We start from the raw sequence: 115,893 nt of genomic DNA, 5'->3' as shown, positions 1-115,893 counted from the left end.
TTGATGAAGTTTGGTTATTTAATCTTCAGACACAAAATGAGCAGGCTGTTGATTTTAAACACCGAGCCTATATAGAGTGTTGTAGAGTATCCCTGTTTTAAAACACAGAGGAGATAAGCAATTTCCTTACTACAAGACCTGTCCAAGGTCTAACAAAGGACAAGAATGATTGGGCAAAGACCTCTTCAAGAACCTGGGAGACAGACATTGTCCAGGGCACCTCTGATGATGATCAGTGAGTGGAGAGAGTTTTTGGATGATTAAGTTTGGCCAACAGGCACCATAATTAATAAGGACTTGTAGCACGAGCCTGCTCAGCTCAATATCGAAATGTGTAAACCCCCTCCCATGTCGTGACGATGTGAAAAGTTACTTAAGATGTGTCCCGAAATTTAGAACATGTCCTGTTTGTCACGTCTTATCGCATGCAACAAGTTCTTCACTAGAGATCGTCCCACGTAAAAGGCAACCTTGCCGGTGTACCTTTACAGTGGTACTTGTTACTCTCTGTCTATCATATCATCCCAGTTACATCTTCAAAGCAATGGTGTAGGGGATACGGCATCTGTCTCGCACACTAATGAACAAGTCTTCTCCATCCACACTGTCCCAGTCCCCCACAGCTGTCACACGGATACCCATGACACTGACAGTGTCATCCATCAGTTCTCTAAGCATGTAGCAAGGCTGTATAGTCCTCAAGGAGTTGAAAAAGTATATCGGAAGGTACAATGGTGTCCACTGACGGGGATAGTAATGGACGGAGTACCTTGTGCGTGCATAAATCGCAGATATGACATCTAGACGACTATTACAAACTAATGTGCGACATTTTATGCATCGTAACCTCTAAAGGTACAAGTCGAATTGTTTCCATACAAGCAGACTACGATCCACAGGGCTGTTACAATATACATGTAGATAGAAGAAACTAGCAATATTGCTCTATAAGCATTGATACGTTAACGGAAAAAAAAAACATTTGAAAAACCTAGATAAAATGTAAAAGCTTTAAATAAACTCACTGATCATGATTTTAAGTGAAAGTAAACAGAGTAAACATTATTACATCCGTAGTGGACTGCGGGGGAGCCGTAACACTGGGTGATTTACTCGTAATAAACTTTATGTAGTACGCGTTTGTGGGTTCATTTTGATCATTATTATCAAGAGTGTATGTTGCATTAGTCACTTGTAGGCATGGTGTTCATTAATGGGTTTATTAGTCAGTAATATATTTGGTCCGCCTTGGCCCGACTTTTAGGCCATTCCAATGCAGTATCATCTTGAAAACTGTGCCGAGAATCATTATTTTAAATTCACCAATTCGTTGGTCGTAAAATGCCATCTGCAGGACCCTGAGGGTTTCCTTCCGTATAATTACTAGCGTTAATCATTTAAATATGCCCAAATGTATTATGTATAGAAATCGCGAACACTTTGTGATGAAAAAGGACAAGGAATGGTAAGAGTTCCACCCGTAGCCCCCACCCAAATCAAAAGCCAGAATTACAAACTGACATACATGTCTCACCTTAAATATAGGCCTACATTCCGTAAACTAGAACAGGTATAAAAAACAATCAATGAACTTATTTAAGTGTTGGAATATTTTTTACACCCCTCGCCGTCTGGATCCGCCAGTGTGAACATTACATACAGTACGAGAACCGGGTCGCTTGGCTTTGATAGGGCACTTCTAAAAATAATGCTACCAGCCTCGTTTTGCCGATGAAGGGATTCCCCCACCGTAAAGAGGCGGGAGTAATTTGTATGTTGGCAAATTAAGTCCGAAAAGTAAAAGCCTTGTTTCACATTATCAAGACAGTGTTGGCACGGCAGAGGCACTTGAAGTAAGTAATATCTGAATAATAACATGTCAGTGCATGTCATAGCATTGTTGCATGCATGTTTATCTCAGTGTCAGTCGAAGGCAAGTCGGTGCTCATTGCAGGAGTGCTTGTCAACATTATTTCGTGTTCACTGAATCTAGAGATGATCAGTAGCCACTATATAGGTTAATGCTAGTCACAAGACTGTAGAGTCAGATTTGTGTACCGCATTGATTTGGGACCGTGGAACATATCCAGTGTGTATCTACTATAACCGAGGAACAGTGTACATTTGAAAGCTGTGATTTTTACATGTATGCAAACACCCCTGGCCTACTGTATGTGTGCAAAATTCATGACCAGTCACCAGGGTGCCCATGTCCCTAGAACAAGATGAGTGATCTCTTCTTTTATAAGTACAGCTTTATTATGTTTCAGAAAGTTGTCTAGACAACAAATAACAGCCCCAGATACTGAACCCTGTAACCTACGGTAGACCACACCTGGGGTGTATCTCTGCAAGACTGTCTGCAACATCAGGCAGATTTCTGCATCATTAGGTGGGTAACCTCCAGCAACAGGTGTAGAACCCAGGATGTCTGACAGCGAGGCTGACAGTGATGTTGATGAGAAGAATATCCCTCCTAGGGAGGAGTGTGAGGAGAGGTGTCAGATGTTTGCCCAGGTGACAGGCACCGATACTGCTCTTGCCATGTTTTATCTTCAAGACAGGGAATGGAATTTGGAGGTTGGTTTGACAACTATTCATGTGTTGTTGGTCCCTGTACCACCAGCTAAGTTTAAGCTTTCATCTGTTGCCATCCGTGGTTACAGAAGTATCTTGGTTGTCATTTTTGTGTGTGTATACATATGAATATTATAATGTATTCTTGGTAGTGCACAGCAGTCAAATGTTGGGTAGTTGATGTGGCTGTGTAGTGTAGTGGAGTGGACTGCAGTGCAGTGTGATTGTGTGGTTTATCTGTGTAGTGTAGTGCAGTTTGTGATGGTGTGGTTTATCTGTGTAGCATAGTGTAGTTTTAGATTAGCTTAGTTTAGTCATAGAACTGGAGAAAGACTTTCTCCTGTTCTATGGTTTAGTTTAGTTTAGTTTAGATAAGTGTGGTTGTGTGTGGTTTATCTCTGTAGTAAGTGTTGTGTAGTTTAGTGCAGTGTTGTGTTGTGGTTGTGTGTGGTTTATCTATGTAGTGTAGTGTTGTAGTGCAGTTTTGTGTAGTGCTTCCTTAGTCTCTAAGCAGCACAAACTAGAGTCAATGTATTAATCACCTATAGAATCACACAGCATAATATTATATATGGAATGTAAATCTTTATAGCAGTAATCATTATTATAAGCATCTAATCTGATGATAGTGTGTTATTAATTTGGATACTGTGGTTAGTACATTGTTTGAAACGATGTCAGTTTGTCTCCTGTCATCCTGTTACTTAAGTACAGAGTTATTTGCGTATCTCTGTTGTTAACATTTGTTGGATGTGGACTGTTTGGCCATCACTTGGCCATCACTTCCCTAAAATGTATTGCAATCTGACACTTATGTCCAATTAGTATCTTTAAAAACATCTATATTGTCGTTTCAGATGGCATTGAATGCTTATTTCACTGAGACAGGGTCTGAACCAAAGATACCAATTCCAAGCAGCAAAGTTGGCACCAACACAGACAGCAAAGCACCAACTGTCACAGCTGGGGGGTAACTGTGATTGTTACAATGCCTGTTCCTGATAAACTTGATTGCAGTGAACCATTGTAAGAGTTCAGGGTGTCAGTAGTCCAGAACATCATGCTTGCACTTGAAAGGCTCGCCAAATAAGCATCAGGACTTTTTGTTCAGCCCATACTTTCTCATCCTCGATATCTCCAGGGTTTACGTTCCAATAAGTCTCCACTATACCCTGGACACATCTACTGCTCTGCCTAATAAGTTTATTTCTTCCCTTTGCTGTTGTTTTATCCTATCAGGTGTCTACGCTAGGATGTTGAGCGAACCAGTCACAACTCACTTCATTTTTTAAATTATCTAACCGTTTAAACTTGGCAACACAAACCATGAAGAGGTTCTCTGGAAGAAGTAGGAGGAGTTCTTGCATATGTTGTTTTAAAGTTTCGCACCTGTCAATTTTTTTTGTATGATTTCTCTAAAATCTGAGTTGCACTGCGAGCAACCCCTTGCAGTTGTGACCACTACCTAGGTTGACACTGGCAAGCTTGGTTATAACGGCGGCCTAGCTGATTGGCTACTGTGAGAATATGGAGCCAGCAAAGGGAGGTAATAAAATTATCGGGCTGACCCGTAGATGAGTCCAGGGTATGGTGGAGACTTATTGGAATGTATACTCTGGAGGTTATCGAGGATGAGCCTTTCTGTGATTATGATCTCTTGTGATCCAATAGTTTGAAAGAGCAGCAAAGATGTGTGTCAGTCTTTCGTTAGAACTGCTCCGAAAGGAAAGTATTTGATTGAGATGATCACAATGGTGTTTTGTAGAATCTTTCAGTCAGAAGTTTTGCAAACTGTTTAAGATATGAGATTAGTTCAGTGTTTCAGACAGTTGTTTTGTATCCTGTCACTGTGTTGCAGTATTCTGTTGATTACTGTAAACTAAGAAATTTTTGGGAATTGTGACTAACAGACATTATTGCGTCATGATATTTTTCGACTTGTCCCATTCTCAACAATAAATTGCTACTGCAAGTTCTTCCTAAAGTAAATCCAATCACATATTAGAGGTTGCTGCTAATCCTTGTCTGGGCTTAGAAGAGTACTTCCATGTGTATGTTGTCAGTGACGTTTTCCTTTAAACAAGGCACGATAGATCTAGGTCTGTTGTTGTTTATCTGAAGTGTGAATAGAAAGAGATAAAGAGACAAATTATTTGTTGATTGTTTAATGCGTTTGACCAGAAAACTGTATGAGGATGTTTTTGGAAGCTTAGGTCATTCACAATTTTTTGCAAAAATATTATGCTTGCAAAAGTTCTGGATTTACAGTATTTGACAATGTTTCTGTCTGGTGTTTTCTTCCCAGTCAGATATGTTCTACAAAATGTGTTTTCTACAATGTTTTAGGGAAGGGCCTGACCCTGAACCCCACCGCATCCGCCTCTTGTCCTGGAACTTGGATGGCCTAGACACAGGGAGTATCAAAGCAAGGACGCAGGCTGTTTGTGACATCATCAATAAGTAAATGATTATTATTAAAAACTCAGAAATTAGTGATTCTGTTACAAATTTACCAGAGCATGACTCTGTCATAATTCTCTGCTGAAATCCAGATTGCAAAGGAGCAAAACCATAGCAAACAGTGATATCACATCCATCCAGACCTCTAAAGCAGTCGTGCATTCATATTAATTAATTCACCCAGGTCTTGATTCAATTGGATTTTCAATACTGGACTGTCGATTCAATCATTTTTTATTTGATTCTTCATAGAAGTAAAAACATAAAATGTCAGATAACTAACTCTCCGAGTTGACTTCTTTAGCGTGAAACATATCATCAACTTCGCGATGGCTATTGACATCAATTTTCATTGTATAATTAGTCCAGCGTCAATCAGTCTTGCCTTATTTCAGCACCAAAAAATGCTTGAGTCAAAATCACTGAGTGAAAATAATTTAAACAGATGTTCAAATATCAAATCAAAGTATTGATAATGGTTATTGAAAATCAGAACTTAGGTGACGGATTCTACTTTCGATTAATAATTAGGGAAATAATTCTGCTCATGTGAAACTAAATGTTGTTTCAGGGAGAATCCCCACATAGTGTTCCTCCAGGAAGTGACCCCCCTCACCCTCCCAATGCTGGAGAATGGGTGCAGCATGTACCAGGTGATTCCAGCGGGAGACATCCACTACTTCACTGCTGTAATGCTCCGTGTTGGACATGTAGTGTATGAGGACAGTTCAGTTACACCTTTCCACAGCAGCAAGATGTTGAGAAACCTTTCAACTGTTAAAGTAAGCTTCATTTTAGCTTAGTGTAGTCTTTCATCAGAAATATTTGGCTCTGTATCTGTTGTGCCCTACGTTTGTTGTAGGTGTTGACGTATCAACTGACACACCCTCATCGAGGACATCCCCTTATCTGGGGCAGGGTTCAAATTCTTTTTTGAAAAGACTTGAAGAAAGTAACTTGTCCTGACTAATTTTCCACTTGCCCTGATTTCTTAGACACAAGTATGATGATGATGATGATGACGATGACATTATGAAAGAATAAATCATCATTGTACTTGGTGTTGATGTTTACTGGACTATTAATCGAAAAGTGATAAATCACCATGAAGGAAAACCCTACTTTATTATCCCTGCAAAATTTAATAACTACATTTTGAGCATATATGAAATGAAATCCAAGTTTATTTGCAGTTTGAAACTGTAAGCGGAAATTATCTAGTAGCCCAGTAAGATACCATTATTTGATTGCCCGAAATGAAAACTGACTTGTCCCGGGAGTTGGGCGATTTTTTAACCCCTGTGGGGTCTTACACCTTTATGATGAGAAAACAAGTCTTCAGTATATGTCAATATAATACCGAATTGGAACTTAAAATTCCACATTTATGTTATTATAGTTGTTCTGAAAGATTTGGTTTCACAGAGTTTCTTTATACTTCAAAGGTAGCGGAGCCAATAAAGACTAAGTGACCGTAATACTTGATTGTACTGTATTGCATTGAATTTTGTGTTGAAACACCCTTAAGAAGTTGCAACATGTGACTGTCCAAATATCCCCAAATGCTATCCAGAAACTTCCGATGTAACACTGGATAAATCTCTGGATCTATGAAGGATCTATATGCCACCCTAGTTGACACTAGGTGTGACATCTGCCTTCCATTGATCCAATCTCTAACATATAACAGAATTCCTCTTGCTCAGGGTACTGTTTTTTTATGGCCATATAAGAATAGGGTAGGGAATGGATTTTGTCCCAGTACTTTAAGGTCAAGGACATTGATTGCAAATAATTCTCAAGAGAATTTTCAGTGGAACAGGTTGAGACTTAGTGGGCTGAAAAAGAGTTACCTTAATTATATGTGCAAGGATCATATGAGATGGTTCAGTGTTCCAGAATTGAAATCCTGGTGTGTCACACCACATACATCTCAAAGCTCAAAAAGCTTTCACCAACATGAAGTTTACAGACTTTGGTGTAGTGGATACAGCATCAACCAGGAAAGAAGTGTCAGTGGTTTGATCTCAGGTTGCACCATTACATGGACATTGAAAGATGACTGTCTCTGAATAAGTTATACATGTTAAACATTGGTTTCTCAGTGGACAAGCTCATACACAGTGTGCATTTTCAGCCCTAGTGCAAGCAGACATGCTCACACCCTGACACCTGTTTGCCCATGCACACCCTCGCGTACACACACCCATGCACATTCCCACAAGCACATATTTTCATCAGCATGTATGAATGCACATATCCATGCAAACTCATGCATTTCTGTATAAGTGCCGAAATTCTAAATTGTAAAAAGGCCATTTCAGAAAGATTGTTCACCTCATCAAAACTTACATGCTGATTTCTTACTTAGTCTGGAGTTAAAGCAGTCTTCCTGTTAGAGTTGTTATGATAAAGAAAATTCACAATACAATAAGTATCAGGATATTTTGGAGGAATATATAATACCATTCAATGCACATTACGATGTGTAATTTTCAGTTATTTTTTCTTTAAAACTTTAAAAATTTTGATATCAAGTAACAATGTAAATTATGACATAACCTTCAATTTCTAGTGAAAAATTGATTTTAAATTCAAAGATACGCATCACGGTCTGAAAGAAGTATTGATATATTTATGGTCTGATAATGTTTCTCGATTATTGATGCTAAGATATACCATCACAGCTGTACTTCCTGTTCTGTCATATCTTACATGTTCGATGAGCAGCTGCACCCATCCTAGATATATATCCAGGGCACATGTTCCAATGGACCTCCACTATACCCTGGATGCATCTATGGCCCCATAATTTTATTATCTCCCTTTGAAGGCTCCGCTTTCTCACAGTAGCTAATCAGCTAAGCTGCCGTTACAACTGAGCTTGCCAGTGTTAACAAAGATAGCGGTTGCAGTGCGACTTGGATTTGGGGGAAATCATACAGATGAACTGATTGGTCTGAAACTTAAAAAAAGTATATGCAAGACCCCATCTAACTCCTTCTGAGAACCTATGCATGGTTTGCCAAGTTTAATTAGTCAGATAGTTTATGAATTGAAAGTGAGTTGTGATTGGTTCCCTCAACTTCCTGATTTGATAACAAAAAGCCAGCCAGGGGAGGTAATAAATTTACCGGGGAGAGTTGTAGATGCATCTGGGGTATTGTGAAGACCTATTGGAACATGTACACTGGAGATATCAAGGATGAGTTGCACCAGGCTTAGATATATCTCCAACTCCCAGACCTCTCACATCATTCTGCTGGAGATGAAGCTGTTTATGATTTTGATCTTTTGTTGAAACAATATGTGAGGTCATGGATAACCATGGTAACTATTTCTGCAGTGTCGTGTGAAAGGCATCCAATTCCAAGTGATGACGTCACACCTAGAAAGTACTGCTGCCCACAGCGAAGAGAGGAAGAGACAGTTAGTGCAGGCATTTGAGGCAATGAAATGTGCCGATCCTGCCAGAACTGTTATATTTGGCGGTGATACCAACTTGAGAGACAAGGAGGTAACATGGCTTTCTTTTTAGGCCCTAGTGTTTGGAATTAAACATGAATAGTGGTTTATGAATCTGGTTTCAATCCACTGCTAGTATTATTGTGACATCATCAGTGTTTCTGTGTATCATGTTGACATCAGTTGTGTTCCACTATGTCATGTTGGCATCACTAGTCTTTCACTATATCATGTTGGCATCACTAGTCTTTCACTATATCATTTTGGCATCACTTGTGCTACTGTATACACGTATCATGTTGACATCAGTTGTGTTCCACTATATCATGTTGGCGTCACTAGTCTTTAACTATATCATGTTGGCATCACTTGAGTTTCAGTATATCATGTTGGCATTACTAGTGTTTCACTATATCATGTTGACATCACTAGTGTCTCAGTATATCTGTAAATGTTGTTGTAAATCTGTAGATTCAGTACATCATAATGGAACTAAATTTTCTACTGATCAGATGGCCCAGGTGGGAGGTATTCCAGAAGATATCTATGACATATGGGAGATAACCGGCCAGCGACCAGAGGCCAAGTTCACGTGGGACATGAGGAGAAATGACAACCATGAATATCCAGGATACAAATCATTCCTGCGATTTGACCGACTCTATGTCCGCCATTGTAAACCCAGACCGCAAGTGACCCCTGTGTACTTTGAACTGACTGGCCTCTCTCGCCTCCCAAACCAGAGGTTCCCCAGTGATCACTGGGGGATTCTGGCTCACTTTGACATCAGTGGTGTCACTAAACCAACCTGAGTGTCAGTTTTTCTCTTGAGTAAAGTAATTGACTTATCAAAATGAGCTGTCTCATGTATCAAAATATATGTTGGAAATCAGAGAAATATATGAATATCAGAAGCTTGATCAGAGAATTCTATGTGTGTATCTGTGTATTAAAAAGCTTGAGGGGACGTTTATTACCTTTGTAAAGTGGCATTATATGTCTGCTCATGATGTTAATCATGTTATGTCTTCAGCATACTCTTCTTCAGCATTCTCTTCTTCAGCATTCTCTTCTTTATAAGAGAGTAAAATTCTGGTCTGATAGTCATCAATATGCAGAGCTGTGAGTTCTCTACACTTTCACAACAAAGTAAACGTCTGACAGATCATATGGTTATTGAGCTTTCATAAAGAAGGAAAAGGGATGCAAACCGACCTATTCTGTTTTGATGAAGAACTGTAAATTAGTTTGTGCACATAGGACGTTGGTTGTCTTGGCTTAAAAATCTGTCATGCTTTTGGTGATGGAATATTGTCAGTTCTCAGCAAAGGCAAGTTTGTGTACATGGGTGTTTGATGATTGTCGCATCCGTCATATATACTTGAGTCATTGATGTCTGATTGTGATTCACTGTTTTCATGTGACATAAAATCGATTCATATTTTATTGTCTGACTTCCTGTATTTTATTCAAAGAACATGAATAATAAAGTTCCATGTAAGAGAATTCATTGAGTGGGATAATGTATGGTGTGAACTGGCCAGTACTGGACTGATTGACAACAGTATTTTTCTTCACAGTATGTATGAAAGTGGTCTAACTCTAAATCTTTTATCCTGCAGTCCTGACTTCACTCTAAGTGAAACTGATTGATCACAATTCTGAGTGAGTGAGTGAGTTTAGTTTTATCCACACTCAGCAATATTCCAGGTATATGGCGGCGGTATGTAAATAATCGAGTCTGGACCAGACATTCCAGTGATCAACAACATGAGCATCGATCTGCGCAATTGGTGTCAACATGTGTCAACCAAGTCAGTCAGCCTGACCACCCGATCCTGTTAGTCGTCTCTTACCACAAGCATAGTCACCTTTTATGGCAAGCATGGGTTGGTGAAGGCCTATTCTACCCCGGGACCTTCATGGTAGATACCTACATGAAATTTAGCAAGGATGACTGATAAGTCCATTACACAGCGACAAGTTCGAGAGTACGCCAGTCAGCATGCTGTGAAACTGACAGCTTCAGTACCTCGGCAAACTATCCACTGTGACTTTGTCTGACCACTCCCTACATCATCGAAAAGTTTTGAGTACGTGTTCACATGTTTGGTTGATCTGACACGTATGGTATTTGCATTTCCCATCCGATCAGCTACCTCTGCGTCAGCAAAGTATGTGCTTGAAAAACTGTTTTCCATCTTTGGACCGCCACATACATTACACACTGATAATGGTTCAACTTTCACGTCCGTTGAAGGATTTCATGGATCATTGGGGTGCTGTGCTCAGTTTTACCCCGATAGCTCGTCCTCAAGCAAATCCATTGGAAAGGGCACATAGAACTTTGAAATCATCCATGGTGAAAGTGGCAACCAGTGAAAAGAATTTGGACAAAGTGTTACCCGAAATCGTGTTGGCTAACAATTCGTGTCGAGACAGAGCAACTGGAGTATCACCTTATTTCGCCATGTTTGGTAGATCAAGTGACGTGTGTCGTCTCTACAGTAGTGTTCCTTCTGGAGGGGAGGAAGTAGCAGACGCGAGTTGTCTGTGGGAACTGTGTTCAAAGAAACATGTTCAAGCCAAACACGAACGTCAAGAAGATACGTGTGATAGACAATGGAGAAGCTTTGAAATAGGTGATAACGTTGCAGTTAAAGTTCTAACTGGTCCTAAATCTCGTAAGAAACGTTTTCAGACGGGTTTTGTTGTGAGTAAAATCTTTGGAGATTTTCTGTGTGTAAATTCTAAGACAGCTGACAAGCAACTTTAAAATATTTGGTTAGTTAAGATCTTGTACTCTTAAACCCTCCCCACTGGAGGGGAGGAATGTGAGATGTAAACAGGAGACGGATGGTCGCTTTAATTAGAGCGATACCCGTGCATCACACGTGACACGGTGAGCCAATTTGATGAGATTGCTGTAAGCAGGTCGTCCGAGCTACATAGTTGTGTGCATCAGTCTCGTCTTGTCTTCTGTCTTGTCCAGTCGTCGTGAATAAATGTTTTGTGTGCCGGCATGTCACATGTTACACCTGTCTCGTTGCAACGAGCTGCAAGCCATGATTTAACATTCTGACGGCTGGCAACAGAAGATTGGTAATCTCCAGCATGCATTCTTTCAATGGCGATGTTCCGTGTCGCAGAGTCAAGACATGACGATTTGACCTTGAAACTTCTTCAAAACGAATGCCAATTTCTGAAAGTAATCTGGATTTTTATTGTCAGACAGTGAATACTCTTTGCTGCACAATGTCAACTGCAAATGAAGGTGATTTTGTTGCATTGTGGCGATGCCTTTCTAATCTTTGTGAGAAATCTCATCAAAATCAACATTTTCAGGTAAAATCGATTTTTTACTTCTGCAATTGTCTAAAATCATATTATTAACACTTTTGTTACATATTTTGGCGATTGTTTCAACACAGTAGGTAATTAATAGATGTTTAAAAATACAAATCGCCTATTCGTCTCTGTTTTGAGTGGGTGAGTGAGTGAGTTGATTTTTACGCCGCACTTGTCGATAGTCCAGCTATATGGCAGCGGTCTGTAAATAATCGAGTCTGGACCAGACATTCCAGTGATCAACAACATGAGCATCGGTCTACGCAGTGGGGAACCGATGACATGTGTCAACCAAGTCAGTGAGCCTGATCCCCCGATCCCGTTAGTCGCCTCTTACGACAAACATAGGCGTCGTTTATGGCAAGCATGGGTTGGTGAAGGCCTATTCTACCGCGGGAACTTCACGGGTCTTCTTTTCACAGTGATGGTGAGACTCCATGGTAGCTACATCCTTATAGTGTCAACGTGAAAATTATTAGTTTTTTTAATTTTTTTAGAAATCGTGTATAAAAGATGGATCCAATTATAAATATCTTATTGCTAATAACCTCTCTGGTTTAAAGAGGCCGCGAGTCTGTGAAAAAGGTAATAGGGGTATTAACCAAGTATTATTAAGATACTTACAGAGCGCACTTATCCAGGCAACTGGCGCTTGGTCAAGGCGCTGGTATTTTCTCCCTCGATCATTGGATGTCAATCTCAATGGCACATCGTATTTTCAGAGTCAGCTTCCGTGGGAATATACAACTCTTGGTGCTTCTAGGCGCACAAGTGTATTGTGGCTTACTCATCCTATCGAGGTGCCCATTCACAGATGGGTGGACTGGGTTATATAATCCCTGCACGTTGCTGTACCTGCAAATACCTACGTGTTTGCATCTGGTCATATACCAACGGATTCGTGGGTTCGTTTAAGTGCACAAGGTGCATATGTGCCGCATATCTTCTGCACACAAAGTTAACTCCAAACTTTTTGCATGGGGTCACAGGTGATCTCGATCCTTGGTGGATCACTAGCCTGGTGCTTGTGCTAGATCGCCTTCACGTGAATATCTAAAAATAGATACTTCTAAAAATATCGTTTCAGAGCCTCGTTTGAGATAACTTCCTATAGATGTGACAACTGGAAAATCGGATGTCAGGCACTTTATATTCATATCTGTAGAGTACTTACACTTGCTGTAAGTTAGGTCAGCAAACAGGTGTGAAACAGAACACGCCCGGATTGTTGGTGAGTTTTGACATTTTTTATAGTATGCTCTTAAAGAAAGTAGGGGAACTACATTTTTTTATTTACGATTAAAACTATTTAGGAGATTTATTGGAGTTAGTCAAATGTTCATATCTTATTGAATGTTTTGAGAGTGCATTATAAGTTATCACATCGTGTCGAGGGAAATACTGGGTTTTATCAGTCCCGAGTAAGGTTGTATTCCCCGAGCCGGGTGTATACGTCTGTTCTTGAAATGTTTGTTAACGTTTACACTTCCTATCCAAATTGAAAGTTCAGGCTCCCCTACTTTTTTAAGGGTATACGACAATGTGTAGATCTGAACGTTCAGATCTTTCACGTAGACCAACGTTTAACGGCTGGGTCAAAGATAAGCAGAATACAAACCGTACACGGTCCCATTGTACACTTTGACCTAGATATTCGCTGAAGGTAGCAATGCCACGCCCAACAGGAACCATTGATGAGATCAGATCACAGGCAAACTGTAGCACAAATGCAGTTGCGCTGCATAGAGAAAATGACAAGTCTTATAGCACGCGAGCGAAGCCAGCAAAGGTTGGCGACGTAATTTCCTCGCTTCGATTTGAAAAATATTTTTAATGTCAAAATAAAATATCTCCACCACCAAAGGTATACACCCATTTCTTCACTGGGGTGTGCTCTCACATTTCCAACCCTATGTTGAACAATTACTCACATGAAATATTTTTTATTCAACATTTTAAGTGCAACTCGTAGTATTTAGACCACTCTTCGCCTCCACCCCCACTTCCAGTTTCCGTTGTATTTTAGTGACGTAAATTCACACGAACAATGACGAAATATGAACTTTTCTCATCAGTACCAAGATATCTTGAACCTTAACATTTGTTAGGATCATTTATCAAAAACCCTATCTGAATATGTACCAAACAAAATCAAACTAGTTATTTATCGAATCTGGATCTCCTTTACACTTGTTACCTCCTAAATTGTAATGATCTAGTGATGGAGCTTTTGTTCCTAACCCAGCTGAATACAAGGGAGCAACACAAAGTATAAATGGGAGCAACACAAAGCGGCAGAACTAACAGAAAAGTCAACAGGCCGCAGAAAGCAAGAGCTGAGCACACCCCCCACACCGGGATAAGGGCAGTTACGCCTGTGATGTAAGTGGAAGGAAACCTTTAAGTTACTATATGGCGGATCTTTTCAGACGAAGAGGAGATCTCTTTGAATCAACCTACACGAAACCCTAAAGCTGTGGTGCAGCAGAATTGCATTGAGACTTGCTCAACAGAGAAGGCACCTTTGACAGCTCCACCTTTCAGCAAACTTAGGCTTGCTAAATCGAATAAAATATACTTTTCAGAAAAAGCAGGGGACCTTCATTATTTTATTTCCGATTAAGACTATTTAGGAGATTTATCGGAGTCAATGCTGCTATGATATTATTGAATGTTTTGACAGTGCATCACCATTTGCACCTCCTCACAACCATAGTTATTTGGAATGTAGTCACTTTTGAAAGATGATTGGTGTATGGTATGTAATTTGCATGTAATGATGTATACGGTTTTCATCTTAAAACAAACGACTAGAAACAAACACTAACAAATCTGTGATGCAAGATGAGTGTCAAAACTAATGTTCTATGTGATTTCTCGACTTGCTTGAATAAACGTCAAAATCAAGAATGGGACCCCATGCACGTGTATGGGGCTACTGCGTTGTGCACGTGCATAACATGCATTGTGTTTAGGGGTGGTAATAGAGGGAAATGGTGGTGCGTTGTCTGTCCTTGAAACGTTTGTTAAAGTTTACACTTCCTATCCAAATTGAAATATAAGGTTTCCCTACTTTAGACGTTCGTCATAAACGATAGCTGAGCTTGGATTCAAATTCTACAGTGTACTTCCAGACTATGTTACAGCATAAACTGGCACACGTTGATATAACTAACACTGTTTTTAAATGGCTGTTCAACCGTCACGCGCGAAATTGTTCACACTCTCAATATCCGTCCATATGAAATACGAAATATGTTGTTTTTGCCAGTTCTGGGTATGTGTTTTTGTGCAGTTAGTCAATCACCTGCTTTCTGAATTGTTACAATCGGGTATTTTGTGGTGTTACAGACAGGTGTTGTCTGTATCCGTACAGACAGGTTTTTGTGTATGGTTAGAAACAGGTGTTTTGAGTTTTTGTTGCAGACACAGGTGTTTCGATGTGTTACAGACAGGATTTTGAATCGTACAAATAGATGTTTTGTGGTGTTACAGACAGGTGTTATATGGAATTGCAGACAGGTGTGTTGTGCTTCAGAGAGGGGCCGGACACCGAACCTCACCGGATCCGTCTTCTCTGCTGGAACCTTGATGGTCTTGACCCCCGATGTATCGAGGACAGGATGCGTGCTGTTTGTGACATCATTAACAAGTGTGTAGTTGCATTTTGTAACAAACTATGATATGATTATATACCCCTCCCTCAAATACGGCATTCATTTGTGTAACCTACTTGGACTTTACCACAACTAATCACACATTTGAGAGCATTGACAAAAGTATTTCGGTTTGTTGAAATGCGTCCACAAGGTTCACGAGGTAAAGGTGTGGTAGACAGCGTCGCCACATTTCAGGTCTCATTCTGACGGGACAAATGAAACTGTGCGTCGTTAAGGAAAATCAAGTTCTATGGATAGTCAGCTTCTTATTGCAATGAGTGCGACGTTGTATTCTATAGGTACTAACATCTTTATCAAGCATGTGATAACGGCAAGTAAACACGGAAAAGTTCGTTTGATCATTAAATATTTAAGACTTCTAACAATATGAATAGATACTGAATTGAGGAAAGGAATTGAGCATGGGTGTATTATTGAAGCGAAATTATAGGAAATCAAGATTAAAATTTAAATTAGGTATGTACATGTAAAGTGTTTGTAAACAATGTTCTCCAGGGAGAAGCCCCACGTAGTGTTCCTTCAGGAAGTCACATCCCTCACCCTCCCGATCCTGGCGGAGGGATGCAGCATGTACCAGGTGATTCCAGGGGGAGACAAGCACTACTTCACTGCTATCATGCTGCGGGAGGGGTATGCGCAGTATGAGAACAGCTCCGTTACACCATTCCCCACGAGCAGGATGCTGAGGAACCTTCTGTCAGTCAAGGCAAGATGTGCTCCTAAAAATCTATTTTCAGCCATATTTAGAAGCAACCGGAACACATTGTGCATGAGTTATTGCAATGCCAACATGTATTAAGAGGTATGTGGCCGTTGGTGATGTAAGTGTGGAGGCCGGAGGGTGGTTATAAAGAAAAGAAGAAACCAACCCTAAATATAATGGTTGCTGGACATGAATGTTGCCTCTGACAAAAAAATGGACCCGTGGATGTCCCGGGGTAAATAGATCTTCAGCAACCCATGTTTGCCACAAAAGGCGATTATGCTTGTCTTTAAAGTTGACTAACGGGATCGGATGGTCAGGCTCGCTGACTTGGTTGACACATGTAACCAGTTCTCAGTTGAGCAGTTCCCAGTTGAGCAGTTTCCAGTTGATGCTCATGGTGTTGATCACTGGATTGTCTGGTCCAGGCAACATTAACAGACCGCCGCCATAAAGCTGGAATATCGCTGAGTGCGGCGTAAACCTAAACTCACTCACTCTAATGAAAAAGTATGTCAAATGGAATCACCAGCCAGTGCTCCCACCCAAAATATGTGTTTTAAATCTCTGCTACCTACCTCATCTCCCAGGTATTTCACAGTAACCTTAGAAGGATGTCTACATTCCTTCTGGTTACAGTACTGTCGATGTATTGTGTAACTGTTCCAGGTAACAACAGACTTTTGTCTTGTGTTTGTGCAGTGTCGTGTGAAGGGGATCAAGTTCCAGGTCATGACGTCTCACCTGGAGAGCCCGACAGATGCGTCCGACTACAGCGAGGAGAGAAAGAGGCAGCAGGTGAAAGCGTTTGAGGCGATGAAAGAGGCTGATGATGACAGAAATGTACTATTTGGCGGAGATACGAACATGGTGGACCAGGAGGTAAAGGCGTTAAACGATATTGTGTCACCAAGTTTGAAAAATTCACCTGGTACATATTCTTCCACGACAAGCGATTCTGTAGGGGCATAGAATCTAACGAGCGAGTGAGTGAGTTTAGTTGTACGCCGCTTTAGCGATATTCCAGCAATATGGCGGGGACACCAGAAATGGACCTTCACATGTGGGGAATCGAGCCCGAAGCGAACACCTTAATCACACCACCACCCTATTCTAAAAAGATTTAGAGCCGTATGTTATCGGATTTCATTGTACAACGACTGTCAATATGTCATATATGTCCTCTGTACTCCAGGTTGGAACCTTGCCAGAGGATATCTACGACTTATGGGAAACAACTGGTCAGCGTGAAGATGCTATGGACACCTATGACACAGTGACAAATGATAACCGACCTACTCCAGGAAAGACATTACTCATGAGACTGGACCGACTCTACATACGACACAGTAAACCAACACCACAAGTGACACAAGTGGACTTTGAACTTGCAGGCACTGAACGGCTGCCTTGTAACAGGTTCCCTAGTGACCACTGGGGGATCCAGGCGCATTTCAACATCAACGGTGTTACCAAGCCAACCTGAACAAGTACTGGATAGTCGACTTGATTTTGGTTTGTAGGTTAAATGTCCTTCGTAAATACGAAGCTGGAGAAGAAAGATGTCTGTACTTGACTGAACTTCATGATTGACCTGTACTCAGAATTCTATAATCCGACACTCTCGCTAATCCGAAACTTTGTTGTGCAACGGACGATGTCGCATTAACAAAACCTGACTGTATCGCACTACTTGTTACGAGGAGGTATTTCCTGTAAATTGTATTATTGAATAAGTAATAATTAGTATTGGGTCACTATGTTTAAAGTTTTGAGTGATAATTATTATGGGTCACATTTCGTGTCATAAATGTTCAGTGCTTTTCGTGCTTTGGCAGCAGGCTTTAAGGTAGCGCTTTAGAGTTACCTCCCTTAGAATTTTTTTGGAATAGTAGAGGGTACTTCCGGGAGACTACTAGAGACTTCTACGTTAATGGCAACGGTCGTATGTGCTCGAATATTTAAGAATCGGTGACTTTGTAGATGTTATACAGTAACAATGTGAAATATGTTTTGTACAATTTTATAAGTCTGAAATAAAGACTATTCATACATTTCATCTATTGTATATTAAACGTTACTTTACAAAATTCATTGTTACATGAATATCTGGCAAAGGTAAACCCACCTGAGATAAGCTCCTCTCAATAAGCGTAAAAAAGATCCGGTTATCACTTCCTGGTCAGTATCCAGTTATCTTCCGGCTTAGCTCGTGAGCCCTGCTCGCCTCATTGTTTCGGATTTTCTGAATTACCTTTGCTAGTCTCATTGTGACGTTATACATGCCTACGGGGTTATATATGCCACGCTAGTGTATTGTTTTATTTTGCTTTGACCAAAGAGTCGCTGTGAAACATTGCCGCAGATTTTACCGCAACAGGTTTGACTGCATGTTCCTTGCATATATGTATAACCCCCTCATCTTCACTCTTGAACTGCAGTCAGACTTGTTGGTCATATTTTGTTTTTGTTCAGGAAAGACCTTGCATTCTATTTTTCATGTATTGCTTGGCTCACATTGCATTTATGAAATGTTACTACACTGATGTTGTACTTATACTTTGTAATGTAATTATGTTGAACTTACGTTTGATTAAAACATGTCTTGATAACTCTTATTGTATTTCTTGAATACGTCTTATTAAACATTCATTGGTAACTTTTATGTAACGTGCATGCTTATAAAGTTCTATTCTGACATTGTAAGTTATGATCTGCAATATTAGACTTTGTCGCGTATATGTACCATGCCACCTTCCTGATATTATTTAGGTGGCTCTGTTCTGTTATATCAATGTCATCGTTAATAAAATATGTCTTTGATTATCAATATGTACTGACAATATTAATAATATTTTGAATATTAATATATACTAATGATATGAATTCTTGCATTATACAATAAAGTCTCTTGAGCTGCAGACTTGTTGGTGATATTGTGTTATTGTTCAGTTTTAGATCACTACTGAGATACACGGAAACAGCCCGATCTCATATATAAAAGCTGGCTGTCGTGTTGACCGGGACAAACACAGAGATTTACTGGAGTACATATCTGCCTGCCTCTACGTCAGCGCTTTACCTACATAGCCGCTGTCTGGCCGCTCACCGCGTTACATTCAGTATAAGTCTTAAATCAATCACTTTGATGAGTTGACATTGTATTTGTGACCCACCACTTTAGATTTGGCTCGATTGCATTGCAAATGTAACCTCTCTTGTGACTTATTGTCTTTTTGTCTTGTTCGCTGAATACATATTACTGAAACTTTCAGACTTGTCTGTGTTATATGTTGCTGTTTCTGAGGGGATTTCTTATAAATTTTGTCACGGCAACGTTTAACGGTGACAAAATAGGGGGCTTGTCTGGGATAGAATTCATTTGACATTTGAGATCTAATGTGAAATTTATTTCATTTTGTTGCAATCTTGCAACATGTTAATTGCAAAATGATGTTTGAATTTGAGAAGTTTGTATTGTCCCCTGACTCTGAGACAATCAGTCAGTTGCGCAAATCAGATTAGTTGCAGCTTTCTTCACATGTCAAACTTGATGCGAAATCTGCAATGAGGAAATTTCAGATTTTGAAAATTGTGTTGAATCACTATATTGATGAGGGAGTTTTTGAACATGTTTTGGAAATGGTCCTTGAGGAGCTTGAGATCAGTCAGAATTAAAGAAACTTGAAATTCAGTTACAAATTCAAAAAGAAGAAAATAGAAAACAGGAAGAACAGAAAGGGTTAAAAATAGAAAATTATAGAGACAGAAGGGAAATCGAATTGAAAACAAAAATAGGAAATTGAAATGAAAAGGCTCCACCCTCAAATTCTTCCTCTTTTGACATTGCAAGGCATGCTAGTGTCCTGGTATCCCCTTTTAATTAGAAAGAAGCAGACAAATATTTTCTACATTTTGGAAAAGTTGCTGAAAATCTCAAGTGGCCTAGGGAGTCATGGACTATGCTACTGCAAACTGTTTTGAAGGGTAAAGCTCAGGATGCTTATTCAGCCTTGTGAATACAGCAAAGCTCAGATTATGATCTTGTCAAGAGTACACTTTTGAAAGTTTATGACTTTATGCCTGAGGCTTATCGTCAGAATTTCAGAGATGCTCACAAAAAGAGACAATGAGACTTTTGTAGAGTTTGCTAGAGAACAGCAAACATTGTTTGATAGGTGGTGTGGGTATAAGGAAGTCGCAAATTTTGATGGTTTGAGACATTTAGTTTTGATGGAAGATTACAAGCAGAGTGTTCATTCTGACCTTAAGACTTATTTGAATGAATCAAATGTTGATGACTGACATAAGGCAACAATGTATGCAGATGATTCTTTTAGGTCTCCGGGTAATGCAAAGCTTTCCGTCCCAAAGGGCTTTTCCCCGGGTAGGTTACAGTGGTGTTAGAACAGGTTCAAAGCAGTCACATACGTTTCAGTCTAAACCTAAGACTGCCGGTAGTTCTGTAAGAAGCCAGGTCATTTGATTTCTGCATGCTACAAACTTCAGTTTAGAAATCAGGCTACAGGTTCCCCTTTTGTGTCCATCGCACCTAAGCCTTTCTTTCCAGTTGGTTCTGAGGAGAGTTTTGTTTGTGAGGGTAAAGTAGTTACTCTTTGTAGTTCGGAAGGAGTTCTTGCCCTTTGTTTCTAAGGGTACTGTGTCGCTTATGGGAGATAATTCTACCCCACGGCCCGGTATTATCTTGAGGGATACTGGAACTTTTTAATCTCTGATTTTGAAGGATATTTTACCTTTTTCTGATGAGTCTTCGGCGAACAGAGATGTTTGCTTCAGGGTATAGGTGGCAATTCTTCTGCTCCTCTCCAGTTTGCGCTTTTGACTTCAGATCTGATTTCACGTAAGGTGAAAGTTGGTGTTCTTGACTCTCTCCCAGTTGTGGGTGTCGATTTGTTGATCGGTAATGATCTTATGGGGGCCAAAGTTGGTGCTGATCCAATTGTCACTGTTTTGACGGAGAGTTCAGTTAGCACAGAAAAGTTGGAGGATGAATTTCCGGGTATTTTCCCTACTAGTGCAGTGACTTGTTCAATGTCAAAAGACATTTCTTCCAAGGCGTCTTTGCCGAATGATTCCATTTATGACTTGTCAGGTACATTCATGGATCATTCTTTGTGTGAGGTAGAGACTTATGAATTATCTTCAAAGAGTAGTAGCTCTTCAGCTCATTTTGATAATTCTGATAGTTCGTCAGGTGATGATCACATTCTTTCCAGAGAGCAGCTTATTAGTGCACAGAATGAGGATGCTGAAGTGCAGAAGTTGGCTAGTAAGTCTGTTTCTTTTGAGGAGGTTTGCAAGATTCCAGTTTGTTATTATTACAAGGATGATGTTCTGATGAGAAATTATAGATCGCTGGATGTTACTGTGTAGGATGAATGGAAATTGCATCATCAAATAGTGGTACCGAAATTATTTTGAAAGTATGTACTTTCATTGGCACATGAAAGTCCCATTGCAGGTCATCTGGGTGTAAACAAAACTTGTGAGAAACCTTTGGCAGAATTCTTTTGAGACAAGATGTGGCTGAAGTCTGTAGGACCTGTCATGCATGCCAAATTGTTAGAAAACCAAATCAGAAAATTCCTTCCGCTCCCTTGAAACCTATACCGGCTTTTGAGGAACCTTTCAGTACAGTTACTATTGATTGTGTTGGTCCACTACCTAAGACAAAGTTTGGTAATAAGTATTTGCTCACAATCATGTGTGCTTCCCGATTTCCTAACGTAATTCCACTTTGTAGGATTGTTCCTCCTGTGATTATCAAGGCTTTGATCACCTTTTTCACCTTAGTTGGTTTGCCAGGTGTTGTTCAGTCTGATCAGGGCTCAAGCTTTATACTTAAGGTGTTTCAACAAGCTATGTACCAAGCTCGATGACAGTCCTGAAATCTATCTTTTAGACTATGTCTGTGAGTTGGTATAAACCTAAGCTAATGGCCAGGCGAACTTTATTTCCATGCGATCTTTGTTTGAAGTTTATCAGAAACAGAAACACCATACGAAATACTAATGGCACGGTGGTTGCTAGCACAGGGATCTCATCACATGGCGCATGGATTGTGAAGGTCAATCTGATTTACGGACGCTTCAATAGACAATAATCTTGTTTTGTTTTTTTTTGTGGCTTCTATTTGTAGTGCACTGCCGCAGAACATTCTCTGCTGAAAGAAAGGAAAAGGTGTGCTTTGTGAAACATCTTTCTTTGCACAAGCACTGTTACATACAGAAGTCCACCTACGTGTTTACACAGGAATTCCACAGTATTGAGACAATATACACGGTGTACTGTTAGAAGTGAACGCAATACTGTACTAGTAATGTATATACATAGTCCAGATAAATATATATATGTAGAGACCAGAGGCCCTAAACACCCCCGAAAATTGAAACGGAGGAAGCAGACGACGAAAGTTGTGTTTGCAAAATGTTTCCGAGGAGATACAAAACGTCAGAACAATATGTTTTAATTCTAGCCTTGTATTGAGGACAAAACGTATTTTGTTGCTCTTGTTTCAACAAGCTATGTACCAAGCTCGATGACAGTCCTGAAATCTATCTTTTAGACTATGTCTGTGAGTTGGTATAAACCTAAGCTAATGGCCAGGCGAACTTTATTTCCATGCGATCTTTGTTTGAAGTTTATCAGAAACAGAAACACCATTTTTTTTTTTTGTGGCTTCTATTTGTAGTGCACTGCCGCAGAACATTCTCTGCTGAAAGAAAGGAAAAGGTGTGCTTTGTGAAACATCTTTCTTTGCACAAGCACTGTTACATACAGAAGTCCACCTACGTGTTTACACAGGAATTCCACAGTATTGAGACAATATACACGGTGTACTGTTAGAAGTGAACGCAATACTGTACTAGTATTGTATATACATACATATATGTAGAGACCAGAGGCCCTAAACACCCCCGAAAATTGAAACGGAGGAAGCAGACGACGAAAGTTGTGTTTGCAAAATGTTTCCGAGGAGATACAAAACGTCAGAACAATATGTTTTAATTCTAGCCTTGTATTGAGGACAAAACGTATTTTGTTGCTCTTTTTTCGGTTTATATAGCGCTTGAACCAAATCGTGCAAAAACAACGTGGACCCTGAATGTCAAGGTCGTGTCAACATTCTGCTTGACAACTGACGCCGAACACAACCAACGGGTTGGCAGCAACGATCAAAAATGGAGCACAATAACATGCAATCACCCAGTTCCAACCAACCAATCAGTTCAGTTGGTAGAAACCCGTTCTTTCATCCCGAATATCCACTAGGGTAGACGAATAAGGCCAAAATGCATTGACAAGGTAAAGGTAATACTCAGACCTCTCGGTCTTTCTGCATGAGATGTTTTACTGCTGCCAGTCAATCGCATCATGTTCTTATTTGAAATGTCATTTCATGTTACACTTTCAACGATGCTGGCGTTTCGGTGCGCCTTTAGGCAACTACGAAATGCTCACTGTCATGAACCTCTAGCGATTGGTAGGTGTCTACTCGCTTCTCTGTACCTACCAGTTGACTTTTAATACCTTTATGTGATAAGCGTGATAAAATCCAAGGTCCCTTCAGGTCTGTTTGTTGATAATGATCTATATCACAGCTATAAATCTTATCATGATTTACGGGCCATTACCTCGCAGTAACGCTAATTGAACCTTCAAAACTAAGAAATACAGTTGTCTGTACATATAAAAAATATACTTATTACTGGTTTCCACCGTCAATATATAAAGGACTCTCTAATCAACTTATCACAAATTCAGACTTTGGAATGATGATATTATTTCACCTAACTTATCATTATTTATGTTAGGTTCAATGACAGAAATATTTATCTGATATTCAACTGGACACTAACATTATTGGGAATAAGTGTGAGAGGTTAGTTTGTTTTACTTCCTTTCTTGTTCAATATACACAGCAGTACCAATGACTGTTGCTTGGCGATTGATGTGAAAAGTGTGATAAAGAAGCATTGAAATATAACATGATAGCGAGTATGCACTGACGAGCAATATCGTCAATCGCTCGTCACTTCACACCAAGATGAATCAGGCTGCGTCATTTCCGAACAGATTCGGGAGGACGAAATCCACTTGCACTCAGTTGTCAGCAGCTTGAGTGAGTTTAGTTTTACGTCTCATCCAGCAATATTCCGACGATATGAACAATCGAGTCTGGACCAGACAATCCAGTGATTATATGAAGAAGAACAGGCTGACCATGCTATCCCATTATAAATCGACACGCACGGGTATATAAAGACCAGTTCTAACCCGGATCTTCACTAGTAGTCAGTAGTCATCAAATACCATTAGAAAGTGTCTACTGCAAGTATCCAAGCCAGACAGGTAACCGGAAACTTCTTCTGGAAATGGAATTTTTAACGTCATTTTTATAACGAAATCGCACAGGTTACATGTTCTGTCCTCAATGCTTTAAATAATATGCCATGCCATGTTGAAACTCAGTCACTTGTTTGGTTGTCTGTTCTCTTGATCGTGACCTGGTTGGTCGGTCCAGACTAGATACTGCGTCGGCGGCTGTTGATATGGACTATTAAGTTGTTACTAACGTCCGCAGGCACTATAACTGACGCATAGCCTAATCATTCTTTAAAAGTTATTTAGTGAATAAATATTGCAGGTATATATTTCCAACAACGTGACATATAAAAGCAAAACCTTGAGGAACTAAGTATTCTTTTATACGATAACCGTAATTCTTTCCTATGCTGTCTGAATGTAAAACCAGGTTGATATTTAAGACAGATTCTTCATACATATGAACCAGGGACCCGTTTCACAAAACTCTCGTAAATTTAAGGTTTCGTAACTCCTACGATATGTCTTTAAGGTCGTTTCCCGAAAGTGTATTAGTACTCTCTTGGCTAGGTGATCCTAGGCATACGAGAGTTTTGTGAAACGGTCCCCAGTGTTTTATACATCTCACCTGGCATATGTATGGGTATCTACTCATCATCATGCGAGTTGGTATATGGGTAGTATTGACCTTTTCGTGGGTATTAACACACCCATGTCTACCAGTCCTTTATACAAATGTGAGGAAACTGTTTTCATTATCATAATTATAGAATGCAAAGAACAGAATCGTTTTCATAGAGACATTTCTGATCCCTGTTAATAGCCCGATCCTATCTTCACATGTTTATGGATCACAGTCATAAGGTATTCGGGACAAAGTCAACACTGTAAAAATATAAAGATGGAATTATATTGGACATTACTTGATCATTGATGCTTCACAACAGTTCAATATGGGCACACTCGTCAGATATGGTATGCAAGTAAGTACCATATCCCCTTTCACAACGAACATGCCACACGAATTCCGGTTGAAGGGTATCGTCTTCAAATGTCAAATGTCAGGAGATGTGCACGTCAGCCTGTCTTGTAAGTCCGGACTAATGGCTGTTTCAGATGGCTAGCCTACAAAAATGTCACAGTTCAATATGGGCACACTCGTCAGATATGGTATGCAAGTAAGTACCATATCCCCTTTCTGTTGGGAGAGACCACTAATTACTACAACTCTCATGGCAGACGTGTTGTTTATCAGACTACATAACGGGTAGCGTATTGGTTCAACTTCATCTCTTTTGTCGAGCAGGTTTGTGCATATTTCATTTTATGCCTGGATCTCATCATGAAATGGATGAGGCAGGTTTTCTGGTTCAATGTTTGCTGAATGAAAGGCAACTGACTATGCTTTGTGTATTGAACACCCAAATCATCGACAGACCTGAAGCATAAATTAAACATCTTTGCGAAATGAAGCAGTTCAGCAAAGAAAGTAGAGTTGATACCGGAGGCTATGGACACAGAGTAATTGAAAGTTTAGGATCCATGATCACTTTGCACATTTGGCACATTCCAGTAATCACCAATGCAGGGGGACAACCACCAGTGTGAGCCCTGTCCCTTCCTCAAACAGAAACAAAGCGAACAATACATGGTGTACCATGTTGGTAACAGCTCGGTTTAGGAAGTTCGTTGTGAAAAAATGTATTCACTGATTTAATGACATCACATGGATAACGGTGTTATTCCGATATTTTTGTTGGAGGAAACATAAACGTACGCGATGACGAGTTCTCAGTTTACTCAAGCTTCAGGTAATGACTCGGGTCCAAATATGCGGGATGGCGATACGCCCATAACGTTAAATACTAAACACTACTGGAGTAAGTGCTAAAGTTAATCATTGAATACGTGGTTCAAAATGGCAACTGAGAAAATATATTTTTTCAAAACTTTGTGGTACAACGTAGGATAATCACTGAAGGATATTCTGAGGCACCAAAAAATATGGATTACTGAGAACAAGAGCGAGTGAGTGAGCGAGCACGGTTGATCTCCGCTATTGGGAACATACCTGTAACATCACGGCAGGGAATACCATAGATGTTCTTCACTCATTGTACCCAAGTGGGGAATCCAGCCCGTGTCTTTGCTACCATCTTTACATCTTTGCGATGAGTATAGCTGCAGACATTAAGAAATGTATGTTCATATTTACCTATCACAGTCAACAATATCTAAAACAGCTTGAAAACTGACTGGCATGTATCTTTCAGCTTACCTTGAGCTGTGACATAAAATCCATAAAAATGCACAATCTCACTGAAATCGTCATTACCTATATCGCAGATCTTTGCCGGGACGTAATAGCAAGAATGAACTGGATTTCATACATTTTCACCAGAGCAGATATAGCTTGAGGGTTGGGGCCTCATATATAACGCCGTGCACGTTGTTCCCTCAGACTGAAATGACGGCAGTGTGCCAAGATGTCTTCAGCAGTCTTTGCACTTGTGTTACTGGCTGCCTGTGCTTGTAAGTATTATCATCAGATCATGCAATTGTACGGCTGTATTTGCATTATCGTGCTACACATGGTATCCCTGATGCTAGGGCTTGGTCTTAAATCAATATCTGTCTGTAGATACATGTAGATTATTGAAGCAGATGAAAGCAAAATAGGGACGGTTTCCAGTTACATTTCTTGTGCATATGTCTGTACCGCCAGGTTTGAGAGACAAATCAAATACAGTCTTGAAATCGGGTCTAAATATCTGAACCATTTTGAAGCGATCTATATTTTTAATGAAGCGATATAATGTGTCATTTAGAGAATCGTTGTGTCATCATTTGAAAGTGATACTTTAATATCTGGTAATCCCTTTCACATTTTCACATTTCCCTCAACCTTGCTGTTGTATTTCTATGTTTGATGGTATCACATATAATATAATATTTGCATGTTGTAGATGGATGTCAAAAGCCCAAGTCATGTTCAGGAGTAGGTAAGTACTGTCCAAGTGCCATTTTCACCGTTTTTTCATCAGGTCCTGGAACAGTGCAAGATACACGTACGCAATATGTGTGGATAATGGACAAATGTGACTGACTTCTACATATCTTTCCATGGTTCAAACAACGCTGTCGAAAACCATTCGTGTAGCTATACAGACATCTATTTTCTATATACGCATGATTCCATTAAGCTTCACACAAGAGCAAGAATACACATACAATCGCTTGAGCAATCGTGTCACTCACAAACTGACTAACTGACCAATTAGTCAGGCTTGGTGACTTTGCTGATCGTGTAGGCCTTGGATGGTCACTAGTTTGTCTGGTCCATGTCAGATGATGTACTGCCTTCTGTGAACGTGATTGGCTGTTTTGTGTCGATGTGCTGGTTCATGCATGCCAGACAGAATACATGGTGTTGTATTATAAAGTGTGACAAATATAGCACATACTCGTACAAAGCGTCTAGTTCATTTAAGAAATGTAAACTCGTCCGAGTTTTTAAAACCACCGTCTTGTAAATTTTACATATTATATTTCTGTAAAAGAGATTTGATTTTATGCTGTCGTGTCGATGGTGGATTCTCTCCCCCAGATGGAAACTTGTCGTTATGTTCCGGCAAGTGCGATTTGCAGAGAACATACAGCGTGCGGTTACTCCCTGCGGTAAATGTGTGGTCTCTAGTTCATTTAAGAAACGCCAAAGTTTTCAAAACTGGATTCCACATTGTTGTGTTACATACTATATTTGTTTACCAATATACTATATTTAAGAAAAGCCTGTTACAACGTTCTTATAGCAAAGATGAAAAATTGACAGATTTTTAAAAAAAATATAACGTCTGATAATAAGAGTATTTTTTAATGCATTTAAAAAGAGCAGAACAAGAGACAGTGAGAATATATTTTGAGTTTACGTTATGCTGACTTATACTTTAGTTTGAAAAACACTTAAACAGTGAAGACTATGACAAGAAACGATACGATATTTAAAAACAAAATGCTTTATTGTATCTGTTAAAGGCCTGTTGAATTTTGTCATTGTACTCCATTCCTCCTTGATACAGATAAACCAGCATTTGGCTGCCCGCGCAGTTTTGCGACGATAAGTAGCTCTGACGGGGATGATATCGTTGTGGCTCCAACTGGGTTAGCTTCCAGTGGGACCTACGCAGATGTCCTGTACTTCATCAATGGTGGAACAGCTGACGAAAACCTGAACACAGTATATGCCATAAACGCCGATTCAGGGGACACAGCTGGAGGCATCAACATCACAGACACAGTAAATGTGAACTGGCAGGGATTGGCTGTCCAAGTTTGCCCAGAGGCAATGGATGGGTACTGTATATACGTCCATGATGTTGAAAGTAATACAGTCTACATCGTGCAAGAAGAATCTAATCCGGCTTCTTTCGTCAGCAAAGCAGCTGATAAGACAATCGTGTACACCTTCAAGTGAGTATCCATTCAAGTGAGTATCCATACTTTGACATTAGAACTATTTCGTATTCTTGTAGATTCTTGACATTTCAGTATTTCATAATATCTACGCTTAAAGATGTGTGCAACTGTGTTAGTTATTTTACATATATAATTGGACCATAGGACTGTTTTGTATTCTTGTAGATTCTTAACATCTCAGTGTTTCCTATTTCACCTTTTTTCCTTCAAGTTTTATTCAGCTGTGTTGGTTATTTTACATATTAAATTTGTCTAACAATCATTAATAATTTTCAAGGAATGAAGATCCAGGACCACGTAACAGCAGGAGCCTCTTTGTGGATTGTCAAGGTGGTGTCTACTTTTTTGACGATGCTGGTGGTGGACGTGGCGTGCGACTTTACCAAATTATTAAAAATGATGACGACACTTACACAGCCAACCCTAAACTTCAGCTGAACATCCCAACCGTGACGTTTGGTCCCGTGGCTGCTAGTCTTTCTCATGACTGTTGTGAGCTGGTTGTGAAGACGGAAGATAAGATTTACTATTACCCCTGGGTCGACATGATGCCCCAAAAGGAACATGCACGTCTTCTGCCTGCTGCAATCAACCCTTATGGTCAATCCATTGCTTGGGCGTTAAATGGAAGTGGATTTTTTACCGCCTTGGAATCTGCTCCCCTGACTCTTTCCTTCAGTCCGAGAAACAAAAATGTACCAGGTGAGAACTGTTAATTGTCTTATTAGACGACACAAACTGTTAGTGTTCTCCCCTTTCTTAGCATATCGCATTACATAATGTTCAGAGAAGGACGCTGAAGGCACCTAGTTGCGTTTTAGGTGCTGGAATCTGCTGTGGAAGATTGTAGTCTGATCGATGTTGAATATGGTACTTGTGTCATTCCTACCTTAGAACCTGTCTGACGACTAAATAACCTTAAATATGGTACTTGACGTTACATTACCTGACGGTCAGGCTGAAGGGAAGAAAACGAAGACTGGATGGATCTCTGTACTGTCTCTGAGTGGGGTATCATTGTTAAACTTTGTCATGATATTTCAAATGGCTATCATTATGACACCACTGTTGAAACAACTAGAGACACCTGATTTAATCAAACATGGAATCTTCTCCGTCCAAAAACACTCATGAAGGATAACTGTTGTCGATTATCTGACTAAACGGATTCCATTCATTGAAACTGCAATACACTCGTTTGAACACCAAACTAAATCATGCATGCTTCAATGCTTTGAATATGCTTTTTGTCCTCTTCATATTTATGTTGCTCATGATCATTCGTGTTAGCCAGTAGACCATTTTACAAAATAAAGCAACGCTGTGCTATCTTTGCAGCGTTATATACACCTTCTATTAGAGTTCTTTCAGATCAATAATTAGCATACTATATCGAAGTATACATCACTAGAATACTATGTAAATTGACTATCTAAAATGATATATTGATGAATTGAACTTTTATTTGTCTGTTTGTGTTTATATGTACACGCACGCGCGTGTCGGGGTAGTGCATGTAGAAGGTACATCTGATCACACATCCAACATTTGCACTGCACCACAAATTGGTAATAACCAGCGGTCTTGATGTTGAAGGTCTTTTTTACGTTTATTCATTTTTTATACTTTGATACTTTGATGTCTTTCCTTCTTTTTTTTCACAGTAATGTTTAGTAGATCACATGGCAGTGAGCAGAGTGGATTAGTATCAGCTGTAATGCTGATGTCTCTGTACCAATAAAACGTTTTGTAATCTACATTTTTGTCTGATTCATGCTGAATATGAGAGGAGCAGTATGTTTTCTAAGGTATGTAATATTCAGGAAGTGAACTGCAATGAATTTTGGTCGTGGATTATGATAATATAAACCTATGTTGCAGAGTTATTATTTTACAAAATGGAATTTTGTTATTTTCGCAGAAACCAAATTTTCCCTGGGTAAGGTTATTGGAGGCGTTGCCAAGCCTCCTTTCGTGGAAATAGCAGGTATTGCTGCCAGCAGAGACCATCCAGGAATCCTCTACATGATCTCGGACGCGTCAACCAATTATATCCTTGTTGTTGATATGTGTGAGGTAAACTGAAACGTGTTCAAAATGGACGTACCTTAGAGACTGTTGTCATCAGTAAGCGACTACATCAAACTGTTAGAAGATGAAAGAGACGTATAAATGTAATAGAACAGGTCGATCGTAGGCGCCATGCGTTGTCGACAAAATAGGTAAAGAATAGGTACATTCACTGAAGTTATTAACATATTAAACATACTGACGATGTGTATCCTAACTTTATATATACATTGTATTCTAAAGGATTAAAATGATCCTCAGTATAATCATATTGCAGGTTACACACAATCTGTTTGCTTCCGGCTCCTTATCACACCCGAAAGTCTCAATTCTGAGCTAGTGTGAGCACCATTTGGGCAAGTGCCGTCTGAATACTTTGATAAAAGATTCTACGCCATTTGAGGTTTTGAAGTGAATATATGATACCTATCTGGAGCTTAATCGCATTGTTGGATACAAATCTTTCTCATATGAACATTTAACTCTAAAATTAAATTTCGACACCAAATCTGAAACTTTATTTACATGCTGCTTCCAATTACCAAGGAAATTGTCAATTCCCTGCACACATCTTTCATTTTCGTTACGGTTTTCAACGCTCCAAGTATCCGAACTAAAATTGCGATAATTTTATATACACACATAGCTTGAACGTGTTGAAAGGTTTAAGAAATCTCCAAACTATTTTCTCTAGCCCAAGGCAGCATTCCAGGCTTGAGGAGCCCATGAAGTTAGCCTGGAGATAGAACACCAAGACGTATATCCCATAACACATTCAAGTTGTACATCACTGATACCATCATACGTTATTAACAGGCCACATTTTGAAAATAAAACAAATTCAGTTTGGAAGATGGATTATAATTTTATGGATATGCAACTTCTACATTCTGTGAAAGGCGACGTTTCGGCATATATTCTAATGTCGTTGTCAAACAGGTGATCCTGCAAACCCTTACTGTTTTTATTTTGCCTTCAAAAAGTCTTTATCTACTTGCAAAGAGAAACAGATAGCAAGGAGAGAGTAATACGAAATGCCAAAACTGTCCAAGCAGGGAAACAGATAGAAACAAAAGCCAAGGGAAGATTGTTGATAGCTTTTCAAACTGAGTCATTTGGTTTATATTTAGCATAAGCTTCGATAGCAATGTTTGAATATAGCCCCTATTCTGATAACTGGCAAAACATCTTTGAGACTAGTGATGTCATAAGTGATATCAATCAGATTGCATTTATCGAATCAGTATGTATTTCAGGGTCAAGCTATCTCGAAATATAGCAATGGTATTGAAACAAGCTTCTCGAATGTTGACTGGAAGGACATTGCTGTTGGACCCAGTATCAACGGGATGCCTGGCAAGAACAGCATCTATATCAACGACGGTGGTTCTGATGATGGTGGTCCTGTGAATATTATCTACGTTATTCCTGAGACTGACGAACCCTATGTTAACAGGATATTTGAAACGCCTGTGCACATATCTTACAGGTATTTCTGTACAATACGGACAAAGTTACACAAAACATTGAGACATCACTTTCATGAATCGTGAGTAAGAGAACAGAATAATGGTTTTAAACGAAACTATTAGATTATTTCAAATAATTGTATATGTCTGCTAATCGTTAATAGCACTACCTTCACCCAGGCGACTTTCCCATAGATCAATGTGCATGTTGTCAAACACTGGATCGCCTTGGTAAGAAGCGATTTTTACAGGCTATCGTCACAGGGTTGCAATATCAAACACCAATCAGTTCCTTCAAAACACATGTGTTTTCTGTGAGTTCTCTATAGGTTTTAGTATTGATAATACATAGGAATTCTTCTTTTGGCAGATATCTCGGAGACAACTTCGTATCACACGCTGTAATGGTAGGGTGTGATGGAGAAATCTACGTGTTTAACTATGCACAGAACTTTGGTGATCCTGTTAATGTCTTTCGACTGATAAACACAGGTGGAACCAACTACTCTGCCGTTGTAATTGCTACCTTCCCTAATCCATCCCTATTACCTGGTCCAGAAGCTGCTAAAATCTCACCATGTTGTGACGAAATTCTCGTGAAGTTCCGTGATGGCGTTTTCGAATACAGTTTGAAAAACAACGACGTTGCAGGTGCCTTCCTTAACGATGGGACTAGTCTACCGTACATCCCAGAGATAGATGGATCTTCTCTTGCAATCGCGTCTGACTGCAAAGCGTACCTTACCATCGAAGACCAGGAGAATTCCTTCCCAGCTCCCCTGAAGAAATACGAGAGGATTTCTTGCTGCAAAAAGGAAAATCACTAGCATTTAATAATACGACTAGTATTTAATAATACGCTGAATAAAGCTAGTATAACAGTGCTAGTGTTTTGTGTGTGATCACCATTACTTTTTGACTGAAGGTTGTCTGCAAGCCAACACCTCGCTTATCTGTCTTCTCACCAATGTATAATAGGCAACCCCTAACTGCTTTGGTTTTGGGTTGAGCGTTGTGTACTGTTTCACTGAAAGATATTCCAGCTAGTTTCAACAGTTGACAAATGACAGCTAAAGTTATACTAGCACAAACTGCATCTACCAGCAGGCAACCTCCACTCCAGTAGTCTGTCACACAGCGGCCAGCCGCAGTCACGAAGTGTGTGGAAGATACAACGTTTGTACATTTAAAAAAAATATTTCACATATGAATACAAATATGGGGATTTTCACATTTAATGGTCTTTAGCAATACATATACACCTTGACAGAGAGCTATACCTCACATTTTTCTGAGTGATCACTTTTGAGATTGTGTTACGGTTAAAAAGTTGCCGTGACAAAAAGTGAAAGAAATCCCCACAGAACCGGCAAAATATATAACACTCAGAAGTTTCAAATTTTCACTATATTTTTATTCAGCAAAAACAAAGGCAAGATACAAAGCAAAATACAGAGATTCACAATAGAGGTTTCATGTACAATACAACTGAGTCAATTATAAAGTAATAGGTCACAATATAAATAATCAACTCGCCGAAGTCTTGGTGTGAGAGTGAGAAACAGTTATACAGAATGTAACACAGCAAGCTGTCAGGCAGTGGTTACGTAGATCAAGCGTTGACGGAGATGCAGATATATACTCCAGTAGTCTGTGTGTTTCTGTCTCGACAACACGGCAACTAGCCTTTATATATACAGTCAACAATTCCTGAAAGTTCGAGCACTTACGACCATCGCTACTAAAGTAGTTTGCAAGTTATTCTGAGCAAAGAAAACTTAATATCTTACGTAGAGTCCACGGACATTGATAACAGCTTGTATCCTCCATCTGATATTCTGTATAATTCTTTGAATTCGACTCTGAGGCAACCAGTTCCTTTCTGTATGAAGTGCTGTTTCAACCTCAGCCAGTTTCTGTATTGGGGTTCCTAACTGTCCTACCCAAAATGTCCCAAACGTGCTCGATTGGGTTCAGATCCAGACTACAACCTGGCTAAGGGCAGGGTGGTGATGGCTTCTTGTCTCAATAACTCGGTTACTGATTTGGTTCTGTGTTTTCTAGAATTGTCACCATGTAGACAGAGGGTGGTTATCGAAACCATCCATAAAAACTGGACTGGTCAGCTGCATTATGATCTGTATCGATTGAACATGAAAGACTCTGATTCCTGTGACTGTGGTAATGCTTGTGAAAATGTTCGTCATTTCCTACTAGAATGTAAACTGTGCAATATTTAAAGGGATGAATTAATGTTGAATTTTAAAAAAAGTATTGTAGGGCGCGGCTCTCCAATCACATTGTCATTCATGTTATCTGTAAGTCCTGATATGACCACGTTTTTAAATGCGTGCAAACTTTCATTTCATCAATCAATACGTTTTGTGTGATCACATAAGTTGTGTCACTTCCTCTCTCTCTATACCTTTCCTATCTCCTCGCTATTTGTTTCCTACGCTGCATGTAATTGAAAATCTATGTATGTAAATATTAGTGAACGGGTATTTTAAGTTGGATAACTTGTCCCCAATCCCTTTCACATTTGTGAATGAAATATGCTTAAACCAAATCAACACCTGGACTTAAGATGGCATCCTGAGATTGTGTTGACCGTTAAGGTTCCCTCTGACTGTCTTAAAAGGCAGTTTGCAGTCGAAGGATACACAACCTCATGCCATGACTGATCCCCTCCACATGTTGTCTTGATGTTTATGGCGGCAAATCTCGCTTGTTGTTGTCTCCAGACATGCACTCGACAATCTACAATCCGCAAAATCACCCTGCACATATCTGACAATTGGGTCAGTGCATCAAATTCCAGTTGGATCTGACACGACGCTACATCAATCGTTCACGCATGTGCCGATGGATTAGTTCAGGCCGTTTTATTTGCCTTCTGGCATTGAAACCTGCTGCTCTGAGGCGCCGTCTAACAGTCTTGGAGGAGAATCTCTGATTGGTGTGCCACCGGTCTCTTAATTTAATCGAATTTGAGAAGTGGTCTCTCCTAACAATCCTCAGAAGTCGTCCGTTCTCTGCTATAGATGATATTTTCGATCTGCCAGATCTCGATCCCTTACATCATTCATTGGCTTATTATCGAGTGGTGACGACCTGTTCTTCTGCCTTTAACTCTCAAAGACATTCCGCTATCCAAATAAGCTGCCATCGTTCGGCAGTAGGGAGGCGACATCTTGAATTACGTTTCAGTTACTTTTGATATAAGAACACCGAGTACACTGCGATCGAAGTTCCAGACTTTAAAATCACTTTCCACTTTTAACGGGTGTCAGTGAACGAACTTCAGCAAATGCACATTTTCCATGCTTTATCATCTCTATCTAGTGACAACAAATCTACGAATGATCATTGTTACCAAAATCACATATTTGTGAAAAAATATCGGTCATACTAACAAAATAATGAAACATGAATTTGGTGTTGATTATCTTTTATCCAGGTGTATACTTCAAATTGTCGGTCACTCATTACGGACCCCGTCATAATCAAATGCGTAGGAAGTTCGTAAACGTAAGAAAAGGAGAATAATCACTCACAGATATTCTGACCTGCCAAAGATACACTTCAGGTGAAAAGTACCTCCATGGTCTATCGGGAACAGATGACACCGTCACTTCCTGTTGTGTCTGTATCACATGCTCCCCACACAATGAGCATAAAAGGCAGTCTGTAAACAACGGAATGATAGCCAGACAACCCAGTTACACTGCAAGACGTCTACTGGTTTCAGTGAAACCCGAAAGGATGTGTAAACGTTGATTTCCAACTGCTACATGCTGAGATTACGTAATCCATTACTCTATTCCATTTAGAGGAAAGAATGTCATCGTACCCACATCTTGACTAAAAAGACGAAATAGGTCTTTCAACTCGCCTTTAGGTGTGTGATAATCTCGAAAAAGATCTATATATCTACGAAATCTCTGTTACCTCTGTCCTAAATGACTTGCCATTTACACAGTCATCAGAGTGCTGAGAATGGCTGGAGGGTGGCGACCTGATATATAACGGAGTGGACGTTGTTGGCTTAAACGAGTACAGTGTGGCAAGATGTTTTCAGTAGTCTTTCCACTTAGCTTACTGGCTGTCTGTGCTTGTAAGTATTGTATTTTGATATTCAGCTACTTTATGTGCTCGTTCTAATATTGCATATGAGTCATTCTCAAAATTCATGCATATTTTTTATGTGTTACACCAGACAGACTGAAGTCAAAATCAATAAGTCCTTTATTGTAACTAATTCAACTTAGTTTATTCTACACTGTACTGTATTTCTTTATTTCTTTATTTTTTTATTTTCAAGTAAATGCGTCACTACCGTAGCATAATCCAAAAACTGCACTAACGATTACCCGGTCTTTTGATTCTAATTCATGTTTGCTAGCAATGATAGTGAGATAGCGGCCTTGATTGGATCGTTGCAGTAGTGACAATATATACTGTCTCAGTGTCACTGCCGTAACATGAAGTCTTCACCTGTATTTTACAAGACAGGGAAATCTTAAGCAAATCTTTTACCTGTTTTCATATTCTTCATTCTAAAATAGGTGACTGACAATTTTCCTTACATTATCCTTTAAAGAAAACATCTCTACTGTTGTTGTGTCAATTCCATAACAATTATTTCCAGTGTCCTCGCGGTAACAATATAATTTTCCCTATTTAATTATAACTGATTTATCTGATTATGTCTGGATTTGTAGTGCAATAATTTTACGTAGTACACCTTCAAGTAAGCATAATGCAATTCATATTCTCATTTTGAAATTTTGGTTACATATTACTTTACATTTGCAAATCAGTTTTTTGGAGGGCTTGTTGGCCCCTTTGAGCAATTCATTAGCGATGTTATCTCATGTACAATAAATGACAATTATCTTTAAATTGTTCTTTTTAAAATGACGTTACAAATTTTATAACGGTAGTGACGCAATTTCATGAAATTTCTCATACAAAGGGTAAAATATGAAAAATGAAACGTTGTTAACCTTGCATAATGTATGTTTTGTATATTCAAAATACAATGATTGTAATCAATAACATTTCAAAGTGATACAAGAAAACAAAATTTACATCTTTGCCTACATAAAAAATAATGACTCATACATTCAGCTACGTGTTTGCTAATTATAATTGTATAATCGATGTGTTAACGGCCGGTTGAGATTCGGGGTTAGAACAGGTCTCTATTACCCAAAATAATCGCGATTAGTCGCGATTAAACGAATAGAGTGGTCTTTAAATTGCATATTACACACTGCCTTGGATTTGGCTTTGCAAACAGATGACTTATAGAATAAAGAAAATATGCATTATTTCTAGTATCAGTTCCTGTGCAGATGTTTGTATGTCGACATGTCAGTAAATATACCCGTAACATAGGACTCAGGTACGTAAAATAATACTGAGATATCATTGTGGCTCATTATGGCTCATTGTGGCATCATTCGAATGTGATATGATAACCCTTGTCACTTTTTTCCTTTTGTCCCCCTTAAACCATATTTCACATCTTTGCTTTGTGTTTCTATGCTTCATAGTGTCATTCAGTGAATACAGAAAAAAACCTTCTGCACGTTTTAGATGGATCTCAAAAACCCAAAGCCTGTGAAGGAGTAGGTAAGTGATTGTAAGTGCAAACCATGTTAATTTGGGTCCAGAGGTGTAACTAAAGCTTCAGGTAGATCGATGATCTGATGTCGTTCAATGACCACCAATAAGCCAGTTCCGGTCAAACAATGTACTCACAGGAACTGAGCAATATAGTAAGACTTGTACAATCGATTCTGCTTTAACAGAGATTTAGTCTGCGTGTCAAAGGGGTTTTGTTGCTTCCATCAGTGGCCAGTTTCTCCTTGATACAGGTAAACCGACATTTGGAAGTCCCGGCGATGTGGCTACCATAAGTAGGTCTGACGGGGATGATATCGTTGTGGCTCCAACTGGATTAGCTTCCAGTGGGACCTATGCAGATGTCCTGTACTTCATCAATGGTGGAACAGCTGACGAAAACCTGAACACAGTATATGCCATAAACGCCGATTCAGGGGACACAGCTGGAGGCATCAACATCACAGACACAGTAAATGTGAACTGGCAGGGATTGGCTGTCCAAATTTGCCCAGGGGCAATGGATGGGTACTGTATATACGTCCATGATGTTGAAAGTAATACAGTATACATCGTGCAAGAAGAATCTAATCCGGCTTCTTTCGTCAGCAAAGCAGCTGATAAGACAATCGTGTACACCTTCAAGTGAGTATCAATTCAAGTGAGTATCCATACTTTGACACTAGAACTATTTCGTATTCTTGTAGATTCTTGACATTTCAATATTTCATAATATCTACGCTTAAAGATGTGTGCAACTGTGTTAGTTATTTTACATATATAATTGGAGCACAGGACTGTTTTGTATTCTTGTAGATTCTTAACATCTCAATGTTTCCTATTTCACCTTTTTTCCTTCAGGTTTTATTCAACTGTGTTGGTTATTTTACATATTAAATGTGTCTAACAATCATTAATAATTTTCAAGGAATGAAGATCCAGGACCACGTAACAGCAGGAGCCTCTTTGTGGATTGTCAAGGTGATGTCTTCTTTTTTGACGATGCTGGTGGTGGACGTGGCGTGCGACTTTACCAAATTATTAAAAATGATGACGACACTTACACAGCCAACCCTAAACTTCAGCTGAACATCCCAACCGTGACGTTTGGCCCTGCGGCTGCTAGTCTTTCTCATGACTGTTGTGAGCTGGTTGTGAAGACGGAAGATAAGATTTACTATTACCCCTGGGTCGACATGATGCCCCAAAAGGAACATGCACGTCTTCTACCTGCTGCAATCAACCCTTATGGTCAATCCATTGCTTGGGCGTTAAATGGAAGTGGATTTTTTACCGCCTTGGAATCTGCTCCCCTGACTCTTTCCTTCAGTCCGAGAAACAAAAATGTACCAGGTGAGAACTGTTAATTGTCTTATTAGACGACACAAACTGTTAGTGTTCTCCCCTTTCTTAGCATATCGCATTACATAATGTTCAGAAAAAGATGTTCAAGGCACATGGTTGCATTTTAGGTGCTGGAATCCCTGTGGAAGATTGTAGTCTGATCGATGTTGAATATGGTACCCGTTTTACCCCTACCTTAGAACCTGTGTTATGACTAAATAACCTTAAATATGGTGCTTTATGTTACATTACCTGACGCTCAGGATTAATGGGAGAAACAAGTTGTAGTCGGCCCTGTGTTCTGTCTTTGAGTGAGGTATCATTGTTAAACTTTGGTGGGATATTTCAGATGGATCTCATTATGACACCACATAACCAGAGATGACTGATTCAATCATTCATACAAACAGACCTTTCTCCGTCCACCAACACTTAAAAACGATACCTGAAGTCGTTTAATTGACTAAACTGATTTCATTTCGACGGTAAATAAGTATTTCATACATTGATCATTTATCAGATACCTGCTCAACACCTCCCAACAATATTAATAATAGTAATAACTGGAAGAGAGGTACCCTCCTGATATGGCGAATTCTTAAATTCAGTACAGAGCTGTAGTATCATGTCCTTACACTAGAGGGCGCCAATGCAAGCAGGTCGAATCCACGCGTAGTCCTGACCTGGCACCCAATCATAATTTATTTCGAAATTTGAAGTCAAGTCTACGAGGGGAGGTCAAATAGTTTTGAGAACTTCTCGTGTCAGTATTATAGGGAGTCTTCCCGTTATCGCCGTATTCATACTGTGTGCTACAAGGGATGGAAATGTTCTCATGACTGGTGAATGTACGCAATACTGCTAGCGGCATAGCTGTTTCACAACTTTAGGTAGTGAGTTCTCAAACCTTTCTGACCTCCCCTCGTAGGATATATATTAAAGAGAAAAGTCGCATGACCTTTGCGAGTGGCCGGTTTCGTCCATGCTTTTTATTGGATATATATATATATATATATATAACATATATGATATATAATATATAATGTCCAAATGTGGTATCCCTGCTCCAGACACGATTTGTGTCAGGATGTGGTCAAGCAGGGGTCTTCTTTCAGACCATCATTAATGCAAACACAAAACAGAGAAAGTCAAAAAACAAAAGAGGAATTAGCCATTGATATGTTGGGTCACTCACAAAACAATAAACAATTTTCAACTATATTTAGGTAATCTTACCTCAGGGCTATATAACGAAAAGGGACCCGTGAAGGTCCCGGGGTAGAATAGGTCTTCAGCAACCCATGCTTGACACAAAAGGCTACTGTGCTTGTCGTAAGAGGCGACTAACGGGATCGGGTGGTCAGGCTCGCTGACTTGGTTGACACATGTCATCGGTTCCCAATCGCACAATTCGATGCTCATGTTGTTAGTCACTGGATCGTCTGGTCCAGACGCGATTATTTAAAGACCGCCGCCATATAGCTGGAATATTGCGGAGTGCGGCGTAAAACTAAACTCACTCACTCACTACAACTAAAAGACCTTTATCGGAATATCATTGTACATTTGTGTACTTGTGTCATGCTTTCGACAAAGATTGTACACTAGATCATCAAACACTGGGCGAACTCTCATGCGATGGCAAGGTCTGTACTGCAGCGAAACATGACGTTGTAAAATGAAGCAATGCTATGCTGTCTTTAGAGCATCGTCTACACCTTGTATTCCAGTACTTTCATATCATTAATCAGCTCAACTATACCTCAGTATGTATCGTTAGAAAAACTAGCTAACATGGCTGAAAATGTAATATGATATAGTGGACTGTGTGTGCGTGCGTGTGCGTGCGTGTGTGTGTATGTTTGTAAAGTATATACCATTTCAGTATGATCGTGTAGGACGTGAACAGCAATGAACTTTGCTCGTTCAGTGAGGCAGCATCCCATAAATCTACCACTAGGTGGATGATGATATTATAAACCTAAACAGCAGAGATATCATTTTACATGAAATGTTTGTGAGGGAAGTGAGCTCCAGTTAACTTGAGTTAGTCGTTCAGTATCTCTAAGGACGCCCGTACATAATTTGTGAAGTGACATAATCGATTCCATAAAACTACCACCCAAGACTAGCATGGATGAATGACGGAAACATAAACCTTCTACACAGTTCTATCATTTGACATAACTGACTTGGTATTTTTGCAGAAACCAAATTTTCCCTGGGTAAGGTTATTGGAGGCGTTGCCAAGCCTCCTTTCGTGGAAATAGCAGGCATTGCTGCCAGCAGAGACCATCCAGGAATCCTCTACATGATCTCGGACGCGTCAACCAGTTATATCCTTGTTGTTGATATGTGTCAGGTAAACTGAAATTGACGTATCTGAGACTGTTATCCTCAGTAAGCAACTACATCAAATTGTTAGAAGATGACAGAGACGTATAAATGTAATAGAACAGGTCGGTCGTAGGGACCATGCGTCGTAGGCAAAAAAGGTAAAGAATAGGTACATTCACTGAAGTTATTAACATATTAAACATACTGAAACTTGTTCAAAATTGACTTACAAATTGAGATTTGTATACTCAGTAATCAAGTACTACATCAAAGTGTATTCGCAATAAAAAATCATGTGTCCATGTAACAGGGCAGGTAGTTCATCTACATACAGATTACATGTTAAAGCGCAGAGCTTTGTAGACACGAGAGATGCAGAATAGGCACATTAACTGGCGACATTAACATGTTAAACTCATCGAGAGCTTAGCTTTACATATCCATCATAGTCTAAGCTAAAGTAATACTGTTCCTCGATATAATTACATTTGCAGAGTATGCACAATCTCTCTGCTTTAGTCTCTGTATTGCACCTGCCAGTTTCAATTCTTAGCTAGTACGAGCACCTGCAAGTACAGTCTCTACTCCCTAATAAAAGATTCTACGCAACTGAGGTTTTGAATTGAATATATGGTGGTTATCTGGAGCTTGATTGCATTACAGCATGTCAGTCGTGCTCATATGGAGACTTCATTCTAGAATGAAATTACGACACAAAATGTGAAACTTTATGTACATGCATCTTTTTCTGAACTGGGAGGAAAACAGAGCGTTTCCAATTTTCAAACCCAATTAATCGTATCTCTCCTTTTTGTATTTCCATTTGTTACGGTTAAGAATTTACCGTGACAAATGGAATAAAAGAGATCCCCTTGTGAACCAACAAAACAGAACAAAGACAAGTCATAAACGTTCAAATTGTATTATAATGCAACGAGAGCAAGGTATACAAAGTCACAAGTCAGTTTCACAATGCAGATTACAAATTCAATACAAGTGAGACAAGATCTAAGGCAATAGGTCACAAAATATATTTAGTAGTAAACTCACCAAAGTCTTGATGTGAGAGAGAATCATCTATGCAGAATGTAAACATTGCGATCGGTCTGACAGTGGATAATGTAGGTCAGGCGTTGACGGGTTTTGATGATCATGCGTTGGCAGTGATGTATCCTCCAGTTAATATGAATGAGTGTCGCCTTCAACTCGGCAACCAGCCTTTATATATATACTCAGTCATTTCCCGAAAGTTCGGGCACTTACGACAGTCGTCATCACTGTAGAATGTCCTCCAATAAGTCTCAGAGAAGTAAACACATAGAAAACTAGGAGCAGATAAATTCCGGAAAACCAGAATCCTAAAAGTATTGACCATCTATATATTAAAACGAAATGTGACCCATCATAATTGTTATTCAAAACACTAAACACTGTGACCCAATAATAATTATTACTGAATTAATAACAAAATATACAGAAAATACACACTCGTAACACATTGAAACAATAGAAATTTCCTAGTAAATCTACCTTGTTGCATGTAAATGTTTTTACACCAGTATTTGATAGCCATCTGATATGTGAATATGTACATTGATCTCCCAAACTGATCTCTGGCTACATTGTTAGAGGTTTATTGTATGGGTCTATGCAGAATGTTATAGTGCTTAAACGAGATATGCCTCTGTATCACGTTTAGCGTTTTGTTTTCTTTCAAACATGTTACAATTCTGTCTCTAGAAATATCTACAAACGACAGTTTTAATGACCTACACATGCAGTATGCTATAACAGTTCCAGAGAACGACAGTTTTGAGATAATTCAATGTAGCCATTGAGGTGGTCTATAGACGGGAAACACTACTGTACATTAAAGGCAACTGGCCTAGGAAAGGATTCGAAACCTAGTATGATTTCTATCAAACGCTGACATCCTTGATATTATAGCTTACTGACGCAACAATGCGTATACGTGTCAACAAATGTCCAGTTTAGTGGTAAAGGTATTATAATGATAATGGACATAGATTACAATTTTCATCAAACCTCGTAAAGAGGTTAGGAACCATTTTCGTAATCGCACGAATAACATATATGCTGCTGAACCATTAATAATTTCTATATGATACATGTATAAAAATGGACCTGCATTGTCCCTGGCAGGCATGACAGTTTCATCATATTCAAAAATGTAGAAATACAAGGTTACTTCACTTAATTCCACCTACGTATATAGTGGATCAATATTACATGATCAATTATAAGTTTCACGCTCCAAATATATATTTACATTGGATAATTTGGCTTATAATTAGCATAAGCTTCCATAGTAAGACCTGAAATAAGCTATTAAGAACTGGACCCAAAACATTTTTGAGACTAGTCATGTTGTAAGTGCTATGGGTAATTAACATGGGCTGTATGTGAGAAATATATTATGCATTATGCAGTTGTTAATATGTGAACCCCTATGTATTTCAGGGCCAAGCTATCTCGAAATACAGGTACGGTACCGGAACAAGCTTCTCGAATGTTGACTGGAAGGACATTGCTGTTGGACCCAGTATCAACGGGATGCCTGGCAAGAACAGCATCTATATCAACGACGGTGGTTCTGATGATGGTGGTCCTGTGAATATTATCTACGTTATTCCTGAGACTGACGAACCCTATGTTAACAGGATATTTGACACGGCTGTGCATATATATTACAGGTATTTCAGTACAATAAGGACTTAAGTTGCACAAAACATTGAGACATCGCTTTCATGAATCATGTGTAAGTGAACAGTATAAAAGGTATTAAAAGAAATGATTAGATTATTTCAAATAATTGTATATGTCTGCAGCATGCCCATTGTGCTGTCTTCATCCCGACGGCGTAGCGCATTCTCCTTCATCTTAGTTAAACCATATATGATATTCATTCTCAAGCCTTTTTTACGTTGTCAATTCAAACCTTAAGGTAGTTAGTGTACAGCTATAAATCCAGATGCTTGTCTTTGTCGAAGAGGTGACCAGATGGTGGTTATGCTCTTTAACAGGCAGCTATTTTCCAACTTTGGTATGGGTCGATCGGTCGCTGGATCGTCTGGTCAAGAAGCGATCATATACAGGCTTTCGTGACATGACTGGAATATCAAACAGCAAACAGTTCATCAGATGTGTTTTTTGTGGGTTTTCATCTTTGAATGAATTTAAAAACAATACACAGGGATTCTTCTTTTGCCAGATACCTTGGAGACAACTTCGAATCACACGCTGTGATGGTAGGGTGTGATGGAGAAATCTACGTGTTTAGCCGTGCGCAGAATTTCGGTGATCCCGTCAATGTCTTTCAACTGATAAAAACGGGTGGAAACAACTACTCTGCCGTTGTAATTGCCACTTTCCCTAATCCTTCCCTGTTACCTGGTCCAGAAGCAGCCGACATCTCTTCATGTTACGACGAGATTCTCGTGAAGTTCCGTGATGGCGTTTACAATTACAGTTTGAAAAACAATGACGTTGCAGGTGCCTTCCTTAAAGATGGGACTAGTCTACCGTACATCCCAGAGATAGATGGATCTTCTGTAGCAATCACGGCCGACTGCAAAGCATACCTTACCATCGAAGACCAGGAGAATTCCTTCCCAGCTCCCCTGAAGAAGTATGAGAGGATTTCCTGCTGCAAAAAGGAACATTAAAAGTATTTAATAACGCGACTAGTATTTAATAACACTACCAGTATTTAATAATCCGCTGAATAAAGCTAGTGATCTGCTGATACAGTGTATCTATTTTGTGTATAATCACCATTACGTTTTGACTGAAGGTTGTCTGCAAGCCAGCACTTCACTTGTCTGTCATCTCACGGATGTATAACTGGCAACCCTTAACTGCTTTGGTTTTGGGTTGAGTGTTGTGTAATGTTTCACTGAAAAATATTCCAGCAATACAACAGACTAGAAATAGTATATTCACAGAAGTATTAGAAAAGTAAACATATTCATTTCTGTGTAAGGACGTATGCTTCATTCACCACAATACCCAAAGTGTTACCGTTGTAATGTTCGCTAAACAAACTCTCCGTCCTCAACATTCTTTCGAACTTGTTTTGACATGTGCTTCGGAGTTTGTTCTACTGAATAACTTAACATTTCTCCTGAATCGTGCAACCCTTAGTTGTATATTTAGAGCTAAGTCTATATACTTGACAGACATGAATCCGACAGTTCAACCATAGACCTCCAAACAATGGACCTTGGCATTACAGATGCTAGAAATAATAATATGTCACCTTTAACCTGAGCCCTATTTGAAGAAACAACATGACAGTAGGCTGTCTAGACGACTGATGCCAACAGTCACTCAAACCATCAACTAATGAATTCGACAAGCGACTATCGTACCTCAAACTTACACTGTAAAATTCTGTAGTGGTATAAACACACACACACATATAAGAGAGGTATATATATATATACACACACACACACACACACACGTGTGTGTGTGTGTGTGTGTGTGTGTGTGTTTATACCACTGCAGAATTTTACAGTGTAAGTTTGGTACATGTATATACTCGTATAAATCCGGGTTAGAAGGGATCACCAGCAAGCCATGCTTGTCGTAAGATCCATATAGCGGGATCTGGTGGTCAGACTTACTGACTTGATTGACACATGTATGCTATTGAGTTGATGGATGCTCATGCTGTTGATCACTGGGCTGTGAGGTCCAGACACATTTACTGACAGACCGTCACCAATAGCTGTAAACGTCTGAGTGCGGCGTTGCAAAAGTGACAGACTGTACTTTCGGTAAACACCTCCAATTGTCCAAATGGCTGATTTAAAGTCATTGGACACTGCCCAAACATAAAGGAACCGCGCAAACTTCTGCCATCTCTGAGCTTTCCTTTACTACGCAAATTATATAATCCCTTGTAATGATAAGACATATCCTGTCAGACGCTGCCATCTGCAGTTAAGAAATGATTCCTATAGTTCTATTAGCACAGACTGCATCTACCAGAGGGCAGACGAAACGTTGTCATAGTTGGCAGTCTCCACTCCTGTAGTCTGTCACAGGCATTCTGTTAATTTTAAGCCAGTATTCGATGACTCTTACGTAAGTGTGAACAAATAGAGGGACGCGGCCACATTCACCAAGGACAGCATAATTTGGTGTCTTGACTGCCAGTTGTAAAAATCTCTTACAAGCTATTAGGTGGACTCTTTCTTGTTGATCGTATATTATCCCCACATACGTGTGTTAGGACTGGTAATATTTTGGTATCCAAAATATGGAAGGATATCTTGCTATTTATAGGGCAGTTAATATTCAATGTCTTTAGAACACTACTTAATACTCTCTTCCCTTCCTGAGCTCTTCTACTAGTAATAATTTCCACGATAACTGAGGAGTGAAATAAATGCCTAGGTATTTATAATTATTCAAATAATAACTTTTAACTCTTCTCTATCAAATTCCCATTTCTCAATTGCACTTAAAACACCCCATTTTTAAATACCATTATATTTGATTTTGTCATATCAACTTTCAGTCAGTGTACGATAGAAAATAAAGAAAGAAATTCAATGTTTTAGTGTTTCAAAGGTCCTTCCTCAAATCAGAAAACAACACTATGTCGTCAGCAACAAGAAATAAATATATATGCGCAAGATCAGGCATAAGGTGTATCAAACAGCAGTGTGAGCATTCAATACTAGTTGCTAGTTCGTTTATGTATAATGAAAATATCAAAGGGCTCATGATCAAACCCTGTTTTACACCGGCGTGGTATTTGAAGAATTCTGTATAAGTACGTTTATTTCCAACACAAACAGCGAAATCATTATACAGATTATGTATTGTTTGAAATAGCCTGCCCTTTATTCCAATTCGATTGAATAATTTCCATAATTGTGGTCGCCTTACCGTATTGAAAACCTTCCTAAAGTCTATGAAGTCGCAGCATATAATGCCCCTCTTTGTTTCGTTATTTGTTTCTCTATCAATGCTAATCAAAATAAATATGTTATCAATAGTTGAATACCCATGTCTAAATCCAGCTTTATTTCTGTCCACATTCTTAGTCGGTTACATATAACTGAAGTAAATATTGTACTAAATATGCTTAAAAGCGTTCTCACTCGATAGATGTTAGGATCATTTGACGGTCCACAATTCATCTGGTATACATCCTGTGTCAAAAAACGTATTGAATAACTTATGTAGAGTTGGTGTTAAAACACCAGCACCATGTATGAAAAGATGGTCACGTAGTACGGAACCCTGTCAGACTCAAATACGTAAGAAGTTCATAAACGTAAGAAAAAGGGAAAAATCACTCACATATTCTGAGGTACCAAAAGATACACTTCAGATGAAAAGTACCTTGATAATCTACTGGACACACGAGATGACATTACAACTTTTGCTGTGTCTATATTGCATGCTCCAAACACAATGTGCAGTCTGTAAACGGCAAATTAACATACGGTGGTGTTCTTAATGCTTTGAAGTGTATGTAGTATGAAAAATACTGGCCCTGATTGCTTTACTATAGAATTCTTCAAATTCTTTTGGCGTGAGCATAACGTAAAGAACGTAAACTCGCTAAACTGTGCTTACAGAAACGGGGATTCATCGGGTATTAACACATGTATTCCGATAGAAGGCAAACCTATAAAGTTTATATAATACCGGAGGTCTATTTCATTACTTAATATCGTATACAAACTTGCCTCTGCAGCTTTGTCAGAGAGAATAAAACCGACTTTAACCACATGTATCTGTGAGGAACACACGGGCTTTACAGTCTACGGTTTGTTTGAATCATTCTATTCAATTACCTTTTTCGATGAAACTGATGATCTAGTTGCCACAAGATGGCTGTTTGAACCATTCTGTCCAACTACTCTTTTTGATAAAAGTTATGTATCTCGATATCTGACATAGGTCCAGTTGCTATAAGTTGGTTGTTTGAACAAATCTGTTCAGTTATCCTTTTCGATGAATCTGTTTTATTGCTGTACGGCATTATATGATATATTTTTAAATGAAACATATGTTAAATGACATAATATCCATATATGATATGTCGTAAAACAAAAAAGTGAAACAAACAATTATTATATTATTATATTATAAGTATTTCACTTAGAAGATAAAATGCATACACCATGGCAGCTTGACTGAAAACCGAAACATGTTTTTCACCTCGCCTTAAGGTGCGGGATGATCAAGAAATAGATCTGAATCTTAACAGTAGCACTTGCACTTTACACCTCTTCATCGGAGTGATGAGAATGGCTTGAGGGTGGCGACCTGATATATAACGGAGTGGACGTTGTTGGCTGAAGCAAGTACAGTGTGGCAAGATGTTTTCAGTAGTCTTTCCACTTAGCTTACTGGCTGTCTGTGCTTGTAAGTATTGTATTTTGATATTCAGCTACATTTTTGTGCTCGTTCTAATATTTTATAATCGGAGTGTTGAGTGTCGGGGGGGGGGGGGGGGGGAGGGGAGGGATTCGGAATTAGAATAGATCTTCAATGACAAAAAATATTCAAGAGACGCGATAGGTACACAGTACATTCCCGTACCGCGTTGGCCTGATAATGTAAGCAAACAGATGACTTACACAATTGACAATATCTGTGAGGTTTCTAATCTGTCGTGTAGACGTGTGTGTGTCTAGGTTTGAGTGACACATGTCAAGCAAAGTAGTGAAATAGGACTCCGATACCTACAACATAATGACGTGATATTACATATCGTGTAATGTTATTTAAAGGATCATTGTGTCATCATTGGAATATGATGCTTCAACATGTGGGAACCAGGTCACTTTTTCATATTTGTTTTAACCATATTTCCATTGCTTCATATCGTATCTGGTGAATATTGATAATTTTGTTTACATGTTTTAGATGGATCTCAAAAGTCCTGTTCAGGTGTAGGTAAGATCCAAATGTCACTTTCATCGCTTTTTCTTGAAGTAAGACTACTTAATATGTATGAATTAAGGACATATGTTCCAACTTATAAATATCTTCCCACAGTCCAAAATTGAAAATTATTTGTAGAATTATATGATGCCTAAATGTTACATTAGAAATATGGAAATGTTCAGTCGACTCTTCATATACACTGAATATTAATGAAATTTTATTTTGAAATTGTTCAGACACATTCTTCCTCCAACACCTGATTGCATTATGCATACAAAACACGAATAAATACATGTTTCAGTCATCTTACTACAACAAGTGACTGAACTGATTTGGTGACTTTCTTGATCATTTGTCATGATGCTCCGAGGCCTTGGATCATCATTTTTTCTGGTCCAGATCATTTTACTGCCCTTTCTAATCGGGATGAGTATTCCGGGAAGATGGATCTGCTGAGTAGATACAGCGTGCGATTAATCATTTGGACAAATGTATGGTTTAAAGTTTACACCATGTTGTTAGTTTTTCATAAAATTATTGCATTTGTTGAACGATACACAATATTTCAGAAGGGCGAGTTACAACGTTCTTGTTGCAAAAGGGATAGGGTCACAGATTCAGCTTCGTTCACAACATCACATAAATGACATCGTAGGTTGATATTTATTTCTATTTACGACATAAGTAAAGTAGTACTGACATGTACCCTAGTTTGACCAACACTGATGCAAATGAAGAGCAAAGAATGAGGTAAAACAAGCTTTAAATTCGAATTATTGTATACAGTGAAGACCTTGACTATAATAATGGGATAGTTAAGGACAGAATGCTTTATACATCATGCATGTATTTTATCTGTCAAAGACCTGTTAAAGTTTGTTATTGTACTCAATTTCTCCTTGATACAGGTAAACCAGCATTTGGAAGTCCCGGCGATGTGGCTACCATAAGTAGCTCTGACGGGGATGATATTGTTGTGGCTCCAACTGGGTTAGCTTCCAGCGGAACCTATGCAGATGTCCTGTACTTCATCAATGGTGGAACAGCTGACGAAAACCTGAACACAGTATATGCCATAAACGCCGATTCTGGGGAGGTAATTGGGGGTATCAACATCACAGACGCAGTGAATATGAACTGGCAGGGATTGGCTGTCCAAGTTTGCCCAGAGGCAATGGATGGGTACTGTATATACGTCCATGATGTTGAAAGTAATACAGTCTACATCGTGCAAGAAGAATCTAATCCGGCTTCTTTCGTCAGCAAAGCAGCTGATAAGACAATCGTGTACACCTTTAAGTGAGTATCCATTCAATACATTGACAATAGAACTGTTGTGTTTTCTTGTAGATTCTTTACATTCCTAGTTCTTAAAATCTATGAAAGTTATTAAAATCAAGATGTATGCAACTGAGTTGAACATAGTCCACGAGAAACATTTGCTGATTTTACTTCTGTAAGAACAGTCATTGTAATCTGGTGCAAAAGTTCATTTTGTCGTTCAGTGTATTTAGCTATATTTCATCACATTCAAATGCTAATACGCATTGTATGTTGTTCATACGTGTGTTTGCACGACTGGAACGTGACAGGTTGTCATCGATCCTACATTGGCCAACAACAGGTTTACTGTTCATCTGGGTTTCCTTTCTGCTATATTCCATGTATTCTTCCTGCTAATCTATTTTCCATTGCTAATTTTACGTATCATATTTGTGTATGAGAATATTCCATATTTTTCAAGGACTGAAGACACAGGACCACGTAACAGCAGAAGCCTCTTTGTGGATTGTCAAGGTGGTGTCTACTTTTTTGACGATGCTGATCGTGGACGTGGCGTGCGACTTTACCAAATTATTAAAAATGATGACAACACCTACACAGCAACCCCCAAATTTCAGCTCAACATTCCTACGGTGACGTATGGTCCCGTGGCTGCTAGTCTTTCTCATGACTGTTGTGAGCTGGTTGTGAAGACGGAAGATAAGATTTACTATTACCCCTGGGTCGACATGATGCCCCAAAAAGAACATGCACGTCTTCTGCCTGCTATAATCAACCCTTATGGTCAATCCATTGCTTGGGCGTTAAATGGAAGTGGATTTTTTACCGCCTTGGAATCTGCTCCCCTGACTATTTCCTTCAGTCCAAGGAACAAAAATGTACCAGGTGAGAAATATGAAATCTCCATTATTGTAGTACATGACAAAACATGTTATAGATCTCCAAAATCGGTTCTCAAAGGTTATTTTTCAGGCACCAGGTACACGACACATGATTGCCCGCGTGCTGAAAATTGTTTTGGAACGTTTCGTTCGGCGAATGTGCCGAGACCTATGATAGGAACACTGTTGAATTACGTTCTTCGTGTTCAGTGAGTTACATTGATTAATTAGGGTTTCCTTTCACAGAGCACAACCTGCCCACCTGGACATGCTCAGCCGTGTTACCGAACACTTAATTGAAAAAGAGATACAGTAATTAGGATCTGCAAATCGTACTTCCTAAATCCCACGTTCAAAACTAAAGGTTGACAGGAAATAAGTCCTTAAAACGACTAGGAGTGAAATCAACGTAATATCATCAACATATACTGATACTGGCAAAGATGACAAATTAATACATATCTAAGCAATGATATTACAACGGCAGTTCAATATCACGGACAATATATTATTACCCACGTGGTACTTCGTAAAGGTGTTTCATAACAAAGTGTTATGACACCTTCGAGTGATTTGATTGGCTAATGCGTGAACTTTGACATTACTGGTACTACTTTCATCACTCATTCCATTCATGATTTTCATTCAAAAGTTTTCACACCCGAGAGCATGTAAAACGAAAACACTTCTATGGAATTAGTTTCAGCTTGGAATTCAACACATAACAATAAAGTCTTAAAGTCTTGTGCTAGCAGCAAGCGAAAATGCCCTATTCGAGAGAACAAGTGTGAGCGATTTGAATTATAGCCGATTACAACATTCAGTTAATACTCATTCTGTCGAAATACATGTTCAGGTTCTCTGCCCACTGCGGCTGGTGTATGTAGGAGACTTCCACGACATGGCAGACGAGGTCATTATGACGAATCATAAGAATAACAGCAACGAAACGCCAGTATATACGCAATATACCCTGGTTATAATGCCACCATTTGTCCAGAAGAAAATATGGTATTATATCGAGAGTGGCACTGTACCCCGGCAGGGCAGTTAGAGTTTCAATGCACTCAACAAGGTGATTGAGCTGACGTTTTCCTGGTGTAGATGGCAGGAAGACCAAAACATGTCGTTATAACTAGTGTGCACTGTATCTCCGGAGGAATAATATTGGTATTGTCCGAGTCTGTCTGACGAACCGCATTGTTAATATACCTACGATATTAATACTTCATGAACTACGGCGTTTAGTGTCGCGGCGTTTAGTGTGACTAAAATGTCACAGAGAAATCCCGCTTTGCTATTATTAAAATTGATTTGTAAAATGTTTGTGAGGGAAGTGAACTCCAATTAGCTTGGGTTAGTGACATAATCGATTCCATAAAACTACCACCCAAGACTAGCATGGATGAATGACGGAAATATAAACCTTCTCCACAATTCTATCATTTGACATAACTGACTTGGTATTTTTGCAGAATCCAAATTTTCCCTGGGTAAGGTGATTGGAGGCGTTGCCATGCACCCGTTTAGAGAACTAGCGGGTGTTGCTGCCAGCAGGAAGCATCCAGGGATCCTCTACATGATCTCAGATGAGACAATCACCGACGTCCTGGTTGTGCAGATGTGTGGGGTAAACACTGTGTGAGTGAGTGAGTGAGTGAGCGGGTGAGCAGGTGAGCGGGTGAGCGGGTTTGAAGCTAACTGCTTAGCACTAGCATTTCCTATCCGGAATCACGAAATATATATGGCGAAGAAAGGAACTAAAACAACTTAGATTTGGCAGTTCTTTGTCCGGTGTGTATGGTGATTATGCCTGTAATCACCTCCATACTTTAAATGTATCTGCTTGGGGAAAAGGATTTACGGAATCTGATATAGCTTCAATTTAACTGTAACATCCCTTTTAGTGTACATGTGAGGTAGCTGTTTCAACTTACCTAGTTTAGAGACAAACAATAATTTCAATACGTGTAGTGTTTACATGGTGATGTATATAACGCCGGGTAATCTTATTCATACCTCTTGAAACACCAGAACGGTCGTAAACCGCTTCGTAATAATATTCATAAGCTACAATACCATTTACATAGAAACAAGAAAAACATAACCTGTTGTACGATTAAAAAACATCAGGAGCATGTGTATATAGATCATTATAAAATAGTGGTAGTGTTCGTGAAGCGGGAGGCTTACTTTACCCCAAAGGCAAGTGTGGCACCCACCACAGACATACCCAAAGACAAAGCCCTCTCTAGTTGGAATAACAAGGAAGAATATCAAAATATAACATCGCTTTGGTCACTGAGGCGTAAGGATTGAATACGTCCTCAGCAAGTAAAATTAAGTATCCGTTTCCATATTAGCAACTGAAACCAGATTAGCAGGAAGAAAACATGGGAGATACTAGAAAGGAAACCCTGATGAACAGTAAACCTGTATGGCCAATGTAGGATCGATGATAACCTGTCACGTTCCAGTCGTGCAAACACACGTATGAATAACATCCAATTCATATTAACATTTGAATGTGGTGAAATATAGCTAAATATACTGAACGGCAAAATGAACTTTGCACCAGATTACAATGACTGTACTAAAAATCAGCAAAGGTTTCTGGTGGACTATGCTTAACAAATGGAACATTTCATTTGATATTGGCCAACTGAAAACTGGTGTTAGAAATACTGCACCATGGACACTTGCGTTACAAATATCGGCTGTTTACTCTTTCATCGATTTATTCAAAACCAGAACACGTCACAAAATTTAACGTTTTGTTACTGTGTAAGGAAACCCGTTCCTCCCAACATCATGAACGTCGAACCGAAAACATCAAACATCTGACGATTGTTGGGAAGATGTAGACGTACAACACGGACTAATTGCAATCTCATGGGTTGGTGTCGAGCGACCAACATCTGTCCTCTGAACGGTCTGTAATATCTGATACTTGCTGACCGGAATCTTCTGGTAGAATCCAGTTTTTGGTGATCCACCGACAAAATGCATGCGCCGCCGTTGACGTCACTGTGGTGATACAGTAGCGGATGTTCAATGTAAGCAGATACCCGTCTTACTTTGGTGTGGTGACCCGTGGTGTCCCTGTTCGACACCTGCCCACTCCGGACAGTCTGCTCCACTTACAGTCTCTCGCGGCAAACACTGTAAAAGCAAAGGTTCTTGCAATGTGGTTATGCTTTGCCTCCATGTGTCATTCTAATGGCTCATCCACTTTATTTATGTCATACATGGTACTGTACACATATTTCTATCTCATGGCACGCGCATTTCCACCGTTAGTGAGGTCACGTGATTTCTGTTTTTATATTTTTCCCCAAAAGATCCATTGCCGCTGCAAAGCAAATCACATATACTTGCGCTGTGATATGTCCTTATGGGTATTTAAGTCCATTCTTAATACTAATTACTAATATGCAGTTTCTTTTTCCGTTCAAATTATGTACTGAGAAACAATAAACTTTGTAAAGACTATCCATGTCATGAGTTTCATCAATAATTAACATTGATACTACTCTTGCAAACAGAATCCCTTAAGTATGTAATGATGAAGTTATTGTATGTGTACCGCATGTTTTTCAGGGTCAAGCTATCTCGAGATACAGCAATATTGACGACAAGGTCTTCTCCAATGTAGACTGGGAGGACATTGCTGTTGGCCCAAGTTTCGAAGGGATGCCTGGCTCTAGCAGCATCTACATCAATGACGGCGGTAGAGATAGCGGTGGCCCTGAGAATATCATCCATATTCTTCCAGAGACAGATGACCCCTATGTTGACATCGAATTTTATACTTGTCAGCATATACATTACAGGTATTTTAGAACATAAGGAACTTCGGTTACACAAAATACTGAGAAACATAGTTAAGCCAATTCAATAAACAATGTGAAGGTTATCAGAATAGTATTGAGATGTACCTATCGATTAGATTCTGGAATACTCATATATTATGTTTGTTACATGTTCACAGCACTGTTTTCATCTATAAGGTCCGGTTCTTCTCATTCATGTTAGTTTAACCATAAATAGTATTCATTGCCAAACCTTATCTTGGCCTTGACAATTCAAATCTTGAGATAAGTAGGGAACAACTATAGATCCAATTATTTTGTGTTTGAGGTGACCAGATGGAGGTTAAGTTCTCTGGCAGCCTGGTATTTAATAACTGTTTAATGGATACGTGCGCACACTGCTTCCAATATATGGCTGGAATATCAAACAAAACATTGTTCAAATTACAAACGTTTCTCTGGTAGTCTCTGTTGCTTGAAATATTTGAACTGAATTCAAACTACACAGGCGTTCCTCTTATTGACAGGTATCACGGACGCCATTTCGAATCGCACGCTGTGATGGTGGGATGTGATGGAGAAATCTATGTGTTCAGCTATGTACGTAACTTCGGTGATCCCGTCAATGTCTTTCGACTGATAAACACAGATGGACACAACTACGCTGCCGTTGTAATTGCCACCTTCCCTAATCCTTCCCTGTTACCTGGTCCAAAAGCAGCCGACATCTCTTCATGTTGCGACGAGATTCTCGTGAAGTTCCGTGATGGCGTTTACAAATACAGCCTTGAAAACAACGACGTTGCACGTGCCTTCCTTAACGATGCGACTAGTCTACCTTACATCCCAGAGATAAATGGGGCGTCTGTTGCCATAACGACCGACTGTAACGCATACGTCACTATTGAAGACCAAGGACATACGTCCCCAGCTCCTCTGAAGAAGTACGAGAGGATTTCTTGCTGCAAGAACAACACGGCATACTAAATTCGCAATACAGCTGATGATCTGACGAAATCGTATTTTAACTTACCGTTTATTTGGGAACACCCTTACATTCTGACTGAAGGTAGCCTGCAAGCCAACACTGTCTCCCCATAACTGGTTCTTTGTGCAACAAAGATTTCACAGAATTAGGAATAACTCTGCTCTCTACAATATTCCAGCTTCATGACGTCATTCCTCAGTTCGTTTGTCTCCAAATGAAAACTATGAATTTCGAAATATTTCAAAATCGTGAATAGTCTATTAACTATTTCTGTGGTATGGGATATCATATAACCAACAGTATCTTTTCTGGCAATAGAAAACATTTTCTAACGTTATCCTTGTGTAGTGGCATAAATGCACATAATCGATTCCTGTTACATTCGGGGAAAAGCTAGAATATTGGTGAGTATGACTGTCACCAGCAAGCAAATCAAATGAGGCATCTTTTCCAAATGGGGCAGTATATAAGACACATCATATACTGTGATTTGTCCAAGTGTCCGAAGCTAAATAAAATTGCGCGAGTCATACATCTTCTGTCGGATGTTGTTTTAATGTTCAGGTGATGTATTTGTGAAGCCTAAACCATGCCTGCGTTATCTCTGACAGCATTGACAGCTGGATACGACTCGTAAACGGTGGAACTTCTTTTTCCCTTTTGTCATATCCCGTGAAGATTGGACAATTTACCGAAAAATGTGGAGTCCAAATCGATGTCTATCGAATGCAGTCCTCTGGCAGAACGGCATGGACGACATATATCTATTTAACAAACTAAATTATAGTTTAAACTGTTAAATGAACATGGTTCATGAGTACATTTTGTTTTTCTGCAATGTGAGTACGTGGGATTTGATACCCCTTCGTTTAAGAAAATGTTTATAGCAGGTCCGTCTTGCATTGAAGGCTCGGATAACGTACTTTATTGACAGGTAACAAGTATTCTGTAATATAGTGTATCATACTTTGAATGAGTCCGTAAGGTTTAATGTCGTTTCTAACAGTATTCCAGTCAGTTTGTGCGAGGAAATCAGGAAGGAAATGTTGCAGGTCTGGGGACGCCAAGTCCAACACTGGCTTGCTGATAAACCACTTAGATGGTATGGTTTAATTTGACATATCTTTCTATGGGGGCATTATCGATTGCAAAAACACAATTCATTTTGAGAAATGCAGTTACAATATATGCACAATAGTATTTCTCGCGATTGTAGATACTTGTATAGATGACCGGATTGTGTGTTTGGGTGTTTTAGCTGCAGACATCATTTGCATGATTCAAAGAAACCAGACATTACCACTGTTCTTTGCTCACGTCATTAGCTTCCCATCCAGTACCGCATGAAATATAAAACTATACTCCATGTTTTCAAAAGTATACATGGTCTAGCTCCGCGGTACCTACGTGATCTGTTCCGCCGTTAAACTCACATACGTTCCTTCAGATCAAATGACCAATGTATTTTGATAATTCCAGTAACTAGGGCAAAAAGATACAGGTCGTTCGAGACGACTGGCCCTCATCTCTGGAGCAATCTTCCATCTCACCTCAGAACACAACCAGATTTAGCTGTTTTCATAGCAAATCTAAAGATTTGTCTCTTTGCTGCAGCATTTGATCTGTGAACTCTATTTGATATGAGTACCGTCTTACAGCCAAAGCGCTTTTGGGCGGTTTACGCATATTGGCGCTATACAAGTATTTGTATGTGTGGGTGCGTGCGGGCGTGCGTGCCTACGCACGTGTGCATGTATGGACAAATCTCACAGATCATTAACTGGCAAGGCATTAGCAAGAACAGTTCATCCTATGCCCTTCCTTTTTTCATACGAAGGGACAGGAGGAAATGCGGCTCTGTCCGTTCCTGCACTGGTTTACCGGTTTGCCTTTGGTGCTCTACGGAAACGTAAGTACCTTCAGATGTCCATACATATACTTGCTTATGTTTATATCAGATTATATCTGTTGATATTCACATCTAATCTTGACACTTATCACACTGGCCATGTAATAATCTAGTGGTAAATAACAAACGGAACTGAAATGGCATCTTTGTATGCATTACTGTATTTCTTCTACATATCCGGATGAAAACGCCTGTCTTGCAGCAGTCTCTGACATACGAATGGGCCCTGCAGATGGCTCAGAACATCACGGGCCACTGGCTGATCCTAGGGCATCATATGTCAGCTTGGAACACCATCGTCCCTTACACTGAACTTATCTGACCCACATCTGTTTCATCCCTTACATTAATTGTCTTAACCATCCATATCTGGTTAACCCTTACACTGAACTTATCTCACTCATGTCTGGTTCATTCATAACTTTGAGAATTTTTCCATTCCTTGTATGGGTCCATCCCGTACATTAATGGCCTCACTCATATCTGGTTCACTCCTTCCACTGACGATCTCACCCAAATCTGGTTTACTCTTGCAGTGAAATCTCACCCAAATCTGGTTCACTCTTGCAGTGACAATCTCATCCAAATCTGGTTTACTCTTGCAGTGACAATCTCATCCAAATCTGGTTTACTCTCGCTGGGACAATCTCATCCAAATATGGTTTACTCTCGCAGGGACAATCTCATCCAAATATGGTTTACTCTCGCAGAGACAATCTCACCCATATCTGGTAAGTCGGTATAAAGTTAAAAATATACTTCAATTAATAATACACAAAACATTCAATTTGTTACAGCATTTTACACCTTCAGGCTGTCTTTTTATAACATGCATGCGGACAATATTGTTGAACTAACATTTGATCTGTACACATACCTATCAGGAAAAGAGGCGATGTATGAGTTGGAAAAGTTAAACTCCCCAAATGAGAATATAATTATATTAGATAAGACCTAAGGAACCTGAATCAAGTATACCCCTGAAGGGCAGATAGGCAACTATACAATCGATATCTTTCCAGGTAAGTGCACTCATAACCAATAACAAAGCATTAAATAACTCTTTCTCCCAAAGAAATATAAAGGGGGTTGAGTGAGACACCAACATAGTTTATTGCCAGTGATCACCTGATCCAGCTGCAGGCTTGCCTGGATATAATCCCGTTGATGATTGTATAAGAGATGTGGTACATTGTGACTGTTGACATGGTGGCCAAGATGACTATACTTGCTTGCTATCAGCTGGTTTGCACTGACTGTTTGAATGATTATTCAGCATGACATTGTGACCTGAAGACATCATCCAATATAGTTGGGCCACATCCGATCGTTCCGCCTGTCTTTAAATATCGCAGATTAGTGCGAGATAGTATCGGCTTGTTTTGACTTGTTTTCATTCAGGCTTGGCTGACCATCTGACTGATGGTATCAGATGGTTCAGACCGACTGTTGACCTGAGTGTCCTGAGCATGATGAAATCAGATGATTCAGACTGTTCCCTGCTTGTTGACTTGCCTAGCTGGCATAGGATGACAAGAGGTGGTTCAGACTGATTCACTAGTCTTGCATGCATAGGATGACAATAGTTGATTCAGACTGATTGACTAATCTAACTTGCACAGAATGGCAAGAGGTGATTCAGCCTGGGTCAATAGTCTAGCTTGCATTGCATGACGAGGTTGCATGAGTCTAGCTTGCATTGCATGAAAATAGGTAGTTGAGACCATATAGGCTGCCCTAGTGTGGTATGACATGAAACGGTTCTGGTACACCTGATTGCCAGATCTAGTGCCAAATGGCACAAGACAGTAGTACTGACTATTCTAGTGTTTTTGTTTATAAGGAGTTTTCAATTTACAATAAGCATTGGATGAAATACTTCCACTGGTTGTTAGACTGTTACCTGCAACTGATGAACCTGCAGTCACTTTCACCTATAGTACTTTAGGTAACTTGTTATCTCACGGCAACCCTGTGAGGGTGACGACTTTGAAGTGAGACCTACTGAAAGCTTTTACATTTGCATTCTGAAACCTTCACTTGGAAGTGAGTGAGTGAATGAGTGAGCTTATTTTACATCACTTTCAGAAATATTCCAGTACCATCACGGTGGAGGACAGCCAAAATGGGCTTCACACATTGTACCAATGTGGGGAATCAAACCTAGGTGTTTGGCATGATGAGAGAAATGCTTTGACCATTTGGCTACCCCAGCATTTTACATTTGCACAAACCACCTTTCAATATGTGCATGTTGACTTTGATTGGTTAAAACAACTTATTTCCTAGATGAATGCCATGACTTAAATAAATGAAGCAACTTCACACATCACATAGTAACCCACTGTTTTCCTACTGAGCCACTGAAAGTGATAAAATATTGTTCAGTTTTACATGTTAACATTTCAGTTCTGTGAAAGCTGCATGTTTTCATGGAATTAATTTTCACAACCGACTGCTGTAATTTTTCAACTGGAAAGTAATTTTTTTTCTCTCTCTGGCACTTCTTGCATATATACAGTTTACGAATTAGTTCAAACATTTATCAGTTCAAATTGAAAATGCAAAACCTACGTCATACGGAAAAGGTCTTAGGAGTCTGGTTCTTGGAGTTTTTCACATATTCAACAAAACATTCAAATTTCAATTAAACCTTATTATTTCATGTAAGGAACATCTCTGTATCTACATATATTCATAGCTACACAAGATTCTTTAGCTCTAATGATTAAAACATTCCATTCTGAAAATATTTGTGACAAATAATAAAATATATTGCACAGCTGAAAGATGCAACCTTTATTAACAAACCAGTGACTTTCTTATACATTCTAAAGTCCACAGAACATGTGACAGTGATACCACAGTCTCAGTTTCAGAACTTGCCTTCGTTATCAATGTCTGAAAAAGGGGAGATAACTCATGTTTGTTAAGGCGCTTATCGGTCAACTCAACGAGGTATTGTTCAAAGTGATTTTGATCAACAACTTCTCTTCCTTCTTCACTTGTGAGATTCACGCTGATCTTGTGGATTTTACCTTTGACTATATCAATACTGAGGTCAAGATCTACCTTTCCTCCATCAATGACTGAAGTGTAGGACTTGATGATGCAGAAAGGAGGTGTTTTTGCAAAGATAAAATCCCACTTTTTCAATTCTTTGATTTTGGTGGAAACCCCTGGAAAATCTGCATCAGTGATTGCACTTATGTCCTGAATCGAACAGTTTCCCTGAAAAAGAATACAAGAGTTTAAGAGCAATGATTCAACTATTTAGAAGGAAAAGTATAAGTACGAGAAGAGGATAACAATCTGGGGTTCCTCTCTTAACATAGAAAAGATTTGCCCTGTAATTTATTTTGCAAATAAACTTTGAGATAAATCAATACAATCTGTCATCTCTAGAAGTAAAAGAGAAGGCTGAGACTGGAACCAGTGATGGTTAATGGGTTGTTTGTTTCCATGTCAGATGACACAAAGCCAGAGTACACCCAGAGTAGAAGGTGAGTAGACTTAGACTACCCGTGGATAGGCCCAGAGTGCCTGTGGGTAGACCTAGACTGCTTGTGAGTAGACCCAAACTGCATGTGGATTGATCCAGACTGCCTGTGAGTAGACCCAGACTGCTTGTGGGTAGACCAGGACTGTCTGTGGGTAGACCCAGACTGCTTGTGAGTAGACCCAGACTGCTGGTGGGGGAAGCCCAGATTGCCTGTGGATAGACCCAGAGTGCCTGTGAGTAGACCCAGGGTGTCTGTGAGTAGACCCAAACTGCTTGTGAGTAGACCCAGACTGCTTGTGGGGGAGGCCCAGATTGCCTGTGGGTAGACCCAGACTGCCTGTGAGTAGACTCAGACTGTGTGGGTAGACCCAGAGTAGTGAGTGGGTAGACCCAGAGTAGTGAGTGGGTAGACCCAGACTGCCTGTGAGAAGGCCCAGACTGCATGTGGGTAGACTCAGACTGCTTGTGGGTAGATCGAGACTGTTAGTGGGTAGAACCAGACTGTTTATGAGTACACAAGAATAAAGCTTCAGTTTCACTGCTACGGTTCTGTAGTATTGGAGAGAAATGGCTGATGTCATTACCTGAGGTATATTATGATGGAGAAATTGGTCCCCAATACACTGTACAATTGAAGGGATGTCCATAGAGGGCGCTGACTCAACCAAGTTGCGTACATTTGCCGGAACACTCTCTGTGGATTTGCTTTTCACACCAACCTGTTCATAAATTCATAAATAACATGAAAAGTATTGAGTAGGTCCATTTCAACAATACAACATGAAAAGGACCTGGTACCACCAGCACACAAAGTAAGTGATTCAACACACTCTAAGCCACAGCAGCTTCCACAAAAATGCAAGTCAGAGAAATGGTAGTCTAGACCACGTAATTTGTTTATTCCACTGACAAGAATAGCATAACTATGTAGAACCTGTAAAACAACTTCATTTCATTCCATTCTAGTGATTCATAATGTAACTGAATTCATCAAAAAAGTAAATTTCTCTCATCTTGGGGTTAGATTTTAACTCTATACCTTCAGCAATCAAAACACCTGCTCACCTGATCCACCCTGAACAGGCTATTTTCAACACAGACTGCAAGATTCTCAAATTTCCCCGCCCAAAGTTTGGATCTAAATTTAAACATATCTTTTAATTTAATTATACTTAGTAAATAAGTAGGTAGGTAAGTTCACAGCTGGGAAGTGTTACATCTAACCAGTCCTGTAGTCTGGTTGAATGTTTTAGGAGTTTCATGTCCTGATATATTATAATCATTAAGGACTGAACTAATCCAGCATACCAACCATGGGTGACTGTAGCAAGGTAGTGAGTCGCTCCACGTCTACATCAACCAGGAGAGTAAAATGGTGGTACGTCCGATGGCCTCCCAACTTGGCAGCTGTACCGGACACCTGGAACGTTATCCCACACACTGATGAAACCTGGAATCCTGCTTCACAATCACATTGTTCCAAGGATACTATGATGTAGCCATCAGTGTGTCATTTCATTGATTGCATACTTTGCCATGTTAGCTTGCTGACCGTGAACTCTCTTTATAGTAATCTGTGAAAGGTTTCAACCTGTGATAAGCAGGAGCTTGTGGGTTTCATCTAAGAGGTACATGAGTGATATCTACAACACTTCAGGCTTTCCCCACACACTACACTGACACATAACTTGAATAATGTTCAAAAGCAGTTTGAGCACCAACTCACTCTGTCATTCTGGTGATCATGACAGAATGTCTGTGAGTCATGTGAAGTGATACAAGCAAAAGATCAGTTACGATGCCTTATGCAGGGATTTACCTCCAGTCATGTATATGAGCATCACCAGGATTCATACTCCTAATTTTCAGGGGTCCTGGACTATGAAATGGGGGTCCCAGACACTTAAATATTATTTTTAATACTATGTGGTAACATTGTTGTACTTCAGTTGCTGTTATTGTATTGTGTATCACGATTATCACATTGTTACAGTAATTGAAATTGCAAAAGATACCATAACCCAGCTAGTAGCAAACACAGTGATAACTTATTGTAACTTGATTGAAAATTTTGAGTTCATGTGGACAAGCTACCTAATAAATTTTGTTTTATCTGTATTCAATTTTTATGTGTATAGGACGCAGGAATTTGTGTCTTGTTAATCCCTGATTATAAATATCCCCAAAGACTTTAACTCCTTGAGCAGGATGACAACGTGAGGATGTGACCTCTGGGACGATGCCACCCCCTGCTACATTCTCCCAGACAACAGGGAGGTTGTTCCAAGATTTATCTCATAAAGATAACAAAGCAGTTTACTTTATGGATACAAACACTGATTTTGCTCAATATTTGACATAAATGTGCTCAGACACCACTGAGTACCAGTGTAACATACATACAATTTCTGAGTACTGCGATGGGATTCAAACCACAGATCTGATCTAAGGTCAGATGGCATGTCCATATGACTAAAGAACTTAACACTATCTACAAGCTGACAAGGAAAGGAAACCATCTGTAGGAAGACTCTACAACCTATTACCAACTCTGGCAGGGAACCCCCATGACAAAAGCTGGATACCTTTATCATAAATAGAATCAAACTTACCAAACCCTTTTCACTTACATAAATTATGTAATCATGATAACCTTATGCTGGTTTTGAATACGAACCTTAAAAAAACCATCTAGAATTAGGTCCTCTCTGCAGTTGATTGAAAGATCAACATCCCATTTGTGTGCTAGCGCCCTCTTGACTAATTCCAAATTTTCTTTCCTGTTGTATCTCGGTCGGCTCTTTATAAAGCTAAGGTTGAGGTTCCCTTCATCGTGATATACTGTTCCCCCACCACTCTTCCGCCGGGCCAGATCGACATTCTCTGCCAGGATTCTGTCCACATTACACTCCATCCAAGGATTCTGGTGCAGACCAAGCACAACAGCCGGCCCATTGCTCCACATCAACAAGTAGCTCCTGTTTTCTAAATCTCCATTTTGATAAATCCAATCCTCCAAGGCAAGATTTTCAAAAATATTTTTTGATCTTGAAACATAAACCACATGTTCTGGGGCTGCTGTGGTATACTGTTTGGGGTAATTTGCAATATGGGGCAATGCATGCGTGTTTGCCCAGGTCCACCTTTTCAAAACTGAGCGAAGAAATTGTCTTGAGTTTTGAGGACAACAAAATAACTTATGAATCAACATTTCAATGAGACTGCCAACAGGATCCTTTGCAAACTTAACCTGAAACAAAAAACAGCAAAAACTGAAGTTTACAGTTGTTCAGTCAGCTTGCAGTTGAAGCATTTGGATGGCAACTTAAAATAATTTGGACAATGATAACAATAGCACCTTGATCATGAACTTGAGGGTGTATCATGGCGTGATAAATATAAACATTATTATTCAAAATATTAATATACCTTACCTGCATTTCAAATATCTCCAATACCTCCAATTCAACTAGAATCTACACCGAAATGGCACTCTCACTTAAATAGAGAAATTGTTCATCCACAAATTGTTATCCTTTTTAACATCCTTGTGCTGCTATGCAGGATAGCCTTAAGTAATAATTGTATTAATTCTAATCAGCATAAAATTGGAAGAAGATGTAAGAAAAGATTCCAAATGAAAAAGCACAAAGCGCATGGATAACAGCAGAATTTAACAAATACTTAAGAAAATGTCTTTGTATCTAATTTCTAGTTAGAGTGTTTGTGTCTGCAAAACGGAAAATTCTATATTTGAACCCTGGAAGACATAAACATACATTGTACAGAAGCAGTTGGCGTTGTGAAGTTGATTAACAAACACACACACACACGCACACACGCACACACCATCACAAACTAATATGTTCATATGGAGCAAAACTTACAAGGGGTAACAACTGACGAACTCCCTACATCGATTCTTTTATGTGCGCTTCTTTGGGTTCTGTTTTGGGGGCAATCAGTCCCGATGAAATAGTTAACTGTACATCAAATTACAGGTACAGTGTTTCCTTCTGGGAGACAAACACAAATAACTGACAAACACATGTCTGGTAATACCTTGTGAAATACAACATGACCTCAAATATAAACATATAGTCGGAACAACTTCGACCTGCTTGCAATCGCAATCCATGAAAAAGGTTAACTGAAATTTCCGAATATTTCATAAGCTACACTTATTTTAGACATTCTGGACTTAACAAATGCAAGTTCGTCATTCCATTGTTATCAGTAGATAGAACATGTTTTGCTTTAATTACACTGGTAATGGATAAGCCAACATTTTCGGCTATTAGCAACAATGGCATCCTTACATTTCGCTGTTGAATTCCACATTTATATTTGTTCAAAATGGCAGCCTCCGTAAGTCCATACGAGGAGTGGTTGTCACAGAAATTGATTTCACTGAACCCAGATGTGGATGGAGAAGTATTTGTTACCTATATTTCCGGAATCTTAGACACAGATACATCGAATGAAGAGAAGAAAGAGAGCTTGGAAGGAATAATTGCAGAAGTAGTGGTCCGTATCAATATTCTGATAATTTGTTCAGTTTTCGATCATTGAACATGATTGCATTTAACTGTAACCCCACGGTTATTCCTGACCCTCAGGACCCGTCTTTATCTCTGTAATTCTGTTAATTACATGTAACTTTAATAACAGGGACCACACTGAGTCTTTACGAAGTTGAACTGGTGCATCTGGTCCAGACATGCAGACACCTGCACTTGTTTGACATGCCCAACAGTAGCCGAGAGCCGCGATGCGGTCCTATACAGTCAAGACATGACCCTGACCGATGCAGGGTCATGTCTTGACTGTATAGGACCGCATCGCGGCTCTCGGCTAGAGGAGTCAGTGGAAACGGATTAGTCACCACCCGTAATGTCTATGGTTTCCAGAGATGTCCTTAATCACAGAGATTCATATGTCAAATGTCAAAATCTCCTCCCTCCCTCTCTCTCTCTTTCTCTCTCTGTCTCTCACGCACTCACACTCACACACACACACACACTCACACACACACACACACACACTCTCTCTCTCTCTCATAATTTATCACTAGGGGGAATTGATGAGGATTTTTATATTTTATTGGTATCTGGTAGCCCCCCCTTCAATACTTGGGACAAAACAAATAGCCACCCAAAACACATGACCCCCCCCCCCCCCCCCCCCCCACACACACACACACCGCCTATTTAAAATAATAAATTAAAACCAAATAGCTGACCCTCCTTAAAATATCTGTACAAAACAGCTGACACCCCCTATATTTTGTGGACAAAATGAATGACCCCCATGAAAATCCTCATCTCCCCACCCGGTGATAAATTATGAACGGTCCCTTACAGTTTTCAAACACTCCATCTAGCCTTATCCAGTTACATGCTACTCTTTATTAATTACCTGTTGTTATTTATTTTAATCTCGTGCTGGTCACGGCATACCACCTGTCTTGAATAGGACTACATGATGTTACTGCTATACTGGTATAGCACAATACGCTTTTCAAACAGTACATATTGTAAAATGTTTTCCTGACAACTGGTACTCATGAAACATCACACACACGTAATGAAAGAAGTTGTAATCCATAAAGTTTGTTCTATATTGTACTTCCCAACTTCTACAATACTACTTATAGAAGATGTTTTGCTTCATTATTCAGTGACAAAAAGGCGTACAGTAAGGCACTAGGAAAAAAGGAACGTGTGCCAAGTTTATGTGCCAGTACACAGCTCTAGTCAGTTCTTTCTTCATAACAGGATTTCTACATAGAAATGTCACTGTATGCAATTAACAAGATGTTTTAACATTTAAACTGTGTGCTTCATTACTTGCTCATCAGCATCTAGATTGCTTGGTTCCAACAAACCTGACAATGTGTCCTGTCTTCATCATGCAATTATTATTAATATTCTTATGTGGTTCTTTAAGTTATGTCAACGTGAACTGGCTAGCAACCAGTTATCACCAACACCCGACTGTAGTGCTTGCACAGACAGCTCGACTTCCGTAGTATGTCACACTTTGTCACTTCACAAAAGCAATAGGCTATGAGAGTTAAAATCACTGTAAGTATTTTATCTTGTAGTCGTTACAAAAATGAATCCCCTCAGAAGACAAGACCCAAACACGTCAAGTAAATGACCTGTCAACATTCACAATGAGAGCCAGTTTTGTTCTTTTAAATTTTTCTCTTTTTTGAAACAAATTCCAGTTATGAAATTTCTTCAATGTGTCAAGGTTTGAAATACAGCAGTTTTACCAAGCTTTTGTCACATTTTGATGAATAACATAAAATAATCAGAAATGGTGATGACTAGTCTTCTTAGTTGCTGTGAAAGCACAATATACATTACAGTGCTTCCTGTTGTCCATGTTTCAGAGAAACATGATTGGCAACTATAAATAAGCATGAAACATCAGTGAACAGCTATTCTATCGTCAAGATAACTTTTATTTTATTATGTTAAGAGTAAATCATTAAGAAACGCTAAAACAATTGGAATAACTGGTTGCTAGCCAGTAGAGCATTACACATGTTGAGGGGAGGCAACTAGCACCTGACTATTTTGTTGTGTGACTAAATCACTTGCTAAAATGGAAAAGCTACTTTCCTCTTAATTTAAAGATTACCACATCTTTGAAGAATATATATTTTATTTAGTCACTACTTGCTTTGAGAATGCAGTTTTGTTTAATAAAGAAAATGGTAAAAAGCATGAATTTTGGAGGTAGTTTCCAGTGAAATTCTTTTTGGAATGCTGTCTTGTAGTGTTTGAGATACACTTGAGAAGTTCTTTGTTTGAAATCGGTCAACATGAGATGCTTTTTTAGAGTGAGGGTACAGAGACAGTTTGTGAGGAGCTGATTGAGAAATGGGAAGAAATTAATGGCCAGCAGAAATCAGGAGCAGAAGATAAATGTAAGTGTACAGATCTTTTGATACAATTTTCTCTGTCTATATTGGTCATGGAGTGGTGATGCGGTAGTCTAGTGGTTAAAGCGTTCTCTTGCCGTGCCGAAGACTGGGGTTTGATTCCCCATGAGTGCAATGTCTGAATCCCATTTCTGATGTGCTCTGCTGTGATATTTCTGGAATACTGCCAACAAGTGTTGTAAAAATAACCTCAGTCAGTATTGGTAATAGAGCTTTGATATAGGATTATTTAGGTTGTTTGTGAGCCAGATATTACTGTAACAGTACATACACAGATGAAGGTGCAAGACCTGTCTGCAATTTGTTTTCCTAGAGATTCTCCTGGAGAATCAAAACTGTGTCTCCAGGATTATAAAGTGAGATATCTATCTGTACATGAGAGATCACTAGCAGGATGACATGGTCAGGCTTCAGATTTGGTTGATGCATATTAACATAGCTGAAATGGGATGATGCTAATGCAAATCACTGGGCGATTTGATCCAAAGTCAGTGATTTAAAGACTGCTTTCAAATGTTTTATGTCTACAGTTATTTTTGTTTGTCAGTGTCTCAGAAATATGTACACATTTGTTTTCTTGTTTCTATTGACAAATAGGTAGTGTTGAAGATCAGCTCTCGAAGATCTTGAGCACCCAGAAGTTGACTGTGACCAAAGGGAGAGAACTGACAGCTGAGGAGAAGGCAAGAAAAGGCTGCTATACTAGCACAATACAGTCAGGTATCAGAAGGAGAGTATCCTTTAAAATATAAACATTATAGATTGGATTTGATGCAGAATTGTGACATGACTGAGAACATTCTACTGTTTTTCTTTTTCTTTTACTAGGTTGGCTTTATTTAAATATTTACCAGGTGTACAGACACATTGATCAGAGCTCCAGGTGAGATTTACTGGTAACTCATGTGGGTACTGTGCCCACTGTTTTTCATGGAGTGGGTACTATGTATGTGTATTATGAATGTTGAGTATTTCAATTTTCATTACCCAGTGCTTTCAGATACGTGGGTATTTCAGTGATTTTAATCAGCTACGTATATGTCATTGAGTGGTACTAAGCAGGTACATTCAGCCTTATGTTATACCTAAGCAAAACAACTTAAATAAAATTAAAATGATTTCATAAAAAAATCACTCATCCCATACTGACAGTGCAACAAAAGTCCTAAACTAACAGTACAACTTGATCATTGTGTAGAATACATGTGAGCACAGAAACAGGTCCTTCCCTTCCTTACTGCTCATTGTCGTTTTCATTACACAAGTAATTTTTATTATAATATTCATCATGCATATGGTTTCAAACTTTTTGCATATCTAACATTTTAAATGTATAATTGATGTGCAACAGTTATTATTCAATGCATAACTGGAAATTTTCAATACATATTTTACCCAGATGTGCAGCTTGTCTGGGCCTCTGTATTGATAAGAAATCATCACATAAATTGGTACAATATTGCTACCTGCTCATCTTACTACAAACATTAAGATATGTTTATGATATGACTGTGTTTTTATTCTGTAGGATATGTCAAGGTGTAATGTGACAATATATCAATGTTTGAACTTTATTATAACTTATTTTTATAACTTATTTGCTAAAAAAAAACAAAAACAAAATATTGTAACTTTAATAAAAGTGTTTCTCATTGTGCTGAGACATTACATACTTTGTTGGAACTATTTTCCTGACCACTACCTAGGGATGACTCAGACTCGGATGAGGACCCAGGGGGAGCTGGAGGTGATGCTGACTGTATCCTTTACACTGGTTATGCACTGGCTCAATTTTATTTTTTATTTTTTTAACCAGTGAAGGTCTGGGTTAGAATATTGATTTTCAACATTATCAGTGTGTGATTTGATGCCATTTCATATCATGGATGCAAGGGTGATAACAGCTTCCACTCTGCCAATGTTTTGCTAATCAATTTTGAAAGGAAAGAGGATTTTGAAATGAACTTTTGTGTATAATTTAGGTTAAATGATACAATTTCTACTGATACCTTTTTCTACCTAATACACCAGAACAGAGAAAGAACTTTCACAAAGATCTTCAGTAACCCATGCTTGTCAGGATTGAGTGGTCAGGCTCACTGACTTTGACTGACACATATCATATGTTCCCAATTGTGTAGATCAATGTTCATGATGCCAGTCACTGGATTGTCTGATCCAGACTCAATTATTTACACACTGTCACCAAAGTAGCAGCTCGAAAATTGCTGAGTGTAGCATTAAACAATCAATCAACCAACCAACCAAATGAAAAAATAACTTCTTTGCGCATGTTTGAGTGGTATGTTTAGAAGTTGATGGTTCACATAAGGACAAACTTTATGGATGAACGACTTCTTTATCCAGCTGATGTGACGTTTCGATACAGATTCTTTTATTGATGTCAAACAAGTATAAGTCAGATAAAAACACGGTGAAATATATATGTTACAATCAGATTATGAAATGACTAGGAGAGCCATTCGCATCATTTTGTGTAACGACAATCAGTATACTTGAGTCATTTCATGAAACTTCACTTAATAACTTCATCTACAAAAGTGGATGACAATTTCAACATTATTGTCACTATCAGTTAAAACTATTTGTGGCAGCGACTGTTGCACTTCAGCTTGGCTTTGAAGCATTTACACCTGTTTGTTTGAGACTTGGTCTGTCCAAAGTCCACGCCGCACAAGCCCCTGTCCACCACAGATGGTGGTTAGTCATTTTACAAAATGACTAATTTCACAATCTCACTGTAGCATATATATCACCTGGTTATCCCCTACAACACGTTTTGCAGGGGGGATTAAAATGCACCCTCTCCGTCCGTGCACATTTATCTTTTCCGGAGCAGAAGATCAATATTTCTTTACCAATATTTCTTCACCAAACTTGACACATGGATTGGCCTAGGGGTGTACTGATGCCTTTTGATAGTTTTAGAATTCTGAATAAAATGTTTTTGGCGTTTCCATGGCAGCAAGTGTGACTTAGACTGAAATTGGAGGCAATGCGGGGGATATTGATGACTGTGTCTTCTTGTTTTTTATTTGACTTATGCTTGCCTGACATCAATACAACAATCTGTATCGAAATGCTGCTCATAAGAAGTTTCATTTATCAATTTCAGACAAGCTGTAAGGGATAATATGTCTTTGATTGTATCAATAAGAAGCTGAAATGAGTGCATATCCATCAACTTATATATTATAGACCAAAATATTGTCCAGAAAGCATGACATTGTGCCTTTAAGGTTCTTTCTTGATGACAGTATTGACACCTACTGTGATGTTGGTGAAATATTGTCAAAAATAACACAAAACGCCAACTCACTTACCCTTTGTCTGAGTTATGGCCCTTGACAGTCACAGACCTGATGTGTCGGAACACCAACAAGACAGACGTGGAAAAAGCAGAGCGTGAGAAGCGAGATAAAGCTAAGAAGGAATCGGACGAGAAGCGAGAGAAGGACAAGCAGGATCGCGAGGCCCAGAAAGCCAAGGCCCAGGAGAGGAAGGACACAGAGAAAAAGCGCACACAAAAGGGAGAGAGGAGGCGGTAACGCTGGCTGGCTTTAGGGAATTCAGTATTTTTGTATGCATCATCTGACTTGGTAGCAGCATTATGCATATGCAGAACTTGTTTCAAGGACTGATGGAACATCTGAGTAGGACACTGCAGTTGTTCCCATGGTAACAGCTGCAAAAAGTAATACCATGTGTTCTAGGACTTTTGAAACCTAGTACACACATGCGTCTATATTGATCTATTTTTGTGAAGTGTGAAACCATGCTGCCCTTGGTGCTGATTTGATATTGGCCTGATAGAAAGAAATAACTGCAACTGTATTGGACATAGTTGCCATGGTTACTGGTAAGTTGTTTCCTGAGAAAAATTAAGGAATGGCATGAAAATGTAATGATTAGTCAAATACTTAAGAAGTCATTTTAGTATGTGATTTTGAATGATTTTGACCAAGGTGAGACAACTTTAATCTGACTGATTCCTCCCAGTGTTTACAGAGCAGAGTCTGGGTGTGTCAAAGAATAATCGTTCAGGTTGTGGAAATATCATTCATCATGAAAAGTTTATCAGCTCTTGCTAGTGAGACTTCCCTGACATATTTAAGTGAGAGAATTTTCTAGCCTCCAAAGAAAGGAGAGTAATCTGTGGGCACTGTTTGCTTGCTGTTTTGTATGGTGGGCTAGATATTGCCCAGTCAGCCTGTGCTTGATATGAGGAGATTAATATGTTCTGTGTCACCTTAAACCAATTGTGTGGAATGTTGCTGAAACAATCTCAGGATTGTGTGGTCCAGATTTGACTATTTATTGTTTGTTTTCATAATTTAGTTATAGTATTGCAGGCAAACAGTCCTGCGCATACAGACACACATACACACATGCATGCATGCTCAAGCACACAGACACACAACCAACCACACAACCAACCACACAACCAACACACATATTTGATGCCCATATTGGGTGACAGGGTATATGAAGGACATATGCTGATCAGTGCTCTATAATTATCAACAACCATAATAAGATAGGCATTAGAGTCTTGTGCACTTTGTAGACAAATCTGAAGGTATGTGAAACATTGACAGATGTGGACAAAATTCTAGTAAAATTGTTTTTCCACATAGTGATATTCTGGTTGTCTGACAGCATCGATTCAGAATCCTGTCTCTGTGACGGAAGATGTCTGCTGAATTCTGTCATGTTAGACAGATTCACAAAAGTCAAGTTCATGGTACTGTCGGACTGAACAAGTTCACTGCAGTTAAGGTTGTGGCACTGTCAGACTGAATATGTTCACTGTCAAGCTGACCAGGATTGCTACAGCTAAGGTCATGGTACTTTCATGCTGAACAGGTTTGCTACAGCTACAGGTACAGCTACAGCTACATGTGAGAGAACATATTTATGTTTAATTCAGTGTGTATTGTACATTACAGATGTTCATTTCCTGCCAAAGAATTAATGTTTCATTTCAAGAAACTAAAGAACACTTGATCATGACAGATTAACTGACCTGGTTTGAAAATATTTTTTTGATCACTTTGATAATTGATTTCCATTTGTCGTGGTAAAGGTTCAAACAAATAATGCTTATGCTATTATTATTAGATATTTCTCAATTTTCAGTTGAATATTTCAAGGAAATTGTTTTCAATTTTTGCAGATAGAAGTTTGTTTTCATTAAAGGCTTATGGTTTCAAAAAATATCTTTTCATTTTATTGTGGTTATTTGATATTGCTGCCATGTAGCCGAGGTTTTGGACATTGTAAGCACCTTGTCTATATACCATGTTTCATTTGGGGTTGTTACCACTGTAGAGAAATACTGTACGGATTGAGTGAGTAATAAACGATGGCAATTATATGGGGGACATTTTATAATATTTAATGGGTTGTTTGTGGTATGTGCATAAAGAATTCGTAAAACATCCTCCATATTTTGTTTTTTCTTAAGGTGCAATGACATCACTGCAAGTTTAATGGCAGTGCTGTGTTCAAAGATGTACATTTCTCATTGTGAGTGAGGCAATTTAACAGATCATTTAAAACAAAATATCGGGTAAGGGATAGGTGCAGCCAACTGACACCATGACAATGTTTATGTGTTTTCTGCTTCTACCGCCCTTGGGAATCGGTCTAGCAGGTGTAGATCTAATCCTGGCGTTGTGTTGTTTCACAGGGTCGACCTCTGGGTTAATGGTCATCCGCGTTGTTGATGGCGTGTGTTGTATCGCTGTCAGAGACGTTCTATCGTTTATAGGCTGTATTTGGAGTCTTTAGGAATGACGCAAGCACGCTGACCAGCCTTTAGATGTCCAATGGCAGCATGTTGTCATCATCCTCTGAATCTCCACTACACCCTGGATGCATCGATAAATTTCCTTCCTCCGTTGGCTGGATTTTCTCCAATCAGGTGTCTACCAATAACAACACACTTTTGCTTTTAAAGTATCTACAGTCCGTTTGAATCCATTTGAGACCGATGAATTCCTCACTAACACAAATTTTGCACAGCCACATGAAATCGACAGACCAACTCTGATGATGTGTCTCATAATTTGGGACACCCGAATAAAAAATTTGTTTCACAAACGATCATCATTTTCTTGTCACCTTTCGCTATTTTGTACGAGGGGGGCCTCTTGCTGGTAGAACAGCCAGGTGGGCAAGGTGTACGTGCGAAATTAACACGTGTGATTTGCTCGGCAAACCAGATATTCGTGATAGTAGTAAACAATGAGATTATCACACGACGCTAAGTCAATTATTTCCAAAGTATTTAACTTTTTTAAAAACGAAGGTGACGGGGGTAGGCCTCGATATGCTTTGGCTAAGTATCGTTTACGAACTGCACGTACTGTTGGGATGACGGAAGGGAAGGTAAAAACTATCTTGAAAAACTGTACCGATTCAACCTGTACGGACACAACTGAGGGGACCGTATCAAAACCCACACGATGTGAGAGACTCGATTCATTTCAACAACAGCTGGTTAGAAACGCCATTAAGTCTCTATATGAACAAAATACCATTGTCTCTCTGCGTATTCTGAGAAAAAGCGTATGGAGACAAATAATTCTTTGGTCATTTCAAAATATCAGTTATGAAAGTTGCTTCACAAATTTGGTTTCCGTTACTAAAAAGTAGACACAGAAAATAGACGTGCACTGTGCGAGAGGTCTGATATTGTTAAGAAACCAATACTTACGCACAATTCTAAAGAAACGTACAGGGGGTTACGAGCCTGTATATCTGGACGAAACATGAGTAAATGCTTCCCATACCACAGGGACACAATGGTTCGCTAGCTCCTCATCAGAGGCCTGTGTCAGAAAATTACCTCTTGGCAAGGGAGAGCGACTGACTGTGCTCCATGCTGGTTGCAAGAGTCGGGGATTCCTACCTGGCTGCTCCCTATTCTTCAAGGCAAAATGTAACGACAACCGAGACTATCATACTATCAAATGAACGGGATGGTTTTCTTAGAATGGGTACAAAATCAATTGGTACCAGCACTGACCCCCCCCCCCCCCCAAAAAAAACAAAACAAAACAAAAAAAACCAACAAAAAAAACACAAAAACTGATTGTCATGGATAACGCTCCATACCATGGCGTTCAAGTACCTAATACAAACGCCCCAACATTTAGCACAAATTTAGCCTATCGTCGCGTTGAATCGAAATAGAAGCTAGTGAGCTATAACATACCGACTTGAAGCTTTACTACAAATCTACTGCCCTAACACGGACACTAATACCAATTATTTGACTTAAATTGAAGTCACACAATAGTTAACCTATCTTGTACATGTAAGATTTCAGTTGTTACAACACTCAGCGAACGTAATCAACTGTTGAAAATAATCCGGGCTCAATCTTAAATACTGCTTTTCCACCATATTGGCTACACTGGTTACGTAATGACCCGAGACATACGTTCAGCGGCAATTCGAGTAGTTTCTTCTCCCCCTCTATATAGGCTCCCTGGTACAATTAACAAGGTTGATGTATATTGAATATCTCACTAGCGATTTCAGATGGGTAGTAAAGATGTAAAGAGTAACTGGTTGTCATCAGAAATGCTCTGCCATCGTATCGCATGGTGACAATCAGTGGATTGTCGACGCCTGGTAATTACTCGATTGTTTACAAACAACCTCGTAAGCTGTTAAACTGCTGAAAGAATACATGCATACTGGTGATACAGCCATAATTGTACGATCGACTGCTTTTAGCAGAGATTTGTTGTGGGAGTGAAACAGGTTTTGTCGCTGCCATTTCGTTAATGACTGTTTCCGGATGTTGTCGTCACAACATTGGTCGGAGGCAGAAAGAGAAAGCAGAACACTTACTTTATTAGTCTTTGGTGTAAACACATGGTAAATAAAATAACAATAACTCACTGTTATACTGGTCGGAACTTGTTGCTGTGGATTCAATAGTGTTAATGTTACATTTTATGGATAAACTGTCAAATGGGGTTGTCAGGTGTAGCGGTAATAGAAGAGACGCTCTGAACTGAGAATTGTATCTGTGTGTGTATGAAAATACAACAATTCCAATTTCTATTCTGGGCTGCATCCTATTACATATTTACCTGCTTTTCGAATGCCAGTATCTCAATGTTATAACATATTTTTCAGTTTATTAATTTACACGCAGAGTCACCGACAAACCAGTAAAATATTTAGTTCGAATCTTCATGCATTGTCTCTGAAATCCGTGCTAGATTAACTTTCATGAACTGTTGAGGACCAGCACCCTTAATACGTTGTTATGTAATCTGAGAAGGTGTCTTGTGTGATATGGCATTGCATTCACTATCATCTGCTGATCGATATGAAATCTGTATGAGCGGATGCTAGCCACGGCAGATGCTGGAGACAGGCTACAGAACAGCTCATCATAACGGCTGCAGAGGACTAGACGTGAGTATGGGCTAACTTTATGAAGTTATTGTTAGGATAATATAATCTGCGTTATTACTGAAAGAGATGTGTTGTGTGTCAAACATGCCATCAAGTGTCACTAGGTCTATATATGATGGTAATGCGATTAATTCAAGAACATGTTTATGTTTTTGAAAAGTGCAGATGGAAAATGGCCTATAGGAGAATCTAAATACAAGCATGAAAGCAGCAAGTGGTTGAGCACATATTATCTTTGAATTCATTTAGAAGCAAGAGTCCTATGATGATGAGCATGGATGACAAGTTCTTATTTCAGTTGTCTTATACTGAAGAAAGAACAGTTCATCAATATATACTTGTCATTCTTGTTAAAGTTTCACCCATACACGTGTAACACATTACTCGTTGGAGTATGTGTGGATAAAAAAGGTTCACTTCAGCTGCCTCTAAACTGGAACATCAGAATTTTAAAACAGAGCTTTTGTTGAAATACTTTTATATTTTATTCACTGTATGATTCCACGATAATGAGTATTTTAGTGAGTTTGGTCTAAAGTCGGACCCGGGTACAACGTACTCCACATGAGTGCAATGTAAGAAGCACATTTCTGTTGTCTTTGCTGGTATATTTATAAAAGCGGCGTAAAACTATACTCACTCATTCACTGAATGTGGGAGGACAGTCCTGCTTGGTGCAGGCCTCAGATATTCATGACATCAAACCAAGAAACATAGACATTGTCGACGCGAATCGGAATGCGAAAAGCTAAATGGGAATCCTTTATTAACTGTTGAACTCGTATTTCATATGTAGCCAAGACTATGTTGCTCAACATTGCATTTCGAACTATCGGATGAAGACAACAGGTGCATGACTTGAAACTGAGAGTCACAACGCACCAACAGTGACACAACGGTCTTTCCTAATCTGATATCTAAACACCGTCTAACATGAAATTCTGCTTTGTGGATGATGTCCATGACCTATTGCTATACCAACATCGGTGTAGATTCAACGAATTATGATAATGAAGAGAGATGATGCTCGACGGCATTATCACGGCCTTAATGAAACACCTGGCTACAGAAATAGCACACCAAGGTAACGCCCGGTGACAGTGAAGCTGCGTTTGTGCTCTCCGTTCGTTAATTCCTGGTTGCTGCATAACATCAACATCTTTAATGACCACGAGAACCAAATTAGTAGGGGTGACTATTTAGGTAAAGTGACTGTTGCAATAGCGATAGACTATTGATACATACTATTGCGATAACTATTGTAATAATTCTACCCTAACAGTTTTTTTCACATTTCAGATTTCACATGTACTTTGAAATCAAAGCAAATGCATTTCTTGTTCGTTTAAGATTTAATGAATGGGATTCAAGTAAATCCACCATCGATTTCTATCAAACATACCTTTTTGCCACCATTGTAGATAAACTTCAGAACTATAGAACATGAAAACCAAAGGTTGCTTCTTTTGCGTGGTTGTGCTTGACAACGATAGAAAGCTTAGAATAAGAAACACTAAACAAAAAACTGAACACAAGTTGGGAAATCAAGTAAAAAATCAGGCCCCCAAACCAGGAAATGTGAAAACTTCCTGGAATATTTAGGAAATGTGTACATTTACTGAGTGAATCGGGAAATGTTTAAATTTCCTAAATATTCCATGAAATTGCCTTGTTTGACATATTTACTGTAACATATATACACTGTACACGTGTATTTAATATGCATGCCCTTGCGGTGTAGGCGGCTTAATCAACCTCACTAAGGTAGTTATTTTGGCCCTGTAAGGTTGATTAACCTATTCATACGTTGTGATAATATATATCAAAAGCAACGGGAACGCATTACACAGAGGTCACGCAGCATATATATGTCATTATCGCCAGCAGCCTCTTGGTTGCCTTTTAACGATTTGTTAAACATTTATTCATCTGTCGAATTATTTGCAACACCTTACAGTGTCGACATCACCCTTTGACGTTAACGTTGATAATAAGTCGTGCTCAGGTTGCCCATTATAAGCCACGACATCACGTGGATGTTACCATTGCAATGAAGTAAATCACACTGTATGATGAGCAGGATCGATATTGGACCACGTAGATCAATACATCATCCTTGAAAGAGCCAGTAGCTAATGTAGTTACTACAAGATGTTGGTTTTGTTCTTTCCAGACATTATATTTGGGGGTGGTAGTATTGTGGAACCCTGCTATATTGTTTCAAAATTGATAATGTCATTCAGAACATGTTATGAATCTATACTGGAACTCTCCAGTTACGTGCATGTCAAGACAGATCGTTCCGTTTCACAGTCAGTAATTAGCAGAGTGTATCCACGATAGCAACAGACAAAAAATATTAATGATACATCTTCCGTAGAACATATCAACCTAATCTTGATCGAACCACTCTCTGGCGCATTGATGACTTAGCATAACGTCAATGCCACCGGCTAAGTTGAATATCACGTGACCGGACTTTATTCTAGTTCGTAAACTAATGCGCACTTTCGTAGATAAGCAGGGCTGGCCTAATGCAAGCTTTTCAGTATTCATGCAACAGTAAGTTTTATGGCAATGTATATTAATATATAAAAGTGGCTATAATCCTTCGCTCTTTCCGAGGTTCGATGACAGCACCTGGAAATATATTACCAAAGAATCGATTTACGCATATTTTTTTAAAGTGAAACTAAACCATTCTATCGAAAAAAAGCTTATTTAAATGTTGTAAAGTCGACAAAATAGAGGATCTCAGATATTTGTATGATATAATGATATCAAGATTTGATGAATCGTGATTTTACGGCTCATACACGCACGTACGTACACACGCACGCACGCACGCACGCACGCACGCACACAAGCACGCACGCACGCACGCACCTACCCACCTACCCACCTACCCACTCACCCTATCTCAACAAGCTGTATACGCATCTGCAATCACAGATCACTCTCACCGCACCTAGCGATGCCATGCTGCAACAATGGAATGTGATGAACTGAGGAGACATTGGACGTTTAGGTAGGACTGTGGTTCGTCGAATCCGAGATTGTCTTGAGAATACAGGTGCATTCACAAGACAGTAATAAGTCTGACTTTTCACGGTAAATGGCGTCAATGTAATGGCGACAATTACCGAAAAAAGGTAATCTGATGTTAAACGACATTTACTATCACAGTCAGACGTCTCCCACTATCTCAGCCAGACGTCTCCCACTATCTCAGTCAGACGTCTCCCACTATCTCAGCCAGACGTCTCCCACTATCTCAGTCAGACGTCTCCCACTATCTCAGTCAGACGTCTCCCACTATCTCAGTCAGACGTCTCCCACTATCTCAGTCAGACGTCTCCAACTATCTCAGTCAGACGTCTCCCATGCCCAACATGTAGCTTAAAGTGCCCATTAAGCTCACTAAAAGTTGCATTTGCCTTAGAGCAATGACCTCACCGCATTTCAGTTTACACACGATATGTATGTATGTATGGATGGATGGATGGATGTATGTATGTACATGTGTGTATGCATGTATGCATGATCGTGTGTGCAAATGTGTGTGAATGTATGCATTGTGTGTGCCCAAGTATTTAAGGAGTGTTAGCTAAGCAAAGCCACATGCTCATTCACTCATATTTCTAAACAGGTGCTGCCATGGACGGGTTAAAGAGGAAGAAAACGTCCACGAACGTCTTTAGTTATCGTATTCGGAACAATGAAAGACTTGAGGATAATTTCTGCGATACCTCTGAGCTGCTCTTTCCAACTGGACATCGACCATTACTAGACAAAAACCCTCCAAACACAACTAAGAGAGACATGAACCAAATACGTCTCGAAACAAACAGCTCTTTTGTCCGACTTCCGCCAATAAACCATGACAAGAACAATCTCATTACCTCAAGTAACTCCTTAAACCCGCGTCTTAGATACTCGCCACAAAACCATCAAGATGACCGGAAGTGTAGCTCCAGACCGGAAGTTCACGGTGAAGCTAGTAGCAAAAGCACCCCAGTAGTGCGACGAACCATGAGGCGGACTGAAAGCACTGACGTTATACTTAGCAGCTACCTGGGACCAGTGTTGAACTCTGGGAATGTTCACTACAAACGTATCCTTCCACCAATTGGCGAAACGTTTAAAATCCGGATCAATAAATACTATCCAACCCTTAACCAGACGGAAGGTCATTCGGACGACGGTTAGTTGAACACATTTTATGGCGGAGAGGTGTGGATGGAAGATATCTTTGAGAAAATGCGAAGGATATTTATCTCCCAAGATGATGTTTTGAGAAAATTTCTTTGCTCAGGAAGCTCTTACCGAAGAGGCGCCACTTGTTGCGTACTTGATAGTGACAATGAAAATATTGGTGCGGCCGAGTTCATGCGCCAAAGACTTATCAACGACATTCTGTGTATGTATTATTTGTGATTATAGACTTGCGTGACCAAGGAAATATTTTATATTACTCAACTGCCGACCAAAAGAAGTGCAAACTCAAAAACATGGATTCAGCGCACAGAATACCAAATGTTAAGAAACCGTTTCTTGGCTGAAAAGTTCAAGACTGTGATGCTCCGATGAATAGAAATTCCATTGATTAGTGATGTCGTCTTCTTCTTGCCTTAACCGTCATCACATATGTGGCTACATATACTCAGCAAAAACACAATTTAAGGACAAACCCAATTTTCTGTATAAAAGTATTTAAGAGTTCATATTAGGATCCATGTCCTACTTAAATATTAAATATGTTTTTGGGTGTTGCCTAGCTGTTTCGGGTGAGCAGAAGTTTATACTGACAGTACCTGTCATTTCTTATGGAGAAAAAATTACGTTTCAAAAACGACATGTAGTAAACATGTGTCTATAAAGTTATTTTAGGGGTTAGGTTTGGTTTCTGTTATTGTTTGATGCCAGTTATGGTTCTTGATTCACACGTTTGTCATCCACACCCACAATAAGGATCAGGATGACTGGGTGTCCAGTGACTTGCCCGTTTTGACCATGACTCACCTACTTACAGACCTAACATGGTCAATTTCAGTTGTCCCTGCTACTATCAGTCTGTCCCCGAAACTTGACCATTTCTTTCGTGTTCAGCTCTCAGTGGAGGCTCGAGCTGGGGTGTCCCTGTGGTCTAATGCCTACTGCAGTGTATTATCCCTTAAGAAACATTTGATTGCGGGTTCGAATTCTGATTCGCACCGAACCATGAAGATTCGGGTAAGAGTTGATCTTTAACTGATGCTTGTCGTAAGAAGCGACTGACGAGATCAGGTGGTCAAACTCGCTGACTTGGTTGACACGTCATCGTATCCCAATTGCGTAGATCGATGCTCATGCTGCTGATCATCGGATTGTCTGCTCCAGACTCGAATATTTCCAGAAAGCCGACATATAGCTGGAATATTGCTGAGGGGGGTGTAACTCACTAGTTCGTGCTGAGCATGTTACTTTGTAACAGAACACAGAAGTTCTTAAAGTCTGAGAACTGCATCACGCTAGGCGTCCTCTTGTGTTAAACCGACACCTCCTAAACATGCAAGGTGTTCACACAGGTTTACAGCTTGAGTGACTCCCTTAAAGCGGAGGTAAAACTGGTTTATATGTCAAATACGTGTAATTGTAATCTGTGGTAACAATGTTTTTTGGGCAATACAATATCGTGGATTTTGTCTTATTAAAGGTCACATGCAACGTAAAACACAACTTTCAAACGATTCACTAAATTTCCCCCAGCCCAAGGGTAAAAAATGGCTTCAACAGTTGTGCTGCGCTGCGCCCATAACGCATGCGCAGTGAATATGCATGCCCGGAGTATAAGGCCGTGAGCAGTAATTTAGTCTTGGTTGTATATACAAACAAGTAAATAATCTACTCGTAACATAAAAACACCTGTTGATTGTGGTAAGCAGCCTCTGTCACACATTAACACCTATCAGGATATACGCCATAAACAAAATAAATTGATTTATGACTCGTGCACCCGAGTCTTGTCTCTGACACATTTTGTAATTAGACAGGTGTGATACTTCTACACATGACATATTTTTATGTCTGTGGGTTGCAAACAAACTACATCAATTTTTCTCTCATGACTGGATCTGACGGAAACTTGTGCAAACTCTTGTCAGCTTCAAGTCCTGCTCCTACTTGGACGAATGACATTTTCCAACCATGCAGTGGTTCACCATCTCTACTGAAATGATTTCTGATTGGATCGCAAGCAAATTCTCAAAACATGTATTTACAAAACCTAACATCTCTATATACATTCTGTATGGATAACAACTTCGTCTTTTTGTAGGTTCTGAGGGGACTTCTTTTGTCACGGCAAATTTTTAACCTCGTCCTTTCGTTCCCTTGAAACCTATACCGGTTTTTGAGGAACCTTTCAGCAGAGTTATTATTGACTGTGTTGGTGCACTGCCTAAGACTAAGTCTGGTAATCAGTATTTACTCACTATCATGTGTGCTTCTACGGGATTTCCTAAAGCAATTCCACTTTGTAAGTTTCTTGCTCCTATGACTGTCTCTGCTTTGATCATTTTTTTCAACTTAGTTGGTTTGCCAGATCAGGGCTCAAACTTTATGTCTAAGGTGTTTCAACAAGCTATGCACCAGTTAGGTATTAAGGAAGTTCAGTCTAGTGCTTATTATAAAGAGCCACAGGGAGCTTTAGAGAGGTTTTATTAAACTTTCAAGAATATGATCAAGACTTATTGTACTGAAACAGAGAAAGATTGGGATGAGGATATGCATTTGTTTTGTTGTTGTTTGCTGTCAGGGAGACAGTTCAGGAACGTTTAGGGTTTAGAACCTTTGAACTTATATTTGGTCACAATGTGCATGGACCGCTGAAATATTTAGAAGAACAGTGGCTCAATGACAGTCCTGAGATCAATCTGTTAGACTATGTGTCTACATTTCAGGACAGACTTTAGAAAGCAAGTGAGTTGGCCAGACAAAACTTAAAATTTCACTGAAGTATAACTGAAGCAAAACTATGACAGGAAGGCAAAAGAGAGAAATTTTACTAGTGGTGAGAAAGTGTTAGTTTTTGTTCCCATTCCTGGTCAACCGCTGACAGCATGATATCAAGGCACATATTTTGTTGACAAAAAGGTTAGCAACACAGACTATGTCGTCCTGACGCCTGGCCGTCACAAACAAAAGAGGTTGTGTCATGTAAACATGATAAAGAAACATCATGACAGGTTAGAAATCAAACATGTCAACTGTATTGCCACACTCTCCCCAGTTACTGATGAGTTCAGATGTCAGATTTGACTCATCAGTTCGCTCACTTATGTCCTGATGTGCCTTATCGAACTGATGTTGGTAGCCATGATATAGATGTAGGTGATGCTGTGCCTGTAGAACAACACCCTTATCGGATGAATCTAGTGAAACGTGAAATTCTACGGAAGGAAGTGAAATACATGCTGGACAATGCCATTACTGAACCCAGTGACATTCCGTGGTGTTCTTGTGCCGAAGGGTGGAAGTGGGTGGCGCTGCTGTGCTGACATGAAAGTTGTAAATGCGCTCTCACGAACTGATTCGTATCCTATTCCGAGAGTTGATCATATTGGTCAAGCTAAATATATAAGTATGTTTGACTTACTGAAGGGCTTCTGGCAGACTCCACTCACAGACCATGAAAAGAAAATATCGGCATTCGCTACGTCAGATAGACTATATCACCAAAGTGTATGCAAAGTGATGCCGTTTAGTCTGAAGAATGCACCAGCGACGTTCCAGAGACTCGTCAACAATATGACATCTGGTCTTGACAGAGTTGAGGCTTACATGGATGATGTCATGGATTGTGACATGGAGTAGGGAGACCATCTGAAAAGAACTTTCTTCGAAAGTCTGTCTGAGGCAAAGTTCACTGTGAGTCTAGCCAAGTGTGAATTTGGGAAGGCACAAGTTGAACTTTTAGGGCATTTTGTAGGGCATGGCCAGGTACAGCCAGTTCATGCTGAAGTTGAAGCAATTGTACATTTTACAGTGCCTAAGTCTAAGAGAGAACTCATGAGATTCTTGGTATGGCAGGCTTTTACAGAAAGTTTTGTCAAAATTTCTCAGATGTTGTATCACCACTTACCATGTTTTGGGGGAAAAGGTAAAATGTCAGTGGGGTAGCATTTGTCAGACTGCATTTGAAAAAGTCAAAGCCATACTCTTGAATTCTCCAGTATTGCAGGTACCAAATCTTGAGAAAGCATTTAAATTGCAAATTGATGCCAGTGATATTGGTGCAGGTGCTGTCCTGATTCAAAATAATGATTCAGGAATTAAACATCCAGTTTGTTACTTCTCCACGAAGCTTGACAAGCACCAAAGGAATTATTCTACAATTTAGTGTGAGAGATCAGGTCTTTTGCGAGCTTTACATCATTTTGAGGTGTACCTAGGTACCACTACTTTGCCAATTGAAGTGTTTACTGATCGCACTCCCTTGACTTTTCTTCATAAAATGACCTCGCAAGGGTTCAGTCTTGTGATCAAACACATTAACGGCAAAGACAATGTTTGTGCCGATGTACTTTCCAGACTGTAAATGCATTCTGACTTGATGATGTTGTATGTATGTTTTTTGTATTATATCATTGTAATTCTGCACGATGTTTCTCATGTTCTTCATATTATTACATGTGATGTTCTAATGTTACTAATCTTGCAATGCTTGTAAAGGAAAGTTTCTACGAAAGCTTCTTTCCCTTAAGGGGGAAAGTGTTACGAGAGGGTATTTTCTGTTAATTGTGATATTAATTAAGTGATAATTATTATTGGGTCACAGCGTTTATTGTTTTGAATGATAATTATTATGGGTCACATTCCGTATCATAAATGTTCAGCAATATTAGTATTTACAGGCCTTGAAGGTAGTTCTCTAGAGTTACCTCCCTTTAGAAAAGGTAACCACGAGACTACTACTGATCTAGAGCATTCCATGTTAGTGGCGAACTTTCAGGAAATGACTGAATATATATACAAAGGCTAGTTGCCGTATTGTCGGAAATACAAGGATACACAGATTAACTGGAGTACCTACCTCTGAATCTCCGTCAGCGCTTGGTCTACATAACCGCTGCATGACCGCTTGCTGTTACATTCTGCATAACTGTTTCTCACCCTCCCATCAACACTTCAACGAGTTGACAGTATATTTGTGACCCCCAATCTTACTTTCTTGTAACTCTCCATACTTCTAAAATGCCCATCAAACAGATCATCTTTCTGTACACACAATAAGCCCTCGGTGTATCAGCAAATGAACCAACCAATCGGAAGCCGTCGTTACACTTGAGTGCACACTCTGGGTTCGGTCTCCAGAGGGCTTCGTTTCGAGGGAAGTAAGCCCAAGTACAAAATATTACACTTCTGAATCGCGATTGTACGCTTATACTTTTGTTTGTTTGTTTTATTACAAGCAGCAATGTATATTATATGTCCTGAATAAGTGATAAATGTGTTTTAATTATGTTTGATTTTTGGTTGCATGTGACCTTTAATTATACGTCACGGAATGTTCACACTATCCATCACTAGTTTATCAGGTCATTATAAGTACAAAAGCTTTCGATGACAACATTTTAAATACAAACTGTGCGACAACTCGCAAGGCATACACATTATGCTCACTGTGTTATTCACTACAAAATGAATGCAAAATATATGAATGCAATGAGAAGACCCTTGTGTGTTTTAGTGAAAAAAGAAAATTTAATTCAGTACGTTAACATAGACAATCATACAGTTTAGCCCCGATATTCGGGACAGTGCCTTCTTACGTAGGACTGTCCAAATATGAAATGTGCCGAACAATGACAACAATCACCGTGGGAACGGATTCGACTGACATTCATTGTATTCGTCACTCACGTTTTTCAGTCATGTCATAATTTATAATTTATAAGAATCACATACATATCACGCAACATGTTGCCACTAGCACACATTTAGCATCCCCTCAATCACATGTATTTGTCTGCAACCGGTGTAGCAGTATCTACTTTTAACTGCTCTGTTTTCTCATTGGCAATATGTCCGCGCCTGAACATCTGGATTCACATAAATGTTCGCCATGAGTGAGTGAGTATGGTTTTAGGCCGTCCTATGCAATATTCCTGCATAATCGAGACGGGGACAGCAGAAAATATTCTTCACAATTGTACCCAGGCGGCAATCGATCCCGGGCTTGTGGCGTGACGAGCCAAAGCTTTAACGGCTACCTTGCCCCACCGCACTCATCCCAGAAACATCATCAGGTGGACTTAGTGAAGGAACAGTCGGCGATATCACCGGCCTTTGTTATTAGACATCCGCAGTGATAATATTACCATCCTCGCAGTGTCTGTACATATACGAAGATGATCATTATATCCATTGATTAGCATTGGGCGGTACACTTGGCACATTGTTAACTCTACGGCCTTTGTTAGACATCGGCTGTAACAATATTACCATCCTCACAGCGTCTGTACAGGGAGGTGGTCATATCCCTTAATTAGCACTGAGCGGTACACATGGCACATTGTTAGGTGTCCATTTCCCTTAGGTGGACTTCATATACTTTCCAGTACTCTGTCATTCCAATCTGGCCAGTACAAGTCTCTCATCCTCATACAGTACTGCCTCAAGTTGGTATAAGTTTCTGGAAAGAAAGCAGGGTGTTATTAATGTCGTTTCTTTGCGATGGAAAGAGTCTGGAAGAGGTGGCATTGGAGTAAGATAGTTCTCTGAGCGCACCGACCACGCGGGCCATTTTAACAAACCGTAAAAGAAGAGTGAGTGAATTAAGCTTTACACCGCTTTTAGCAATATTCTAGCAATATCACGGCGGGAGACATCAGGAATGAGTTTCACACTTTGAACCCATGTGGGCTTTCGAACCCGGGTTTTCGGCATGGCGAGCGAACGCATTAACCATTAACCTACCCCACTGCCCCGTCTAATAACTATTGGATATTCACCCTGACCAAACTCCGGAAATACTAAAAGCGGTTTACAATATTTGCTAACTGTTGGCAGAACAGATTTAAGGTGTTTGTTATTTATGACGGCGTCTCGCGGTAAGGGGAAGCGGCGAGGGGGTTGGAAAGGGAATATCGAGATGTTCAAGATGTCAAGCTGACATTGCTTTTGATCAGCAAAACAGACCTCGCCCAAAGAATACCGACTGAGATTCGTGTCGGCGTTTACGGCCTTTACGACTGAAGTAAACATATACATGTACACCATGTTACACACCATTAGTTGCTCGAGATCTTCTCGATGGTCCTAAAAGTTAAAGGTTAGTATATTAATTACCGTTAACTATCCTCTCTCCCTCTGATCCGGGCATATGCCACACGACCTGGGCTAGCATCCCGAACACCGCACAGTCTTCCTGACATGGTGTGTCTCCCAGGAGGAACTTTTTATTACCTGTAACAGACAGATACTGAGTGACTTCGCGATCCTTTCTGCGAACACCTGGTGCCACTGCTGACTTTCATTGACATGAAATTCACAGTTATGTTGTCCTCAACACCAAATGGAATCCAATTATGAGGAAAGTCAAAACTATGCATTTTTTGTGTGAGTGTGTGGGTGAGTTGGTTGGTGAGGCAGCCACACAGTGAGTGTGTGAGTGTGTGTGCGAGCGTGTGTGCGTGCGTGTGTGTGTGAATGTATGTAAAATGTAATGTATATATATGTAAATGTGTACACATACACACAAGGTATTATAATCGCAGGTGTAATTGGTAAACCAGGCGTCAAGAAGGTAAGCGTTGAAGTTGATTATGACTCTTTCCCGCAGACAGTGGCTACATCGAGTCACCCAGTCACATCATGTCATCACCATGTGAGTCAGTGTAGGTGAGTCAGTGAGTGAGTCGATTACGATTTAACGTCACATCGGCAATTTTTCAGCCATATCGTAACGAGAATACATTGGTCATCTATAAACAAGATGTATATATTATTATTATGTCTTCGTCAAAGGACAGTAAACAACTAGACTATCACAGACACACACGCAAAAAGAAATAAATAAAACTAGTATCTATCTCTAAAAGTGGACGTAAGATCGGGACAATACAATTAAAAACGGGCTATGATCGTCAGCAACCGAAGGTAGATCACCATACTAGGGGTGATGAGAAATTAGCAACCTCTAACAGTGCAGCGGTTGTTTGAGACATCAAGCTTGTGCGTCTCCAATTTATTGGTTTATGGTAACTCCTACGACTATAAATGAATAATATGGTACAACATATTTACACTGACTCACCTATGAAGTCGGACAGAGCTTTCAGGTCGCCATCTGCAATGTGCGTCACTTCCTTCTCGGAGTGTCTTCCTATTCCATGATGCCATGCACTGGTCATCGCCTTCCGCATTAATATCTTTTTAACCAGCCAGTTTAGACCAAGTCGAGAGAATATAACCTGGTTTCTATCGTACACACATCTTGAAAGACCAATGTACCTGAAAAAGTTCGTGTTCGTGTTTAACGCATGAGTCGTACTTATTACATGCATCCATAAGATAACAACCAGAAAGGAATTTTTCGAGACCTTTTCCAAATTGCCTAAATGCGGATGTCCATTTATTTATGAACGAATGTGTGATGATTGCGATATTCTACTGTCTTCCTTAGCAGACTATAGGTTTTGTTTGACCCGTCATTTCTTAATAATTAACAATTCATTGAAATTTGGGAGACAGTCCTATTCACGGGCGTGTGCTTTTTTCGGGCATACACGCATTGCATGTCATACAGCACATGTTATATTATGACAGTGCATGTCATAGAGACCTTTCGATCATCCGTTCCTTCTTTCTCCCAGAGGGGCGACGGGGTAGCCTAGTGGTTAAAGCGTCCGCTCGGTATGGACTTTCCACGTAGGTACGATATGTGAAGCCCATTTCTGGTGTCCTCAGTTGTGATATTGCTGGAATATTGCCAAAAGCGGACTAGAACTAAAATTGGTCAGTCAGTCTTTCTCCCAGACATTAAACATCTCCTCTCGCGCTCTTCTGTAATTTAAGCGAAGCTGTATAATGATTTCATTGCACCAGTCTTGTAACAAAACTGCAGCTTCTAATCTGAACACCTAACTCACTGACTTTGAACACATGTGTTCTAAAAGAGACCACTGTCTGTTCTAAAATGGCCTATGTGTTCCAGTTCAGAACAAGCTCTGCTTGAACACATGTGGTTTAGAGTGTAACCGAGACTGTCTTGCAAAATAACCACAATCGTAGTGTATTTTAATTTGGCTCAGAACACTGAACCTATGTCATTTCGTCAATCAATACACCACGCGCACTCCAACAACTCACTGATCTAACATTGATGTCAACTAACCAGTAGATGTCTTCCTCTGCCAGCTTCCGGAACGCTCTACCTATGGCTCTCTCTGATTGGTTATACTTGGTGTTGAGATCCACATTAAACTTGGCATTGAGGTACTCTATACAGAATTCCGAGTCCGGCACTTCCTCCCCGTTGTATTCAATCCAAGGAGTTTTCCCTTTGCTGGACATTTTTTTGTCGAAAAGATTCTGAAACAGAACGTTAATGAACTGGTTAATGAACAAAGTCATGATCAGATGGCACAACGCATTTAGAATAACAAACTTATTGTTTGTTGCTTTGTTGCTTTGTTGCTTAAATGTAATATCTGAGGTAGCGTCATCTTGTTAAAATGGACGTATAATTGGGGCTTGGCCATTCAGAAAGTGTTATAGTCATTCTCTTCCCACTGAGGCTACTGGTCATGTCTTCCTGAGAACCTCGATCTGTTCAAATACGGCCATATTTTCCCAGTACTCATAAAATCCTCCCTCAAAAAGTCGCAACACGATTTATCTCCCTTCTTTCCGTCCAATCAGAGCACGTGTTTTGGGTTTTTTTCCCATCGACATAGATCCAATTTGACTAATACAAGTAAATGTGGGAACAGAAATGTCCCTTATCTGCCAGGGACGTGTCTTAATGTGACACACACGAGCTTATCCGTTGAGAACACGGGCGATGGTGACGCCACTGATCCGGCCATTACATGACATGATCATCTGCTTATCACGCTGGGGAAGAGGTTCTATTTTAACCGAAGCATACGGGAATTACCGAGATCTCACGAATAATTACTTTCGAATCAACGTCGCTGATTGCACAACTAAATCTGATTGCAGCCAATCACGAATCCTGAACACTCGCACCATGAAAGGATCGTATTAGAACAGAGGTTCGTAGGGAGATATGACAAGTAACCAAGAATGAGAATGGATTACAGTTTACTGGGGAGATAGTTGGGATGGGGAGTGGCAAAGTACCTAAGAAGTGTCACCAAAGAAAGATACATTCTGGGGTGGAACTAGACCATGGTGTTCTTAACTTAACTTTTGGCAATATTCCTGCAATATCAGAACTGGGACTCGAAAAATGGTTTTCTCGCATTGTACTCATGTTGGCAAATCGTATCCGTGAGCGCAGTAACCACTAACATACACTAACTTCGTAGATATGCACAACCTTCCTACCTTGTATGGTATGCTGGCCATCCGGAGATACGTCTCGAGTTTGAGGACGAAGGGGCTGATACTGGGTGCGTGGACGCCTTTTCCTAACTGGTGCAGCATGACGGTGTCCTTTGGGTGGGGTTCCGCATGTCTGGGGAGACATTGAATAGAAACAGTTGGTGTGTGGTACATATCGTGTGATCTTGTAAAACTTAGTAAACTAATATTAGAGGCCTGTCCGTGCAGCCATGTCGATTTTCTGACCGACTGGGAAAGGGGAGCTGTGATATGTGATTGATTCGTTACCAATGGATGCCCTGTTGATTCGTGCTGTTCGTTAAATAGCTTATATTTATTTACATATTTATTTATTCGTTCGTTCGTACATTCATTCGTTCGTTCCTTCATTCATTTCTCTTTTTTCAAATCATTTTTTCTCAATTTTGGAGCTCACACATTAAGTTACTCTCATTTTAGATTTTTGATTGTGTGTATATAGACACGAAAATGTAATTCATAACGTGACCATGCGGAGGCGGGTTGGCATTTCTTACAGTGCATGTTTCATCACGATATTCTGTCAAAAATGTACAATGATGTTGAGAAAGCGGATACTCGGCCACGACATATGAGCCATGCTATGATGCTATAGCACAAGAGCAGTTATGTACCTGATGTATTGATGTTTTACATAAGACGAAGTCCACCCACGTGGATATCGTTGGTGTGCGTGGGTGCTTTCGGCGTGTGTGTGTTTCAGTGTGCTATTGTTCAGTTAACGTTCTTTCTATTTCAGTCAAATCCACATATTCTTCAAAGCTAGACTGCAGTGTAGAGGAACAAGACATCGCAATCGAGGGCATGTTAATAAGAAAGTAATTGTGGTTGTTCCCCTAATGCATCAGTAAATCTTATATGTGGTCTTCAGACATTTTCAAAGGGGGTGCACTTACGCAACGTGGTAAGTCCGCCTACGTATTCTCCATTTCCCCATCGTAATATTGCTTAGTAGGGCGTAAATATTCTTTAATTCACACACCCACAGAATTACTACACCTACATATGGCAAGCAACGTTGAACATATTCGACTATGTAGAAAGCACAGCTGGTTCACCCTTCGTAATCTATACCTTTGTACACATGAAAAAACATTTTAACAGGTGAGCAGGTTTCAATCAAATCCTCAAGTTTGACTTTTTAAAAATATGCCCACAAATGTTCTATCGCATCAACACGTGGAAGTTATGCATATCCCTCGATGTCGCTTACAGCTCACAGACGAAACCTGCTGACCCTAAGGTCATGCATAGTGCATACCCAGGGTCGTCGTACCGGAAGTACTCAGAGGTGCAGCTATCGCAATTTCCACGTGGCCTTTTTCTATTGGCGAGGTTCACTAGGCGGTGGCGTTTTCCTACAGAAATATTCTCATGTGGTATTTGGCTATTGATAATGTTCAGTAACAATGAATGTAATTTTCTGACATTGTTGTGGTTGGTTACTTCTTGACATGCAACTGTGATCAAGGTGCAAGGAAGGACAACGATGGATGTGTTTATAATCACAAATTGATGTTTATCTTTAGACTATCGTCAATCAGGATATGGTTTAAATGTAGGGGAAAAATTCAAAATTAAATGCTATCGGAAAATTAGAACGCAAAGTGTTACGGAAATATGCTGTAGGACGAGAAGGAGGATATGTTTTCAGTACTCTTGGTGAACTGTGCAATAAAGACGGGGATTATCGTGTACAAAAATAAGGATAGTAGCTTACATCATCACCTGATCCGACCTCGATCGCTGACTCTTATCTTCGTTCTTAAATACGCAGAGTTTAAGAAATATATGGGTTCTTGAAGCAGTTGGGATCTTTGATGTTAGTTATAGGTGACCCTGAAAACACTGCTCCGTGAAGGGGTCGCAGAGTGGCCTTGTGGTTAAAGAACTCACTGGTCACGCCGAAAAAAGAAACAGAGTTCGATTCCCCATATGGGTATAATGTGTGAAGCCCATTTTTCACTCATGCCGTGATATTGCTAAAAGCTGTGAAAACCAAACTGGCTGACATTCTTCTGTGACGTAAACAGGTCGTCGGGTTTTGCAGCGATAAGGCAAATCAAATAATCCGCGACTTTTGCATTCAGAGGATATCAGTAGAATATGTCTTTGTTTGAGTGGGTGAGTTGGGCTTATCGCCGCTTTGGACAGCATTCCAGTTACACCATACTTCATCTGTTTAACCGGAACATAAACTGGCCTCATGTGTTTCTGAAAACCGAACGCACGTGTATGTTGCTTGCAAAACCAGAAACGTAATTGGGTGAACTGGAATTAGACCGTACAGTTACAGGGTTCTGGTGTCTCCAAAGGGGACAACTCTGTATTCCCGCTAGACTACCGTTGTCCGACTTTCATTTTTGTGGAAGTCGCGGTGGCCTAAGCGGGTTAGGTGTGCTGGCCATTAGGTGCCTGACTCTGAGGGTGTGGGTTCACATCCCGGATGGGTCTCAACTCAGAAAAGGTTCTAGAATTTGTACTTTACTAAGAAAGTGTAATCCCAAATATAACATTGTCATTGTGAAAAAATACAAGTGTAGTTTTCTGTAGTTTTCAGAAGGGAGCTGAGATTACCGGCACAGGAACTCGCAAAAGCTACGTTATCGGCATGTCCAGAATGGTATATCCCATAACAAAGGTCATGATCTTGGAGCTTTAAAACCCATGCTTGTCAGGAATATGTGCGCTTCGAAACCAAGTCATATCTCCAAATAAATAATAAATAAGGGATGCAATTAATCTACTTACATAAATGGTTTTATTTTGAGTTAGGTATCAGCACTGGACCCTTTGTGACACTATTAGATGGTCTATGAATATTTATTGATGACTAAGCCTCGTTAAGTTTCAGCGAGATGTATTATCCCACCTAGAAACTACCCAATGTACACACGTTGTCCTTGTGCTAAGGAAGTGTGTTCTACTTCTTGATATGAACTGTAGAATTTTCCCCAACTGAACAAACACTTTAGGGCAAAGTACGCGCCCACTAAATGCACAGATATGTTTTGCTGAACCGGTTATTGAAAACGCATTACATGTTTACTGTTGAGCGTGCCTCCAGTAGTGGCGTAAACTGGTCAAGCCGCTTTAAGTCAGATTTATGTACGGAAGACTGGTATAACTAATAGTTTTAATCAAACTACATGTTGTTGTCTGTGTGAAATTAACGTACTGCAAAATCATATAATGCGTTTGTGCAATAATGTGAACATGTTTACAAAAGTAAAACAAGCGAACAGTTAAGCATACGTAACCTCCTGTCACATTATTGTGTATATCAAGTTCCTTATGTATAAATATTCAATATGCTGCCGGGTCGGTCAAAATTGCGAAATTCTTTTCTTACTTTGATTTATGTGTGACTCAGATTAAGCGTATGAATAACGAATTCAGCCCATCTATTGCGTATGAGGTGCGTATGATATGCGTAACACTATTTCTCTTGCCTAAACAGCTGCATGTGCAGTGCGCATGCCGAGTTTAGTTCGGATGCACCCAACTTATAACATGGCGTGAAAATCAGCCTTTTGTCATCACTGTTTATATGAACCATCAGGTTTATACCAAAATCTCGAGTGTGTCTTCGATGTGCGGCAAGTACGCATTTGTGCGTTTGGCGTAAGTTACATATATGTACAATGATCTGCCCGATCGCAGGACAAACGGTACTGATTCGTGCAGTATGTCGGCATTCGCTTGGATTTCGTGTAGCGTGCGTATTGCCGCGTATGAATCGCGTACTCTACAAGAACACAAGCAGACTCGTACCGATGCGGGACCGATCAATGCGTATTTACAATATAACACCATGAATAACACATGAATAACAATGTGTAACCACAAGTTATGTGGCTGCATGCGGGTTAAAACCACTAACTTTTTGAAACAGGGTCGGTTTGGGTCTTTTTTGGTCTAATTCCAACCACAAACTGGCCAACTTACGTCACGGTAAGTTGGAGTAACAGAAATGGCAGTAAAGCAGTTTTATACAACCTCTGAAAGAGTGTGATAACAATGTGGGTGGGCATTTGCCTATTGCAACGTGGCGTTCCGTCCCTGAATGTGCACAAAGACTGGAAACCTTGCTGTTCTCCTGTGTGTTGTGTACATTCCAAAGAGATCTGGTGTTTCGATTCTCACAACTCCTTTTTCTATTGCTCTTCAAGCTATTGCATACCTATGCTATCACATGTATTGTCAGCACGCTATGGCACTGCAGAAGAGTTATTTACAGTTAGACAGAAGTGTTTTATGAGCATTTGATAGCTAAACATTCATTTTCTGTGTTCACAGTCCAAACAAAAGACAACAACAAACAATATCAACAATTTAGATGACTTGTGGTTCCAGAGGACATGGTTTTGTCTACATGTCAGTGTATGCCGTTTAAGAATCCATTCTTCTAACAGAGTGTTCCCATAACAATACTGCTCTCAATTTGAAGATTACTGTTATCTGCAGTATGCCTTTCCGGATATGATCTGTGCCTCATAAATGCAGCTATATATCCTGGTTCCCGTCACTTGTCAACTAATGTGCAAGTTTACATTATTCTTCAACAGAAACGTGTGTTTGGAGTGTTTGGGCATATGGTTCATTTTAAACTGGTTATAATGAAAATATTTAGATAAAAAACGTCAAACGTCATCTTGAATAAAGGTTTGATGCGTATGATTTATCCAAGGCATTACGAGGTGACAGTATTGAAACAATAGGATCTAAACGCTACCAGATGCAGCATGCTATCAGAACATCACAGCTCCCAGCACGTGGTTCCTGTACATAACAGGTGCGTGTGATTATGTATGCAACAACGCCCGAACAGAGTCCTTCTGTGGCCTTAAGAAGGGTCGTTTGTACACGCAGAATACAAAATATCAAATGAGCAAATGCTTCCCGTGTTTCAGAATCTATTCAGCATGCTGCCCAGGGTCGGCTTGTTTAGGGACATGCACCCTTCTTATGGTATAACGGAAGTGCATTATGGTTGTTAAGAACACGACTGATGTGTAAATATCAGACAAGGCTCGACACTCCTTTAAAAGCCTTTTGGAGAAGTTTTGTTTCCAAATCCCGATAAACAGGAAATGGAACTGTTTTGTAATAATGATAGATGCAAGATAATGCTGTTTCAGACTATGTAAATGGCTTACACGCGGTTTGTGTTGTGGAAATGTTAACTTAACCGCACTCTCTCCCAGCCTCTTATCGATACAGTCATCTCGATGTCCGGGATGACCCTGGGCACGGTGAACCGTTACGACAGCGTCGGAATGCAGTGTAGTCGCTCAGACTAACATCACTCAGTAAAACCACATTACTGAACATTTCTGTACACTTTGTATTTTGTATTTCCTGGATTAATTACCAGAAATTTAAATATATCTATTGTGTGTTTTATTCATTTATTGGTTTTATTTCATATTTGTAAAAACTTGGACTTGTTAAGACGAGTTAGAGAGTGAAATAATGTTCTTTAGATGACAATAGACAGTACTAAGACTACATCGAGACAGGATTAAATCAGTGGTTGATAGCAAGAGCACCGCCTCTCGACATTGGGGTATGCTGACACAACGTGTACCACTATACACACTGTCTTCTTCTAATGCAGATGATGCAACAATGGCTGCGTGGATAATGATAGCCTATTGTTATTATTTTATTTTTTATGGGGTGGACAAGCAGTATACAAGCATTTTATTAACTTAGAGACAACCATGCCTTAGGGGACTGCCCAAAGACTGACCTGTAACCTATTCATAAGTCAAGAACCAACACCGAATCCTCACAGAGAAGATATATCTGGAGTACTAGGGGCATATTCCTGCCCCTGAACCCCTGGAAGTCAGGCATCGATGCATTAAGGTCTTCTTGGGAGACAACCATAATGTACCGACGACACCATACCTGGACTTGTCCAAAAGAAGAGTTGGTGGGGTAGCCTATTGGTTAAAGCGTTTACTCGTCACGCCGAAAACCCAGGTTCGATATCTTACATGGGTACAATGTCTGAAGCGCATTTCTGCTGTACCCCGCCGTGATACTGATGGAATGTTGCTAAAAGCGACGTGAAACAATACTGACGGACGGACGGACGGACGGACGGACGGACGGACGGACGGACGGACGGACGGACGGACTGACTGACTGACTGACTGACTGACTGACTGACTGACTGACTGACTGACTGACTGACTGACTGACTGACTGACTGACTGACTGACTGACTCACTCACTCACTCACTCCAAACGGAGAGGCACTTGTCGCGTAGAAAGGAAAACAGTGACCATGTCGGCTCCACAATCCGCACGAGGAGGCAAACGTGTGCCACGACGGCTCTAGTATGATCCCTAAATCCCACAGAAAGACAAATATAGGGTCTATGGACACTGCTCCAACCTCCTCGCTTGTCCTCACGGGGAGACAAAGGTGGGGATCAAGGCTTATTCCTATTCCTATATATTCGTTTAAAGGTAGGAACCGAAGGACGTTTCCCCCTATTCCTCATAGTAAGATAGACACCTTGTGCAAAGGTTCCATTCCAAATCCTTTTGCACACTGTCAGAAACAACATGGGCTGGTTGCACGGGTCATACAGTCGTTTTGGTCGGTCAGGTGGCTTACAGTTGCGTCCCTTGCATTCCTGCCACGTTACAGTGAGATTTCTGGGATACTGATCATAGCGGCGTTTAATTAGTACACATTGGAGTACCATTCCCACATCTGTGGTGTTCAGCCAGAAAACATAATAAACTTGTGTGCTGGAAGAGTGAGTGAAAGTTGGGTCTTACGCCACTTTTAGCGACAATCCAGCAATATCAGGGCGGAGGACACAAGAAATGGGCTTCAAACATTGTGCCTATGTGGGGAATCGAGCGAACGCCTAAGCTCCTCCACCGCAACATTGGATTATGTTGCTAGAAGTAAGGTGCAGTTTACCTTCAGCCATTGATCATCTCGGTGGGTTTACCCTGTTGACTAGTCATGTGTGAATGTGTACACTCAGTGTGGTATGTTAATCACTAATGGCCTGTTACAGTTGATTGATAATGAATACCTGATTTGTCCTAGCAACGAAGATTTTTTCCAGTGCGGCGCAACGACCATAAATTTGTTTGTGTATAAGCCTACTGAGATTATGAGATTCCTATTGAAAAACATTAAATCACAATCTATGTAAGAAAGGCCTCGACTCCCCCTGGACAATAGTGTGGCGGTACACTCGAGATTCAAGGTCTTAATCAATCAACATAAAACTATTTTCTGGTGGTGAGTTCTGATCGGACAAGATGTCTTTTTTAATTATACGTAATCTTATCTACATGGCATATATAATGATTTGTGATGATGTATTTTGGCATGGTTTTATATTTGCAGATACAATTTTGAGTGATTAAAGTAACTGTACATTTAATATTCATAGCAATCGGATAAGCTCCTCGGTTAAATGATCACGTATTTGCATATCTGGTTTGAGAGCAGCTATCCCGGCGACATCACGAATAAGAAGTGAGCTATTCCTCTCTCACGTTTTGGAACATATTTTCCCATGTCGCTCAACTAATATTTCTGTCCCCTTTAAAAAAGCGGTTACTACCAGGTGTTACGTTTAAAGACAGTTTTCATCACGTTCAGGAATATGTCCAAGTCATGTTAATGACCGGTTTACGCCGCATGCACCAATATTTCAGCTGTATGATGGAACAGGTATTATCTCGTCTTTTAACCAGTTATTTACATGTTACGTTTAGGGAGAGTTATTGTCAGGTCCCGTTTTAACCATTTAATAACATGTTACGTTTAGAGAGAGTTATTGTCAGGTCCCGTTTTAACCAGTTATTTACACGTTATATTTAGGGATAGTTATTGTCAGGTCCCGTTTTAACCACTTATTTACACGTTATATTTAGGGATAGTTATTGTCAGGTCCCGTTTTAACCATTTAATAACATGTTACGTTTAGAGAGAGTTACTTTCAAGTTACGATTAAGACCGATTATTTCTATGTCATATCTCATGGGACTGATTAGAATTACAGGTGATTATAAAGGTCACCACAGAAAAGTTGTCAGTATTTTCCTCAGTGTTTTCTTCTCGGAGAATTGTTCATTCATGTTTGTGTTCACACATAACATATGTGTTATCGTTTTTCCTCGTAGCTTTAACTTGATAGTATAGGGATGGCAAATCTAGATACGAGATTGCTGGGAACAGCTTAGTGAAATCTACACCCTCTGCTGCCGTGTAAGGATTAAAGACCACTAACCACGTCCTGTTGTCCTCCAGCTAACATGATGATATACACGGTACAGAGAGGACATTATTTAATAGCAGTACAGTTACAATTTCCTTTCTATTTCGAACATTGATTTGAATTGTGTTTGAAGCAGGTGAATGAGTGAGTGATATGATGTGGCATAACTCCAAATTAGCATTACTCATACAATGCAATGCAATGAAGCAATATCACAGGTGTGGCTACTGAGAGCGTCTCATACACATTGTAAACATTTTGAGAGTCGAACCTGGTGTGATTGAGCAAAAACCTGAACTGCTGTTGCCATTAACAATGTTAGAAACATTTGGTGGTGGGAGGGGTGAGGCGGGATGGAGAAATGTTACACAAACATGATCACTCGCATGAAAAGACAGTTCATAAAATCATAGAACAGGGGTAAGCAAAACACGATACAGACACCCTCCCTTAGACTTAGTACAACCGGTGATTGATCTTGCCCTGGTTTAAACGCTTCTATCAGAGCCTGCTTATAGTGAAAGAGACGGAAACCTCACCAACAGATTCCTGGCGATTTCTAAAGAAGAACTAATAACTATTCAACAATGTCAGGTGAAAAGGGATATTTACCTGGTCTTTGCTCGTCGTAAACACCATAGTAGAACCGTGACAGTGACAACGCCGGTGGCGATGTATACAGACACACAGCTCTCTTCAGCCATAGCGCTCCGTCGACTCACGTGCAGTGCGGTTTTACACCTGTTTCACAAGCGCTTGCTTTATATCAGCTGCACCGATTATTAACCACTCGATATTGACACGCCCACATTTTTGTCCATCATTGAAACTCCTTAAATTGTCGTCACTATTCGATGTCGCGCGCTCACGAGGAAGACTAGGCCTATTCACCCCACGTTCAGAGAAACACTTAGGTTATTGTGTACACAGAGACTGAACGATTTCCTCACCCCTCACGATTGACTCGTCTACCTGGTGTTGCCTTAGGGCTTAACGCTGTGAATTAACGTAGATCGGGCTAAGAGGATTTGTGTGGGTAGGTAGGGTGTACGACAGGATAAAGGTGACACATGTTTTAGCCAATCACTTAATTGAATTAAGTGACGTCACATCACGCTTCGTTTGACAGTGAGCTATGAATTAACTTTCACTAACCAATGAATACACACCGTTCCTTCCGCTCAAGTCAAATATTATTTTAGGAATCCAACCTCAGTTGCCTCCCTTGTCAGTGACCGCTAAAATGGACATTCAATGTAATTGTTTTGTTTGCTGGCGGGAAAGTAGTTTAGCTTCTCCAAATACACATGTATGAAAGGCGGGAGTGGTTCACATATCAGCGTTATTAGGGCGGGTAACATCTGCGCCAGTTACGGGTAGGAGGGTATATAGTGGCTGAAAGAAATCTAACTTGAATGAAAACACCCTTCTTAGCTCATGCATACGGTGTATAGCCCAGATAAGATAACGAGGCTCTTAACACGAATAGAGAGAGACCAGAAAATCCTCAACTCCTCCGTTTAAAATGAAATTTGATGTTTTGACAGTTTGGCTATCGCTGTAGTATGTATCACAGTTAAGTGGGGGAAGTAGGATTGGGGGTTATTCTGCACCTCCAGAAACCGGAACCTCGCTTTCCGAGCCATTCCGTTCACAAAGGTATTTATAAATACTATATATAAATATCATGGGATACAACCCTGACTAAAATTACTGGCTTAGATGAAAATAGTTTGGAAGAAATAATTTTCTTGTCTTTTCATGCAAAATTTAACAAGGCCAGAGAATGCCACCAATTTCAGTCACCGACTTGAGTAAGACCGTCGCATATCTGGTTCTCTAGACGTTAATTTGGATGTGTGATTCCTTATTTCAGGCTGAATTTTCGTTGGAATTCCCTGCAATTATGAGGCTTTGAGGACTGGTGCGTCCTAAGCATATAGACTGAGGCGCAAAAGAACGTATACCGCATTTGTTTTTCATGTAGATGAAAACTGAAAACGAAACAAAGTCTTGTTTAATTAATTTCTTTCTTCCTATGGCTCATTCCTTCAACTGTATGTAATAAGTACTGTTGGTGGCTGGGTACATGTGTACTAAAATAGGTTGGTTCTATGAAAAGTGGGTAAGAAATAAAAATGCAAACGAAATATGTTTACCATTTTTTTAAAATGTAAAGAAACACTGGAAGAAGCACATTTATTCATTTTCCAAGAAGATATATCTCAGATAACCAGTCCAGTACGACTCGCGATACAAGAGGTCTCTTTCATCTATGATATTTTATAATGACTACTTTCCTGAATAGGTGAGTTTATTTATTCAAGTACACCAGGTTACAAGGAGATTATACATACAATTTGACAGTGGATACATGTACACATGAGTAGCAGTTCTGCATAATCAAGGACAATGTTCTTACAGAAACATGTGTTAACACCGTAGGCCTTACGAAAAGAATGCAGTTGGAGGTGTATGAATGATGATACAGGGATATGGTAAATGCGTGCAAAGCAATGACACAGACATCGTGGAATGTAAGAGATTATAAAAGACAGTCAGGAGCAGTCAATTTATTATATAAGTGCAATCATTTTTTAAACAGAGTACACCTGTTTGAAAATTTGTATTAATGTTTCCACAGAAAGGGTTGTACTTTATACATGTCTTTTACATACCAAGAGTAAATAGTTAATTAACTTAAATTTGGCTTGGAAACAAAAAAGAACGGCACAAACGAATTGTTTGGAAACGGCACTGTCGTGACCCTGACAGAGAAATCAAATGATAAAAGCCAAAAGTTGACATCAGGCAGTGACACTTGGGCGTTGTTTTCGCTTCACACCCAGTAACCTTAGTGCCAATTCATGGAAGACTACATTCTTTGACGAGTCACGAGGAAGTTCTAGTTATAGAGTTGTTTCGCAAAGTAGATAGTGCAGAGGTAACGAAGCGTACGGGTCGTCAGTTGTGACCCTCCGACAACGGAATGTGACGTCATAATAGCCGCCTTGAACAAGCAGCCTTTCTCCGATTCAAATTACATGCAGAATATATACGTTCAGACCGATTGGCAGTCGTTACCATATTCTCAAATTATAGGGGTAGAGTGAGCCGGCCTGTTTATGTCACATCAAGCAGTCATTGTTGACAGCGTCAGTGAAGCGGACAGGAGATTACTGGAATGATTTCTTTCCGTGATCTATAAACTTTCACAACGGTCCACAATACCTGGCCTAGTCTGCCTCACAGTCCCTGTACCATATTATTTACCTCACTGCCCACTTTTTGTCAGTCTTTTCCACTGGTCCACTATGTCTTGATTTCAAGTTACACGAAGCTGGCTGTGTCTGTCGTATATATTTTCAGAGACTATACATTAATTTACGCTTGGTGTCTTTGTGGCAGGGAAGAAAGTATGATACTAAAAGCCCCCGTGCTGTGGTGTTGTATCTCGTACCAGATTATGCGTAGCAAGTGTGCCTCAGTAGTGAAAAGTGATACATGATTACTGTAGCGTAACAGCTACGTCCCATTCTGCCTACAGTCCCAATTAGCCCACATCCCGATTTGCCAATGAAAGTTACCGTAGGCAGAATGCTAAATGATTTTTGACCTATCAAATATACATCAAACTGTTGGAGCCTCTTAATTAGCCGTCTTTGTGTTCATGGTTTGACTTTCTCGTCTTAAGAGTTAAATGATACCAGTGAGTAAATAGACTGAAGATTTTAACTAAGAGTGACTGTATTCTTTTAAAGGGTTAATGCTACATTTATGTTATGTCTTCTTGCATTTTTCGTTCCTCACACAGGCTGTGCCAAAGGTATGGTTATCCCATTGGATGTTGAGGTATGCAGCAGATTGAACGGAAAACCTTTAAGTGAGATGTTTTAAGAACCCTAGCTGGCTGTACTCAGCAACAGCTTTGATGTGCGAGAGTATGATATATGGATGTGTTTTAGTATTTACACTTTCATTAATAGAAACAAACAAACAGATCCTATACATACGTGACTGAAATACAGTGAAAACTATTTCACATTTGTAAAGTAAACAACCTATTTTTATATTTTTATCAACCTAACTTCAAGACAGGAGTAAAAGCCGTTGATAAATATTTGACAGATACAAATATATTCGCCATATACAACATACAAAGATATGAAGTTGAAGACGAAACTAATTTGATCAGTGAGCCTAGTCTGACCGTAAACACATTTTTGTGTTGTCGGGCGTTCATGTTCAGATCAGGCCTGTCAACTATTAATTTGTAGACCTGGAGTGACAGGAACAATGGGAGAGCGTTGAGGAACTGTTGCAGGAGTCTTGAGTGTGTTACTGTGTGCAGACGGTCTCCGGCGAGTACATTCAAATGTCACGTGCCCATGTCACCGCGGTGACATGTGCACCGCAGGCTGCTGCGGAGATGCGGTCGTCGCGTGTCACATTCCTCCGTATATAGCTGCATATTTCGTCACCCATATCGCCATGTTTGGTTATGATGCATATATATATATATATATATATATATCATGCCTGTCCTACATATAGTCACATGTTATTAAGTAATTCCCGGATGATACCACAATGATCATTTATTTCTCAATGTTCACTCCAACAGTATTTGTATGACGATGTTGGTGAAGAGGAAATCAGTGAATACAAATTTATACTCACACTACCTACATTCTACCACGCTATGGTCGATGGGATAGTCTAGAGGTTAAAGCGTTCGCTCGGCAAGTCGAAGACCCGGTTCGATTCCCCACATGGGTGCAGTGTGTTGAGCCTATTTCTGATTTCTGGTGTCCCGAGCCGTGATATTGTTGGAGTATTGCTAAACGCGGCAAAAACATACTGCTTGATCGTATCTTTAGGTTATTGTTGTGTAAACAATCGAACATGGGCCTGACCAACCAGTGGTTGATAATGTGAGAATCATTTCTTGTACCATGAGATGTGCCCCGCTACGTGGTACTGCCGTGTCGAGTGTTCAGAACTTTCTGTGACCCGGTCGCTGCAGTATCAATTGTTAAGCTATAAAGGCATGACTGAGATAGAGCTTACTACACGAGTTTCTGATATTATTGATATAACTACAGGATGTTTTAAGACGTAAAACGAGCAAGTGACGTTATTCCGTTCATTGCTATCTACCTTGTCAGAGGTTCAAACTCCCATCGCCAGACTCCCGGAACAAGTCAGTTTTCATTTCGGGCAATCAAATAATGGCATTCTACTTGTCCATGGGCTACTTGATAATTTCCGCTGATGGTTTCAAACTGCAAATAAACGTGGATTTCAAAGGGTTATCTTTCTTTCCTATTTATGACTTTTCGATAATAGTCCAGTTAATATTAACGTCAAATACTATCCTGATATAATCTTTCATAAATTCATCATCACGATTATGCCACAGAAATCAGGGGAATCGACTTTCGTATAGTTACTGGCCATGTGGCAAGTGGCATTTAAAAAAAATTGAACCCCTGGCTATGTGTGGATTATCAAGGTGATGGTGATACTGGAAACCGGACAAGATTTAAGACCGTTTATTAAACATTCTTAAACAAGTCGACGCATGCACTGAAGGCGAAGAAAATCATCTGTGAATTTCAATCAGGAAAGTGGTTGGATATAGTTTAACCTTAGGTCATCACTATGGTGTTTGTTTCTTTGTGTAATGCCGCACGTTGCAATATACCAGCTATTTGGCTGCGATCCAGTGGTCAGCATCATGAGCATCGATCTCAATTGAGATTTGACATGTAACAGCCAAGTCAGAGGGACTGACCACCCGATCCCGTTAGTCGCCCCTAACGAAGATCCACCCTAACCCGGATCTGCACCGGTACTTTGAACGACATGGAGTTGCTGCCAGTTATATCAAAGTTATATTACGAAACACATTTTCGTCTCTTGGACAAACAGGTCACCCAAGACAACTGATTCGAATCCCGGTTCGCACCAATTATATTCCTTGGCTTGTGAACATCATACACATTGTCGTGGGGTTTACCAAAAAAGTAATGAACTTTTGAGAACTGCCTCAGTCTGGGCTCAAATTCCGCATCAGACTGACTGGGCGTCAAATATCTTATTTCAAGTGAGTGAGTCTAGATTTACACCGCTTTTAGCAATATTCCAGTAAAATCACGACTGGGGACAGCTGAAATAGACTTCACACCTTTTGGGAATTGAACCCGAGTCTTCTGCGTGACTTTAATTACTAGACCATCCCACTCGCCTCTAATGTCAAAGGCATCATACAGAGCCGTTCAAAGAGGCTTTAAACTGTGGCTATTCACTCACTGTTACGGACATTAAGGAAACAAATGGAGTTTATAAGTGTCTGCTTTACAATACCATTTTGTCATTGAATCCACTGTCGTTGATAGAAGTTTGATAACATACATTCACATGTCATCGGTTCCCCATTGTGTAGATCGATGCTCATGCTGTTGATCTCTGGATTGTCTGATCCAGACGCGATTATTTAGAGGCCGCCGCCATATAACTGGTATATTGCTGAGTGCGGCGTAAAAGTAAACTCACTCACTCTTGTTTGAGCATCAAGATACACAGTGGATTAACGTTATATATTCGTTCAAGTGAAAAATTACCATGAGAGCTAATGAAACCTAAGCACATATATACAACATGTAGGTACGGAAGTCATTGAGTTTGATCAGTCACAGAGCTCTGACGTTTCAGGCCCCTAATAAGATCGTCTGTAGCTCCCACTGTTTACAATGTATCGTAGGCCATGTGCATATGTTGATTAGCTTTCTGTCTCGTAAATCCACTTCCTAAACTGAAGCGGAATCCCGGCTTCTTGTCTGACCTACTTGCTTTGTTTACGTAAAGGATTAAGTGTGTTTGAGTTCGAGCCTCTGGGTAAACAGGCTGGGTTCCACGCTTCCAAACCTCCCTGTGTACTTGATCGTTGTGGGGCTTTGATTGGTGAGTGTTGATGCTGAGGATAAACATTAGCCAGATTTGCTTTGTTAATCAAAGACGAAGGTTTCACGAATTGTATACACGTGTGTGACAGTTAATTGGGTTTTCCTTATTTATGAGAAAACAAGACACGTCGTCCAATCATGTGCGAGATAAAAAGTATGTACTTGTATCACATTTTCTATTACTTCATAGTTAATGACAATTCATGATGGCATTTACTGGTTAATTTTCAAGATTAATGTCGACTTAGAAAAATTCTTGTTAGCCTATGGGATCTACCTATTTTAAGAATGGGAAAAATATTTCAAAGTCGCAGTGAATGCAATCCGAGCGTTAATGCATTAACAAAGAACATCGGTGCGTGTGTTATGCTTTGGAAATTAAGGGATCACATGAAAGAACAAGTGTTCCTAATTTTTTTCCAGGTTTCATCACAAACTTTGTTTTGACCTACTTGTGACGAAACCGGGGAAAAAGGAACACTTGTGCTTTTCATGTGATCCCTTATTTTTTCCCCTCAGTATATATACGTAGACGCGTATCGCGCCCACTCGCTTCGACATCAACAAGGCGTATTCGTCAAACTCGATGTAGCGACTGGATGCGGGAAAGCGTCATAATCAGCTTCAACACTTATGGCTCGTTTTTCCATTGCACATACAATAATAATACCATGTGTGTATGTGTACACAGTTACATATGTATACATAAAATGTCATATACGTACGTGCGCACGTACGCACACCACACACATAGCATAGTTTGTGACGAACCCGGGAAACAAAGGGAGCCCTTGCGCTTTTCATGTGATCCCTTATTTTGTCCCCTCAGTATATATACGTAGACTGGTTCGGAAAGCTGACAGGGTTTCGGAAAGTAAAACGTGGAAAAGCATTCTTCACGGGCTTCCTCTTAGTCTCCTTAAGTTCGAAACTCCCCCCACGCCCCACCTCAGCCCCACTCATACACATGAATACGGTATAGTAAAGACAAAAACTACAACAGAATATGCAAGTCCAAAGACACAAACTACAACAGAATATGTCACTCTTCAGACAAAAACTACAACAGAATATGTCTCTCATACATATGCACACGGTGGACGTAAAGACAAAAACTACAACAGAATATGCAAGTCCAAAGACACAAACTACAACAGAATATGTCACTCTTCAGACAAAAACTACAACAGAATATGTCTCTCATACATATGCACACGGTGGACGTAAAGACAAAAACTACAACAGAATATGTCACTCATTCATATGCATTCGGTAGAAGTAAAGACAAAAACTACAACAGAATATGTCTCTCATACATATGCACATGGTGGACGTAAAGACAAAAACTACAACAAGAATATGCCAGTCCAAAGACACAAACTACAACAGAATATGTCTCTCATACATATGCACACGGTGGACGTAAAGACAAAAACTACAACAAGAATATGCCAGTCCAAAGACACAAACTACAACAGAATATGCCACACTTAAGACAAATTCTACAACAGAATATGCCATATAAATTGCCAGCTTACATTAATGTCGCTTCCGGTTTTCAGTGTAAGAAGATGACAAGTCGTCTTAATCCTTCTTAATCCATTTCGGGGAAAAAAAATTATGAATATTATATTTTGCCGCTTTATGAAAATATTAAGGTAATTTGGTTTTAAATGCTCCCAGTAACAGGGTTTCAAAGTCTTTGATGTTATCTGTTTTCAATATATGCGCCTGCATAGACACTTAAGAGAGTAATTGTTTACTTGACAAAGGAGAGGTTAAACACTGACGAGATACCTAGCGGCAATGTGTATCTGTCATCAGCGATAAAGATTGAAGATACGCGCACCAGTCCTATGGCTTACCATCCTGAATCTGTGAACTGTGTAGAGGCTGTCCTATATACATTTGTAATACCAACATTAACCTAACACAACATCTACCTAAGGCAGATATGGCTGAATTAAGTCTGTAAATAACTATGTCTACACAAGACAATCCTGTGAGTGACATCAAGGGTTTCAGTGATTATGATTTAAGGCTGACAACCCAATCCATTTGGCCCCATCTTACTACGTAAGATTACGTAAGCGAAGGTTACTTGAGAATAATGTTCTTTCCCTGAATCACGTTGTTTAAGGTGGGGGCTGTAGGATAGCCTAGTGATTAAAGCGTTGGTTGGGCACACCGAAGGTCCGGATTCGATTACCCACATGAGTACAATGTGTGAAGCCCGTTTCTGGTATCCCCAGCCGTGAGATTCCTCGAATATTGCTAAAAGCGACGTAAAACCATACTCAATCACTCATGTCTAATGTCTTATCACTGATGACCCATGGCACCTGGTTTAAAAAAATGTGAATTTAAAGATGTTTTACCTGAGGACCAACTTTCAGTAACTGGCCAGTCTTCATATTCCATCACAGACATTCGACAATGAAAACACGTAACCATACATGTAACGCTATTTATTGTACTATCTGTGAACTATCAGACAGCCAAAGTCACCAAATTGATCATGGAAGTAATATGTAAAGTTGTACGAGTCTATGTCTCGGCAGCAGTTCGAGAGGGCATATGCACGGGGATATATTTAGCTCTTTCATCTCTCACAGCAATCGTTTACACAGCGTCTCTGCAAATTCTGAAACCAAGGAACATGAAGTTTGAAAAGCCAGTCTTGAATCCGTTATGAATTGTTTGTTTTTCTGTTTAACGCCACACTTCGCAATATTCCAACTACATGGCGGCGGTCAGTAAAAATCGTGTCTTGCCCAGACAATCCAGTGATCGACAGAATGAGCATCGGTCTACTCAGATGGGAAACGATGACGTTTATCACCTTCGTCAGCGTGAATTGCAGGCAGGTGAGTATTTCCTCATCGACATATGTCCTGTTTACTGTGTCCTGTTTGCCTTACTTGTCATTCGTACGAAGTTAATAAAACAGAGACATTTCCCGTTGTTGTATCACGTTACCGAAAACCACTGATAGCGGAAATAAACGACCATACATATCGTTTAGTAAGCCTCTGGTTGACTGCTGTTGAAAGAGTTAATATTGCTGCTCCGAGACGTTTTGCGTGGGGACGAGGAACGCAAAAATCGCAACATGCACAAACTGAATAGTGATGTGGTCATTTATACTCTACTATAAATGCAATGTTTTGTGTGCTTAATGGGCACTTTGGCATGCTGGAAAGTGCAGTGAAGCAACCGATTCAATATTCGTTGAGTTTGAGTGAAATGGTACATCATCCAAAACAGCGAAAAATAAGGGTGTTGAATCACACCTGCACCATGTTTGATTCAAACGCTCAAACACAACAGACTAGAGCATGTGGAAGACAGATTTCCTTTGCAACTTGTGGCAAGTGGGCACTACATGGCAGTTATGAACCTGTTCCTTCGGGTCTGGAGCACAACTTATCGGCCAACTGCCCTTGATGTTTTCCTGGGTGTTACAGAGCGAGGTCTGTTCTGTACTCTACCTGTGGCTTGGAATCTGTCCCTCAGTTTGTGAGTGACAGAGGGAGACTCCTGAAGACGGAGAGCAAAACTTATTATGGAATCACCATCCTGTAACCATGCAACGGCCCTGCAGGTGCATGCTTCTGTCGCGGGAACTTATTTAGCAGTCTGCGTTGTGGCATGGTGAAGATGGTGTGAAGTTCCAATACTGTCCGTGGCTTCTTTTGTAGGAAATGTTACCACAAGCTGCATGGGAAGTCTGTCTTTCACATGCACTAGTTTGTTGTGTTTGAATCAAACATGGCACTGTTAAGTTTCATCTCCCTTGTTTTTCGCTTTTTTATGACAATGTTTCAGTCCCGGAAACGCAACTCAACGAATATTGAATCTGTTGCTCCACTGCATGTTCTAACATGTCATTTAAAGTGTCCATGAAGCTCACAAAAACTTGCATTTACCGTAGGGTATATATGACCTCACAGACGTTTAGGTTTATGCATGACTATCAAATTTGAGGGTGTCCCCATACATTTTGTTGTTAGCATATATTCAACGACTACATGTAATAGTGTCGGTTCCTTTCCATATAGTTGAATGTTAAACTATGTATGCTAATCAGTATATTCAACAACGGAATGTACTATTATTTATTCTGATTTGTTTATGAAACAAATGAATGTATTACTATACATTCTAACTAGCATACTTAACAGCGGGATGTATTATTAATCATTCTAATCAGTGTAATCAGCAACTGAATGCATTACTATCAATTTGAATATCTAGATTCTAATATTCTCTACACTAGAAAACAAATAGATATAAAAGCATGGTACCTTCATATTTTATTTTGTTTCCGGGGTGTATCGTGACTTCCTTCAGTCCCATCTCAACCTCCTTCTCCGTCAGCCTCTCTCCCACCATCATCACTACCTGCTTCATCATCTCCACGTCAATCAGTCCATCCTTGTGAATGTCCAGCACAGCTAGGGCCTCCTTCAGGTGCCGCAACTCCTGCTCCATCGCGCCCACTCGCTTCGACATCAACACGGCGTACTCGTGAAACTCGATATAGCCACTGTCTGCGGGAATTCATTAATTAAAGCGTCATGATCGACATCAACACTTATGGCTGGTTTTTCCATTACACATACAACAATAATACCTTGTGTGTATGTGTACACAATTACATATGTATGCATAAAACTCGCACGCACGCACGCACGCACGCACGCACGCACACACGCACGCACATACATACATATATACTGTTAGGTCTAGTAACTTCTTTGAATGGCATGTTAGAAGTTGGGAAATATAATAGAGAACAAACTCTATGGATAAGTTGACACCGATGTACGTATGTCATTTTTTATGCCCCTGTATCGAATCTGTATCGAAACCTAGCTCGCTCTCATGATTAAAAATTTGTTATTCATAAAGTTTGTTATGCCACTAGTTTGACGAGTTTTCGAATTGGAAAAAAATGTGCATTGTGCATAAGCATATATGAACACATTCTATTCGCCAGCTTCACAGTCTTTTATGGGTCAGTCTTGTTATAGTAAGGGAGTTAACTCTTACTGTCTTGGTCCACTTCTTTAATCATTGCTTCAGCGTCCTGAAGTGTTGGGTTCATGCCCAGAAGGCGAGAAGCTCTCAGCAGTTCGTGGGAAGAAATGCGTCCATCGCCATTTTCATCGATGAGAGAAAACGATTTCCTGATTTCTGTAAACATGAATGTGGAACAGATACATTCATCTCCACACTGAACATCTATCAAATGCTACATAACTAGTTACTTCGTGTACTTGTGACATACACAATGAACTCTACTTAGTATGTCGCCAATGTACACGTGACAAACACAATGATCTAGATTCAACCTAGTATATCGTCAGGGTACATGTGACATGCACAAACACCTAGACTCGACCTACTAGATCTTCAGGGTACATGTGACACACACAATGACCTAGACTCGACCTACTAGATCTTCAGGATACATGTGACACACACAATGACCTAGACTCGACCTAGTGTCAGGGAACATCTGACGTAGCCAAGGTCGCGGACTCGACCTGACAATTCGTCAGGGTAGATTTGAGATACACAGTGACCTACAGTCGTCCTCGGGGTACACATGACATCCACGAAGCCACCTGGACTAGATCCAGTACGTGTGAGATGGAATGGACTCGGTCGTTACTTCTCGAACGTAACTAGATACACGTCGAATCAACCTGACCGGTAGTCTGTGACCCCGTGAATTTGATACAAACATGCATTCCATATTTTGTATTCCGTTATGGTCATCTTCAGGTGGATCCTCGGGTGGATCCTCACTTTCGTCAGGTTAACGAATACATTCAGCTACAATACATCAATGATAAACATAGATAATCTATGACTTGGTGTGTATAGTTGGTAACAGACCCTTAATCTGTTCCGGAGACATATCCTCCATTGTGCCTGAAATAAAACGTAAAGTCTGCACTTAGTTACAGTCGTATAGGTTATCAGTGTGTGTCATTTCTCGATGCAGTAAAAATAACATTTAGAGATAGATAGTCTGTTATATTACACCTGCTCCTAATATATCCCATCGAAGAGAAATTATTTGGGTCTAATAAAAGCGCTGACAAACAGTCATTTTTTTCAGTTTCTTTCTAAAAGTATCCAAGCAGCAATTTATCTCCCTTCTTCACAACACAGTGTATTAGACGTACACGATAAATGGAGAATGCTCTGTAAAAATATATAAACAACATTTATTGTGCATTTAGGAAGACAAACATTAACTATCTGTAAGGTAAGAATGTGTGGTATGGATTTACAGCATACAACTTGTTATTTACAACACGAGCAAGCATCTGATTAATTATCAGAACCACATATGACAACGTAACGTTTGATGGTGCAGTCATCATATTCAGTAAAAAAACAAATATTCTATTCTATGTATTACATACGCGAACCAGTACGTCAATCTCTGTACCTTGTCGTTCAGTAGAGGGTAATCCTTCTGTCTTCTCAGACAGGCCAACAACTTGCAGTGCACTATAGCTGGAGTCCGGTATGTCCCTGACGTTACCGTAGGTGGAATTGTCGAAATCCAGTAATCCGATTACTACTACTAAATCCGTCTACCCAGACGAAGATTAGAGTATTATTGGCCCTACCAAGGAACAGTATAGTAGAAGTCTTTGGTAGAGTATGATCCCTTGTATGATCGGGTGAATAAATCCAGAGTGTTGTGATACAGGATATAAGTTACGACTAGTTTGTGTAACTGCGGCACCTGAGGTACAACGTGAGGTCTCCACATATTGTAACGTAAGCTTGCACGAACAGTAAATTACTGTATTTCAGAACTTTCCTTACTGCCTGGAAAGAGACTTTCGTACCTCTAGGTCAGAGTCTGAGGTACATCATGTACCTCACTATACTTAAACAAATCAGTGCGTCATATGTGGAATCTTGGCTCGTCCGGGACGTTACTACGAGACGTCACGTAAACAGTGACCTAGCCTTGACCCTTTTTAGCATCTCCACAGAGGTACATGTAACATTCACCAGTTTGAAACCCTGGTTCAACTGCGCGTTTAGTGTTTGGTGTAACACTTTCAACAACAGGGCACTGGAATAGCCTAGTGGTTAAAGCACATGGGTGTAATGTCCATTTCCGATGTCCCCAGCTTCTAAAGGCGGCGTAAAACTAAACTCACTCACTCGCTCACTCGTTACAGCGTTTTAGAGTGCTAGCTTGAAGAGGGAGGAACAACCGAGGAGATGCATGTCTCAGACGTTTACAACCAGTCCTTGCACAGTTCTCACAAACTGACGAACCATCAGGGGTAATCCGTGATTCGAACTCGTCACAGCTGATTTGGGACATATACCATAGGAACATATCAAAGCATACTGTGACCGTTTTGGACGTTCAATAAAGAACATGAGGACTTTCCAGTGTTTCACATTTGTCTGTTCCATACTTTTGCCTTACCATAGGTCTCCATAGTATACATGACAATGGTGTACTGACTTCTACTGTCCTAGATGTCTCAACATTACGATACCGATAATGCCATGCTCATGCCCTTAAACGGATATTGATTAAATAATGTTGTAGATCTGTTTTCAATCAAAAGCGTCTTGCAAACCAAATCGTTTTCTCAAACGCCTTTCCGTACTTATAAGTATCAGAATTAATGTACTTTCACACAGTAGTCGTAATTTACCCATTGTCTAACTGGATTTTCTAGTTCACCGATCATTGGATTGTCAGGTTTGTTTACAGACAGCCGTCTCATGAGAGAGGTAACTCTGTGCGGCTCCTGGCAAAATGCTATTACTTTAGGATATTTTACGAATGACAAATGCGGTTGGGGAAGGATATCATATATTTATCCTTTTGCGAACACCTGGTGTCATCATTGATTGTCAGTGATCTAATCATTTACTTTTCACAACTGTTTGTCGTTTCACCTAACGGAATTTGTTTCGGAGTTTAGCCAAGACTGTGATTACACAATATCATTTGGAAAGTGGTCAAAGGTAACATTGGTTTTATTTGGGATTGCATTTTCCTAGTGAAATACAAATTATAATATTTTTTTTGTCAAGACTGGATACTCTGTCGCATGTTCTACATTGGATACCAAGGGATGTACAAGAATGAGCGAAACAGGTTGGATCAATACGTACCCTTGAACGGTATTCCATGTACCCCACGGCGTATCTGGATAATGAGGGAGAAACCCCGGCGTTATCCTGGAGTCAAACATTGACCACGCAGGTGACACTCACTGGTATGGGTTTGATGCTGCTAAATTTAGGAACATATTCTGACCGAACCTAGATTCGAACCTATATATCGCTACTTAGTCGGACTAGCAATACCTGAAAGTTACAAGCCCATAAGATATTTCACTAGTCCAAAATTTGAAAATAGAAGCCA

At 39.8% G+C, this 115,893-nt stretch overlaps 9 protein-coding genes and 1 pseudogene across 12 annotated transcripts; 7 read left to right on the top strand and 3 right to left on the bottom strand.

Moving 5' to 3' along the window:
• Window positions 1–1,663: 1,663 nt before the first annotated feature.
• On the top strand, window positions 1,664–9,948 carry LOC137278534 (tyrosyl-DNA phosphodiesterase 2-like). The gene is made up of 7 exons (XM_067810926.1): window positions 1,664–1,853; window positions 2,271–2,580; window positions 3,435–3,547; window positions 4,924–5,037; window positions 5,609–5,819; window positions 8,384–8,554; window positions 9,015–9,948. Exons 2-7 carry the CDS (start codon window positions 2,428–2,430, stop codon window positions 9,312–9,314), a joined length of 1,062 nt encoding a protein of 353 aa, XP_067667027.1. The 5' UTR covers window positions 1,664–1,853; window positions 2,271–2,427; the 3' UTR covers window positions 9,315–9,948.
• A 4,243-nt stretch (window positions 9,949–14,191) lies between these two features.
• LOC137279069 (tyrosyl-DNA phosphodiesterase 2-like) lies at window positions 14,192–19,499 on the top strand (the record flags this gene model as incomplete). The annotated part of the gene is made up of 5 exons (XM_067811547.1): window positions 14,192–14,232; window positions 15,389–15,502; window positions 16,026–16,236; window positions 16,936–17,115; window positions 17,429–19,499. Coding segments are annotated over 5 exons (837 nt in total), but the record flags the coding sequence as incomplete, so codon positions are not given.
• A 7,557-nt stretch (window positions 19,500–27,056) lies between these two features.
• Window positions 27,057–33,478, top strand: LOC137277114 (uncharacterized). Its single transcript, XM_067808779.1, has 7 exons — window positions 27,057–27,111; window positions 27,546–27,581; window positions 28,659–29,049; window positions 29,333–29,757; window positions 30,977–31,131; window positions 32,382–32,614; window positions 32,965–33,478. The coding sequence occupies exons 1-7, from the start codon at window positions 27,066–27,068 to the stop codon at window positions 33,419–33,421; spliced, it is 1,743 nt and encodes a 580-aa protein (XP_067664880.1). The 5' UTR covers window positions 27,057–27,065; the 3' UTR covers window positions 33,422–33,478.
• Window positions 33,479–36,665: 3,187 nt separating this feature from the next.
• On the top strand, window positions 36,666–45,592 carry LOC137279068 (uncharacterized). The gene is made up of 7 exons (XM_067811545.1): window positions 36,666–36,711; window positions 38,199–38,234; window positions 38,480–38,870; window positions 39,154–39,578; window positions 41,777–41,931; window positions 44,388–44,620; window positions 45,139–45,592. The coding sequence occupies exons 1-7, from the start codon at window positions 36,666–36,668 to the stop codon at window positions 45,590–45,592; spliced, it is 1,740 nt and encodes a 579-aa protein (XP_067667646.1).
• Window positions 45,593–49,171: 3,579 nt separating this feature from the next.
• On the top strand, window positions 49,172–57,341 carry LOC137277113 (uncharacterized). The gene is made up of 7 exons (XM_067808778.1): window positions 49,172–49,319; window positions 49,824–49,853; window positions 50,753–51,143; window positions 51,589–52,013; window positions 53,485–53,639; window positions 55,610–55,842; window positions 56,349–57,341. The coding sequence occupies exons 1-7, from the start codon at window positions 49,274–49,276 to the stop codon at window positions 56,806–56,808; spliced, it is 1,740 nt and encodes a 579-aa protein (XP_067664879.1). The 5' UTR covers window positions 49,172–49,273; the 3' UTR covers window positions 56,809–57,341.
• A 4,161-nt stretch (window positions 57,342–61,502) lies between these two features.
• On the bottom strand, window positions 61,503–66,373 carry LOC137278532 (lipoyl amidotransferase LIPT1, mitochondrial-like). 4 transcript variants are annotated; one of them, XM_067810924.1, is made up of 6 exons: window positions 66,283–66,373; window positions 64,898–65,470; window positions 63,533–63,640; window positions 62,805–62,939; window positions 62,241–62,430; window positions 61,503–61,949 (listed from the first exon to the last, which is right to left on the bottom strand). In XM_067810924.1, the coding sequence occupies exons 2-6, from the start codon at window positions 65,429–65,431 to the stop codon at window positions 61,912–61,914; spliced, it is 1,005 nt and encodes a 334-aa protein (XP_067667025.1). In that variant the 5' UTR covers window positions 65,432–65,470; window positions 66,283–66,373; the 3' UTR covers window positions 61,503–61,911. The 4 variants fall into 4 exon arrangements, with proteins under 4 accessions (XP_067667025.1, XP_067667023.1, XP_067667021.1 ...); XM_067810922.1 differs by having other exon boundaries at window positions 66,108–66,372; XM_067810920.1 differs by lacking the exon at window positions 62,241–62,430 and having other exon boundaries at window positions 66,108–66,372.
• A 203-nt stretch (window positions 66,374–66,576) lies between these two features.
• Window positions 66,577–74,639, top strand: LOC137278533 (coiled-coil domain-containing protein 43-like). The gene is given in 6 exon segments (XM_067810925.1): window positions 66,577–66,747; window positions 69,073–69,160; window positions 69,773–69,864; window positions 69,866–69,909; window positions 70,882–70,934; window positions 72,554–74,639. Coding segments are annotated over 6 exon segments (639 nt in total). The 3' UTR covers window positions 72,745–74,639.
• A 6,656-nt stretch (window positions 74,640–81,295) lies between these two features.
• On the top strand, window positions 81,296–82,075 carry LOC137279067 (uncharacterized; annotated as a pseudogene).
• A 5,287-nt stretch (window positions 82,076–87,362) lies between these two features.
• Window positions 87,363–101,471, bottom strand: LOC137277112 (failed axon connections homolog). Its single transcript, XM_067808777.1, has 6 exons — window positions 101,107–101,471; window positions 92,195–92,324; window positions 91,017–91,213; window positions 89,937–90,133; window positions 88,970–89,086; window positions 87,363–88,313 (listed from the first exon to the last, which is right to left on the bottom strand). The coding sequence occupies exons 1-6, from the start codon at window positions 101,196–101,198 to the stop codon at window positions 88,225–88,227; spliced, it is 822 nt and encodes a 273-aa protein (XP_067664878.1). The 5' UTR covers window positions 101,199–101,471; the 3' UTR covers window positions 87,363–88,224.
• An 8,547-nt stretch (window positions 101,472–110,018) lies between these two features.
• Window positions 110,019–112,783, bottom strand: LOC137277111 (uncharacterized). The gene is made up of 3 exons (XM_067808776.1): window positions 112,518–112,783; window positions 111,770–112,015; window positions 110,019–110,106 (listed from the first exon to the last, which is right to left on the bottom strand). Exons 1-3 carry the CDS (start codon window positions 112,669–112,671, stop codon window positions 110,072–110,074), a joined length of 435 nt encoding a protein of 144 aa, XP_067664877.1. The 5' UTR covers window positions 112,672–112,783; the 3' UTR covers window positions 110,019–110,071.
• Window positions 112,784–115,893: the final 3,110 nt, after the last annotated feature.

The sequence above is a fragment of the Haliotis asinina genome, chromosome 3 (genome assembly GCF_037392515.1).
Source record: "Haliotis asinina isolate JCU_RB_2024 chromosome 3, JCU_Hal_asi_v2, whole genome shotgun sequence".
In the NCBI taxonomy this organism is placed as follows: Eukaryota; Metazoa; Mollusca; class Gastropoda; order Lepetellida; family Haliotidae; genus Haliotis; species Haliotis asinina.
Note: the sequence above shows the minus strand (reverse complement) of the source record. Positions and strands in the feature narration are given on the sequence as shown.

What these genes read in the sequence shown, in the direction of transcription:
- LOC137277112 (XM_067808777.1), bottom strand. Translation starts at nt 101,198, where the DNA reads ATGGCTGAAGAGAGCTGTGTGTCTGTATACATCGCCACCGGCGTTGTC. An exon ending in TTACGACGAGCAAAGACCAG is followed by an intron (nt 92,325 to 101,106) that starts GTAAATATCCCT and finishes ATGTCTCCCCAG; the next exon opens with ACATGCGGAACCCCACCCAA. An exon ending in GGGAGAGAGGATAGTTAACG is followed by an intron (nt 88,314 to 88,969) that starts GTAATTAATATA and finishes CTTTCTTTCCAG; the next exon opens with AAACTTATACCAACTTGAGG.
- LOC137278532 (XM_067810920.1), bottom strand. Translation starts at nt 65,431, where the DNA reads ATGTTGATTCATAAGTTATTTTGTTGTCCTCAAAACTCAAGACAATTT. An exon ending in TTCTAGATGGTTTTTTTAAG is followed by an intron (nt 63,641 to 64,897) that starts GTTCGTATTCAA and finishes ATAACGTTCCAG; the next exon opens with GTGTCCGGTACAGCTGCCAA. An exon ending in TCCATCATAATATACCTCAG is followed by an intron (nt 61,950 to 62,804) that starts GTAATGACATCA and finishes ATTCTTTTTCAG; the next exon opens with GGAAACTGTTCGATTCAGGA.
- LOC137277114 (XM_067808779.1), top strand. Translation starts at nt 27,066, where the DNA reads ATGTCTTCAGCAGTCTTTGCACTTGTGTTACTGGCTGCCTGTGCTT. An exon ending in GTTACTGGCTGCCTGTGCTT is followed by an intron (nt 27,112 to 27,545) that starts GTAAGTATTATC and finishes TGCATGTTGTAG; the next exon opens with ATGGATGTCAAAAGCCCAAG. An exon ending in CCTGTGCACATATCTTACAG is followed by an intron (nt 32,615 to 32,964) that starts GTATTTCTGTAC and finishes TTCTTTTGGCAG; the next exon opens with ATATCTCGGAGACAACTTCG.
- LOC137277113 (XM_067808778.1), top strand. Translation starts at nt 49,274, where the DNA reads ATGTTTTCAGTAGTCTTTCCACTTAGCTTACTGGCTGTCTGTGCTT. An exon ending in AAGGAACAAAAATGTACCAG is followed by an intron (nt 52,014 to 53,484) that starts GTGAGAAATATG and finishes GTATTTTTGCAG; the next exon opens with AATCCAAATTTTCCCTGGGT. An exon ending in TGGTTGTGCAGATGTGTGGG is followed by an intron (nt 53,640 to 55,609) that starts GTAAACACTGTG and finishes CATGTTTTTCAG; the next exon opens with GGTCAAGCTATCTCGAGATA.
- LOC137277111 (XM_067808776.1), bottom strand. Translation starts at nt 112,671, where the DNA reads ATGTTTACAGAAATCAGGAAATCGTTTTCTCTCATCGATGAAAATGGC. An exon ending in TAAAGAAGTGGACCAAGACA is followed by an intron (nt 112,016 to 112,517) that starts GTAAGAGTTAAC and finishes GAATTCCCGCAG; the next exon opens with ACAGTGGCTATATCGAGTTT. An exon ending in AAACAAAATAAAATATGAAG is followed by an intron (nt 110,107 to 111,769) that starts GTACCATGCTTT and finishes CCTTGGTTTCAG; the next exon opens with AATTTGCAGAGACGCTGTGT.
- LOC137278534 (XM_067810926.1), top strand. Translation starts at nt 2,428, where the DNA reads ATGTCTGACAGCGAGGCTGACAGTGATGTTGATGAGAAGAATATCCCT. An exon ending in ACAGGGAATGGAATTTGGAG is followed by an intron (nt 2,581 to 3,434) that starts GTTGGTTTGACA and finishes TTGTCGTTTCAG; the next exon opens with ATGGCATTGAATGCTTATTT. An exon ending in CCAACTTGAGAGACAAGGAG is followed by an intron (nt 8,555 to 9,014) that starts GTAACATGGCTT and finishes TCTACTGATCAG; the next exon opens with ATGGCCCAGGTGGGAGGTAT.
- LOC137279068 (XM_067811545.1), top strand. Translation starts at nt 36,666, where the DNA reads ATGTTTTCAGTAGTCTTTCCACTTAGCTTACTGGCTGTCTGTGCTT. An exon ending in CAAAGCCTGTGAAGGAGTAG is followed by an intron (nt 38,235 to 38,479) that starts GTAAGTGATTGT and finishes TCCTTGATACAG; the next exon opens with GTAAACCGACATTTGGAAGT. An exon ending in ACAATCGTGTACACCTTCAA is followed by an intron (nt 38,871 to 39,153) that starts GTGAGTATCAAT and finishes ATAATTTTCAAG; the next exon opens with GAATGAAGATCCAGGACCAC.